We start from the raw sequence: 144,179 nt of genomic DNA, 5'->3' as shown, positions 1-144,179 counted from the left end.
GATAAAGCCCAAGAAACTTAAGGGTAAAAAGAAATCCAAAAGAAACAAAATTAGTCAAGAAACACTTGCTGTGATGAACCAAAGACGACAAATGAAGAGCAAGATAAACACTGACAAGGAGAAAATTGAGTATACTGAGTTATGCAAAGCCATTAGAAAGAGACTCGGAGAGGACATAAGATTTAACACAAGAAAAGTAGAATAAGAATTAAGGGAAAACAAAGGATTTAAATCAGCTGCCAAGAGCAGTGATACTGAAACTGAAGAATAGCGATAGTGTACTTATAAATAGCAGAAGACTACTACAGAGAATTATACAAGGAGTGAGGGAATGATGACAGCAGTGGGGAAGATGGATCACAAATTAGTATTAAGTACGACATACCCAATATCCTTCCTGATTAGGTAGAACATGCATTGAAGAAAATGAAGAATCAGAAAGCCCCAGGGGAAGACAACATTACTGTAGAGTTGTTAAAATTGGGTTTTGATTTTTTTGATTTTGGTTTTATTGGCGCAAAAATTTAAAATTGGGAAGAAGAGACACGACACAAACTGGCAAGACTCTTCACAAAATGCATTAGAAAAGGTGCGATGCCTAAGGAATGGAATAATGCAATCATAGTTTTGCTGCATAAGAAAGAAGATAAATTGGAAATTACAGACCAATTAGCTACATGTTACTAATGACCCTAGTGAACAACATCTACAAGTTGTTCACTAGGGTCATTACTAACAGATCAGAAAGAATACTTGATGAGAGATCAAACGAAAGAGCAAGCTGGTATTAGGATAGGATTCTCAACTATGGATCACCTTCATGTAATATCACAGCTAATGAATGGAGAAAGCAAATGAATATAAAACACCATTATGCCTGGCATTTGTGGATTATGAAAAGGCTGTTGTTGTTGTTGTTGTTATTTGGTTTTTAGGAGCATTAGCAACTAAAGCCATATTGCTTCGGGATATGCGGTAGTTATTCCCTGACCTTTACACATCCTCTGTATTTGGTGGTGACGGGCTCGAACCCCGGTCTAATCAAGAAGCGTGTGCTACGCACTGCTGCTCCTTCCCACCTGGCTACGGAGGCGCCGTTATGAAAAGGCATTTGACTCAATACAGCATAAGGCAATGTTTCGGGCACTGGAAAGACAAAGCATAGATACCCCATATATTATGATTTTGAAAAAAATATATGAGAACGCTACCTCCTTTATTAGACTAGACAAAGAGAGAGCAAATTAAAAATTGAGAAAGGAGTTCGACAAGGAGACACAATATCTCCGAAGTTGAGGAAGCTTTCAGAAGATTAGACTGGTCACACAAAGGAGTCAATGTGAATGGATAGTACCTAAACCATTTATGATTTGCAGATGACATTGTGGTCATAAGTCACGATCCCAAAGAATTACAGGAGAATCTTAATCAGTTATGCAGAATTACTAAGGATTTTGGACTAAAGATGAATATAGCTACAACAAAAGTAATGATGAAACAAGTATGCCACATAGGGATATAATGATTTGAAGGAGCAGTAATTAAAAATGTGGAGTCATATACTTGTCTAGGATAAGTCATTAGCTGTAATAATAATAAATGGCTGGAAGTCAAGAGAAGAATAAATTCTGGATGGATAGCATTCAGGAAGTATAGTCACATACTGAGGAGCAATATCCCAATGTCTGAAACGTAAAATAATGAACCAATGTATACTCCCCACCATGACTTATGGAAGAGAAGCTGAGAACTACACAGCGAATAATGGAATGAATTATATTGGGAATCAGACTGTTAGATAAGAAGAGAAACACATGGATTAGGTAGCAAACTCAAGTAAAGGACATTCTTATCAAAGCCAAAGAACTTGTTGTTGTTATTTGGTTTTTAGGAGCATTAGCAAGTAAGGCCATATTGCTCTGGCAATATACGGTGGTCATTCCCTGACCTTTCCGCATCCTCCGTATTTGGTGGTGACGGGCTCGAACCCCGGTCTAATCAAGAAGCGCGTGCTACGCACTGCTGCTCCTTCCCACCTGGCTACGGAGGCACCCACCAAAGAATTAAAATGGTCTTGGGCACGACACATAGCTCAAAGACATGATGACAGATGGACTAAGAAAATAACAGAATGGTACCCAAGAGGAGCTAGAAAAGAACCTGGAAGACAACGACGGAGATTGACAGATGAAATATACGAGTTTGTGGGTAGTAAATGGATGGCCTTTGCACAAAACAGAATCAACTGGAAAGTTGCTGGAGAGGTGTTCATCCTGCAGTGGATTTAAAATGGCTGATGATGATGATCAGGAATTCAGGAGGATAATAGCAAAAATATCAACAATCTGTCCTCTCCAATTAGATGCTCTAATTCCTCTATAATAAATTGGCTACCATATAACTGATGGGCAAATCCATAAGTAGTGCGATGAATCTGCTGAAATATGTGATCACCCTACATCACAGTAATGCTCTCTGAATGCATAGTAAGAGCCTCAAATATATACTTCATTTACAATAAGGGAGAGCCTAGAAACCAATGTGAGGTTTCCAGGATCTCTCTTATTGCGAATCTTTAAGGATACAGGTAGTGATATATAAAGTGGTGTCTCAAGACACAACAGGACAGTGCATGACAACAGAAAGTAAGGGGGAAGAAAGAAGCAGAAGAGAAAATAGAACTGGTAAATAATATTAGGAAATGTTACATTACAGAAGATGCATTGTTTCCATCGAGTCTGTGGTTATGCTTCAGAATCAAATTAGAAAAGACAACTGCTTTTAAATTCTTTTGATTTATGATTTTATTCGCCACTTTCTTCAATCATATCCAAATGTTTCTTTTCACAGAAGTGACTAGAAGTTGACATATATATATGTATATATATACACTCCCACCTAAAAGTTTGGAATCACGGCATATGACAACAGTTTTTGTTTATTTTTTTAAATTAGGTATGTCAATGTAAGGTTTAAAATAAAAGAAAAACACATGATAAAGTATTTTAAGATGTTTTTATTAAGCATTGAAAAATGTACAGCAAAAAATACTGAAATGATTGATTAACAACTATACTGATTTTTCATCAAAATATCCTCTACAAGATTTTATCACTGCCTTACACGGACATGACATTCTGGCAATTAATTTTATAATAGTGTCTTGACTAACATTATTCCAGGTGATCTGCAAGGTGTGCCATAAATTTTGTGAAGATGAGCAGACTTCATGGACTTTGCAATCATCTAGAATTGAGTCTAGATGATCCATAAAAGCTCTTGAATTTATGTTAGGCAATTTGGATAGTTGCACCATAATTTGAAATACCCCAACCTCCTGTTTATTTGCTAGAAAGTCCCTGCACAGCTTTAGAGCTGTACTTAAAGTCATTGTCTTGTTGTAATATAAAATTTCTTCCACAAAATTGAAGTCCAGAGAATATTGCATTATGTTTGAGAATGTTTTTATAGCCTTATTTTCTTAAAATTCCTTCAGTTCTGAAGATGTCACCTCCACTTGCTTGACTGTAGGTACTAAACAATATGGCATCATTTTTCCTTCACTTGATCATATTACAAAAACTACACTTGGATCCATAAATTTTAAATTTGGATTCACCCGTCCACAGTTGATGGCTCTTAGCTCAAGCTAACTGTTTGTTTTGATTTTCCAGTTTTAATAAGGTTTTTCAGACCACTATGTGACCATGAAGTCCTGCTTGTTTAAAGATGAAGTTTTACAGTGGATGTAGACACAGGAGTTTCTCTGTTCCTACTGCACTCAGCTTGAATTTCAGGTGGAATAAGTTGTCGATTGCATTTAGAAATCGGCATTATGGTCTTATCTTATGCTTTCATCATTATGCATGGTTGTCCTGATCATGGTTTATCTTTTTAAACTGCCAGTCTCCTTGAATCATCGAATAGTAGCTAGCACTCCTAAATGAAACCCCTAGTTTTTTTTCAGTACTTCTGGAATAACTTTCTTTATAGAATTATAATAGCGCTTATTTTTTCAAAACTCAGTTCTTTATTTCTTGACATATTCATCATGAAACACACAAAACTTAAACCAAACACTCTGAATAACGAGTGTTCGATTTTATAAGTTAAAGCTCCTCAGTTTATATTATTGCAAAACACTCTGAAATCATCTACAATGTTTTACAACATTGACTCTTCTGCATCTTTCTGGAATATTCTCAAATAAAAATTTTTTAAATATTTCTTAAACATTATATAAGTATTTCGATTTTTATACATAACAGAAAGTACTTTAATAAAAGTTGGTAAACAAGTTGATCCTATTTTAATAATGTTTTAAAATCGTTTCATTTTTCATAATTTTCAAAAACTTTGAAAATTATGAAAAATGAAACGATTCCAAAACTTTTAGGCAGGAGTGTATACACACACACACACGAGCAGGGAAGTTGAAGTCTTGTGTTCTTGAAATTAACACGTAATGAAATAAAAAAATAAATGCATCTCTTGCCCCAATTTTCTGAATATTTTAAATAGCTCACAAATGGTTTTTATTGTTATTTAAAGTAATCACCACTTAACTGAGTGCACATATTACACTCTTCTAATAGTTTCTGAAAAGAATCTGTGATGTTTAATTCAGCAGTTACATTCCACACTTGCTGTGCAGCCCGTCACCACCAAATACGGAGGATGCGGAAAGGTCAGGAATGACCGCCGCATATTCACGGAGCAATATGGCCTTAGTTGCTAATGCTCCTAAAAATCAAATAACAAACAAACAAACTTGCTGTGCAAGTGTGGAATGGGCAACACTGTGGCCTTAGTTGCTAATGCTCCTAAAAATCAAATAACAAACAAACAAACTTGCTGTGCAAGTGTGGAATGGGCAGGGGCACTGTCATGGGTGAAGAACCAGCTACCTTTCTCTCGAAATTGGGGCCTCATCCAAGAAATGACCTTTAATAGTCTTTGAAGCACCTGTACACAGAATGCAGCTTTGACTCTCTCCTCTTCAGGTACAAATTCCTTACAAAATCATGCTCTGTTTGTCAAAAAACATGATCAGCATTGTCTCGATCCTGGATTTCTGTGAACAACCTTTTAGGCCTTGGTGATGATTTTGATGTCCATGCTGTGACGTTTTTGTTTCTGGGTTGTACTGAAACATCCAACACTCATTTCCAGTGAAAATATGGTCAAAGACATTAGAATTGTTGGATGAAGTCTTCACATAATAATACTCTTTGTTGCTTCTGCTCATCTGTGAGGCACAAAGCACAGACCTTCCTTTTCCCTAAATCTTCATTCAAAATTCGTCAAATTGTCTCCTTATTCATATCCAACTCATCAGCCATCATTCTGAGAGTCAAATGCCACCTCTTGCCCCAGTTTTCTGAATATTTGCAACTCTTCCTCATTTCAAGAGGTTGACGGATGCCCTTCTTGGGTCATCACAAACATCCTCCTGTCTATCTTTTAACCCACTTATACCATTCTCACACACTGGTACAATTTAATGTTCTAGTTTATAACCGTAAATAGTTTATAACGTTTCATATACACCGATGAGCCAAAACATTATGACCACCTACCTAATATGATGTTGGTCCTCCATGTGTAGCCAGAACAGTGGATGTAGACACAACCGGCGAGGCATGGACGCTACAAGATTTCGAAACGTGTCTTGTGGTATATGGTACCAACACGTAACCAGCAGATCCTTTAACCATGTAAGGTCCATGGTTGAGATGCTGCAGATCAGAGTTGCTATTCCAACACAAACCACAGATGCTTGATGGAATTGATGTCTGGGGAATTTGGAGGCCAGGGCAATACCTGTAAGCCTTCCTCATGTTCCACGAACCAATCTCGAACAATCTGGGCAGTGTGGCATGCCACATTATCCTGCTGAAAGGTGGCACCGCCAGAGGGGAAGACTGTTGCAATGATGTTTAGCTAGGTGGTAAGTGTCAGAGTGCCCGGCACATGGATGACTGGACCCAGGGTATCACGACAGAACATCGCCCAAAGTATGAAACCGTCGCCACTGGCTTGTTTTCATCCCATGGTGCATCCAGGCACCATCACTTCCCCAGGTAAATGATGCACACGTACCCGGCCATCCACATGGTGCAACAGGAAACGTGATTCATTGGACCAGACAACCTTCTTTCAATCACTCAAGGTCCAGTTTCGATGCTCGTGTGCCCATTGTAGGTGCTGTTGCCAGTGAATCATGGTTAACATGGGCACTTGGAGCAGCCTGCAGCTACGCAGCCCCATTTTCAGCAGGGTTCGATGTACTGTGACACATTACTCCTGTCACCAGCATTCCAATTACCAGCAAGTTGTGCCACAGTCGTCCTTCTGTTGCCACGTACCATCTGGGAGAGCCTTCACTCACCTCAAGCATCGATGAGCCATGGTTGTCCAACAACTCCCTGCCAGTTTGTGGGTTTCCCCTCCTTGGACACCACTTTTGGTAGGTAGTAACCACAGCTGACCGTGAGCACCCCACCCACGATGCCGTTTCGGATATGCTCTGATCCAGTCGTCTGGCCATTGTCAAACTCGCTTAAGTCCGCTGCCTTTCCCATCTGAAGAACAAGAGTAAAACTGATTAACATAGCTCCGTATCAGGTGTTTTTTATAGTGTCCTGACCTACCTGCAGTTGCTTTGACTTGCATAATGACTCTGTAGTCATAACGTTTTGGCTCATAGGTGTATTTCTATTAAGATTTTCCAAGTTTAAAGCAAAATTTGATATTTGTTCATTTCTCTATTGCAAAACCATGGCCTAGAATGATAATGCTAGGGCTGCAGTTGCATATCCTGATTGGCACCTCCATAGCCAGGTGGGCAGGAGCGGCAGTGTGTAGCACATGCTTCTTGATTAGACTGGGGTTCAAGCCCGTGACCACCAAATATGGAGGATGCGGAAAGATCAGGGAATGACCACCGCATATCCCTGGAGCAATATGGCCTTAGTTGCTAATGCTCCTAAAAACCAAACAACAACATATCCTGATTATTGTCATTAACCACCACACCAGGTTTCACATCATCTACAAACTTAGACATTAAGCCTGTATTCCTTCATCAGTATCAATAATAAATATAGAAAACAACAACAACACAAACCAGTACTGAACCCTGAGCAACTCCAGTAATAACAGTAGTCCAAGAACAGCTGTACCCATTAATAAGCTCTCTGTCTTCTTGCACTCAACTATCCCTTTAACCATAGCAGTAAATTACCCCTAATGCCACAGTGACCCGATTTGTACAGCAGTTTTATGTGGAACCACGTCAAAAGCTCTTCCAAAATCTAAGTACATGACATACAAGTCATAGAAAAAAAAAATTCCAATGTCAAATTGGATGAGTGAGCTATCTAAGCAACTGGTCCACTTTTGCTGATCCATCTGTATGGGAAAACTTCATTTAAAAATTGCTGAACATTGAGTGAAGTAACAAAGTGTTCCATCTTGCTGAAAAATCATATTGGCTTTAATTCTTAATTATTTTAGTCCCAGAATAAAAAAAAATCCAGTAGCACTGCAAAACAACTATCACCATTAACCACTTTCTCCAGAAAAGAAAGGAACAATTGTGTTTTTCCCAGTTCCCAGGGAACACTAGCCATTGACTTTAAGGGAATTCCTTTCATGTTCCCAGACTTGGGGTTTTTCTGTCCCTCAAATACAGTAGTTATAGCAATTAACCTTGCCACTGATAAGAAATGTTGCTTCATCACTAAATGTTAGCTTGTCAAGACATAAGATGCCATTTTCATTAAACTCCCAACAGAAAGCTAATCTTGCTTATAGTCCTCGTCCAGCAACATTTGATACACTTGAACTGTGTAAAGTCACTTGTGCAATTTCACTCTAAGAATTTTGTGGACTTTGCTGTGAAACACTTCTCAACATATGTCACAGTCTCCTCATTTAATTGAGGCCTTCCAATCCATGATATCATTAACAGAACTAGCCTCTTTAAATTTCTTCATCCAAACTGGAATTGAATTTCTGTGTGGGTGTGTAAGAACTATTCTTACATATATTTTAGGAATTTATAATTACCAATTTTTGATAAATATCTAAGTTAGAAACAGACAAGCTCTCAGCAGATTTGCTTGCGCTGTGTACTTTTCAAAAGGGAGAGATTAGCGTAACAGCAGGAGGGGTTCTGTCTAGACTGTGATACAATGGGTAGGCCAGTTTGACGCAGTTCGTGTGTACAGAAAAAGGGCTGTGACCAACTTATGGGAGCAGGGGACAAAAGAACGCCGACACCATCAGAAAAGGAAGACTCCAGATCAGAGAGCACACCGTGTTCGAGCTGTAAACAAAGTACAAACAGGCCAACACGGGAAGCACTCAATAATTTCACGGGCTGTGTCTCGAAAGGGAGCATGACGGAAGAGGTAAATAGAAATAGTCATCCCAAGGATAGTTCTTGAGATTGCTTAGCACCCGGATGTTCTCGACACAAAGAAAGGAGCTCGACCTACCAGATGTGGGTCGGGACAACGTGAAAAAAAAATGAGCAAATGAAATTAAAGATGAAGAGGGAGAGATAACGAATGATTGGAGGAAAAATAAGGGAGTGGATGGAAACAAAAAGGTGGTGCAGGAAGCAGATGGGAGCCCAAGAGTCAGAGTCCCGAAACCTGAAAGGAAAGGATCCAGAGGAAAATTCCGGGGAGAGGCGTGAGAGTGGCGGAAAGATATTTTTGGGAGTGCAGGAAACGCATATAGAAAGTTCCGAAAAATGATAGTATGGTGGGAAAAAATAATAGCAAAAGGCGGAATGATCAGAGTAAGGAAGGTCGTTCGAGTTATCCACGGAGGGCTAAAAGCAACAGTCCTGGAGAAAGATCCTGTGCGCGGTAGGAACGTCTGAGGTCGAGCCGGGAGCACACTTAGCGAGTCTGCGGTGGCCAAGCCCAGAAAGGAAATAGCGGAAGAAACAAAAGAAAAAAAAAACTCATCCAGGTGGTAGAAAAGGAAAGCAAGTAAGTTTATGTAGAATATTTATTAACCGAAACGGTGTTATAAAGAAATAAACGAAAGAAAAAGTAATGGACAGGACATTCAGTAAAGAACTGAAACCAGATGAACACTATATCGTAAGTGATAGAAAGTAGAGTCAATAACTTGGGAGAAAGAAAGTGTGTGAGTGTTACTCATCTGTGATTAGAAGTATCTGAAAAATAAGGAAAGTTGTTAAACCTGAAAAGGTTCAAGTTTGTGGAATGTAATAACTAGTAATAACAGTGTATAATATTTATTCTGTAGAGATTCAGTGGACATTCCTCTCTAGAGTATATAGGATGAAGGTGAAACTTAATGGAATTACCCCTTGTATATTATAAGTACATATGCATAACCTCAAATGATTGTATTAGTTAGGCTATTAGCATTCTATATAGCAGATGTGGAAGTTACAAATTATGGTTAGAAGAACAAAGATGGGTGTAGACATCATAACATGTATAATAATTAGTTGATTGTAGGAAATTTGATATTATGAATTATATAGTGTGTGTAAATATCTTGTATAGATAAGTAAATAAACCTAGTTTGTTTTATCATGAGCTTTATGTGTGATATTGACACCAAGCATAGCATTAACTATAAGTCATGGGAACTATTCAGAGATGGGGAGATAATAACAATAAGAGAAAATTAGCATTTCCTCCAACTTGGATCTTCTGATACAAAACCTTGATGACAAAGGAGTGAGTAAGAAGGGGCGCCGATTAACTGAGCAGTGGATAGCTTGTGTGGGTCTTGGAAGGGAGGAGAGGAAACCCCCCTTTGCTTCAAGAAAAGTTAGAAAAATAAATTTCTTAAGCAGCGGCCTAATGAGGGTTCCAAGGAGGGATAGAGATTTGTAAAGATAATAAATTCTAGAGCTTGAAATAAAAAAACTGACGTTCCCACAATTGGCGAGCCAGTTTGTTATTTATTATATAAATGTAATTACATTATCTCATCCCCCCCCACAGGTGCTTCCTTTGCATAATGTATTGTAAGTTTTCTTCTAACTGCTGGTATGGACTTAAGCTCTGCTAGCCAGAGGACACAGTTCCCTTTCTCATCAATTGAAGTCCATCTCTTGTAGGGCTGGTTATCTGAAAATATTAAACAAAATTTGAGTACATTAAGTAATTTTTTGTGCATAAAAACCAGAATAAATTACCTTTCCAATGCATTTTGCAGATTGCTTTATCTCATATATGCAAGATGATATCATGCATCTGCATGAGGAAAATACTGTGTCTGCTTATTGAGGGCAGTCAAGGATAACATGTTTAAGTATAAGTTGAAGGTCACCGCTGGTACACATTGGAGGGTCTTCTTGAACAAGTAGATACATACGAGTGAAGTGTGTACATGTTTGATACAGTCTCAAAAGTGTTATTTCGTTTTGTCTGTTTCAGCAAAAAACATGAGTTCTATTACTGCAATTCTGGTTTGATTTGGAGAGGTTTATTATCATATCTCACCCTGCCAAATCTGTTGTTTTTGTACACTCAGAATTTTAAATTTATAATTGGTATATGAAATTTTAAAAGGTGCTTCAATAGGTAGCTTTATTGGCACATTGTTTTCAGTGATTCCAATGTCTCAACAATGTGATGTTTTTCCTGAAATATTCAGGCCTACAAGGCCTGAAATACATTTTGCAAGTCTGTATATATCATATTCTGTGGAAATTATCTATTTGTATGATACATATCTCAGCAGTTATATACTATACACAAAGAAGCTACTGTGACATGATAAAAGTTGGAAAGACTACAGCTGCACCAACCTTGTTTTCATATTTGGAACCATCTGTATCTACTGAAAACTGGATGGGTGTGGAGCACTGTGTGTGTAACTGTTAGACTTTGACTGGACAGGGTATTTTTCCTCCACAATAAGTATTCATCATATATCAATGTACAGGAATTCCAGGAAAGGTCTCAAGGAGTTACATTGAGTAAATAATATCATAGTTGAGTTGCACTCATTTAACAACCCCTGTAAGGATATCCCTGCTGGGTTTTTTTTTTATTTATCTTTTTTTTTTGTTAGCTCATTCTGTACATTTTCAAAATTTAGTCATAAAAATATATTCATATAGGTAAAAGAACCTTCCTGCAAAGACAGAGTGATGGTTCATTGGCTTCCACATCTGGACTATGAACTGACAAGGTCAGAAGGGCACCCAAGGCAATATGTAGGGCACTGATGAACACAAGCAAGCCACTTAATGCAGTGATTCCAGTTGACCAAACCAAGCAGAACATTACAGGAGCACAGTAATCTAGTCGGGATCTTATCAGAGCTCTGCATACAAATAGAACAGTATATCAATCAGCACCACAAGTTTTTGCTGATATAGCTTTCAGAATATTTAGCTTTTTCATGCAGGCAACATGAAGATTTCTAGCTTAATCTGAAAGTTTATTTGCCCAGAAATTACACTAGAAGCAAGGGGGATTACACAATTCCCTAATTCCATCTGTGGTAGGATGTAAATTTTGTTTCTTGCAGTAACATATTCCATTAGTTTTATGTAGAGACAGCTATTCAGAACTCAAGTAGCTGCTATTTGATCATGTGGATGTTTTGGGAATGACAGGAGATAATCATCAATAGATATCTATTGTATCAGGTATACATTTAGTAATTCAGTTGATTCTAAGGACTAAACCTTGAGGAACTGTCTTTCTGGGTATAATTTTTAAAAGGGTATTAAGTACTCTAACTTGAAAGATTAAAATTAATATATTTTGGCAAATGCCCTGTTATGCCAAGACCATGGAGACCTTTGAGTATGCCATGGAACAAATGTCAAATGCTTTCTCTATATTAGAATAGAGCATCATGAGATGTTCATTTTTCAGGAGGGTATTTCAGATATTTGCTTTTTCTTTGACAATTGGATCTAGTGCTGATATATTTTTCTAGAAGCCATATTGGTATGGACTGAAGCAGTCTTAAGCATCAAGAATACCACACTAGTCTCAGATTTCCCCTCCCCCCACAATCTTTCCTAGGCAACTGGTAAGAGAAATAAGTTTGGATTTGTTGGACCTTCATTTTGTTTCAAGAAGACGAGGACTGATCATAGAATGGTGCCAGCTTTCTGGATTCCTTTTATATATACACTGAATTGGTTTTGCATTATGAACCCCGCTCCCCCCTTATGTAGGAATGGATGGTCTGTGATGCAGGTGAAGGCTGGGAACTGCTGATATATGACTAGTTTTCTGTAGTTTTGGCGAACAGGTTGAGTGTTTGCAAGGAAGGATGGATCGGAGTCAAGATCTTTTGAACTTTGAACATAGAATTATTTGTGGGGGCAAGACATGCAGGTGCCAGTATCTTTACATGGTTAAGTGCTCCTTTTCTGTAAACTGGCTCAACAACAGTTGACTGCTCTGTACAAACCTCAATTACGGTCAGTAACAGCTGACAACTCAAGAGTCCTCAATCACATGTGGCTATCCCACATGTGGTTGAGGCTTGTAGGGAGCAGTGTCTCATCTCTTGTTATACAGCACAGCAGTCCAGCTAATCACTGAGAACAACATGAATAGCAAGAACAATAGCCACATACACTATGTGCTAGACATTACCTTATATAAGCTAGGGCAGCCAATAGCCTTCACAGGTGCCCAAACTCACTGCAAGACAAGAAACAGCACTTACTGCAGGCATGCCAGCACCAACACTGGATGAGTATTTTGCATCTACATTCACACATGAGGAGTTATTAAGGTTTGAAAATGCCAGAAGGTTATCAAATTGTAGCAGGGTGCTTAATGATTTTGTAATAACTGAGAGCAAAGTGGAGAAGAAATTCTTGAAGTTAAACATAAGAAAGGCACCTGGGGTGGATGAGATCTATCCAGTTATATTAACGGAGGCAGCAAAGGAAGTAAGCAAACCCTTAGCCATAATTATGAGAGCATCCTTGGACTCAGAGGAGGTCCCCCACGGACTGGAGATGTGCAAATGTATCCCCAATTCACAAAAAGGGATCGAAGGGTGACACGAGTAATTACAGACCAGTTAGTTTAACTTCTGTTCCGGGTAAAATAATGGAGTCACTGGTTAAAGATGCATTGCAGGATCATCTAGACAAGACTGCAGCAATAATTCAGACACAGCATGGGTTTGTTAAGGGAAGGTCTTGTCTGACAAATTTGATTGGATATTATGATGTGGTTACAAAGGAACTGGATGCAAAAAATAATTTTGATAACATATACTTGGATTTCAGGAAAGCTTTTGACACTGTTGTGCATGGAAAAGTACTGTACAAATTGGAGTAGAATGGTATTAAGGGTAAGTTGCTACAATAGATAAAAGGATGGTTGAGTCGGAGAAGTAATGGCAGTGTACTACTGCAACAGGATCTAGAAAATTTGGGCAGATGGGCTGAGAAGTGGCAACTGAAGTTTAACCTTGACCAATGCAAAGTACTGCATATGGGTAGAAGTAATCCCAGAGAAACGTACCAACTGTGTGGTACTACACTTAAGGTGGTAGAAAATGAAAAAGACCTGGAAGTAATTGTGCAGTCATATATGAAGTTTTTTGAGCAATGCAGACAGGCTGCCAGGGCAGGTCAGGGGTTTTGTCAATGATATATAGGAATTTTGCTAGCAGGGAAAGAAGGTGATTGTCCCTCTCTATAAGGCAATGGTCAGGCCGCGCCTTGAGTACTGTGTACAGGTCTCGAGGCCTCATTTTAGGAAGGATGTAGATTTGCTTGAGCGTGTACAGAGAAGGGCAACGAAGGTATTCTCTTACCAAGAGAGGCTTAAGTTCTGCAAATTGCAGTGGCTGGAGACTAGGCACCTGCAAGGTGATCTGATTGAGGTGTATAAGGCCTTGAATGGGTTGAGCACACTGAATTCTGATGGGATTCTTCCACTTGTTCAGATTAAGAACCTAAGGGGGCATAAATTCAAATTGAGGAAAAACAGATGTGCGGAAATTTGTCTTTAGCCAGCGGATGGTTAACTGCTGGAACAAACTTCCATCTGTCGTTGTGGAAGTTGATAGGTTAAATAAATTTGAGGAACTGGACAAACATTTAGAAAGAATTGTTTTGTAAATTTTCTTTTTTTTTTTTTGGCTGATGCTGCATAAGCTCATATACTTGCTTTCTTGCATCACATACCACTACTACTGATGTGGAAATCTATCAACTGGTCTAATAAATCTATTTCTAACTTTCACAAAGATGGGCATATCCATGTTTGGAGAAAGCAATAGGAGGCTATGGCATCTGGATGCACTGTTAGTATTCTGCAGGCTGAAGATGGTAGTGTTATGGTTTGGGGAATGTTTTCATGACATGCCCCAGGTCCTGTTCTCTTATCACCATTATTCGATGGTGTTTTTGGGATACAGTACCATCAGGAAGGAGTGGACTTGATCAGCAGCGATAAGAATGGTAGTTGCTCCATCAAGCCAACCAAGTCCACCCCTTCGTGATGGCAGTGCATCCACACAACTCCATCTATCAACAAGACAAAATGCCATTATACAATGCCATTAAATCATCAAGTAAAATGGCAAAGTTATTGCAGTTCCTCAGATTACCAAGTAGTGGTTACTATTCAACAAACCATCAAGAACTGAAGGCAAAATTGAGAATAGGAGTGTGTTATCAGACTAATGACTGGCGAGTATACAATGAACAACTGTACATAGAAATAGTGGGCCAGTAAATCAGACTGTCTTATAATGAGGGATTTTAACTTCCCAGATATTGACTGGAACTTGTGGGTTGGTCACTTGCACACTAGCAAAGCTTTTGTGGATTTATTGGATGATTATTTTCTATAGCAGCATGTTCGAGAGGTAACCAGAGGGAGTAATACTCTTGATCTGATTATTAGCAGATTCTTCATACATTAAGAATTTGCAGATAAAGCAGCGGTTCCCAAGCAGTGGTTCGTGAACCCCCAGGGGTTCGCAAAAGTGTTTCAGGGGGTTCGCACTGAAAATTCTGTAATGTCGTCTGCTTAGATTTACATAGGTATATTATTGTAAACTACAAAATATAACTAATAATGAATAATAAAATAAAATTAAATAAAACGTAAAGAATTGCCAAATGAAGAAACCACATCTCCCACAATTCCTTATAATTAGTTTACTATCTTATAGTATATCATGGTAAATAATTATGTTTTCCATACTAATTTTTTTTTTCATTCTCAAGGACCATTGTTATGTATATAGGTACCTTTTTTTTTTTAAGAACATACATTTAGACAGCCTTCAATCTTTACGGCATATTCTCAACCAGCTTGTTATAAATGTCGGGTGATATGTTCCTCCACTCGGCCTTGTTCTTTGGGCGATCTCAATGTGCACATACCCGACGATCCAATACATGCTCGATAGGATTCAGATCAGTACACTGGGCTGGCCAATCCAACTTTTCCACACCCATTCCTCAATCCACTCTGTTACGACCCAAGCAGTACGGCATGGCTCGTTGTCTTGCTGATACAGGTATGGGCCTTCCCCAAAGTATTGCCATAATGTTGGAAGTGCATAATTATCCAGGTGTCCTGGTATTGCACAGCATTCATGGTTTTTCAATAATGACTAATGGGGCTCAAGCCAAACCGTGAAAGGAGCCCCATACCATGTCACTCCCTCCACCAAACTTCATTGTTGGGAGGATATATAAATCAGGAAGGAACTGCTCCCCTGGCATTCGCCATACCTAGGAACAGCCATCAGACTGGCATAATGCGAACCTCAACTCGTCTGTCCATAGGACTGTTTTCCACTGCTCTACAGTCCAGGATTTTCACTCCTTGCACCATGTTAATCAGCGTCTAGCATTTGTTGAGGTGATGAATTCTGTTGAATGTGTCATCTTGCATGCCCAATTTTGCAATTCTCTGTTCGCCGTCCAGTGTGCATATTTATAGCAGGTTCTGTGACATGTTGCATAGGACCTATTTCCACATCCATGGAGGGGTGTCTGGATGTTAATGATAGGGTAGTGTAAGCTAGAATATCACCAGTGGAACGACACTGACGGAATCTATACTGCAGATCGTTGATCAGATGAAAGATTTCCAGATAGTTGGATGAGAGTTGGCAGTTAATTGATGTCTCCATTACTTTAGAAAGAGTAGAAGTAATCTCAATGGCATTATAATTGGATGATAGGGATTTGTCACCGTTTTTAGGAATTGGCTGGATATGAGCAAATTTCCAAGGAGAAAGAAAAACACCTTTGGAATAAGAAAGTGAAAAAAAGACTATACAAAACAGGAGTAGGTTCAGGGGCACAGGTTTTGAGAAAAATTAGGAAATACCCTCAGGACCTGGCACTTTCTTTGCATCAAGACTTAAATTCTTCTGAGATCCTTTTGACGGAAGACCACAGGAGGCATTGAATGCAGTGTACTGGGAATGGTAGGAGGTAGTTTACCAAGGTCATCAATATGTGAGTTGGAAGAAAAATAGGATGTTAGCAGGTCAGCTTTATCTTTGGCTGATGTGGCAACAGAACCATCTGGTTTTGACAGAGGTGGGAACAGAGATGTGCAAAAATTGTGGCCAATAGCTTTGGCAAGAGACCAGAATGCTCTGCTACCATTTGGACAAGAAGCAAGTTTTCTACTCTTAGCCTGTTCTAAATCTAGTTGGGAGTGATTAATAACTGCTTTACAAAGTATAAATAATACTTAATATTTTTTATTTTTACACAATGTTACTTATAAAAACATAGTATTGGAAATATTTTATAATAAAAATTCAGAAAAAATTATGATTTCAGAGAATATAGATTTAGTATTTCGCATTAAAAATATTACACTGAAAGGGATTCACGAGCCAAAAAAAGGCTGGGAACCGCTGAAATAAAGGAACCATTAGGTGGCAGTGATCGCAGTGCGCTGATGTGGAATTTACTCAAAGTAGTAACTACCATCAGAAATAAAGGAAAGGATTTTTCCTTTTGTAAAAGTGACTACAACAGGAATTTTGCTACAGTAGTCACATTTTTTAAATTCTATATAATGAGACCAACTGATGATGTTACTGACAGCAAATTCTACATGGGAAGCATTCAAGGAATTAATCTTGGAAGCTACAAGGCTTTTCATGCCAACTAAGAAATATTGTTCAATAATTAGGCCTAAATGAATGTCAGATAAACTAAAGATACTCGTGGCAGAGAAGAAAAATGCATGGGATACATATAAATTATCAGGTGACACAGAAGCCTATGATAGATATAACCTGGTCTGTAATTAGGTCACAAAGGAGGTTAGGCAGATTATGAGAAATCTTTGGGAAAAGATGCAAAGAGTTCTGTACTTATGTAAATTGTATAAGGAGGGGGATGAATCAGATTGGTCCACTTGATATCAGTGGTTTCACTGTTAGCATATTAGCATTAGTAGAGCCATATGATGCAAGAAAAGCAAGCTTATTCAGCATCAGCCAAAAAAAAACACTACTCCCATTTCACCCCTCCGTTCGTTCGAAATACCTGTCCAGTCGAGCCTTAAATTTGTTTAGGCTATCAACTTCGACAACAAGTGATGGAAGTCGGTTCCACCATCCAACTACCCGCTGGCTAAAGGCAAATTTCTGCACATCTATTCAACATCTGTCTTTCCTCAATTTCAATTTATGCCCTCTGAGGTGATTATTCTGAGCAAGAGGAAGAACCCCATCGGCATTGAGCATGCTCAAACCATTCAAAGCCTTATACACCTCTATCAGATCACCTCACCGGTGCCTAGTCTCCAGACTGTAATTTACAAAACTTAAGCCTTTCTTCGTAAGAGCAACCCTTTGTTCCATTCACTAATCTTGTTGCCCTTCTCCGTACTCGTTCCAGCAGCTCTACATCCTTCTTGAAATGAGGCCTCCAGACCTGTATACAGTACTCAAGGTGTGGCCTGACCATTGCCTTATACAAGGGAATAATCACCTCCTTATCCCTGCTAGAAAAATTCCTGTATTCATTGACAAGACACCATGAGCTACTCTTGCAGCTCGTTGCACTGCTCAGAGAACTTCATATCTGCCTGCACAATTACCCCAGGTCCTTTTCATTTTCCACCACTGTCAGTGTAGTACCGCAGAGTTGATACGTTGCTCTGGGGTTACTGTTTCCCATATGTAGTACTTTACATTTGTCAATGTTAAACTTCATTTGCCACCTCTCAGCCCATCTGCTCAATCTTTCCAGATCCTGTTGCAGCAGCATAGCGTCAGTAGTGTCATTAACAACCCTGCCAACTTTGTATCGTCTGTAAACTTGGACATTAAGCTTGATATACCATCATCCATATCATTTATAAATACAGAAAACAACAATGGACCCAACACTGAACCCTGAGGAACTCCATTAATAACATTAGTCCACGTTGAGCAGTGTCCATTGATTACCACTCTCTGTCTTCTGCCACTCACCATCGCTTTATCCATAGCAGCAATTTTCCTCCAATGCCCCACCGCTACAATTTGTGCAGCAGTCTTCCATGTGCAACAGTATCAAAAGCCTTTCTAAGATCCAAATATATAATATCAAAGTTATTCCCTGCATCCAGTTCTTTTGTGACTACATCATAGTATCCAATCAAATTGGTCAGGCAAGACCTTCCCTTAACAAAACCATGCTGTGTCTGAGCTATAACTGAATTCTTGTCTAGATGATCCTGCAGTGCCTCCATTAATTTTCCTGGAACAGAAGTTAAACTAACAGGTCTATAATTACTTGTGTCAGCCTTTGATCCTCCTTTGTGAATTGGGGTTACATTTGCACATCTCCAGTCTATGGGTACCTCCCCTGAGTCCAAAGAAGCTCTCATAATTATAGCTAGGGGTTTGCTTACTTCCTTTGCTGCCTCCTTTAATATAACTAGATAGATCCCATCCACCCCAGGTGCCTTTTTTATGTTTATCCTCAACAATCTCTCCTCCACTTTCCTCTCAGTTATTACAAAATCATCTAGCTCACTGCCAATGTTTACTTTACCTACGTCATTCTCCTTCCTGAATAACTCCTCATGTGTGAATGTAGATGCAAAATACTTGTTTAGATTGTTAGCCACCTGAGCAGGATCCTCAACTGTTGAACGATCAATATCCAGTGGACCAATCTGATTCATCCCTTTCCTTCTTGAGTTTAAATAGGTGAAGAACTCTTTTCTGTTTTTCTTTGCAGCCTTTGCCTGCCTAATCTCCTTTGTGACTTGGTTACAGACCAACTTATATCTATCATAGGCTTCCATGTCACCCATTATTTTGTATGTATCCCATGCATTTTTCTTCTCTGTCATATGTCTCATTAGTTCATCTGTCAACCATTTAGGACTGAACCTTGAACAATATTTCTTAGTTGGTATGTAAAGCCTGGTAGCTTCCAAGATTAGTTCCTTGAATGCTTCCCATTTTGAGTTTGCTGTTGGTAAAATCATCAGTTGTTCCCACTGTATAGAATTTAAATACTGTCTCAGAACATCATAGTCACCTTTACGAAAGCAAAAACCCTTCCCTTTACCTCTGATGGTACCTCCTTGAGTAAATCCCACTTCAACACACTGTGATCACTGCCACCTAGTGGTTCCTTTATCTGCAGATTCTTAATGCATGAAGAATCACTACTGATAATCAGATCAAGAGTATTGCTCCCTCTTGTTGCCTCACGAACATGCTGATGTAGAAAACAATCATCCAATAAATCCACAAAAGCCTTGCTAGTGTGCGAGTGACCAACCCACAAATTCCAGTCAATATCTGGGAAATTAAAATCCCCCATTATAAGATTCTCTGATTTACTGGCCCACTCTATTCCCCTGTACAGTTTCTTATTATACTCATCAGAGTCATTAGGCCTATAGCACACTCCTACTGTCAATTTTGATCTCCCAATGTTTATGTCACACCAAACTGACTCAACACTGCCCTGTCCATCGATGTCGACTGGCTTCACTTCCTTGGATAATATTTGTTTCTTAACTAATAGCATAACCCCTCCTGTCTATCCACATTGTATTCCCAAAATTCCAGTTCCGCATTCCTTATATCTGTGTGACACCATGTCTCTGATATCCAAACAATATCTGCCTTTGACGTTTTGAGCAATACCTCAAATTCATCAAATTTATTTACCAAACTCCTAGCATTTGTGTACATGCAAGTATACATGCACCTGTTCTTATTCTTAGCTGTCCTAACACAACCCATGTGTTTACCTGTTCCGCGATGACACCCAGCAGTCTCTGAAATATCCCACATCTTGTTTTCCAGGCTGCTGCTCATTTCAATAGAAACAGTGCAAGAATCATTTCCACCTCTGCCAGTGGCTACTGTTAATCTATTAGTCCTTGTATCCCCCGAACTAGCAGTTTTCCGACCCACCTAACACTGCCTCGACAGCATCAGCAAATATTCTTGCACCCTTTCTATTTAAGTGTATCCCATCCCTGTAGAAGCAGTCTCTCCTGTTAACAAGTACAGATCAGGCTGAAAAAATTCTACCCCTTGAGCCTTGCACAATCTTTCCAGGGCCGAATTGATCATTGATGATCCTGCTCAGGTAGCTGACAAACTGAATGAGTCTTTTGCATCTACATTCACACATGAGGAGTTATTCAGGGAGAGGAATGCCAGAAATTTATCAAACTCTAACAGGGAGCTAAATGATTTTGTAATAACTGAGAGCACTGAGAGAAGAAATTATTGAAGTTGAACATAAGAAAGGCACCTGGGGTGGACGGGATCTATCCAGTTATATTAAGAGGCAGCAAAGAAGTAGGCAAACCTTTAACCATAATTATGATAGCTCTCTTGGACTAGAGATGTGCAAATGTGATCCTAATTCATAGTACCTAATTCACAAAGGTGGATCAAAGGATGACACATAATTACAGACCTTTTAGTTTAACTTCTGTTCTGTGGAAATTAATGGAGGCACTGGTTAATGAAGCATTGCAGGATCATCTAAACAAGACTGCAGCAATAATTCAGACACAGCATGGGTTTGTTAAGGGGAAGTCTTGTCTGGCTAATTTGATTGGATACTACGATGTGGTCACAAAGGAACTGAATGCAAAAAATAATTTTGATATCATATACGTGGATTTTAGGAAAGCTTTTGATACTGTTGCACATGGAAGAATACTGTACTAATTGGAGCAGTATGGCATTAAGGCCAAATTGCTGCAATGGATAAAGGCATGGTTGAGTGCGAGTGGTAATCAATGGACACTGCTCTTCATGGACTAACATTATTAGTGGAATCCCCCAGGGTTCAGTGTTTGGTCCTTTGTTGTTTTCTGTATTTACTGACAATACTGATGAAGGTAGATCAGGCTTAATGTCCAAGTTTGCAGATGATATGAATGTTGACAGGGTTGTTAATGACAGTATGCTACTGCAACAGGATCTAGAAAGGTTGAGCAGATGTGTTGAGAGATAGCAACTGAAGTTTAACATTGATAAATGTAAAGTACTACAGTACCAACTGGGTGGTACTATACTCAGGGTAGTGGAGAATGAAAAGGACCTGGGGTAATTGTGCAGATATGAAATTTTCTGGGCAGTGCAGACAGGCTGCAAGAGTAGCTCATGGTGTATTGTCAATGATATACAGGAATTTTGCTAGCAGGGATAAGGAGGTGATTATCTCCTTATATAAGCCAGTGATCAGGTCTGGAGGCCTGATTTTAGAAAGATGTAGAGCTGCTGGAATGAGTACAGAGAAGGGCATTGGATATTGGTGGGTGGGACAAAGGGTTGCTGTTATCAAGAAAGGCTTGTTTTTTGCAAATTGCTGCATCTGGAGACTAGGTACCTGTGAGGTGATCTAAGTGAGGTGTATAAGATCTTGAATGGTTTGAGCAAGCTCAGTGCTGATGGGATTTTTATTCTTGCTCAGATTACTTACCTGAGTGGGCATAAATTCAAATTGAGGTAAGTCAATTGTAGAATAGATGTGCAGAAATTTACCTTTAGCCAGTGGCTGGTTGATAGTTGGAACAAAATTCCATCTGTTGTAGTGGAGGTCAACAACTTAAATAAATTCAAGGAAGAACTAGACAAACATTTGGAGTGAATGGATGGGTGAAATGGGAAGGGTTTTTTTTTTTTTTTTTCTTTTTTGGTCGATGTTGTATATGCTTGCTTTCTTACAACCTGTATGCCTGTACTAATGCTAATTAATTAACATATAGAAGACCTGGCGTGCCCTATCACACCTATATTCCCCTCTTCCTCCGATCACTTTCAACTGTCCTAATATCTTATTTTGTATGAGCCATTAGTTCATTGAACGCAATATCAAGATGCTATTTTTCTACTATAATTCACTTTTTTTCACCTTATATAAAGTTCAGCGTCTACATTACACTACTTTGAGAGCTAATAATTTCTTCTCTATCCTGGGACATACTGCTTCATTTGTTTAATGCCGATCATCCCATCACTCCTAGTAATCTTAATCTCATCTGACTTACTGCCTTCCAACGTTTGAGGTTGCTATAATATAGTCAGTATTTCTTTTCGTCAGCTCCAACACAGTGTAATGGTCCACGCTGCACTCTACACTCCGACATCAGTATGGTATGATAGTAAGTTGCATGTTTGACTTTTTATTTTAATTCTTTCATTTATTATTTTTTCCTTTATAATTTTTCCTTCCTTTTCGTGTCTCTGCCGAGTCACCCATGAAATGTTCCATATATTTACGTTCCCTATATTCACCACTACCTTTAACTTGGCTTCTATATACTTTCAAACTGTAACATGGATTCTTTTCTCACCCGCGTGTTGTCTTTCCCTTGGTTTTGATGGCTAAACCTTGAAGAAGACGTTAAAATCATCGGACATGCAGCATTAAGTACTTTTAATATAATATTAAAGCCACTCCCCGGATTACGTAATACTCGACTTATGGAAATTCGACTTTACGTAAGTTTTTGCCGGCCGGTGCAAACTTAAAATCGTGGAAACTTATTTTGCATCCCGTAGGAATAAATGGAGGTATCGTGAAAATATCGTAATGTGAACCCAATAACACTTTTTTTAGTGACAAATGGGCCTGGAGTACTGGGGTCCATAGTTTAACAGATATTTATTTAAAGTATACCCAGTATAAAATAAAATAAAATATTTCCAGTAGCTTTCGGAACTCGTGTCCCTTCGTCAACTGACAAATTTGAATACATTACAAGCAAAGTGTGGCACGTTACTCATTCGTCATTGTTGTAGCACGGACGTGTGCTGCCTTGCGCCAGTGATCATCCATCAATAAAACGGTTGTCTCCAGGATTGGATGTATACGCATGCCTTTCTGGCGATTTAATGCCTTAGGGTTGTTCATTATGTTTAGTGACTCTAGCCATAGGCGGTGGCGAAAGTGTCGCGCGTGGTCCACTATCTCAAAGTCGCGCTTGGGGTCAAGATCGTGGTTGGTAGCCCAAAAATGTTCTGCAAGCGCGGACTGGTCAGTTTCGGCAAGCCGGATTGCTCTGTCGTGTTCCGTGAGGCGATCCTGGAGACGTCTCGATGTCTCACCTACGTAGCAACTGTTACAGGCCCTACAGGTGATACGGTACACTACATTGCTGCGTAAGACAGGTGTGACAGGGGTCTTCACACTGGAGACAAGTGAACGTAGGTTCCTACCTGGTAATTGTACACATTTTATGTTGTAACTTCTCAGGATCTTCGAGATACGTCCTGACACTCCTGGATAGTACGGAATGTAGGCGGATGATATGCCGACTTGCTTCGGAGGTCTTGGGTTGGAAGTAAGTTCTTGTGCCTGTAACAAGCATCTGTTTAGTACATGGGATGGATAACCGCATCTGGTTAAGTCCGCCTTCACACGGGAGATCTCGTTACGTCTAATTGTGTCGGTGCTGGAATGGCTCCAGGCCCTGGAGAACAGGGTGCGGGCAGTGCTATTGAGATGGCTTGGAGCGTGGCCGGACCCGTAGTTGGTGAATTGACCGCACCACATGGGTTTGCGGTATACTGAGGTCTCTAGATGTGGGCCTACGCGATGCACTAGCACGTCCAGAAACGGGAGCGAACCGTCCACCTCTGATTCTACGGTAAACTTGATGAAATTGGATAGAGAGTTGAGGTATTCTAGTAGTACGGTTTCAGAACCACGTGGTATTATGGTAAAAATATCGTCGACATATCTACACCACGTAATAGGTGTAGGTGGGTTCTGGTGTATCTGCTTCTCCAGATCTTCCATGGCGATGTTAGCTACTACGGAACTGACAGGGGCACCCATAGCAGTGCCATGTACTTGTTTGTAGAGTGAGTCTTCAAAGGTGAAGATGCTGCTAGAGAGGCATAGGTTGAGGGCGGTACAGATGTCATCAGTGGATAGTGACGTCCTGGATTGGAGGCTTAAGTCGCTCTCAAGGAGCCTTCTGGCGCAGTGCACGGCCTGTTGGACGGGAATCGAGGTGAATAAAGAAACCACGTCAAATGATGCCATGACAGAGTTATCAGGGATTGAAATGTCCTTAATGGTGTTAATGAATTCACTGCTGTTTTTAACGGTGTGAGATGTATTACCTATAAGAGGCGAGAGGAGGCTCGCGATGTGTTTGGACAGTTCATACGTTGGGGCACTGCAGCAAGACACTATAGGTCTGAGAGGAATACCCGGTTTATGGATCTTTGGTAATCCGTAGAATTGTGGTAGTTGGCAGCCAGTAGCACGCAGAAGATGGTGAGTGGCGGTCGGGATCTTCTTATCTTTAAGCCATGCGTGGACAAGTTTATTAACATTTGCTTCCAGACATTTCAAGACTTTAACGGGAGGATCAGGTAGAGGTTCATATACGTTAGGATCGAGTAATAGGGCCAAGGCTTTCTCTCGGTAGGCTGATCGGTCCAGCACAACAGTCCGGCGCCCTTTATCCGCAGGAAGTACAACGATGGAGTTGTCTTTTCTTATAGATGACAGGGCGGCACGTTGGCGGTGGTTGAGGTTTGAGCACAAACCTCAACCACCGCTCTAGTGCATCGCGTAGGCCCACATCTAGAGACCTCAGTATACCGCAAACCCATGTGGTGCGGTCAATTCACCAACTACGGGTCCGGCCACGCTCCAAGCCATCTCAATAGCACTGCCCGCACCCTGTTCTCCAGGGCCTGGAGCCATTCCAGCACCGACACAATTAGACGTAACGAGATCTCCCGTGTGAAGGCGGACTTAACCAGATGCGGTTATCCATCCCATGTACTAAACAGATGCTTGTTACAGGCACAAGAACTTACTTCCAACCCAAGACCTCCGAAGCAAGTCGGCATATCATCCGCCTACATTCCGTACTATCCAGGAGTGTCAGGACGTATCTCGAAGATCCTGAGAAGTTACAACATAAAATGTGTACAATTACCAGGTAGGAACCTACGTTCACTTGTCTCCAGTGTGAAGACCCCTGTCACACCTGTCTTACGCAGCAATGTAGTGTACCGTATCACCTGTAGGGCCTGTAACAGTTGCTACGTAGGTGAGACATCGAGACGTCTCCAGGATCGCCTCACGGAACACGACAGAGCAATCCGGCTTGCCGAAACTGACCAGTCCGCGCTTGCAGAACATTTTTGGGCTACCAACCACGATCTTGACCCCAAGCGCGACTTTGAGATAGTGGACCACGCGCGACACTTTCTCCACCGCCTATGGCTAGAGTCACTAAACATAATGAACAACCCTAAGGCATTAAATCGCCAGAAAGGCATGCGTATACATCCAATCCTGGAGACAACCGTTTTATTGATGGATGATCACTGGCGCAAGGCAGCACACGTCCGTGCTACAACAATGACGAATGAGTAACGTGCCACACTTTGCTTGTAATGTATTCAAATTTGTCAGTTGACGAAGGGACACGAGTTCCGAAAGCTACTGGAAATATTTTATTTTATTTTATTTTATACTGGGTATACTTTAAATAAATATCTGTTAACACTTTTTTTTTTTTTTTTTTTTTGATAATTCGTACCTTGGAAGTTGAAATTTTCACTATATAACCAAAGCCATTTATATCTTTAAAAGGTCATTTTTATAATGGAAATTGCACTACACTTTCATCGTTATCATATGTTTCATTATAAGAATCAATTTTGAACGCCTTTGTGATATTTTTCTAAAACCACATTTCTGGAAGTCTACCATAAAACAATGTGCACTTTCCTGTTTATTGGGCTTTTCTGTTAGTGCTGTCTGTTATAAACAGTTAGTAAACTCGATCTTATTGCATTTGCGATAATACCGATAACTGTAATAATGTGGATTTTTGCGTTACGATATTATGGTGAAATGAGTTCCCCTTAACTGAAATCTTCAATCATATAAAAAACAAATAAATTTTCAGAATCTAAACTTACTACGATGGTTAAGGGACCAACGGAAAGTGCAAGTGCTAAGAAATGAAACAAAATTGATTTAGAAATGAAGATGGTTATTAATTAAGAATTACGAAACAGGACAAAGTTTGTCATCTATTCTATTGCACGGAATTAGGTTTTTTTGTTATTTGGTTTTTAGGAGCATTAGCAACTAAGGCCATATTGCTCCAGGGATATGCGGTGGTCATTCTTTGATCTTTCCGCATCCTCCGTATTTGGTAGTCACGGAATTAGGTTTCGCTATTTCAACAATGATTACTATTTTAAGGGGCAGTGCATAAAGGGTCAACGCATTTAAGAATAACAGTGATCACAAAACAGCGTTCAGGTGCTATATCGAAGATGGAAAAGCTATTAATAATATGGATGGAAAATCAGATTCAGAAGCGAGTGCCCCTGAGTCCAATGGCCATTCAAGCAAAAGCAAGAAGTATTTATGAAGATATTAAGGATAAGTATGGCAAACCGCAAGCCAAGTTCGTGGCAAGCAACGGGTGGTTTAATAGGTTCAAGCATCGAGCTGATTTCCAAAACATTAAAGTATGCGGTGAAGTTGCCAATGCTGCAGAGAAATTGTGATGTTGGAAAAAAACCCCTTCTAAATCTCCACAGCCCTCAACTTATCAGCTGGACAGTTAATTCTGACAACGATACCCGAAAGATGGAACTTGCTGACGTTATGCCTCTCTCTTTTTATAATTTTGAAAATTTTGTACACTTGCAATTTTTCCTGCGCATGAGATAAAAAAAAAAATTAATAAATAATTCTATTTACATGTTCGTCGAACATTTCTTTTTTGCTTCAATCAAATTTGCAAGTGCTGCATAAGCATTTAGGGGACTTACGTAGAGATCCGTGGTCGGGGAGTGGCTGTACTGTATTTTTATTTTACAGGTACCTATTCATTTTTCATAGTTTCGATTTCCGTTTTCGTTAGCATGTTTCCACTCCCTTTACCACTATATACATATAAATATATATATATATATAAATAAATAAATAAATAGAGGGGGGGAAGAGCCGCTTTTAATGACATTTGTTGAGAATGGCTCAACAAATATTTTTCAAAACGCCCACTGGGAGTTGAGTTATGTGCAGACGAGAGCATGGGCATAAACGCATTATGCTAAACACCTAAAACAGTACTACAATTTGACAAATATTTGTATCGTATCAGTGTCGTTAGTACTACACTGAAGTGATATGAATGAAATTGTTCTACTTTACTTCATTTGTACGTTTTATATAAGTATAATAATGAATTTATGATAGTCACGTAATAATTTTGTTTCTTACATATAAAAATTTCTAAAAACAAAATTTTGGATAGCTGTAGTTTTATAAATGACAATTCATTGATAGTATAAAGTTAGCTATTAATGAGCGAACTAAAACTACGAAAAGTGACATGGTTTTAGTTTTCTTATTAAGATCAAACTTTAGTGAAAAATCCGTTTCGTATTCTTACCTTCCCCTCCTCCTCCTCCTCCCAGAACAACAAAAGGAAACAATATTTTCTTTTTGAAAAGTACATCTTATTCTGATGACTGTGCGATGGAGATGTTTCGATTATTTTAGCGATTTTTTCATGCTGGCAAAATTAAGATAATTGTAATCAACGAGAAATATTGGCTATGAGGAAAGGAAGCGAATTTCTATTAATAACAGATTTGAAATCTTTCTTTCTTTCACTAATATTGTTCCCCATCTTTTCTTCTCCTGCTGTAGTATTATATATCTATATATGCGCTAAACTGAACATTGTACATTACATGCGCCATGCTTTGATACTTACTACAGAAAGACACACCCTTTTCTATTATACAAGTCAAAACTATAGTATGCGTTATTGACAGAGAAAAAAAAAAAAAAAAAGTGTGTGTGGGGGGGGGGGGGAAACTTTGGCTTTTAGAATATGCTACACCCAAGACCTTTAGTATTCACTCGCCCCTTTCATCTGGACTCCTAAAGTTGTTTTATTCCTGTAACGCAGCAAAGTTTGCTACATAGAGCACTAGAGCCAATGAGATAGAATCAATAACTGTCTTTTGAAACCTTAACACCTGGCCGCTTGTTGCTAGGTAACCGAAAATGACAACAAACACCAAGTAAACATTCAAGCTAGACATAAAGCAATCAATCGCAAAGAGTTTTATTCCGTTTCATAAGAGGTGAAAGGCGGCTGCAGATAACGCCATTTTTAATACATGAGTTCGATATAGTACTTCTTTTGTGGAAAACAGCTGCATGCTCTCTGCACCATATTGTTTATTTTCGCAATTTGTGCACTTCCACTTTACCGACTGCTTACAGATTTCGTTATGTGAATGGTATTATCACATTCAGTTAAACAGGTTTTAATAATGCCTCGGAATCACAAGCGTCACAAGTAGGGTGACCAACCGTCCCGAATTTTGAGGGACATCCCGAATTTTCGGCTCTCTATGGATGCGTCCCGAAAGAACCCTATAAGGGCCACCATTTGTCCCGATTTATCACATATTTATATTAAAAAATAATAGAAGGCTATATTCTGTTGATTGTTTGATATTGACCTAATAATGAATAAACATTTTACTTACCCACTACCTAAGTGTATCTAATTTATTCAACCTACCTATTTTAAAAAAAATAATGTCAAGATACCTATACATATACCTATATAAGTATAATAACCAAGAAGGGACATGTACATACGTTAATATAACAAGGTATTTTTGTAATCTGCTGTACCAATGAAAAAATCCTGATTTTTTTAAGGTCGATATCAAGAGTTGGTCACCCTAGTCACAAGCAGTTTTAATCGGAAAGGAGAGAAAGTTAAAACAGGCAGATTAGTAATTAATCATATCTTCCATGATAATTTTCGCGGGGGGAGGGATCGCTCTTGTGATCCTCATGCCGGACTGATATCGGACAATCTATCACACTGATATGTAATGTAAATAAGCTTTTGTAACTAAGAATATGCTCAGCTAGGAGTGAGTCAGTTGCATATTCAGTAAAAAAAAAAAAAAACTATTCCAACTCGGGGGACCATTTATTTATTAACATATAAATTTTACATCCACATGTTCAGATCCTAATATCGAGGTGTATCACGGAGATAATACATAATTACTATTAATAATAAGATAGGAAAAAAAAGTGCATTAGTAATTTGTTAAAAGGATGTTAAAAGTTAAATCAATACAGTGGTGACTTATTAACCACAAAGATGGTAACAAAGGACCAAATGCAAAATGAGCATTTTGTAAGAAGAAAAATAGGAATGATGCATTAATATGCAGTGTTACAAATAAGAAAGGAATTTGTACGATAAGTGAGGAATCTCGGATATAATTTTGGGGAAAGCAAGTTGAGAATGCTGCCCGTGCCCAAAATGCGACGGGTGAATCATATCATATGGAAAAGTGACAATTTTGAGAATGCAATTTTTCAGAAAAGCGAAAATAAAGAAATAAGATAAGGTTTCATCTCAATTGTGGGCGTTAATAATAGATTAGAATAAAATTACCAGCTTCATAAAGTGCAATAAACCTTTTTTATAAATATTATATTCAAATATGTTACCATGACTATGACTTGTCACTTTTCTTATTAGTTATTTATTTGTTTTTTTAGTTGTGACACTTTTAATATGGGAAAGGCACAGAAAAATTAACATTTTGAAATGAACAATGGTAATAAAACAAACAAAATACAGTATGTAATTTTAATTAAAAAATTACAATTATTCTCTTATTAATCAAAATAAGGCTTAAGGTTTGAACGCCGAAATATAGTACAGTTCATAGCTTTTAGGGATATGATTTGTTTTAATCGAGTCCAAGATATCTGAAACTTGTATCTTCTTGGTGTATGCAGATTTAATTTCGATAGTTTTAACCTGCAACGACTGACGTCTCTTGCTGGTCACAATTTTTTTTTTTTTTATAGTCCTCTTGCTCTTACGATGTTTTTGTTGATGGATGCACTGCGGCTACGCTTTTCAATCTTCACTTCGCCTAACTTTACATTTTCATTATCTTTCGTCTTTCAGTTGTTTCCATAATGCTGACAAACGTTTTTAAATTCGATGAAATCGTCATGTCAGTTACTTTATACGGATTCTCTTGTTTCTTCGCTGCAAGTATTAATGTAACATACTCCCAAGGAATATAAATTAGTCCCCATTTTGATTCTGTTTTTACGGATTTTTCTATCACGGAATGCACTTTTTCAGTTTCATTTTGTGCGTGTCCTGTAATTAGGAACTTGTAATGGATGTAATACTCAACGTAGATATAGCATGTATGTACATGGCAATAGTGAATTTATTCTTTTATTGTCCACTGCAGTTGTCTGAGTAGAAGGTAATCTCAAGATCAGTAGTGTTCACGAATCTGGCAGTCTCTTCTAAATACTTGTAAATGCAAGTGTCTATTCCTATGGCACCCGGTTACCTTCACCATCATGCCAGAAAAAAACTACTTTTTTATAAAAGTTTTCTGAAATCGTTAAAGTTATAGCAGTTTAATTTAGATTTGTAATAGAATAAGGAAATATAGTAATAGTAGTCGTGGCATATGATGCAAGAAAGCAAGCGTATGAGCTTATGTAGCATCAGCCAAAAAAAAAAAAAAAAAAAAAATTCACACAACCATTCCTCTAAATGTTTGTCCAGTTCTTCCTTAAATTTATTTAACCTATCAACTTCCACAACGGCAGATGGAAGTTTGTTCCAGCAATTAACCACCCGCTGGATAAAGGCAAATTTCCGCACATCTATTCTACAGCTGTCTTTCCTCAATTTAAATTTATGGCCCCTTAGGTTCGTAATCTGAACAAGTGGAAGAATCCCATCAGAATTCAGCATGCTCAACCCGTTCAAGGCCTTATACACCTCAATCAGATCACCTCGCAGGTGCTTAGTCTCCAGCCGCTGCAATTTGCAGAACTTTAAGCCTCTCTTGGTGAGAGGATCCCTTCATTCCCCTCACTTGTTGCCCTTCTCTGTACACGCACAAGCAAATCTACATCCTTCCTAAAATGAGGCCTCCAGACCTTGTACGCAGTACAGGCGTGGCCTGACCATTGCCTTATACACAAAGGCAATCACCTTTTCCCTGCTAGCAAAATTCCTGTATATCATTGACAAAACCCCATGACCTGCTCTTGCAGCCTGTCTGCATTGCTCAGAAAACTTCATATCTGACTGCACAATTACTCCCAGGTATTTTTCATTTTCTACCACACAGTTGGTACGTTCCTCTGGGGTTACTTCTACCCTAATGCAGTACTTGCATTTGTCAATGTTAAACTTCAATTGCCACTTCTTAGCCCACCTTCCAAATTTTCTAGATCTTGTTGCAGTAGCACACTGCCATTACTCTCGTTAACAACCCTGCCAACCGTTGTATCATCCGCAAACTTCAACAATAAGCCTGATATACCTTCATCAATATCATTGATAAATATACAAAACAGTGGACCCAACACTGAACCCTGTGGGACTCCACTAAGAGCAGCTCCCTTGATTACCACCCTCTGCCTTTTCCCACTTAACCATCCTTTTATCCATTGTAGCAACTTACCCTTAATACCATTCTGCTCCAATTTGTACAGTAGTCTTCCATGCACAAGTGTCTAAAGCTTTCCTAAAATCCAAGTATATTTACCCAGTGGCTCACATCTGGTGAGTATTGGCTTGGCACACCCATGGTCCTGCGCTGATATCATTTTTCTCTTTCTTGGTGAGACTCTCTCTCTCTCTGATTTTTTTTTTTTTTTTTTTTTTTGGGTGATGCAGCATAAGCCTCAGGCTTCCTTCCACCACTTAGCTAATAATAATGATGATATCAAAATTATTTTTTGCATCAAGTTCCTTTGTAACCACATCATGATATCCAATCAAATTTATCAGACAGGACTTTCCCTTAAACCCATGCTGTGTCTGAATTATTGCTTGCTGCAGTCTTGTCTAGATGATTCTGCAATGCATCTGTAACCAGTTACTCCATTATTTAATCCAGAGCAAAAGCCAAACTAACTGGTCTGTAATTACTCGTGTCACCCAATTGAGATGCTCTCATAATTATGGCTAAGGGTTTGCTTACTTCCTTTGCCGCCTCCTATGACTGGATAGATCTCATCCCCCTCAGGTGCATTTCTTATGTTTAACTTCAACAATTTCTCCTCCACTTTGCTCTCAGTTATTACAAAATCATTAAGCACCCTGCTACAATTTGATAACCCTCTGGCATTTTCAATCCTTAATAACTCCATGTGTGAATGTAGATGCAAAATACTCATTCAGTTTGTTTGCTATCTGAGCAGGATCATCAACAATCGATATCAAGTGGACCAATCTGATTCATCCCCTTCCTTTTAGAGTTTATATAAATAGAGAAATCCTTGCTGTTTTTCTTAGCATCCTTTGCCAAAGATTTCTCGTAATCTGTTTCGCCTCCTTTGTGACTTGATTACAGACTAGCTTATATCTGCCATAGGCTTCTGTGTCGCCTGATAATTTATATGCATCCCGTGCATTTTTCTTCTCTGCCACGAGTCTTAGTTCATTTGACAAATATTTAGGCCTAAACCTTGAACAATATTTCTTAATAGGTATGAAACGTTTAGTAGCTTCCACGATTAATTAATTCCTTGTATTTGCTGTTGGTAACATCATCAATTGATCTCACTGTATAGAATTTAAAAACTGAGACCATTGTAGTCACCTTTATGGAAGCAAAAACCTTTTCCTTTACCCCTTATGGTAATTATATCTTTAAGTAAATTCCACATCAGTACAAAAATATCACCCATTCACAATTTAAAAAAAAAAAAAAAAAAAAGTTTTAGCAGCCCAACAAATACAGTCTTTTTCTGTTACAACAACTGTGATGTGTCTCCTTTCTACTGTATCGCCAGTGACGATAACTGCACTCTACTGGCTAAAATTGGAGTTATAAATACGTTGTTTTTTTCCAGGATGTGGAGTCAAGCTTGTGCATCCTCCTATTATATCAACTCGAATTCGACAATTTGAGTTGTCACTTTTCCAAAAGTGATGGAAATTGGAGAAATTTATTTGGGGAATCTAGAGTCACAAAATTCACGTTAGCCCATACTATAGATTCCTTCAGGGCCTATTTAAGCACTCCGCCTAGAGAACGGCCTCCGTAGCCGAGTGGTCAGGAGCGGGAGTGCAGTAGCACCCGCTCTTTGAATAGACCGGGGTTCAGGCCCATGACTGCTAAATATGGTCGATCTGCCGACCAGCGTGGCAAATTATGGTCCATTTCTCTCAGCATGAATTGTTGAGGAGGCTTCCATCCTACAGTGGGTTGATAATGGCTGCAGTTTATCTTTTTTTTTTTTCAACTAGAGAACTGGGTTCCCCAAAAATCAGCACTAGAACTACTGTTGTTTCCGATTTCTTTAATAACACTGATGAAAGATAGAGGGCGTGATGTCAAGATCAGCAGGGTGGTCAGTAAATGATCAGTACCATGCAACACTTCAAGACGAGGGCAGGGCAAGCCGACGCCTGTGGTGGTTCGCCTCCCGAGTCGCGTTACAAGTTATGATTTTGAGAGATATTTATGTTTTTATTAGCTATATGGTGCAAGGAAGCCTGAGGCTTATGCTGCACCAGCCAAAAAAAAAAAAAAAAAAAATTCCCGAGTTACCCTTAGAGAAAGAAGTAGAAGGGAATCACCAAGAAAGATAAGGATGATGATATCCAGCTCAGGATCTTGGGTGTGCCAAGCCCAAACTCACCAGACGTGAGCCCCTGGGATAAATATAGTTTTAGCTCTTAAGTTGATAGTGTACTCAGGGCTGGCCCCAAAATTTGTGTGATCCTGGAATTCTGTGCAAAACTTATACTCTATGTTTTTTCAAGTTTTACAGTAACAGAAATAGTTAAAAACAATACAGTTATTATTGAAAGCGAGTATAACATAAAAATTGCATTTTTAAATGACGTTCTATGTTCGATATCAAACGAAACATTGAGAATGAAGTATTACGCTCTTACTTCTAGCAATTTTCAAGCCGACTCACTCTTGGAGTGAAGATAATGTGGGTAACCAAACATTATGGCGGTAGGCTCGTTGATAGAAATACGGAAAAGGCCCGGATGATATTATTTAGACCATTTGTGCGCGGAGTCCTGTTCGAGAGAACCGGTTGAACGTGGTTATTATTATCATCATGTTTATTCAACAAACACCCCTGTACAGAAATTATCTAGGAGGGTGGCTCATAACATACATCCAACTAAACTTATTAGAGTGTAACATAGGATAAAATATCAGCAAATACATAAGATATATAAATATAGAGGAAAAATTACATAGGTACAGAAATCATACATACATAGAAAAATGACATCGTCATTTTCACTGAATTGGTCCTCATTGTCATTCTGTGAACAAAAGGAATACCCTCAGTCCTATAAGAGTTTTTTGGAAACACAATATATCGTTCATTTAAGATTTTTATGAGTTCGAGGGCACTTGAAGTCTTTCCTGAATTACATTCTTGATCATATTTGTAGTTTCGTATAGAGATCCGTTGCAATGAGCTTCCTATAAGTTTTCTCATGGCACTACCTATCTGGGTCTATTTTGACCCAAAGTATTGGCAGGAAACATCCGCCTTAATCCGTCCGTGTTATTGACAGCGCTTCGGAGACTATGAGGGTTGTGGAAGCGGGCTCCAGGGCGGGGCCTTACTACAAGATTTTCAATTTGAGGGGCATCTAAACTCCCAGTCAGAAGGTTGTGGTCGGCGTTGAGTGTACTACTAGTATATCTAGTCTAGTATTTTTTTCTTTTAATTTTTAGTAATCTCTTTACTTTTTTTTCTCCTTATATATACATGTATATATATATAGGATTATTATTCGTATAATAACCTAACGATTGTAGTAAATTATATAGAGACGAGATTGGAGGTGTCAAAACGCCAAATTGTGTCATGGCTTGGTCTGTCAAAAAGTGTCAGAAATCTAAAGCAACTGGCTACAGCATACGAGAATTTTTGCAGACAATGGATATCACGGATGCCGAGGCCTAGCCCCCGTATAAAAAGTTCGATATGAGAAAGAACAAGTTTAGTTAACACGTTGACGGTGTTCTCACAGATGAGTAGAAAGGTTCAGTGCTAAAGAAATTCTGAATTGGATTAGTCTTGAGATGAGGCAGCTCACAAAAAAAAAAACAAAAAAAAACACTGAGGAAAAAATAGATTAGTACGTTGATTTTTATCAGAAAATAATACTCTGTTTTATACACAACGACGACTCATTGGCTGGTGGTGATGACGCCGTTTGACTTCCTTTCTTTTAAACTCGACTTTCTCCAGCAGTGCCGAATTAATGCACACGAGCTAACAGAGCAGCCGCCCTTACGCAGATTCCTAGGGGCGTCGAAATAACCTTTCTGCTCGAAGAGCCGAAATACCTTAGACCGGCCCTGTTTTCCAGTCAAATTTTCCTAACAGTGAGGCGGTTTTTCTTGTTGATTTTGGTGTTCACAGCCCCCAACTAACTTCGGTTTTCTAGTCACACGGACCCAGCTGGTCAAGAACAGACTTACTATTGTGCACACCAGTGTAAGATTTTACTACATTGTATTAGTAGCATTATATTAAATTTAAGCTTTTTACTTGTTTTGTTTGCTGATTTTATGAACGATCGATTTGGTATCCTGAAGAGATACAATGGAATAGTGTAAAGTCCCTGGAAAGTGATGGATGCGCAAAAACTAAATTTAAGTTTTTCCCCATCCATGATGGTGGTTAGCTCGTAGTAACTTTTAAACCCAACGAAATTATACCAGCGTTACAATACACCATTTAAATCAGTAATGATAAAGAAAAAAACGGTGAATTAGACAAAAATATGTGCATGAATATTTTTAAGAATTAAATTTGATTAATTCTTAAAATTGTAGTAATCTACTAAAAAAAGTGCACCTGGGGGGGGGGGAGGATAAATGGAAAATAGTAAAAATTAAGCGCTTACATTTTCACCATTGTTCATTTATTATGCCATTAAAACAACTTTTAGTGGCATAATAAAGAGGTGATCTGTTGAGGTGTATCAGGCCTTGAATGGGTTGAGCTGTTTGTTATTTGGTTTTTAGGAGCATTAGCAACTAAGGCCATATTGCTCCGGATATGCGGTGGTCATTCCCTGACCTTTCGCATCCTCCGTATTTGGTGGTGACGGGCTCGAATCCCGGTCTAATCAAAAAGCGTGTGCTACGCACTGCTGCTCCTTCCCACCTGGCTACGGAGGCGCCAATGGGTTGAGCAGGCTCAATGCTGATGGGATTCTTCCTTTTGCTCAGATTACGAACCTGAGGGGGCATAAATTCAAATTGAGGAAAGACAGTTGTAGAATAGATGTGCGGAAATTTGCCTTTAGCCAGCGGGAGTTGATTGCCGGAATAAACTTCCATCTGTCGTGCAGGTTGATAGTTTAAATAAAAAGGAGGAACTGGACAAACTTTTAGAGGAAATGGATGCGTGATTTTTTTTTTTTTTTTTTTTTCTTTTTTTTTTGGGTGATGCTACATGAGCTTGCTCTCTTGAATCACATGATTCTACAAGAAAAAAAAAAAAAAGTTAAGCCACTCTTGTAATAAAATAAAAAAAATGTGAAGTAATTACTAAAAATGGGAATGCGACTCATGGCGCATTTTTACCACATACCATCTTGAGCTAAAACATTATGATCACCTAACTAACAGTGTGTTGGACAGTCTTTTGCCATGATAACAGCTTGTACTAGGTGTAGCATTACTCCACGTGACCACATAAGTTGTCCTTACGTATCCTGAACTAACTAGAAAGAATGATATCCCGGAGTTCCGTAAGGGAGCGAGGAACTGCGAATGCTACGTTTCGAAGGCACCCAAAAATGTTCGATGGGATTGATGTCGGGGGAGTTTGATACACAAAATGCTTGAACATGATTCTCAAACCATTCTGCACAATACGGGCCTTGTGACACAGGGCTGCCTTGTTGAAAGAGTCCTGTGCTATCTGCATACAGGGTCACCACGTAGGGCAAAATTGGATTTGGCGGTGAGGGTGAACCCAGTGATGGGCATGTGCTGTTTTAGAGCAACTCCTGAACGCTAGCTACAACTCCGTCATAGTAATCTGCGACATATACAGAACTCTGTAAAACGGTCAGAAATGAGTGTACAACTGTGCACGTACTGACTCTAAAAGTACTAAAGATCCTGCATCCACAGGAACACAGAAGCCGATCGCCTGTGAATTCGGTACCAGAAAAGAAATTAAGAATAATACTAGAATACAGAAAAAGAAAAATAATATTAATGGAAATAATAGAGTATGAATAAAAAAAAAAAAAAATATATATATATATATATATATATATAGTACGTGAAAGTATCTGACGGAATTTGTACGCATGTATGCTACAGTGTTATTTGTAATGCAGCACTGGGGGGTTTCCTCCAACTCCGCGTCAGGCAATATGATGAATATAAAACTCTGTAAAGGTCAGATTTATGTAGATTAGTAAGTGTTCGTGTAGTATTTGTGTGAGATTGTTGTTCATCTGGCCTCTCAGCCTAGGGGCTTATGTTTTCTCACAGAAACCTCTAGTTCATGGTTCCAAAACTACTGAGATCTATGGACCCTTTCGAAAAAAGTTCACGAACCCCTTCGAATATAAAAAAAAAAAAAAAAAAAAAAAAAGTTTGCGGACCCTATATATAACATGCACACACACACACACATATATATATATATATATATATATATATATATATATATATATATATATATATCTCGACCACCGTTTCGCGAACCCCCTGAAACTGGTCTACGAACCCCCAGGGGTCCGCGTACCCCAGTTTGGGAAACGCTGCTCTAGTTTACCGTCCAGAGCCAAGAGGGCCGAGCAATAGGAAGTGTAAAGCACTGGTGGGGCAAACCCTGTGGTAGCCAAGGCTACAGACAGGGCTTGCCCTACCCCTTAATTCCCGCAGGGAAGTGCGGGAATTAAAGGGGTAGAGAGAAAGAGGTGTAGTGAAGGCACCTATCTGATTGAATGGGAGGACCGAAGACGGCCCAGAGCAAACAGGTGGTGAAACATAGGGATCCCCTTTCAGACTCTCCTGTCTGAAAGGGGATCCCTATGTTTCACCACCTGTTTGCTGCTCATTCCCATACACTGGTCAGGATTAAGTCATGCTGACCAGTGTCTACCACCACGCTAGCTAAGTAGCTACGGCAGGTGTCTGCTTAGGTAGTCACCAGGCCATGCTGGCCGATCTGCCAACCAGTCAGTTCAGGTGGGGGGGGGGGGAAGAAGCAGTTTCTCTCACTCATGATCCTCATTCATTCTCTACTCTCATTCTGGATTTGTAGTTTTTTTTTTTTTTTTCCTCTTCCATTTTGGGTTTGGTTTTATTTATTTTTTCCCCACTCATACTTTTCTCTTAGCTAAGAGTTAATAACTAAATTTAATAAACTTAAAGGGAAGGGACAAAAACTAACCTAAGGGTTACTAAATACTAAGTTAAACGTATATGTGTTGTATATATATTTATGAAAACCCCAAACACCAGAGGTATGAGAACCTATAGTACTTAATACCGTGCTTGTGTTGGAAGTTGAGAAGACGAAAGAAGATATTTGTTGAAATTAGACTTGAACTTGCGTAGACTGTAATTTTCAGGAAATACATATGAAGGAAAGTTGTTCCAGAAAACGGCAGTTGAATGAATAAACGAGGAAGATGAAGAGTTGGTTCTGTGAGTTTGAAGTTGGACAGTAAATGGATGTTGGCGGCACGTGTTCGCACTGTTTTGAAAGAGAGCTGGAATTATAGAAGCCAATTCAGAACAGTGGCCATGAAAGTATCTGTAGAAAATGCATGCAGCAGAGACAGTATGTCTAAGAGACAGCGAGTGGAGAGACTCTGTTAGAGATGAGTCATTAATTAATCTAACTGCCCTCTTCTGAATATAATCTAGAAGCCAGAGAGGTTTTCAGGGCACCGTCCCTGATAGGGCGGATTTGCGATTTGTACAGAGTAAACAGCTGTTTGGAAGAAAAGTAACGCCGAGAGTGAAAGAGAAAACCAAGTTTTTTAGATGCAGAGGAAGAAATATTTGTAATGTGCTTGTGCCAAGAGAGATTAGGAGTCGGGGTAATCCCCAAAAAAGATATATCACCATGCCTAGAAATCGGAGTGTCACCAAAGATAAGCATAGGAGCAGAAGAATCCTTTTTGCGAGATAAGACAAGACTGAGTTTTAGAAGGATTGAAATCAGCTAAGTTGTCTTTGCCCCACTGGAGAATTACCTGGAGATCGGCATTTAAGGAATTGGTAGCGGGTATTCGAGAAGTTGAAGCCATTGAGCAGGGCAAGGTTCCTCAAATCGGAAAGTGGAATGCAATGTGCTATCATCGGCAAAACTATGGATAGGATTTACAGTCAATGGAAGAAGGTCATTAATATACAAGAGGAAAAGAGTGGGGGAAAGAACTGAACCTTGGGGGGCACCAGTGGAGAAGTTAGAAAATTAGTGGAGAAGTTAGAAGACAGAGAGCCATCACCCTCAGTGAGCGATCAGAGAGAAAACTGGATAACCAATTACAAAAAAAATAGTTGGCAAACCATAAATGGAAGCTTGTTTAGAAGACCTTTATGCCAAACACGATCGAAAGTCAGAGATGTCAAGAGCAACTGCTTGTGCTTCACCGAACTTTTACATTGAATTTGTCCCTAAACGGGTAACATAAACCAGAATATCACAAGTGGATCGACACTGACGGAATCATACTGGTGATCGTTGATCAGACGGAAGGTTTCTAGATAGTTTAAGAGTTGGCGGTTAATTGATTTCTCCATTACTTTAGAAAGAGTAGAAGTAATTGCAATGGGACGATAATTGGATGGGAGGGATTTGTCACCTTTTTTTAGGAACTGGCTGAGCAATATGAGCAAATTTCCAAGCAGAAGGAAAAACACCTTTGGAATAAGAAAGTGAACAAAAGGAGGCAAAGAACAGGAGTTCAGGAGCACAGGTTTTGAGAACAAGTGGAGAAATACCATCGGGACCTGGAGATCGGGATCTTAACATTAAGATTCGTCAAAATCCTTCTGACTTCCTTTTGATGGAAGACCACAGGAAGCATTGAATGGAGCTTGTTGGGAATGGTGTGAGTTTTACAAATCGTTAATACATGGGTTGGAAGAAAAATAGGATCCCAGCAGGTCAGCTTTATCCTTGGCTGAAGTGACAATAGAACCATCTGGTTTTGACAGAGGTGGGCAAAAGTTGCGGCCAATAGCTTTGCCAAGAGACCAGAATACTCGGCTACCATTAGAGCAAGAAGCAAGTTTTCTACTCTTAGCCCGTTCAAAATCTAGTTTCGACTGATTAATAACTGCTTTACAATTTTTGCAAGCTTTGGTGTAGGCAGAAAATGAAACTGAAGAATTGGAAACAAGCCAATTACGATATGCACCATCCTTCTCTTGAACAGCCTTAGCTCATTTATTGGAAAACCAAGGTTTAGATAAAGGACGAGATTTTAAAGTGAAGTGTGTGATAACGGATTCCATTTCTACAAGAATAATTTCATTCACACGATCTGAGCAAACGTTGACATCAGAAGTTTTGAAACAGTAATCTGACCAACGAAAAGAAATCTCGCAGGTCATCCCATTTTGCATTCTTGTAATGCCAGACAACACGAGGTTGGGAATAGCCATGAGACAATCACCAAGTTGTGATCTGAGGTGTCTAAAGGACCACTCACTTCGACGTGTACTTAGAAGGGTTGTTTGTGAGAAAAAGAACAAGCGTGTTGGCTGTATGGTTAGGATTGTCCGGTATACTTGTAGGTAAATGAACAATCTGTGCAAGGTCATTAGTATTTGCAAAAGCCTGAGCATCTCGACCAGCTGGGTCGGAGTGACTAGAAAACGGTTATTTGTTGTTATTTGGTTTTTAGGAGCATTAGCAACTAAGGCCATATTGCTCGGGGAATATGCGGTGGTCATTTCCTGATTTTTCCGCATTCTTCGTAGTTGGTGGTCACGGGCTCGAACCCCGGTATAATCAAGAAGCGTGTGCTACGCACTGCTGCTCCTGTCCACCTGGCTACGGAGGCGCCCCTAGAAAACGGAAGCCAGCTGGAGTTGTGAACATTAAAATCACCAAGGAAAATTACCTGACTGTTAGGAAAGTTGGCCTGGAGAAAGTCAAGTTGCAAAGAGAGGAAGTCAAAGAGCTCCAAGTGATTAGTGAATTTGGGAGAACGGTAGAGACAACAGATGAATTAGACAATGAGGTAGAGGGATTTTAAGCCAGAAAAGTTGAAAAGAGGAGATTCTAAATTACTAAGTCTCTGACAGGGAATATCGGAACGGACATATGCACAAGTACCACCTTTGAGGCGAAAGGAATCATACAGCGAATAATTTGGGCAACTGAGAGGAGCAGTGGTTGAATCAAAAGATAACCGAGATTCTGTCAGAAAAAGCACATGGGGTTTGGCAGACTGGAGTGGAAATGGACATTGTTGAGATTCGAATTGAGACCAGGTATATTTGTGAAATTAACTAGGAAGTGTTTGGGAGATTTAGATCTTTTCGGATATAAGCTTACTCTATTTGTTTGACAATTCATGGTGTAGTCAGCAGTAAGAAAAAAATCGACGTTGGCTCCATGGAGCCGAAGGTGGATCCGTGAATAACGTCATGTGAAATGGAAAAAAAATACAATTTAAGCTTAATAAAATCAGTTTTATTTTATTTGGTATTTTCATTTACAATCAACAGACTGGATTGTGGTAACTAAAGTAGGATATATAGTTGAAACAATTAAAACTATTAATATTGCGAATGAAGACCAAGTCGATACATGATTGACCACGTTTAGTAGATTTTGTGGGATCTGATGCGTGTTTAAGATCGAATATTGATTCCATAAAGTCGAGGAATGGAGCATTTTCAGATTTCTTAACGTCAATGTTGAAATCACCCACTAAAATTATTGGGATCTTTTGAAAGTTGAATTTCATTACAACTTTAGGTATGTCTCCAAACTTTGGCATATAAATCGGTAGATTGGATATTAAGAAAACTTTAATCTGCTCCAATCTTCTGTCCATTTATTTCAACTTCTGTTCTTCTGAACAAGCAGTCTTCTGTCCATTTATTTCAACTTCGGCTGCACAAATGTCGCCACAATTATCTGTACCAGTCATTTGCCGTAGCGAGTCTGCATCCACGGTAACGAGAATATGTGGCGTACATTTCGTCACAACTTAACTAAATGAAACAACCGCACTGCTCGACAAATGCGAAGTAACTGAACGAGTAGTTACTTTAACGAGTTGTTCAACTCTCGAAAACAAAAACCCAATTTGAAATCGAGTTATATATCCTTGTAGAGCTGCTGTCAAAGGGCAACAATTTTGTTGCTTTTTTTTTTTTTTTTTTTTTTTTTGTCTAACGTTTATAGTTTAAGATATTGCGAAAACAAACTTGAAAATGCTCGAATCTTTCAACTCTCTCAACTTTTCATCGCTATTACTCGGGAACCAGAAGAGCTACATCAAAACTATTTATAGATGAAAAAACTACGTTTTCTACTGAAAAAGTTTGTCGCTTACTGTTTATATCTATTATAGTTTAGAAGTTATTTGAGAATGAAAGTAACTAAGGCGCAACGGCAAATGACCAATATGTGAACTTTAGTTATTTCGAAAAAAAAAATGATATTAAATATCAAAATTTCTAATATTTTCTTGCATATTCATCGACGGCATCATACACCCAACAAAATAAGTATAAATTGTTTATACTATTGTCTATTAGTTTCGGAAATTAACAGCGGTTAGACGTTTCACTTTTCGTGACAGCCTGAGCGCCGTAGGGTACCCCCAGCATAGACGTTATTCACGTAAAATGTGGGGGGGGAGGACATGGACATGCTGTATGAAACAATGAAAAATTTGGATATGGCGTACACATGGTAAGAATATACCCAGATCCTTGACATAACGTGGTCTCAATGCCTCAAACATACACACTACTCGTACTCCCTCCAGTCACTATCTGGCAGAGTAAAGGTAGCAAAATTATACACTAGCTGATCCAGAAGCCTCCTGAATAGTTACCAATAGGTTCGGTCCGGTGTACTATCTAGCGGCCGACCTGCGAACACCGTTTTAGAGCTGCTACCCTCGAAATGTAAGGAAGATTGGATCTCTCCATGATGTCTATCATAACCTCAAAACTCATGTCATACTGCATGATGGAAGAAATGGGGGAAGGGTTGACCAGAACTTAGCTCTGAAGACTAAAACATGGGTTCCACCATTTCAAGCCTCCAAATAAGCAAAGTGGTGGTATTGCACCGGTTGATGAGTTATCTTCCACCAAGTATACTTTCACACTCGCATTCATTCTTCTGACTTTCATCTCATTTGTTCAGCTCTTTCTTACGGTTATGCACTCCTCAGGCATTCCAACTTATTATTATTTTTCAGTTGCAGTGCAGCCCAGCCACAGGTCATGACGGCCGGGGGAGGAGCGCGGCATGTGTATTTGTGTTAGTATGTCTAAGGTTACATTATAATAATTTGTGTGTTCTTGCAGCCAATTCCATTCATTCTTCACTCAGCACCATTTATCACAACACTCATTCACTCTTGCTCCTCACTCTCTTTCCCCAAAACTAACATTCGTTCCCTTTCAGCACAACAACTCCTATTTCACTCAGGCTTTCGAAGCATTCATACTTGCATCCCCTTGCTCACCATTATTTTTCAGCTAAATTGTCACCTTGGCTGTCTGCACATCTCCCTCCCCAACATGATCACGTAGTAGGTGTGGGGGGGGGGGTCCTTACACAGGGCAGGGTGCTACTGGGGGAACCTCGGTCAATTCGGTTTTGTCAAGTCAGGGAGCTAGATACAGCTACCCTGTCAGTTTTAAATGTCATCATCTGGGCGTCATGAGAGACATGGGCATTTTGGCTATTGATTATTGTTTGGCTGCTGAGGGGAGGCTGAATTGCCCTTTGGATATTTCTTCACATTGAGTACTTTTTGTGTGAAATTTGTGAAAGCCTTGTAATTACCTTCTATTATAAACAAATGTTCGTCTCCTGTGGAGGGGACCAATTTCTGCTATTAATTGGGTTCTTGATATGTCACGAATTATACATTCATAGAGAACATGTGCCCAGTCTTCATTCTTGCCACAGGTACAGTTTTGGTCATCAGTCAGCCCTAAGAAAGTTAATTTCGTCTTTAGGGATCCGTGACCTGTCAATATAAAGGTATTAAAGAGTCCAGGGGCATATCACTTTGGTGGCTTTGGGTTAACCATTGCCACCTGCAGCAGAAACCTTTTGGTAACCAGACCTCTGGTTTCCTGTTCCCAATTTTTTGCCATAGCTCATGCAGTTTGTGGCTATTCTTTTGTGGCTGTATCAAGGGCTTTCCCAGAAATTCTGTGGGTATGCCCTTTTTAAGTATAATCTTGGAAGTAGCCTCTTTTGGCTACTTCCAAGTAGAGTGGGAGAGCGCCAGCCAGCACCTGCAGTCAGGTGTACTTATAGTACAGCGTGCTCTGATAATAGTGAGAAGTATATTCTTCTGTATTGATTCTAACTTATTCCTGTTTCTTACCATGGCCGGGCAGGTGAACCACGCACTGGTTCCATAGGTTGGTTGGTTGGGTTTTATTGGCGCATTAGGTTCCATAGGTTATAACAGTTATAAACACTGCATGGTATATGATTGCCAGGGTCTTTCTTCTGTTCAGTCTGCTCGACTGAACCTGGCAATCTTGCCTGCATAATTTCTTTCTTCGCCAGATGAGGCCAAAAAGTTAATTCTTCGTCAAAGACAACCCCACGGTATTTTAATTCTTTTACCATTGTGATAGTAGTTGTGTTTATTTTAATTTGTGGAGTTGTAATGTCCAGATTGCCTTTTAGAAGTATTTGTTTGGTTTTGTCAAACGAGATATTTTGAGCATGTGCATTTGTACCCACTCCTGCAGCTGCTTGAGGACAGCATTTGATCTTTGCTCTACAACCACTTATGTGTTGCCTTTTACAATGAGAATTAAGTCATCTGCAAAGGCTAAAAACTTTCCAATGGTCTCAGATCTAAGGTCAAAAATTCTTCTGGCACAATAGTGTAGAAGAAAGGACCAAGGATTGAACCCTGCGGGCAGGCTTTGTTCACAGGGCGTATCAATTCCTGGAACCTTGTGCATAATGTGACACTTACCCTTTCTGTAGTAATTGCTAAGGTATTCTGCTTACTTTATAGAGGTTATGTGGGGAATTTATTTAAGTTAAAATAAATACATGATTGGGAGTTCCTACAAAAATGGAAGGAAGTCTATCCAGTCTGTTAGACTTTATTTCATATCTAAAATACTTTATCTTCTGTGATAACCTGATGCTTGTGTTATCTTTTAATTTTTGTCTGTATGTCCATTCTGTGTTGTAATGGCTTCCTTTATGGTAACGATGAACTTCGACTTAATTCACCCCCCCCACCTCCCATTGGCACAATATACTTTTGAAGGATAACTGTTTGAGAGTATTTAGTTACACATTTTAAACAATAATTACTTTCTTCATAACACTGCGGCAAATTTATTGTTAAACTGTAATTGTGCTAATTATGAAATTATTGTGCCATCTGCAATCAAAAGGCTTTCTTGTTCAACATTTACTCATATTAAAAAAAAAAAAAAAAAAATAGTATTAAGCATCACTTATTCACTGGTCAAAATGTTAGCAATAACTGATTAGCTTTGAAGAAGCTGTACATTATTCAAGGATTCGATCTCCCCCCACCCACCCACGAACGAAGTGGGAAAGAAACCAGGGATACTTAAATGACTTGTTAGTTAAAAAAAAAAAAAAAAAAAACCTTCAATTTATACACACATTGGCATAATCAAGCATTCTCTTGTGAACTACACACGCAGTAATTCTAAACCACACCCTGGCACATGCTTCTGGTCATTAATAGTTTTCTCTAGGGTCTTTGTTGTGCGCATTGCTATATCTGTGATCATTAATATCACCTCTTCTGTGACAAAGAAAATCCCCAATGGGTGGAGTCATATAGAGAACATACTGCTTTCCGTGAAAGGGAAGCGAGGGATTTTATTTCAAAATCTTAACTCCAAATGCTGATCTACCTTTTCCTCTCTAAGTTTATCACTTTCAAAACGGAAGAAACGAGGATAAATATTTACAAAATTAGGCGATGAAAAAAAAAAAAAAAAAAAAAAAAAATACTCTAACACGTTTGTTTATTTATTTATATATCTAGTTTCATCTGAGGAGCTCACTGGATTACCTAGTAAGAAGTGGAATGTCTCAGGCTGGCATAATGAAATTCTTTGGAAGGTGCTGGCGCAGGCATGGGTTAGGAGGCCTTCCCCTACACCGAAAACATTTAACCGACCTCTAGAACATACAATGCTAAACAATTCGACCAAGATTCAAACAGAGCTGGATTAACCATTACGCAAAACACGCATGTGTGCCGCCAAGGCCCGACGCTCATCACCACCGCCGAGAATTCACTGGTGAAGTGTTGCCTATTAAATAATCCACTGTCGAAGGTAGTGCAAAATCATGGCAACTCGTTGTGAAAGCACTCAATATCAGATATAACAAAAACGATGCCATTTCATCTACTTCGGTGATTTACGACGAACTAAAATGATGCTACACACTAACTTGTTCGCTTAGTGAATTTTCTGTAGTCAGAGGCTTTCGGTGCTAAAACATTTTGATATAATGGAAGTAACATATTGCAATTGTTTTTCGTGGATATCCTTAACTGGATACGTCCACCGCATTAAGTTCTAATGGTTGTGAACAGTTCTGAATTACTTAGTGGATTGTTGCACTGTCTTGTTGTAATTGTGACCTTTTAAGGTATGTTGAAACTGCAAAGGAGCTCATTCTTCCTAATAATGAGTTTAATGAACAGAATGTTAAGCAATTAGAAATGCTCAGTTTAAAAAATGTTTCCCATAAGCAGAGTAAAATATTTATAAATTCTGAAATAGTACTTAAAATTGATCTTTAACTTATGCATATGTATCTTTTCACTTTTATTTATGATTAATATTTCATATCCTTAGGTCATTTTCCCTTCTAAGAAGTTTTCCCTCGTAAGAAGTTCTAAACCTCCACTCCCTTGGAAAACTTCTTATCCGGGTTCTACTGTATTTAATGAACTAAACGTCTTCATATCATTTTGACCTATAAATGCATAATACTAGGAGTGGGCAACGTTCATAAATGGCGGGCCAAATAAAATGTCTGTGGGCCAAAATTTTTTTTAGCTTTCCATCATTTTTAGGATCATTAAAATTGTGTATAATGAAAAAAATGTCATAAACAGTTATGTTATTTATACATACGCATACGTAATTTTATTAATAAGAAAAGCGAAATACAAATTCAAGATAAAATTACAAAAATACAAATACAATTCCAGTAACAAAAATTGCAATATTTTATTTTTATAATATTTAATGAATGTATTTAATTAATTGCTAACAGAGCAGCAATGGCTCCATACGTCATAAGTAATCAGTTCAGAAATGGAAAGGTTTACCTCTATGATGCCACGTAGAACACTTCAGTGCTGATACTCTCCGTAGTTAAATAATTATACTAATAGATTACAGTATTCTACTCCCTCGTAGACAAGATCAGTGACATAATGCACCCCGGAATCGGCGACGGCGGACCCCCGCGCGCGGTGATTCAATGTACTGTACAGTATTTTGGGATTGGGCTTGGTCCGCGGGTCGCCGATTCCGGGGTATATTGGGTCACTGATTTTGTCTACGAGGGAGTGGAATACATGTAATCTATTTGTATAATTATTCAACTACGGAGAGTATCAGCACTGAAGTGTTCTACAAGACATCATAGAGGTAAACCTTCCATTTCTAAACTAATATTTAATGAAAGATTTTATACCGTTTATTTTTATCAGTGAATCGATATTTGTCGTAGCGATGTGCGGAGTAATTTCTAAATTTACGTCAGAAATTCCATTAGAGTAGGCCCTCGATTTAACGGACTTCGAATTTAAGGGACAAAAAATTTCTGTCCTAAGGGAAAACTTTATACCTATATATATCTGATAGCTTCGCACATGAGACAGCACATCTGTCTGATGTGCGACGCTATCAGACAGATGTGCTGAAAATTTCTTCTAATGAAATAAAGACTGTTTTACTGCTAGATAACGTACCTGCTCACCCTAATGCCGAGAGATTAGTTAGCAGGGATGGCAGAATTAAATGTGTTTTTCTGTTTCCTAACACTACTTCAGTGATACAGCCGATGGATCAGGGTGTAATCGTTGCATGTAAGAGGTTGTATAAAAAGAAGTTTTTGGAAGAGGTGATGGTTGTTTTGGAAGAGAAATAGAAGACGCAGAAAAAGATACAAGAGGCACCAGGAAACTGCAAAAGTTACATGCATACAACATCAGATCTGCTATCTTCAACTTAGCACCTTGGCCAATACTTGGAAGAAGTTATTGTACGATGTAGAACCTGAAATGGACTTGGAGGGAGTTGAGGCTTCTAATTTTCGGGACACTGAGGGCCGGCAACAAAAATCAACTGAGAATGATGTGGAACAGTGGCTCGAAAATGAAAGTGATCCGGGCTATCAATTTTTTTTCTGAGGGAGAGATTGCGGAAAATGTTTTTCATGGAGAACAAGAGGACGATGACAAAGAATCAGTTGCACCTCATCCTAAATTGTCTGTTATAAGACAACATAGGGATGACATCATACATTATATTGAATCATCATCAGACTCTGATGTGCTTCCTTATTATGAACATTTTAGAGAATTTCGATCTAAGGAAGCAGCACCAAGGTGTAAGGCAACTGAAGCTTGATTTCTTCAAGACCACTTCATCAACTAGACCTGTTTCACCAGAACCCTCTACCAGCAAGGAATTAACACCTCTCTCTCCATATGACAGTTGTTTCTGACTCTGAAAATTGTGATTCTTTCAATTAAGCTAATATTAAATATTATGTATCTTTTCTAACGTTTTTTTTTTGTATGTTTTTTTATTCAACGGAGTTTAAGAATTTTTTCCCTCTAAAATGGTTTTTTAAATGAAAAAACTAATGTTCACATTGAAAACAACTTTGTGTGAGCTCCAAGAAAATAATTAAAAAAAAAAAAAAAAGTGGTGGAAACACTCCGTTAGTTACATTGTATAGTTTTTGACATTTAATTAAAATAAAGTTAGGTTCCTGTTGTAAATTTATTTTTAACAGATGTTTTAGTGGCGTGTATAAATTACTCGGTCTACATTATAATATTTTAATACATCCTTTACATTCGTTATTAAATATGTTTTTAAAATACATTCGATTTAACGGACTTTCGGCAATAAGTCCCTTCCCCCAATTAGTCCGTTGAATCGAAAGAAAAGTGCGGAGAGCGCGCGGCTAGGCCCTACCGTTAGACCAGTTCTCGGAAATTCAGTAGCAATGGATCGCTTCACGAGACCAGCGCGCGTGTTTTGTGTACGTACGTTTTACCAAAACAATAATTCGATCATTACCGTTAGACGTAGATTTCGTGATCACTACAATTTACATGACATTAGTGAAAGTCCAAGTGTAAATCTGATAAAATCATGGGTTGAGAGATTCGAAGAAACCGGTTCAACAATAAATCATCCAGCATATTTATAAGTCGACTATGCCCGGAAACAACAGTGGAACAAATTGAAACCCTTCTGAAGCAGCTAGACATACCCGGTATCCCCATCAGGGTTCCCACCAGGCATCTACCCTATGCATCTTTCCGGATCAAGATCAAAGATCGTAATATAGAAAGGTATCTAAACACAGATATCTGGCCTGCAGGTCTCCTAGTGATGCCATCTTTCGGCGACCATAATGCGCAAGCAGGAGTACATGCGATCTCGAAACTAGAGGTGGGCAGGGTGCATCTCTCTGCATAGCCAGGCAGCAAACCAGACTGTTCCTTTCAACCTGATAAAAGAAGAGCAGCCACTGTGCTGACTAAATCCTGCAATCATCTCGTCAAGTCTGATAACTAGATACAAATGCACATTACTAGTAGGGCGGGTCATAGTGCCACACCCTGCTCAAGAGGAATCCACCTCCAATCAGCCACCATCCTCAGGGAAAGGAACCCTAGAAACTTAATCCAGATCAAGGCCGTCAACGATAAACTTGTAAAATGCACTGAAGAACAAGCTCAGTGCCTTGATTGACATACTTCTAAGTGTGGATTATGACTTTGTTATCCTTATTGAAATCTGGCTTCGTGATGACATGGATATATCGCCTTTAACCACCAACATCAGTTAGTCTATTCTGGCGAACAGGAAAGATAAGATAGGAAAGGAAGGGAAGTCAATCTGCCAAAGGCAACAGCTCCCTCTGATAAAATCTTCGGCACACCCTTGTAGCGATTTTAAGGCTGTTCTGGGCTGCTATCTAGTCGATGGACTACAGTTGCTAGTATGTACAGTTTACTTACCTCCACCCGTTGCAGATCAATGTATTACGAATTTTTCTGCTTGGCTCCTGACCTCTATAAAGGGCAACCAGAAAGTAATAATTCTCGGAGACTTCGACCTGCCCCTGCCAGTTGCACCGAAGCTCCTCGATCAGTTAATTTTGGATCTGTCGAGTCTCAACATCCATTGATTCCGTGTCCCCCCCCTCTCGAGGAGAAGCCACGTTACAGAGAATCTTTTCCAGCCATGGGAGTGTTGAAGCGGTAATCAGTTCTAATTCGGAATTTCTCTCCGACCACAGGCCAACTGAAGCTTCTCTCATCCTGTTGAAAGAATGCTATAACCAACCAAACCAATCGAATTCGATTGAAAAGATCAGGAAGGCTGTATATGATACCTAAAAATTGAAACAACAATGGATCTCTTTAGGCTCTACCCCTGGCGAACTCTCAGTGAAATCGACATAGAGGAAGCTGCGTTTTGGCTTCAGAAATGGTTGTCTTTCATTGCTAGAGTGGCCATGTCAAGAGTATGAGTCATCTGCCCACACGAAGCCGTAGTAGTCCAGCATCTTTATGCACCAGTTTAAAGAAAAACGACGACTACATGCCCAATTCAAGAGATCACCTACAGAAAGATCATACTCAGCATACTCAATAGCCAGAATGCAGTTTCCAGAAATCGAAGAAGCAGGCTGTCAACTCGTTCATGGAGAAGAGGATAGAGTATGGACAGCGATCCTGGTCGGCCAACGGAATCGTTAGACCTGGCCGAATGGTGCGATCATGTAACTCGGTTCGTCAAAACAAAAAGCAGCTGCTGACTTCCCCTGGAACAGTGCCCACTACGACATAACTAATCTCACTAACGTGACAATTGGCGAAGAGGAGCTAATCAAAGCTATCAACGCCCTGCCCAATAAGAAATCAATGGGAAGTGACTATTCCCACCTTTTGCCTTAAAGTTGCCTCCTACTTCATCAGCGATGAGCTGACAAAGTTGTTTAACCGAATTTCACAACAGGGAGTCGTCCCAAACGCTTGGCTAAATTATAGAGTCATCCAGTTCCAAAGGTGCACAATCCATAGGCCTATGGATTGTGCACCTTGTGACTATAGGCCTATTTCAATCTCCTCACCTTTTCTCAATGCCTGGAGAAGTGCATGTTTAAAGTGATTGCCAATTAGATCCTTTCCCAGAGACATCAGCATACACATTACGCACTCTCACAAAGATCACCGATAACATGCATACAGGCTCTGAATTTGAAAACCCTTCAAACCTGGAAGCAAGGCTATGTTATGCATGCCGGTTTTCTGGATCTGAAAGCGGCCTTTGACTCAGTGCAAGTTAAGCCACTTATGTGCCTACTGGAGAACTACTACGGTTTCACGGGTAATGTCTCGAAGCTCCTCAGGAATCTGCTAACCAAGAGGTGCCTTACCTTCCAGCAGGGGATTAACTGAATCACAAAACAGGTGGAAGTCTGTATACCCCAAGGTGGATCGTTGTCGGCACTGATGTTTCCAGCGATATTAACTCCGCTAATGAATGAGATACCTGCGTTTATGGCCTACCCCGACGATATTGTATGTTACCTCTCAAGCCCGGCTAACACTTCACCAGACCAGGCAGAGGAATTATCGAAGTCTGTCATCCTGAACAAATATCTGTCCTCTTTCTGCGAATACGCTACCTATTTTGGGCTTAAAAGAAACCCTGAAAAATCCAAATATATCATCTTCTCACCTAGAGCACAAGCAGACATCAATCCAGCAGACCTCCACTGCGGGGCATGTTCTCGTCGCCATTCATTCCATAAAATTCCTAGGAGTGGTAATGGACGAAAACCTAACGTATAAGGAACAACGTTAGGTTTTCTGCGTTCAAGAGCATTACGGGATTTCTGGGGTAAGAAACTTGATCTCTGTAGAGCGCACAACAAGGAAACAGTCAGAAAATTTCTCCTCTATTTTAATTCTATCATCAGTTATGGTATTGAAGTTTGGTTTTCTGCTCCTATGTCCAGTCTGAAGACGCTCTGGGGTCTAGAATTCTGGGTCCTAAAGAGGTCCAACAATTGGGCTCACCTACCCTATACAACATCAAAATCACAGCTCTGCATAAATCTGAGATACACCCCGGCCCAGAACCTGGCATATGCGAGGAAGCTCACTATGGTGCTTAATCTGTGCTCTCGACTTCGTTAATATCTGGGAAATCGTAGGCTGGAAAATCCCTGATAGAGCCCTTAGAATCGTCCAGTGCTCTGTTCTAACCTGCAGAAGCTTCGACCTTTAAGTGGCGCGCTGAACTTCGCAAACATTGATTTGGATGTGTGGTCCAGAGATTCTGCCTACAGAGAAGAAAAGCGCAAATCCATAGTCAAGTGCAGTCGGCATTCCTGCAATTGTCAGCGGAACTAGTCAACTCCCAGTAAAAGTTTCCACACTGTCTCACTGTTTTGCAGCTTGTATATAATAACTATATAATGCAATATAAGCCCTGTATAATCTATTATAATAATAACTATATAATGCAACATAAACTAAGCCTTTTACCATCTCAAGTGGTATACTATACTCCAATTTAGAAGTCACTCCCTGGAGACAAACGATCACTACAAAGAATATAATGACAATTGCTCAGATCTTAACGGGACGGCTGGATTCACCGAAAGCCCGAGATTGGATAGTAACACCCGGAGAAAAACAAAGATGAGTTGCAGGTAGGGAACAGCAACTCAAGCCCGCATTTACGTAGTTGGATAGTCTGGGAAGATTCTTTCCAGCAAACACTCTAAAGCTGTTTAATACCCTAAAAATCAACCCTGGAAAACTCTGCACAAGCAAAACATACAGAAAACAAGTTCTCGAAAACTGCTACCTGCAGATATAGATGTAAGAAAAAATTATGTGGGGGAGACGGGGCGGCGGCTTAACGATCGTCTGGGGGAACACACGAGTGCCATGCAGACTGCAGAGTTTGGTAAGTCCGCTGTTGCTGAACATTCCTGGGAAAGACAGCACCAGGTCTCCCCAGAAAATGCTGTCATCCTTGATCGGGCGCATAGGTTCTGGGACCGCAAGTGACTCGAGAGCTTGTGGATTTGCTCATCCGATAACAATACTATGAATACGGATAAGGGCGTGCGGCTTCACCCCCTTTTTGAGGCTATAGTCCTCTCAAAAGATGAGCGTTTCTGTTTACCACGTTCCCGAGCTGTTTCCGGTTCTGGGGCACGTGTAGGAACTTTTGTTCATGCGCCTGATCAACAAGTGTGCCGTGAACCTGATACTTAAGGATGTGCTGCGCAAGTATTATTTCTTGTTGAGAAAGGAGGCGGACGCCCCCGAAAGTTACAATTGTATAGTTTTAACGCTTTTAATCTTATATATTTTATTGTATTTTAAAATTTTGTTTTTAGGCTTTATTCACTATCAGTTATTGTAAATAGATTATGTTACAGTATCCTCTGTATTGTTTGTATATATACAGTATTAAATTATTTTAACTCAACGGTTGGTATATTAATGTAATATTGTGAGTAAAAAAAATAAACAGCACTAAGAACCTCCATACCGTAGCTGACAGGAATCCCGACCTCATCTGGAAACACTCTCCTGGATATGCCTCACCTACTCCACTCTACTCCCACAGAAAAAACAGACTGCTGAAAACAGTAAAAATGAACTTTTTACGCTTTTACTGTGTATTATATAGTATTCTGTATACTGTTCTGCTCCGAATATCCGTGCTAATGTAAATATGGTGATGTTATGCTTTAAACGCAGTAGTATAAAATTTTTCTCGTTTATTTATTATGAAGTCTTAAGCAGATTACAAGTTATTAATGTATTTGTATTGTATAATTCTGATAATAAGTACTACATTTATAATTTAGTAACGAGTGTTACATATAATGTAAAATTGTATATAATATTATTCTCTGTTGCTTAACAGAATATGTATCTACACCCCCCCCCCAGTCAACGGCTGTAACCGGGTGTCTCCTAGGAGAAATAAAGATAATAATAATAAAACATAAGCCCTGTATAATCTATCTTAATAACTATATAATGCAATGTAAGCTGTGTATAATTTATTAGCACTTTCTGTGTATTTTATGTATTTGTTGTGTACTCACGTAGTTTTTTTATGTACTGAATGTAATGTGTACAGTTAACTGTGAGATTCCTCTGGTTGCCTGTAGCGGGAATTGTGTCCTACATTTCTATGAATAAAGAATTTTATTATTATCAACGACCCCCGGGCCGTCCAAGAACTTCAAGAAGTGATGAGAATGTGGAGCACGTAAATGTTTCAATACGCGAGAATCCGCACCAATCAGTTCGGAAGCGTGCTGCAGAATTAAACTTGCCCCGAACATCTGTACGCTGAATACTGAAGAAAGATTTGACTATGCACCTTTACAAAATCCAACTGGTTCAAGATTTAAAAGAATGACTTTATTAAAAAGGGTAAATTACGCCAATGAAATGTTCGAAAGATTTACCGAATTTGGCAACATTTTGTTCTCTGATGAGGCTCATTTTCATTTGAATGGACACGTAAACAAACAAAATTGTCGTTATTGGAGTGAGAATAAACCAAGACAAATACCAGAGAGCACTGCATTGTCTTAAATTTACTGTTTGGGCTGCAATGTCAGCTTCTGGATAATCGGCCCGTACTTCTTTGAGGACACGCACGGCCACGCTGTAACGGTTAATTCTGGACATTATATGTTCGAATGTTGAGAGATTTTCTGACCCCACAACTGCAGGAATTTCCAGGACATGGTTCCAGCAAGATGGGGCGACTTGTCACACATCGAAAGCGATTACTAGTAGTTCGCGAACTGTTTCCAGAAAAACTCATTTCACGTAGAGGTGACATTAACTGGCTTCGAAGAAGTTCCGATTTATCTCCACTTGATATTTGTTTGTGGGGATACCTCAATGGCCGTGTTTACTCCGATAATCCAACAACAAGGGACAATTAAAAGAAAATATCAGCCTCGAAATCGGAAGCATTTCGCCGGCAATGTGTCGGCGCGCTTTAGAAAATTTAAGGGTTAGGTTTAAAGAGTGTTGTCATCTTGAGGGACAAAATCCCGACATATCGATTGTATTTAAAAAAAAAAAAACAAAGTTAAAGTCCATATCTCAGAAGCTGTTTAGATAAAAAAATGTTTTTCGTGTAATCAAAACGGCGTCTAAAAACATTAAAATTTTATTTGAACACATGGAACATGCACATTATAGTTATGCAAGCAGTATATGATAATGTTAATATATTAATGAATAAACAACACACTTATATATGCATAAAATAAAATAATATTTATAGAGATACATTGATTGTGCGCAATACCGCGAAGGTAATCCACCACAGATATATTTTCACGATCATTCACAACCGTCTCTCTCGTTTTCGACAGGATTCACTACAAAGTATGCATTCAGCCTGGTTATTTACCTGTTGCTGTTCTTTCTGAAATTCCTCGATGATCCTATATGCGCCAATATGTGTTCGTCCATCTATACACTCCCATGTTCTATGCCAAGCCTCAACACTGTTTTGGGTGCGTGGAACTCCCAGTTGAATGGAATCGTATACGGATCATAATGTTGGTGGAAATAATGGTGGAGCGCTAATTCGCGCTCCACCATTATTTCCACCAACCATTGCATATGCATATTACCATTATGCATATACCTTCCAATTCTTCCATATACTGTATTTTCCCACGTATATGACGCACCTTTTTTCGAAAAATTTGGGGTCTAAAAACTGGACGCGTCTTATACAGTGGATGTAGATTTTTTTTTACTTGCATTTTCCGCTTTTTCGCGCTTGTTGTCTTTGCGCTCATTGTTTCGCACTTGTTACCGGTATATTAGGTTACGTTTTGCCCAGAAATGGCTCAGAAAAGATTTCCGTACAGTGCTGAATTCAAGTTAAAAGTGATCCAGTTTGCAAAAGTGAATAGAAATCGTGCTGCTGAACGTAAGTTTGGTCCTCCTCCAACTGAGAAAACAATCCGAGACTGGCTACGGGAAGAAGGAGGCCATTAGAGGCAAGTCAGCAAAATGGCCTGATTTAGAGAGGGAATTGAAGATATGGATTGAAGAGCAAAGGGCAATTGGAATTCCTGTGTCCACAAAGATGGTTCAGCATGAGACAAGAAGAATTGCTGATGAAAAAGAAGTTACTGATTTCAAAGGAGGACACAATTGGTACTTCGGGTTCATGAAACGGAATGGACTAAGCATGCGTACACGCACTAGACTTGCCCAAAAGATGCCTGAAAGCTATGAGCAGAAGGTCCTTGAATTTCAAGTACCTTCTGCTCATAGGTTTGAGTTGGGACAGATTGCAAATACGGACAAAGTCCCCCTTCAATTTGATATCCCAAGTAACAGAACTGTTGATAAGGGGGTGAAAACTGTAACTGTGAAGACAAGTGGACATTAAAATAGCCATTATACGGTTGTTCTGGCCTGTTGTGCCAACGGAACCAAGCTGCCTCCTATGCTGATTTTCAAACGCAATGATAGGCATGAAGTCAACTATCCAGGGTTACTTTTTTTTTTTTTGGTCTGATCATGAGTCTGTTTCTATCCACTTTGACCTACCAGGTCCTAATCCTAACTTCACTACTCGCTGGGAACGCTCTACTGGGGGAAACAATAAAAATTTCAACCCAGTTTTAAAGCTGGTGGAACTCTGACCTCAACAAAGCTTTTCTTTACAAGATTTCCTGTCATAAGATACGAAAAGAATCTAATGAAGTCAACAACAGGATCGCCTTCTCAAGAGAAAGTACAGTATTCAATTATTTAAATCAACCGCTATTAAAGTATATCTCAATGCTACACTCCGTAAGGACAGCGCTTTTTATACAAAAAAAAAAAAAAAAATACTAGTGTTCATTGATAACATAAGTGACTTCAACCCAAACGTATAGATGAAACATGTCTAGATTCTCCACTCGGGATTATGCCCAGAGTCTCAGCAAATTCCTGTTTGATGCTTCTTCGATTGACGTTTCCGTGATTGACGCTACTTCGTCAATCACAGTCACCCGAGACCTGCTGATAAACGCTATTAACAGTCCGATACCCTCCACAGTCATTGATGGTGTACCAGAGTTTCTATTAAAATGCCTTAGCCCCTTCATTATTGATCCCCCAGGCCAATCTTCAACAAGACCTTATCACGACATATTTCCTAGTATCTGATACACTTATGTAATCAGGCCTCTGCCCAAATGCAAAACTGCCAACTCTCCAAGTTTAGACTAATTTCCACCTCCTCAAGTCTTCTGAAACTTCTTGAGAGGATACTACTTCGTCTGACCAGACCGATTTTCCAGGACTACCACAGATACACTACTCGATCAAAGGAAGATCTACAACAACACCTTGTTTCAACCACAACTGTCATTATCGATGCATCTGAAGAGAAAGCAGAAACAACCATTATATATATATATATATATATATATATATATATATATATATATATATATATATATATATATATATATATATATATATATATATATATATATATATATATCGATATTCAAGCTGCTTTTGATGTTCATGTCCAATCGCTTGTGGGTCACTTCTCCGTGATAACAACCTTGTACTCAAGTTAGGTGACCAAACAATAACCAGAACAATTAATGCGGATGTGTTCCACAAAGCGAGGTCCTCTCTGGTCTGTTATTCATGGCTGTAATCGTCCCATTTATCGGAGGAGTTATATGATACCAAACGCCGATGATTTCAAATTGCTCACCCACATTGGGTGCAATTATTTCTGTCTGGCAACTTCCAGCCTGATTAACAGTAAGCTAGCTGACCTTAAAAATTACTTGTCTTCATGCAGCTCCATAAATCCAGAGAAGTCGGCACAAGTAATCTGCTCCCCGAAACAAGATCCAACGAATCTTCAGATCACTGGAATTAAAGCCATTCCAAATGTACTTACCCACACAGGTGGTGGGGGGTTATTTTTGACAGCGAGCTCTCCTTCCGTAACCATCTAGCTGCCCTGCAGTCACGATTTTCGAAGCTTCGCTGGATTTCAAAAACAACTTCATGTTAAAGATATCTCCACAGTGCGGAACTTCATTAGTGCCACCGCTTATCCAGCAATTCTCTAAGGCAGCGAAATCTGAGCCTCCGCGGCTCCCAAGAATGTAATAATAATAAATCCTACTCCTCAGGCTTAAATTGACAAAACTTCGCTTAGTTCCCCAACAACACACCACGCTTATGTTTCAGCAGCTTCACCTAAATAGATTTTCCTACAATTATTCAGCAGAGAATCATCATCTTCTCAATGAAAATTGTTTGCTGTCGTTATATCCGAGCCAAATAATCTGGGAGAAGTGTTCATGGCGGGTGGCACCACCTGGACTTGATTAAAATCTGCAATTACCGTCTGTCACAGCAACAGACACTGCAAAATGGGCAGATTTTTACCTAAACAACTTGTCCCGTCATCCTGGAACTAGTTGCGATCTCACGAGATTCGCCGCTAATAAAAAAGTATCGTGAAATGATTTTTCCGTGTTCTGCTTCCGTCCAGGAAACTAGTATTGTAATAATTCTCATTTTTCATATAAATATCGCATTTTTCATATTGTTTTGTATAATTTCACAATTTTCTGTATTGTATAATTCTTAACTTTTACTTCATTTGCATATTTTTGCTTATTGTTTACTATCTCACATTGTTTACCCCTGGCGTTGTGCAATACTAGTGTTCATTTTTTTTTCTCGTTGTACCTAAAGAGTATTTATTTAATGGCATGAAAACATGTCTTTAGCTGCTTGAAGTTATGCTTTTAAAGTAGAGACTTCATTATTCGTTCCCAGTAGTCTGGGTGTAGCGAATCCCAATAGATGATGTTCACAAAATCACCCAACACACAGAAACGAGTTGACAAGTTGTAGGATATGATCATTAGTTCTGTTAGTGAGCATGTCCGATACGATGAAATACACCAGTGTAAGAGTTATTCCAAGCGCAAGGCATGCTTTAACTGCTTCTAAAAAGGTTTGCGTTGGAATATAGTGGCTTTAAAGTTTACAATGTCACTATCCATACAAGTTAGTGCAATTGCATCATTTCAGTACGTAGCCAACTACTTAAGTAGTTATAAATTAGCATCATTAAGTATATCTCATATTGTGAATACCTTCACAACGAGTTGCCATGATATTGAACTACCTCGAATAAGCAACGCTTCACACCATAGGAGAAGACTATTGTTATTTATTCTCAGCGGATACCATCGCCCATACGGCACCGTTTCGGAGCTTATTGGCTCCTCATCAGCGGGTGGGCAGGTACCTTGATGCTGCAATGATGACAACCCAGTTGCGAAATACACAGATGAGCCAAAACATTATGACCAGCGAGTCGTTATGCAAATCGAAGCAACTGCAGGTGAACTACGGCGCGTGGGCGGGTCGCGACATGGTATAAAAAAAAAAAACACCTGATACTGAGCTCCGTTAATCAGTATTACACTTGTTCTTCAGATGGGAAAGGCAGCAGACTTAAGCGAGTTTGACAAATGTAATGGCCAGACGACTGGGTCAGAGCATATACGAAACGGCATGGCTGGTGATGCTCGTTGTGAAGGTATTCACAATATGAGATATACTTAATGATGCCAATTTGTAACTACTTAAGTAGTTGGCTACGTACAGAAATGATGCAATTGCTCTAACTTGTACGTTAGTTAACTTCCTGCGTAACCTGAGGCTTTAGCCCTAAACTATTCTCTGGGATTACTATCCATAATTCACATGGTGAATTTTGGATAGTAATTACCCGTGACGTAACTTGGCAGGAATACCAGCAACGTTTGAACTTCTGAGAAAACCTAAAAGTATCTAATTCGTGATCTCTATAAATAAGTGTTATAGTATTATGAATTACTAAAGTAGTTTATAGTTAGTATTCTGTTATTATTAGGTTTTTTTTTTAGGAGCATTAGCAACTAAGGCCATATTGCTCCGGGGATATGCGGTGGTCATTCCCTGAACTTTCCGCATCCTCCGTATTTGGTGGTGACGGGCTCGAACCCCGGTCTAATCAAGAAGCGTGTGCTACGCACTGCTGCTCCTCCCCACCTGGCTACGGATGCGCCATTAGTATTCTATGATTACTAAAGTAGTCTATTAGGTATTTTTAATTACTAAATCAAAAAAAAACGAAACAAAGTACACTACTATATGCTGTGTAAGAGAATTTACTGCACGTCTTTAAACTAAAAGGGTTTACAGCCATGAACTCAGTTAATAATGTTAATGCTTACTCCATAGCCGTACGATCTCCGTATACTTATCTACTTACAGACCTTTGCTTAAATCTTCGTTAATCTATTCTGGAAAAAAAAAAAAAAAAACAACATCCAAATTCAGTGAGAAAATCTATGCTGTTTTGTAACTAAAGATGGATTTTAAAACGAACACGGTTTTGTGTAAATTAAGTTTTCCAATCAAGGTTATTTAATGCAGCGATTCCATAATTTTCTGGTTTGCCCTTTTTGAAATAATGAATTTTTTCCTAACTGCAACGATCCTTCGTGTGATGCCCACCTAAAATGATAACTAAACAATTAAGAAGAATTTTTTTTTTTTTTTTCATTTTTAGGGTCCGTAGTCTAACGAAGGATCCTTATAATGTCACTCTGTTGTCTGTATGTCCGTCCGTCTGTCACAGCATTGTATCTCTGGAATCACTCAACTTATTAACTTGAAATTTTGCATGGGTTTGTACATCATATGGGCCAACATAACCCCATATTGATCGTTGTTGACAAATTTGTCTGAGAAATGGAGGGGGGATAAAATGTGGGGGGACAAAAATATCGACAACCTAAAGCTTATTATACACCGTTGGAAAGAGCTCAACGAGTAGGTTTAAAATATAATTTTAAAATACTTTTAAAATTAAAAATGGCGGCGCCAGACAGGAAATGTGAGTAAGTTTCGTGTTCCCCCCATCTATTTCCGTCGCTAATGGAGCTAAAAAATTTTTTTAAAAAAATCACATTAGGCTAGGCGTTATTCGATGCTTACCAGTCCGATACCCTCCTAAGTAACTCTCCTTTTGGTGACGAAAAGGTTGCTAAATAGTTAGTTAATAATTCTATAAAGGTCATTCATAAATTTTGCGACGATAAGTATTTTTTAACAATTTTCAGAGCTGGAGTTGTCCCTGCAAGGAGGTGCTCAGAGAGCCAGTGTTGAGGCGATGGTGGAAAGGCGCCTGGGCGGAGCCTTGCACGGCTCTAACCTGCCAGTCGCTTCTCTCCCAAGACTTTAATCGCTTCTCCAGGAAGAATTCTGAGTCGCTTCTCTCACCATTCACAACAACCGGAAAGACTCAAATAGACAACATTTTCGTAGTTCCTCAGTTTTAGGCCAAGCCGGGGTACTAGAAACTTTTTTCAGTTACCATAAAGCTCTTTATTTGAGATACTACACTAACGACCATTCTTGACTACGGACCCTTCATCCTGAATGCCCGGCACTCAGTAGTTGACCGATTTATTTATTTTTTTCTTTTGGCAACCCATACAGTGCTGAATAGTAAGTTTAAAGAAAGGTTACTTCTTCATTGCTAAATCTCTATTCTCTTCCAAGTCAGTGAAAGTAATCATGGAGATCATACTGTTTTGTAGATAATAATTTCCTACATTGTAAAAGAGACTTCCTACTATGTGGATCTAGAACAAATTAAAGAACATAATAAACTTGAACGGAATTCACATACGTCATAAGAAATGACAAGGACCTGTTTACCACGATACAGAAATAAACGAAAGTGAAACTAAAAATTAATGAGAATGCAGTTAACATTACACCCTTCTAGCTCTCATTTCATTATTGCTCATAGTATTTAAAATTTGAAAATTAATAATTTTATATAAAAGCATATCTAGAACCAACAACCGATCTATGCTCAAATAAATAATTCACAATGACTTTCATACCTCGTATATTCGCTAAGAAAACGTTGGCATCAATTGCATTCCACGACTCAGCGGCAGGCTAATCAAGGGACAACATAAGCGGCTCACCAAACTTCAATTAGATATACAGAGCTGGAAGTGAAATTTATTTAAGGGAAATCAAGTTATAATTCTTTGAATTATAATTAAAAATGAAATTTAAAAAAAATCTGATATTTAATTGAAAATAAAAAAAAACTTTGCATTCCAAATCTTAAGCCAAACATTACAAAATAATGTAACTAATCTATTTGTACATTTTCAAAACCGTTATTGGATACGTTTGATCTCGGCCTCAAGTTGTTGTTGTTGTAATAGGGTTTTGGGAGCATCAGCAACTAAAGCCATAATGCTCAGTGTATATTGTCTGTAAATTACGTGTGTTCTATTTTATGTTTTACTGCACGAAAAACCGGAGTTTCCAGGAGAAAAAAAAATAGTGCCACCTTCGCCTGAGACCGACTAACTCAGCCACTTTGTGAAAAGTCCCATAAAAATTCCTCGTCATTAACGGGATTCGAGCTCGGATCTTTTCCACCCAGTGCTGGGAGGACGGCGATTCTACTAACTGTACTATCCACAAGAGCTTCGCATCGTGTAATGCCCTTAAGGATAAATCACATATCATTCAAAAAATCTCAACCAGGAATCGAGTTTATGATTTAACACAGAGAATACAGCTGAACCAGTGAAAGCAGTAGCTAAAAACCGTATTAAATCTATTTATTTATGGTATCTATTTATCCGTATTAAAAAAAAAAAAAAAAAAAAAAAAAATTATTTTTAGCTACTGCTTTCACTGGTTCAGCTGTATTCTCTCTACGTTAAGTGATGGAATCCAGTGCCACAGGCACATTCTCATTTATTCGAGTTTATGATATGAACCCGAATTTAGTGCGTTAATTTTTTAATACAAAATTAAGTAAACTGATGCGTTAGCGCAAATAACTCAAATCAGGATATTATGACAATAGCGGCAGTGCAATGAATAAAAGGGTTTCAGGTGTATTTTCTTAATTGCGGTATATGTGAAGTAAAAATACAGACAAGGTGTGTCTGAGAAGTTTTTGGATTACATTCATAAAAAATCGAAATCAAGGAAAAAATTTCATTACTAGTTAATCGTCAGAGTACATCCCTTGTAACTCGATATACCTCTTTGCACGGTCGTACAGCTTCTGGATGGCGCTGTGGAACCGACCTTGTGAAACTCGGTTCAACTCCCGCGTCACGATGGTTTGGATCTCTGAAACACTGTCCGAATGGTGCCTCTTCAGGTGTGATTTCACTTTAGGGAACAGAAAATCAGCAGGTGCCAAATCCGAAAAATAAGAGGGATGGTGAAGAACTGTAACGCCCTTCCGTGCGAGAAACTGCTTGAAGATGGCCGCGTTGTGTGAAGGTGCATTGTCTGAAGCAAGAACCACTCACCTAACTCGACCGCATCTGGCCTAACATGCCGAATCCTTTTCGAGTCTCCCCATTATTCCTCTGTAAAATTCGGAGTTGACTGTCTGTCCTTCCGTTACAAATTATTTGTGAACAACTCCTTGCCAATAAAAAAATAAAAATATTACTACTATTACTACTAACTCTTCCAACAATAATAGTTAAATTATTATCACGAAAAGGCCTGGTGTACTGGGGTCCATAGTTAAGAAAAATACAGTATAATCCAGTGAATGTATTTAATAACACAATAAATACAATAAGATACAGTAGAAGCTTTCGAGGCTGACGAGTCTCTTTATCAACTAATAGATTGAAATTTGAATACAACTGATATAGTTATGCGTGCAGTGAGCCGAGAGCGAAGTCACGTTATTCAAGCTTGTTTCCTATTGTTGTCGCACGGACATGCGCTATTTTTACTCCAGCGTTTGTCGAGATGTAGAATGGCTGTTTCCAGGATAGGGTGCATTCTCATGCCTTTGCAGCGGTTTATGGCCTTCGGATCGTTCAATATATTAAGTGACTCTAGCCATGCGCGGTGGCGAAAGTGTTGCGAGTGGTCCACTATTTCGAAATCGCGTTTGGGATCGAGATCGCGGTTGGTGGCCAAAAAATGTTCCGCGACTGTGGACTGGTCAGTTTCGGCAAGCCGGATTGCTCTGTCATGCTCCGTAAGGCGATCTTGAAGAAGTCTTGATGTCTCACCTATGTAGCAGCTGTCACAGCAGAGATAGCTCTTAAACGAAAACTACAATCGTACTACTTTGGTAAGTACATGTAGACGCAGTTATACTACACAGTATAACTACATGCAAGGCCATCTAGAAAAATACCCATTTCACCCCTCCTTCGTTCCAAATGTCTATCCAGCTTAGCCTTAAATTTATTTAGGCTATCAACTTCCACTACAATAAAAGGCCGCCGTAGCCTAGTGGTCAGGCGCGCGCGTGCATAAGTACACGTGCCTTGAGTGACCGGGGTTCAAGCCTGTGACTGCTGTGTACGGTGCTATTTCTTGTATTCTGTATATCTTGTAAACTCTTCTGACCGTCTAGTCGTCCCGGAGTATAAACAGAAAATTTATTTTAAGTCTGTTCCACCAATCAACTACCCGCTGGCTAAAGGCAAATTTCCGCACATCCATTCTATAACTGTCTTTACTCAATCTGAATCTATGCCCCCCTTAGGTTCTTAAAATCCATCAGCATTCAACTTGCTCAACCCATTCAAGGCCTTGTGCACCTCAATCTGATCACCTCGCATGTGCCTACTTTCCAGGCGCTGCAATTTGCAGAACTTAAGCCTTTCTTGGTAAGAGCACCCCTTTGTTCCCATCACCAATCTTTTTGCCCTTCTTTGTACTCGTTCTAGCAACTCTAGATCCTTGCTAAAATGAGGCCTCCAGACCAGTACACAATACTCAAGGTGTGGCCTGACCAAATGCCTTGTACAAATGGGATAATCACCTCCCTGTTTCTGATAGCAAAATTCCTATATACGTATCATTGACAAGACTCCGTGACCTGCCCTGGCAACCCGTCTGCACTGTTCGGCGAACTTCATATCTGACTGCACAATTACCCCCGAGTATTTTTCACTTTCCACTTCCCTGAGTGTACTATCACACAGTTGGTACGTTTCTAAGTGTACTAACCATATACTAGAGGTCTACATATACCATGCACTAGATGTGTAGTATACTATATACTAGAAGTCTGCCGAAGTCCGAGGTCTGGTCCTCGGGCTTAGGCAGATCTCTCGGGGTTCACGAACCGTGTAACATGAATGATTTTCGGGGTTGGGTACAAATAATCGAAATGAATTGTTATTTCAAGCTATTTCTTAAATATATATATATTTTTATGTATTTAAATTTAAGTGTATAATTTGTCTGCTGACACTTAATTGGCCAATAAGGCGCACTTCGCCAACGTCTCTGGTAGAGGTGGATATCGATATTCGTTTTGGAATTATATTAAGTATGTAAATTGAAAGTTTATTACATTTTATTTATTATAATTAATATTTTGGATAATTATTATTGTTATATAATTATTAATATAGAATTTTGAATTCGAAAAGTTTTTCTTTATGAAACTTCAGAAACTAATGCTAGCGATTTTATTTATATAAAAAGTTTCAGTCGGGCCGGGATAAAAATCGGTTCGGGTATGGGTAATGAATTTTAAAAACAAATTCGGGCTCAGATCGGGTCGGGTTGACTGGACTTCAGGGCGGGCCGGGTTAAGCGGGGAAAGCTTGCATAATATTACTACCCGCTACTTCCCGAATCAACGTTGACTGAGTTAGCGTCACTTAGGAAGTGACGTAATTTCCGTCTTAGTATGAACGATGTAACGTTTTATTCTTGCCTCGCTACTTACTCTACCGAATCAACGTTAGTGACTGAGTTAGCATCGCTAGCGCCATTTAGGAAGTGACGCCATTTGCGTCATTCCCGTTACCAATTGGTTTGCTACAGTCCAAAAATGTAGTTATTTGGTTTTTAGGAGCATTAGCAACTAAGGCCATATTGCTCCAGGGATATGCGGTGGTCATTCCCTGACCTTTCCGCATCCTCCGTATTTGGTGGTCACGGGCTCGAACCCCGGTCTGATCAAGAAGCGTGTGCTACGCACTGCTGCTCCTACCCACCTGGCTACGGAGTCGCCCCCACCGAAAATGTAGTAGGTGCCGCCAAAGCTGTTTTCACATCAAAAAAGTTAGCAGGGCGGTGGGGTTGGGTGAGGTTCAGCAAATTTCTTGATAACATCTACCTCCCAAGAGGTCATATCCAGGTTTTTTCCCTTCTTTCATCTTAGCCAAGGCCATGTTCAATTATATGGTTGTGAACGGCTGTTCGTAGAGTGTTGGTTGCATTGCTGGCTATGATCTGTTGTTCCGGGGATAGCTGTGTCGACAGTTGAGTAGTTTCAGTTGCACTTTTTCCGGCTTTAAAACAAAATTTTATCGCCACTCTTTGATCGGTCCATGAACATGACGACGTGATTTTACTGCGCCAACTTAAAAACACGACTATCCAGTAGAACGCCTTTGTGTACTCTTATGAAACTTGACAGCACAGAACCAGTTCAGACTTGATGGTGAACAGTTTCAATAGACAGGAAATTAATAATAATAGTGTGTCATAGAGCAAAAACGGAAAGAAAACAACAACAGGTTGCAGGTAAAAATACGTTTAAATACGTTTACTATACTATGAACAAAAACACAGGTAAAAATAATAATACATAGCTTTCGCGGACGGGGGACGTACTTCTCAGTTGTGACCGTTCTGTATTTTTGCAATAACGGCCACAAGTGATGAAGGACAATCACCCGTCCGAAAGCTACGTATTATTTTTACCTGTGTTTTTGTTCATAGTATAGTCATTAAACGTATTTTTACCTGTAACCTGCTATTTTCTTTCCGTTTTTGCTATGTGACATAGTATTATTACTTTCCTGATTATGAATCCAGGGCACATAGGCCTTTTTGCTTATGTACTTTCAATAGTGACCAGTGTATGATGCTGCTAGTATCATTTAAAAAAAAATAATAAATAAATATTATCAGTCCTAAAACTACACACCTCTCTCTCTCTCAGAAATATATTACCGTATATGTATTTGTATATATTACCAGGAAGGAAATTTACTGATCAAATAAAACAAAACAAAACTAAACTAAACTAACCACTCAACATTAAACTTTAAAATTATTATTTTTGGCCTTTATGAGCAAACCTGCACGGCATTCTGAAATCTGTTTGAACCACAAATTTCACACACAATCCGGCATTCCTTCAGCTACGCTCTCGAGGGTAGTATTAAAATCACCGTCCTCCCATACCAGGTGGAAAAGGCCAGAGTTCGAATTCCGTCAATGGCGAGGAATTTTAGGCTTCTTTCCCAACGTACCTGAGTTAGTCAGTCTCAGGCGAGGGTTGCATAGTTTATTTTCTCATCAACTTGGGTTTTTCGTCCCACTAACAAATTAAGAAAGCATGCAATTACAGTCAATATACCGACGCCTCATAGCTTAACACACACATAACCTAACACCTAATTGTATTTTGCATGTGTTGTAGAAGTATATTAAGGCATGACGTAGCCCAGTGGTCAGGAGCGAGAGTGCATAGCACGCGTTCCTTGAAAGGACCGGGGTTCAAGCCCGTGGCTACTAAATACGATAAATATTTGTATTGAAAATTTATTGTAAACTTTACTGACTTGGTTGTCGTGCAGGAGTATAAACAGAATTTTTTTTTTTTTTTAATTGTAATCTCATTATTAACTCAACATAACACGCATTCTCAAATATCTTTGAATACAGTCGATTTTCAAAAACATTTATTACCAAATCAAATCATTATTCAATATACTGCCTAAAATGCGTACCTCAAGGTTCTCCTTTATTACCAAATTAAAGATATCAGTAAATATTAAAAGACAGTGCCTTTAAATCTTAATCGGCAGTAAGCCGGGTTAAGTCAACTTGTAAGAAAATAATAGTATGACGAGTAATATGGAAGCAACGCAGCTGCCGTTACCTTCGCTAGCATTCGAATAAGTTATTTCTAATTTTATAGTCGGTTTTAAAAAGAAGAGCGTTAAGGGGCGTAGGAAGTTTGTTTGAAAATCATTGACAGCCCATTGCAAATCAACTATTTTATGAAACTTTTATCATCTGCAACGCCCCATCTAAAAGTCAACAGTTCATTAAGACAGGACGCAATAAAACTTCTAATGGGACGATAATTGCCACTATATGGGAAGGAAATAGAGGGGGCATTATTTAATTGACAAAAGAGCACGTGGGGGAACATTGTCTACTTGACTGTGACAGAAGTTCAGACAGCATGTCCAGAAAGACACTCCTCAATCGATGTGGATTTCACGCAAGGCAAACCAGTGTCACAGAGCGTTAGGACCCTCCTCTCGTTGCCTAGCAACCAAAAACAACAAATTCAACTAATGTTCTGTTGACACGCAAATTGACGTAGATCACTGCGGTTCTGACGACCAGGTGATAGCGTCCGGTTGGGAGAGGTGTTACTTCCCTATTCAGGTGGGATGCTTATAGGGCTGATTGAATTCGAAAATAGTGAAAAAGAACAACTATCTTTCGCTCCTACTTAACAGCAATTCTCCATCTTTCTGAATAAAGATTTTTCTAAACTTGACTCATTTTAGATATCTTGTGTCACCTCGTAATACAAAATATCTAACTAATAATGTCTAAATAACCACTAATAGCATGCAATTTATTTTCTCGCAATATTATGTAAATAGATCAATTCACTTCTGACTTAAACTCACGGTAATACACAGATAACAAAGTTACTTTCCAGCACCTTGCGGAAAATGCCTGGGTTTAATCCCATCAACAGTTTGGAGTTTAGAAATACTTTCCACCAGAACTGGAGGAACTTTCTGGGCGTTGTCAAACCATGGCCGAGTTAGTCCGGCTCGAGCGTTGTAGTAGTAGGATTTTAGGAGCATCAGCGACTAAGGCCATGTTGCTCTGTGTATACCGTCTGTAAATTGTGTGTTCCACGGCTGTAGTGGAGGGTATACCTCTGGATTTTTTAGTTGAATAGCGTATACCTTCTGGTTTTTAAAAGTTGAAAAATCAAATATTAAAATATTTACTGAAAATTAAAAAATAAATTTATTAGAATTTGATTTTTAGGCAATACTTAGTTTTATTTTTTAATGTATATGCCGTGTGTGTAAAACAGGAAAAATAATAGTAATAATAAAACTTAAGCCAGCAGTATGACAAACAAATAGATTTAAATTAAAAGCGTAAATGCAAACAGTGGGGAAAGGTAGTAAGACAAAAGTATTGTAGAAGTTACGCTCCAAAGAATTTAGAATAAAAAATCGAATTAAGACAAAATTTAGTGGCGTCCCCATCAGCACCAGGTCCAAATTGCGTGAAATCGCACTATTAACAGAGTCAGAAACCAACTACAATACAAAATTAAACTAAATAAACAAAAATAGACTGACCATTATGCCCATCTCGTCGGAGGACCACGAGGCTAATAATGGTCAGAGAATCACAGCATTTCGAACACTGGACAAATCGTCGCAGAGGCGAGTCGATCAAATGATCAGCTCCCTATTTTTGTCTTTTAGTTTTCTGACCCTGTTAATAGTGAGATTTCACGCAATTTGGACCTAGTGCTGCTGTGGGCGTCGCAAAATTTTGTTTAATTCGATTTTTTTTATTCGAAATTCTTTGGAGCGTAACTTCTACAATACTTTCTGTCTTACTACTCTTTCTCACCTCCCCACTGTTTGTTTCCATTTACGCTTTTAGTTTATCTATTTTTTGCTCTATTGGTTTCCCATATTGCCGGCTTAAGTTTTATTATTACTATTATTTTTCCTGTTTTATTCAACACGCAGAGGACTATGTTATTTTGCTGCCTCTGATGCTTACCTTATCAATTTTATTTCTTATACTTTATTTTTACCTATTTTTATGTTAATTAGTTTGTTACATCTATACAAAGGGTACTAGGAAAGTTTTGCAATACAGCTTTGTTTATTTAATTTTTTCAAAGTAATTTCCTCTACATTCAATACACCTCTCCATCCTCCGAAACCAATCTTTAAACCAGTTCTGCCAAGTTTCACTAGGGAGTAAAGCACACTCGTTGTCCCAAGCCCGTAGAAGGTCCTCATCACTGGAAAACCGCCTCCCTTTTAGCTTCATTTTCACATGCGGGAACAGTGCAAAGTCGCAGGGAGCAAGGTCTGGACTGTAGGGAGGGTGCTCGAGAAGTTTCAGTCCTGTCGTGGTCAAATATTCGGTGCAGGCTTTGGCGCGGTGAGCTGCAGCATTATCGTGATGGAGGTACCAGGTGTCCATTCTTGACTTTGGCCGCAGGTTCTTCATAGATCCAATGACTTTAGGCAGGCATTGTTCAGTATACCACTTAGCTGTGACTGTCTTCTGCGTGTCCAAAACGACACGTTCCACAATTCCACTCGATTTGAAAAATACAGCTATCATTTTCTTCTTTACAGATCGGGATTTTCTGACAATTACGGGTGTGTCGTCATCATCAAAGACCCAAACTTTGTTTTGAGCCTTGGTCGGCAGATCGTAATAGTACAGCCAAGTCTCGTCACCTGTCACGATGTTGTTCACATACCGAGATTGTCCCTTATCAAACTTTTTTAACATCTCCCGGCACCAAGTCACACGTCGTGTCATCTGCTCTTCAGTCAGTTGATGCGGCACCCAGAGAGAACAAAGTTTCTTCACGTGCAAATGATCTTGCAGAATCGAACGAATTGCTGGTGCATTTAGGCCCAAAGTATCCTCTATCTGTTGGTAGGTCACTCGCCTGTTTTCGTCAAGCATTTTCCTCACAGCAGTAACGTTTTCCTCCGTAACTGACGTTCGTGGCCTTCCCGGCCTCTTAGAATCCTCCAGAGTGAAATTTCCCCTTTGGAATTCTCTATACCACCTGAATATCGTTGTACGATGTGGACAATCATCATCTAGTGCAAGAGTCATTTCTTCTAAGCACTGGTCTATGGTTAAACCACGCACGAAATTATACCGCAAAACTGTCCTTATCCCATTTCGTGACCATGATGCCATCGCAAGCACTTTACACTCTCACTACTAATGAATAACTGAGCCCATCGACTTGGCGCGGCGGCTACTATGCACGTATGAACATGTCTCAACATGCAGCAACAAGCAGCTTCCTGTGATTCATTGTTGCGTCATATTGCAAAACTTTCCTAGTACCCTTTGTGTATATATATATATATTCCATTGTGTATATATATATATATATATATACACACACACAATGGAACAACTATAGATGGTGAATTTAACAAACCAAATAAACAAACAAGTTGGGTCGTGAAAGACTATCTCAGCTATGATAGGGATTTCTATCTTTTTGATGATGATTTTGAGAGGGTAGAAATGTTCATTTTGATTAGTATCAGTTGCCAGCGTTCCCAATCTAGATTTGCTTGAAGGGTATTCTAGAGGTGGTAAACGTGTTTCCTAGGTAGCGATTGAACCACCTTAGGATCCAGTATTCCACAGTCAGGAGACTCCTGAGATTTTCAACTGGTGCGGAAGTCCATACAGGGGAGGCAGCTTCACTTTTATTAGTTGTTTAAACTTTTTTTTTCAATATCTGGTATATATTTTATTCGTAGTATTAAAATAAAATACAAGAATAGAAACAAGAAATATTCCGATATTTTGTGATACAACAAATACGGTATATTCCAGCAAGGATTACAGACATCGGATAAACAGGTTGAACCCTATCTTCAACACTTGTTTGTTTACAGCTCTGAAATTAGACAAGGTTAACCCTATTTTTCTATTTGCTGATATAACTGCTTACAGGTACTTTGCTGTAAATTAATTAAAAATTCATGTTTAATTCAATTAGGCAAGGGTTCTACCCCGAAAGATGAAGCAATAGATGTTAGTGATGGACCAAAAAAAAAAAAAAAAAAAAAAAAGAGAGAATTTGGCTTGTCTAAAAGACATCCTGTTAAAGTAATTGAATCTGCTAGAGTTTCAGAAAGTACAGTAAGAGTTTAAGAAATGTCTTGAGTCGAAATCAACCAGAAATCGGCGGCAGAACTGTGGCCGAAAGTCTGTGCTAACTGATCGTCATTGGCGAAGAATAACGCGTCTAGTGAACGATTTCAAAAAGTTTTTGTTTGATTTGGTGTTTAATAGCATATTTGCCGCTGAGGCCATAATGCGAAAAGTCCAGATTTCAAACAAGGCAAGAACTACTGACAACAGGTGACTAAGCATCGCATTTCTAAACCAATTTCCGAGGTAACTGCATAACATTTGAGGGACACTCATGATTTCGAGACTCCTGTATTCCAGGATGATAACTTCCGGTTGACTGTTTTAAATAGGCACGAGAAATGCAAGGGAATGGCAGGGCGTTTAAACTGGTCGGCCAACCAAGTCGCCAAAATTAAATCCTGTAGGTAACGTATGGGCGTATCTTAAATAGATAGTGAAACGCATTATTAATTGAAAATTTATAGAGCTGGCTAACTTTTTGTCGGTGTCAGTAAATAAACGATCCTTTTTATAACTATGGGGCGCTTTCCTGCAATTCTCAAGTGATAGGTCGATATCTGGACAATTTCACCGCATGGTGTTCGTCTACCACTAGTTTTTAATCATGACTGATAGTCAATGCAAATCAAACTCTATAACAAAAAATTTCCAGATTTTTTCATTTATTATTTTTTTTTATTTAGACCATTTTAAGTAACCTTTGATTATTAACATTGTTTCCTAAAAGCTTAATTTAAAAAAACAAACAAACTTGTGTGCGCGCCGAGCACGCATAGCTGAATTTAAGTGAAACTTCTTTTGGTGAACATTTATCACTTGACCAAGGATCCGTATTGACTGTATGAGTGCCGCAGGCGACGAATCTGCATGAATGGGAACCTCGGAGATATGAGACATTACGTTACCAAATCTAAGTTTCGGCAAGTGCTGTGGAATCGGATGATATTTAAAACCATTTGACTTTGATAGAGCCAGAATCACTTTGTTCTTGAGAGCTAAGACAGCTGTTACAGGCTGACATTTGACTTGCATCCTCATTTGGAAATGCTGTTTGAAGAAGAGCGTAATCTCGAGCTGCTATAATCTTCACATCGTTCTTGAACCAAACATACGGATCAGACCGAACCGAAATCATTATCCAGGAATGTACGTTTAAACTGTGAGTAGTTGCTTCGGTGTTTCTTAAAATAATGTTGCTTACACCCGCTATGTGTTGAACGATCTGATGGAGTACTTCTGGCAGTGGGGTTTGGCTTCTTCGCTTTTCGTTTACGACTGGATTTCAAGGACTCTTCATTGTTTTCATTTGCAGTATCAACTTCCATGACTCCTTCCAAATTCACTTTAACATTTCTGGGGAGATGCAAGGCTCTTAAGATGTGGATGGACCTTCTCCGGCTTCTTTGTTCAACTCGATCGAAGGCTGTTTGTTTGTTTGTTATTTGGTTTTTAGGAGCATTAGCAACTAAGGCCATATTGCTCCGGGATATGCGGTGGTCATTCCCTGACCTTTCCGCATCCTCCGTATTTGGTGGTGACGGGCTCGAACCCTATCGAAGGTTGTAATTCTTCCGCTGTCGAAATAACTTAGATCTCTCCTTTGTACTCAATGGAGATGGTTTCAGTGGTCGCATTGCACGTATACGTACTCTTTACCACGCTCACTATTAGTCCTCGGCATGTTGAAGTCTAAATTTTTTTCCGTCAATTTTTTATTAAGTACTGTGGAGAACGACGAAATAAATAGCATGGCGCAATCAGTATTGGGTTATTGATTGGGTCATGCGTCGCTCGTGCCCGGTACGGAGTGGTATAATGGTGTGTGTGTGGGGGGGGCGAATCATTTAGTGTCCATTTTCTTGGCGATTTTTGCCAATCTAGACGCATTGCACATGTACTCTATACGCCTTACAACGCTCACGCCTGTACCCCCGCTTTACGATTGGTTCATTGTACAATCAAATCACTTTACGATGGACACTCCATAACAAAACAGCATTCACTATACGATATGTAGTAAGGGCCGGTCATTGTGATCACGTTTACGAATTGAATTTTAAATTCTATTACGGCGATTCTAATAAGCGAAAATAGGAGAAATATTATCCAGGCTATAAAAGCAAAGATATAAAGCACAGATATACCAAATAACGAAATTAAATGATATGCGAAAAGCAAAATAATATTTTGCACAGGTTAACAAAAGAAAAAAAAATAATAAAAAGCAAGGCGGCAAAAAATCAATAATTTCACTGGGTTTTCCCAGGTGGCTACCCTCCCATTTACTAACTGGACTTAACCTCGGTGATCGTACGATAACCGGTACAGTTAATCTAGTACGATAGCTGGCTGTTCTCAATGCCTGTAATGCGTGTACTTATGTAATCGCATTTTCGTCAATCCACGAACGTAAGTTACTCCCATCTGAAAACTGCCTGGAGCGCGCCTAAAGAAGTTTCACTTCAAAAATCACTAATTATGCTATTTTAGGTAATGTAACCGTATTTAGTAGGGTAGGTTATTTTAATAAGATAAGAATCTAATAGGTCGTAACTTCTTTCACTTTACATCGTAGCGATATGCATGCGACACTACGTTTGCTAAATTATTAATTAAAAAGTACATAATTACTAATCATCATATTTTTTAACTTAACTTTTTAAACAAGGTTAAGTAGCGAAAATGGGCTAAAGAGAAAAAAAAAAGTTTTTCACGTAAAGTTAGACGAAAGTTGCTAGTAACGATCAGTAGAAACAAATGAGAAATGAACAGCACAGAGTAAGATTGTTCAACTATTAACTATCATAAGAAAATTACGGGAAAGTTTTCCTAGCATGAAAATAATCGTTTAGTTTAACTATTGCCAATATTTCTTGTACGAGTCTATCTTGTAAACCCTCTGACCCTACATTACGTCCCGAGATCTAAAACAGAAGATTTATTATTTTTCATTTTATGTATACAGAATATGAGAAATAGATTGAACAATATATTAGAAAGAAATGGAATAATTACGTATAAAAAAGGTATTACAGTCACTAGTGGGAGATCAATCCTATTTACATAAGTTGTTGCCAACTGAAGTTAATGTTTAGTGTACATAATGTTTGCTGATTACAAGAACTACTAATGAACGGTTTGCTGCCCGGCAACCCAAAGGTCGCGGTTTCGATTCCCGCCTCGGGCTTGGATCAAAGTACTGCAAAAACCTTGGGAGGTGCAATATGGCCACAGAAGCCGATGCGCCAACAACTACCAAAAAAAAAAAAAAAAAAAAAAAAATGAACGGTTTGGACATAAAGACCAGTCATTCATACCACATTACATCCTTGTCAAACAAATACTGTACTTAGGTTTAGGCAGTTATGGAACCTGATGATACTACTTTCAGGAAGGCCAGAAAACAGATGGGGAAAAAAAAAAAGAGTGAGAAACAAATGTACATACTACTCGTAGATCACAGCTATGAAGCTTAGCTGAAAACACTGAAAAGATTCAGTTGATGAGACGAAATATACTAATAACAGAAACAACAAGAGTGTAACATACTTTTTTTTTTTTTTTTATGCTCATTTATGAGAATAGAGAAAAAGAATCCCTGGATTTGAACTGTTTCTAATATGCGTAGGGGCAATTAAGGGTCATGAGGGGGGTTTAGTGTATTTGTAGATATATGATCTGGTCCGTTTGCTGGATGTAAAACCGGAGTTCAGTTTTTTTTTTTGGGGGGGGGGGGCATTGCAGCCCTCGTTAAAGATAGACTAACTTAGCTATGAACCGAAAATGGAAACACATGAACTGGAAAAAAATAAAAAATTAAAAAAAACCTTTGTAATCTGTATAATGGAAGACATTTTGAATTCCCTTCCGCAGCTCTTACGGATTTACTTTGCGAACCAGAATAGACAGACGATACAGCTGCCTCAGAATAACGCACAAAGATAAAAACAGTGCGCATACAAATACGTGCTCTGTTCTTATAAGAATCCGTTCTTATTTTGATTCTTTCTTTCTTTCTCATAAAATCAAAAGGAGTGCTAGTCCTTAATTATTCATTACTTATGCTTGCATACAAGTATAAGTGATGAGCGAAAAGCGCGATTAAAGATTATTACTTCATTTTACATTAAATTTTAATATTGAAATAACTATATTAGAGTAAAACTTACCACCGGAATCAGCTAATTAAATTCATCTACAAATCTCCTGAAAATTCAATACACGGCCAGTGGGCAGACAAATCTTCAACGGTTTGTGACCTTAGTCACGTAGAAGACACATGAAGTCGAATAGTCAAATCCTGGCATTCCTTTTTTTGATATTCAAAATGTAGTAGAAAAAATAAAACTGAAGGTCAATTAGAAATTCCATTACTTGGACGAAAGCTGAAGCTTCCAGCATGTTTCGCTTTCTAACGATACATATCTGGAAGCCAGTCTGACTGCCTCCATCGATTGCATATTACGTTTTCCTTCGACATGAAACACCCTAAAGATTCAGCAATTTTTGTAGTTTCCAAGCTACCCTTCTCAGCTCTGACGTAAAACTACACGAACATGACATGCAGTCTACCGCTTTACTTCCCTGCGGTGATAAGTGTATACGTCCACAAGCAAATCATGAATCCACGTTTCCAAACGAACACAGTGAAATGAATAAACTAGTGCAGCTATGTACGTGCTATTATCATATTACCCACGGGAATCTTCACTACCAAGAAACAAACTAAACGTTTGCAATTCACTTGCAGACGTTTTACACGAACAGGGGAAATATAATAAATAAATAAAAGAGAGGTTCGATTTCTGTCAACTAAATTTAAATATCTCGAATAAACATAGATTTGATATTTTGTACTTTTACAACATATTACTATTACTCTTATTATCTCTGCAGGACATACAGAAATAGATTTCGCTAAAAATAGTTGTATATTCAGAAAGATATGTACAAACATTATTTTAGAAACTCTTATTTTACTGTTGGCGGTTTATAAAAAAGGTTTATATCTTCCTCATCAACCAAAAGAATAGCAAATTTCTTTCCCTAAATTACAGTAAGTAGAGAAAATAGGAACCATCTGGCCATTTCACTGCATTAACTTAAAAAGATATTAGTGATAATACGTAACATTCCCCCCCCCCGGGCATTATAGAGGCACATTACAAAACCATGCTGTACTCCAAGTAACCTGGAGTTTCTACAATTTGAATCTCCTTCGATTTCTCGATTCTCAACTAACGTGCAAATCGATTTAGTAATATATTTAATCTTTTGAAGCATATATGTAAAAAGTTCAGACTGGGTCTCAGAGACCTATGATTTTCTATTTATTATAAATTTTCGATTGCGCTAACGGGTTATACAATATAACAATAAAATTCTTTAATAAATTAACTGGTATACATTTTTGATTCCATGCACAGATAACCAGAAGAATCTTACAAAACATTCACTATATAAGTGACCAATCACAAAAATACAAAGTTCAGCTACAAGTTAACCATTAAAGACAAAATATCTGAAAAGGGAATTAATCTTAATAAAAAACAAGACTACAAATTAAGCATAATATAAAATGACATCGGCATACTAGGACCGGCACTTGCAAACCTGTCCTTTACATACATTAAGATAGCCCAAGATGTCATCTCGATATGACTTGTCAATCGACCACAGGTCCAAGTCGATGTTGAGCGAGTTAAGTGCCAAAATCACATTTGGGAAGAGTCTATTGAAACTCTGGAGCCTTGAGTGAAAAGAAGGGGTACTGCGAAGATGTCTTCTTGGCAAACGCCAACCAACCGTGTTCCAGGTGTTCATATGATCATGTTTAGATGAACACAGATGAAGGAAAGCCTTTATTTTCCGCACGTGGGCTCTGTGGACTGCGAACACAGGGACAGCAACCAACGTCAGCCTCATGCCAACCTGTCTCAATAACTCCCCTTAAATGCTTCTACCAAAATGTACGCAGTATCAGCAATAAACTACACCCCCCTACAAACCATCATGTTACTAGCTGAATATCAGTTCATCTGCTTGACTGAAACCTGGTTATTTCACGGAAGGCAACTGGATGTCATAGGTCAGCTCAGCCTCTTGATTACCTCAGCCTCCATAATTCCAGGGATAGCAGACGTGGTGGAGGTGTTGCGTTACTGTACTCATCCAGTTTCAAGCAGTCCAGATTTCAGGTGACCAAATCAGATAAATTCGAAGCCCTATGTGCCACATTAAGGAAGGATGCCATACAACTCCAAATTTGTCTTGTATATCTACCCCCTGACCACACAGAAGATTCACGAAGTGAACTGATAGCATGGATAGCAGCCAACCTAGTCCCCAATATCTCCACCTTCATTATAGGCGATTTCAACATGACTACGCATAGACATGATGAGGCCACTGAGGATCTCATATCAGCCATTGGCACATTTGGCTTATTTCACCAAACCACACCTCCTACCAGGGGAAACCAGATGCTGGATCTATTATTCCACAATCTCCCACACCTAGGTCTGACCACTGAATACCACAGCATCCCCTCTGATCACTCTCCCATCACGTTTGAGTTCAACGTCACTGTAAACTCAAACGCTGGTGAAGCTCTCAGAAACGAGAAGATTACCAAAACAGTATTCTCCATCAAATATTTAAACCCAGAGATCATCCTTGCATGTCTCACAGAAATAAACTGGAAGGATCTACAGCAAGAATCAATAGACATTGCTATATCTAACCTGGCTAACCAGCTACTTGAAATTGCCTCCCAAGGAGCTTCCAAACAATTAAAACTCTCTGATAGATCCAATACATGGTTCAATGCCGAAGTCCAAGTAGCATTCAAGAGGAAACAAAAAGCATTCAGAATATGGAAAAAGTACCATAACTCAGCTGACTACCAGATGCACAAGAAAGAGCGGGCAACCTTCCTCAAATGTAAACGAAATGCAATCCGGCAGCTGGCACTCAACAGAATAAACCGCTCGAAACGTATTACATCCAAATGCAACAAAGATTTCCATATCGATGAGAAGGTATTTCAGGAATGGATATCTTTGACTTTCAACGAGTTGCCATTAGACCCAAAAACCCCAAACCTAAGTGATTTCATCATGCACTCCAGACATCCCCTTTCAACTATAACGCTAACAAAACAACACCTTATAAATACCATCAACAGACTTCCTAATAAATCTACAATTGGTCCTGACGGCTTCCCTCTCTTCATGGTTAAAGTGTGTAGTGGCTTCATTGTGGAGCCCCTTCTTGTAATCTTTAATAGCATATTGAAGTCCGGATCAATCTCGACAATGTGGAATAACTACAGGGTACAACCCATACCCAAAAGAAGAAACCCAAAGGAACCTAAGGACTTGAGACCGATTTCAGTGGGTTGCTCTCTATTAAAAGTGTTTGAGAAAGCTATCTTATCAGCACTGATCGACCAATGCTTCTCTCATAGATCGAAACATCTGCATACCGTGATTCCCAAACGATCTACATATACAAACCTACTGGATATCCTATTTAAAATTCAAACTGCTCTCAACAGTAAATCTCAGCTGGACATCATCTTCCTGGATATTTCATCTGCTTATGATAAGCTCTCAATCCCCGCTCTCATCTACATTCTGGAAAAGTACTTTGCCATTACTGGAAACCTGCTAAAAACCATCAACCGCATCCTTACACCAAGACAACTCATCACCAGCTATAAATCCTTCCAACAGGAGTGCATTATAACCAGAGGAGTACCACAGGGAGGTGTCCTATCCTGTGTACTGTTCGCCGCTACCCTTGAACCCTTCCTCGCAAGGTACACTGATTTCTCATCATATGCAGATGACCTCAAATTATATATAAAATTAAAAGACCCTGAACAAACCCACCTGATAAATCAGCGAGTCGCTGTCCTGATCAACAGCCTTGTAACCTATCTACTGCAGATAGGTCTGGAGCTAAACCTATCTAAATCAGCCCAAATCACATTTACAAAAGAGAGATTAAAAAAATGACATCACAGCCTATCACAACGGAGTGCAGATAAGGAAAGTGAAGTCTCACACCGACCTCGGCTTGACTTGGGACGAGGGCCTCACTTTTCAGAACCATTTCTCGAACATGAAAACTAAGACTTTCTAGGCGATGTGGGCAATTCGACAAGAGCTGACGGGGTTACTGCACGTCGATGTAGTCGGTGGATACGTCCAGCGGTGCCTACAACCTATCCCACTGTATGCATCACCAATTTGGTCTTCTGCCCCGACGTCGTATACAAATAGATTCCTCGCAGTCGAGTACTGGGTAATGCGATGGATGAACAGGGTCACGGGCAATGCTTTCACCATCTCCAGGGCTATTTTATATACCAACTTAAATATCACTCCCTGGAGAGTTCACATTGCATCCAAGAATATTCTTCTTTCTCAGATGCTTACCGGTGTGATTGACGCCCCCAGTCTTCGAGGACTTATCTCTACTCCACGTGCTGGACGCAGTAATGACAGTCCCTACCTACTGTTGCATTCTATACTGTGCAACCTGTGCAGTCTGAAGAATTTCTTCCCTAACAACGCAGTGAACCTTTTAAATTCATTGACAATAGACCCTGTGAAATACTCCGAAAGCAAGCAGTACAGAGTGAAGAGCATCTCAGAAGCGCACAGCTTACTTCAACTATAATCTTGACAATGAATGAATTTGTAAACAATATTGTAAATATACGCACTTGTGTAAATCATTGTATTCGTGCATTTTTGTACACTCTTCTTATATTGTAAATACTGTAAATAATTGTAATTTTTGCTTTTTACACCCTTCTCATATTGTATATAATTGCAATTCTTGCATTTTGTACACCCTTCTAGCCGGTCGGCTGTGTATAAGGGGTGAAAGAAAACACTTGCTATTTTTAATAAACGGATTTAATAATAATAATAATAACGTGTATTGCAGGTTGGAGCATAGTACAGATGTGGATGTCGTGTAGATCTGGTGAGACCACCCGTTGGCCCACTTCAGCACCCAGAATTCTAGACCCCACAGTTTCTTGAGGCTGGTGGGAGGTGAGGCCGACCAAACTTCCACGGCATAGGAGATCACGCTACTGAAGTACGTTTAGAGGTATTTCCTGATTATTTGATTATTGTGAGTTCAGCATAAATCTACTTTCATTCCCCAGAAGATTCGCGAGGCGTTAGTATTAGTATTAGTATTGGCCGCATGGTGCAAGAAAGCCTATGGCTTATGCTGCACCAGCCAAAAAAAATAAATAAATAAATAAATAAATAAATAAAATAAATAACTAAATAATAATAATTAATAAATTTTAAAAAATAAAATAAAATTTAAATAAAAAGGAAGTTAAACCTATCAAATCATCCTATGCGCTTCCCTTACCCGAAAGTACTATCCAGATGACCTTTGAATTTTCCCAAACTATCGGCCTCTACCACCCATGAAGGCAACTTATTCCAGTAATTTATAACTCGCTGGCTAAAATAAAACTTCCTGCAGTCCAATCTAAACATTTCCCCCCGTAACTTGAATTTATGTCCCCTAGTTCTAGCATCATTTATAATCTTGAAAATTTTGTCCTTATTCATTTTACTGATGCCTCTCAGAGCCTTAAACACCTCAATCAAATCTCCTCTAAGGTGTCTAGTTTCCAAACTCTGCAACCCACATATTCGAAGTCGTTCTTCATAAGGACGCCCTTTTGCCGATCTCACTAGGCGAGTTACCCTTCTTTGCACCCTTTCAAGAAGCTCGATGTCTTTCTTTAGGTGCGGTCTCCATACTTGAACACAGTATTCCAAGTGTGGTCTAACATAAGCCTTATATAATGGGATTATCACGTCCCTATCTCTACTTGCAAAAGTTCGATAGATCATCGATAGGACACCATGGGCCTTCCTTGCAACCTGTTTACAATGCTCAGAGAATTTCATGTCTGACCGTATCGTAACACCCAAGTCCCTTTCCTCCAGTACTGGATTTAGTTGAACTCCACCAAGTGAATAAGTTTTTTTGGGATTACTGTTTCCCAGGTGTAATACCTTACACTTTGTTGGATTAAAGCACAGCTGCCATTTTTCTGACCATTCTTGAAGTCTATCTAGGTCTCTCTGAAGAAGCTCAGCTTGACAGTGATCATTAACTACTCTACCAATTTTAACATCATCTGCAAATTTAGACATCACGCCCTCTATCCCTTCATCAATGTCGTTTATGAAAATTAAAAACAACAGTGGTCCTAATACTGATCCTTGGGGAACCCCACTTCTTACATCAACCCAATCTGAGGAATAGCCATTTATCACAACCCTCTGCCTCCTGCCCTGAAGCCATCCTTCTATCCATCTAAGGATTTTCCCAGTGATTTCAACCTGTTCCAGCTTATAAAGCAACCGCTCATGTGGGACTGAGTCAAAAGCTTTGCTGAAATCTAAATAAACAATGTCGAAATTATTCCCTAAATCCAGCTCGTGAGTGACCCTTTCGAAATAGCGAACCAGATTTGTTAAACATGATTTTCCCTTTACGAAACCATGCTGAGTATCCTTGAGAATTTCAATTCGATCCAAATGATCCTGAATTCCACCCTTGATCATTGCCTCCATGATTTTCCCTACTACTGAAGTCAGACTGACAGGTCGATAATTTCCAACTTCACTTTTAGAGCCACCCTTATGTATGGGAGATACATTTGCACTTTTCCAATCCAAGGGAATCTCCCCAGAGTCTAGTGATGCTCGCATAATTAGCCTCAATGGTTCAATGCACTCGCTTGCCGCCTCTCTTAAGATTATAGGATATATTCCATCAACTCCAGGAGCCTTACTGGTCTGTAGGCTCGAAAGTTTTTTCTTTAAATAATCTTGCGAAATTTCAATATCATTAATTACATATTTTTTAACTTCGTTCCCACAATTTCCCATTGCCACAAAAGGCTTTTCATTTGTAAATATCGATGCAAAATAACTGTTGAGTTCATCTGCAACGGCAGCTGGTGTATTTATTACTATCCCCTTTCCCTTACGTAAAGGTCCGATCTGGTTTGTCCTGCTCTTCTTGGCATTTATATATGTGAAGAATTCTTTATCCCCCCTCTTTGCTCTGTTTGCTAGTGATTTCTCATAAACTGCCTTTGCCTGTCGAACCTTTTCTGTGGCTCTATTACAGATCACCTTGTAGCTGTTATAGGCGTTGGCATGCTGGGCTTGGATTTGTTGTTTAAAAGTGAGATTCGCGTCTAGGATTACCCCTAGGAACTTCAGACTGTCTGTGTGAGTCAGAACCTTTCCTGCTAATTCCGGAAGTAAGGTATCAGCGGATGCCATGCGACTTGGAGAAAAGATGAGATAGCTTGACTTCTGGGGATTAACTGAAAGACCCAAAAATTTGGCATACTGGCAGAAAGTGTTAAGGTAGATGTTTAAAGTTTCTGAGAAGGTTTGTCTTTCTTGTGGACCAACAACCTGGCGTTTGCATGGCAAATAACACACAACATCATCAGCATACGACAAGAACGTTGGAACTTGATCCATAAGTGGAATGAATGCTGCAGCGAATAGCAGAGCTGAGAGAGAACTATCTTGTGGGATTCCTACTTCTGCGCTTTTACACACTGTGCTGTTATTACTTGTGAAGTGAAGCATTCTCCTACGTAAAAGACTTTTGAGGAGCTTATGTTATCAAAACTTAGAAACAGATAAAAACATTCATATAAATAAGTCACTATAATCAGTGTTTGTCCACTTTTGGTTTACAAAATAGCAAGTGTTGGCTATGTGGCAAACATTCCACCAATTTTTAAAATTATTTTAAGCTATTTTAATTTTCAAGTACGCGCGTGCGCACACACACCTACAAGTTAGAAAGACAGCATATTTTATCTCTGTTTGTTTAATTCGTTTTTATTTTTCATGAATGAAGATTAGCTGCATCCAAATATAGTCTAAAAGGGGAAAAAATTTATGCCTTTTATTAAGAGTTGTTTGAACTACTGACAAAGTAAGTACAGTACTGTACTGCTAGATTTCCCAGAGCAACATGGACACCAGTGTGTGTATATGTGTGTGTGTGTGTGTGTTAAGCGCGCGTGCATTCTTCAGTCGGTTTGCTAGACAAAAATCCCGAATTTCGAAAAACCAAGCGACCCTGGCCTGAGGCCGACTAACTCAGCCACACCGTTAAATAAGGCCATAAAACTTCTATGTGCCATTCACGGAATTCGAAACCATGCCTTTTCTACCCAGTACGGAGGAAAGTGATTATAACCGCTCAGTTATCCATGAATGCGCTTACAAAAGTAAACAGTAATGTAACTCCCATATACATGAAGTTCATCTGGTCTCTCTCTCTCTCTCACACGGCATGTGCACCAGAACAACAAGACACTATTCGTGACACATGGCACACGAACAGCTATCTGTCATTGACATAAGCCGTGTCCTCCGGGCATAAAACCAGAATAAGATGGCGTCAGACTATTATCCCGGCTGTAGGAGAGCGCTGTATCATAGATTTATGCTAAAAGAAACTGAAACCGATACATATTTCATATTCTCGTTCAATTAAGTGCACAATATGAGAAAGAGATTCCTATCACGCGCAAGCATGTATGATTGGTACAACAAATTTTCTGAAGGCCGTGAAGAAGTTGCTAGTCTAAAACATGCTCAGCGGCAAAGGTTGATGACATTGTAGCGCAGATATCATCTTTTAAGGACACAAAAGGTGATATTGTTGAACACGTTGACACTAATGATATTAAGGGTCGGAAACCGACGGAATTACTTAACAAGTACAGGCCAATGTTGAAAAAAAGTCGTGAGTTAGGGTTGAATTTGAAAGTGTCTGCAATTTTGCCCAGACACGATAGGAGGGAGTATATGATAAGAGTCTTTTCGATCAATTTGGCCCTGGAGGCATTGTGCAAGGCTCAGAGGGTAGAATTTTTCCCAGCCTGGTCTGTGCTTGTTAACAGGAGAGACTGCTTCTACAGAGATGGGATACACTTAAATAGAAAGGGTGCAAGAATATTTGCTGATGCTACCTAGGCAGTGTTAGATGGGTCGGAAAATTGCTAGCTTGGGGGGGGGGATATATACAGACCGATAGATTAACATTAGCAGCTGCCAGAGGTGAAAGTGATATTTGCACTGCTTCTATTGGAATGAGCAGCAGCCTGGAAAACAAAGTGGGGATTTCAAACACTGCTGGGAGTCATTGCGGAACAAGTAAATACAATGGCTGTGTTAGGGTAGCTAAGAATAAGAACAGGTGCATGTATACTTGGGTGTAAATCAATGCTAGGAGTTTGGTAAATAAATGTCATGAATTTGAGCTGTTGGTCAAAACATTAAAGGCAGATATTGTTCGGATATCAGAGACGTGGTGTCACACAGATATAAGGAAGGCAGAAATGGAATTAGCATTAGTTGAGGCATATGATGCAAGAAAGCAAGCTTATACAGCATCAGCCAAAAAAAAAAGAAAAACTCTTCCCATTTCACCCATCCGGTCACTCCAAATGTTTGTCTAGTTTAGCTTTAAATTTATTTATGCTATCAACAACAAAAGATGGAAGTCTGTTCCAGCAATCAACTACCCGTTGGCTAAACGCAAACTTCCGCACATCTATTCTACAACTGTCTTTCCTCAATTTGAATCCATCCCCCCTCACGATCTTAGTCTGAGCAAGCGGAAGTATCCAGTCAGCACTGAGCTTGCTCAAACAATTCAAGGCCTTATACACCTCAATCAGATCACCTCGCAGATGCTGCAACTTGCAGAACTTAATCCTTTTTTCATAAGGGCATCCCTTCCTTCCTCTCACTAATCTTGTTGCCCTTCTCTGTATTCGTTCTAGCAACTCTACATCTTTCCTAAAATGAGGCTTCCAGACCTGTATACAGTACTCAAGTTGTGGCCTGACCATTGCCTTATACAAAGGGATAATCACCTCCTTGTCTCCGCTAGCAAAATTCCTATATATCATAGACAAAAACTCCATGACCTGCTCTGGCAGCCCATCTGCACTGATCAGAGAACTGCATATCTGACTGCACAGTTACTCAAGGGTCTTTTTCATTCTCCACCTCCCTGAGTAGTACTACAGAGTTGGTACGTTTCTCTTGGGTTACTGCTACCCATATTCAGCACTTTGCATTTGCCAATGTTAAACTTCAGTTGCCACTTCTCAGCCCATCTGCCTAAATTTTCTAGATTCTGTTGCAGTAGCATATTGTCTTTAATGTCATTAACAACCCTGCCAAACTTTGTATCATCTGCAAACTTGGACATTATGCCTGATATACCTTCATCGATATCTTTGATAAATACACAAAACAACAATGGGTCGAGCACAGAACCCTGGTGGACTCTGCTAATAACATTAGTCCACTTAGAACAGTGTCCATATATTACCACTCTCTGCCGTTTCCCACTCAAACATCCCTTTATCCATTGCAGTAACTTGCCCTTAATGCCATACCGCTTCAATTTGTACAGCAGTCTTCCATGTGCAACAATATCAAACATTTTCCTGAAATCCAAGTATATGATATCAAAATTATTTTTAGCATCCAGTTCCTTAGGGACCACATTGTAGTATACAATCAAATTGGTGAGACAAGACTTCCCCTTAACAAACCCATGCTGTGTCTGAACTATTGCTGCTGTCTTGTCTATGTGATCCTGTATCAACTCTTTAACCAGTGTCTCCATTGTTTTCCCCGGAACAGAAGTTAAACTAAGAGGTCTATAATTATTTGTGTCACCCTTTGAACCCACTTTCTGAATTGGGGATACATTTGCACTTCTCCAGTCCATGGGGACCTCCCCTGACTCCAAGGATGATCTCACAATTATGGCTAAGGGTTTGCTTACTTCCCCTACTGTCTTCTTCATTATAACTGAATAGATTCCATCTGCCTCAGGTGCCTTTTTTATGTTTAACTTCAACAATTTCTCCTCCACTTTTCTCTCAATTATCACAAAATCACTTAACTCAACTCCCTGTTATAAACTTCTGGCAGTCCCCTCCTTGAATAACTCCTCATGTGTGAATATAGATGCAAAATACTCATTCCGTTTATCAGCTACTTGAGCAGGATCATCAATAGTCGAACCATCTATGTTAAGTGGACCAATCTGATTCATCCCCTTCCTTCTAGAGTTTACATAAGTAAAGAACTCTTTGCTGTTTTTCTTTGCGTCCATTGCCAGAGATTTCTCGTAATCCGAGTAACCTCCTTTGTGACATAATTCCAGACTAGCTTATATCTGTCGTTGGCTTCTGTGTCGCCTGATAATTAATATGAATCCCATGCATTTTTCTTCTCTGCCACGAGCACCATTAATTCATTCGACATCCATTTAGACCTGAACAGTATTTTTTAGTTGGTATGAAAAGCTGATTTTATAGAGTATTGATCCCACTCTATAGAATTTAAAAACTGCCTGAGACCTCTGTAGTCAACTTTATGAAAACAAAAAAGCTTCCCTTTACCCTTGATCGTAGATACATCTTTAGGAGTAGGAGTGTGTTATATGCCTAATGACTCTGAAGAGTATAATAAACAACTGTACAGAGAAATAGAGGGGGCCAATAAATCAGTGTGTCTTATAATGGGGGATTTGAATTTCCCAGATATTTACTGGAATTTGTGAGTTGGTCACTCACACACTAGTAAAGCTTTTGTGGATTTATTGGATGATTGTTTTCTACAGCAGCATGTTCAGGAGGCAACTGGACGGAGTAATATTCTTGATCTGATTATCAGTAGTGATTCTTCATGCATTAAGAATCTGCAGATAAAGGAACCACTAGGTGGCAATGATCACAACGTGCTGAAGTTTGTTTGTTGTTTGTTATTTGGTTTTTAGGAGCATTAGCAACTAAGGCCATATTGCTCCGGGGATATGCGGTGGTCATTCCCTGACCTTTCCGCATCCTGCGTATTTGGTGGTGACGGGCTCGAACCCCGGTCTAATCAAGAAGCGTGTGCTACGCACTGCTGCTCCTTCCCACCTGGCTACGGAGGCGCCCCCGTGCTGAAGTGGGATTTACTCAAAGAGGTAACTACCATTATGGGTAAAGGGAATGGTTTTTGCTTTCGTAAAGGCGACTACGGTGGTCTGAGATAGCTTTTAAATTCTATACGTTAGGACCAACTGATGATGTTACCAACAGCAAATTCAAAATGGGACGCATTCAAAGAATTAATCTTAGAAGCTACTAGGCTTTTTATACCAACTAAGAAATATTGTTCAAGGTATAAGCCTAAATGGATGTCAGATGAACTAATAGACATGTGCCAGAGAAATAAAAATGCATGGGATACATATAAATTAACAGGTGAACGGAAGCCTATAATAGGTAGTCTGTTTTCTTTGCAACAGGATTGCAAAGAAAAACAGCAGAGTTCTTTACGTATCTAAACTTTAGAAGGAAGGGGATGAATCAGATTGGTCAACTTGATATCGATGGTTCGACTGTTGATGATCCTGCTCAAGTAGCTGATAAACGGAATGAGTATTTTGCACCTACATTCACACATGAGGAGATATCTGGTGGTTTTTTTTTTTTTTTTTTTTTTTTAGGAGCAACTAAGGCCCTATTGCTCCGGGGATATACGGTGGTTATTCCCTGACCTTTCCGCATCCTTCGTATTTGGTGGTCACAGGCTCGAACCCCGGTCTAATCAAGAAGCATGTGCTAAGCACTGCTGCTGCTCCTGCCCACCTAGTTACGGAGGCGCCTATGAGGAGATATTCAGGGATGGGGAATGCCAGAGGTGAATTAAACTCTGGCAGTGAGCTAGATGATTTTGTAATAACTGAGAGCAGAGTAGAAGAGAAATTGTTGAAAATAAACATAAGAAAGGCACCTGGGGTAAATGGGATCTATCCCATCTACCCCAGGTGCCTTTTATTTAAATAAAAGTTATATTAAAGGGAATGGCAGTTATATTAAAGGAGGCAGCAAAGGAAATAAGCAAACCCTTAGCCATAATTTTGAGAGCTTCCTTGGACTCAGGTGAGGTACCCATGTACTGAGACGTGCAAATGTGACCGCAATTCACAAATGAGGATCGAAAGGCGAAACAAGTAATTACAGACCTATTAGTTTAACTTCTGTTCCAGGAAAATTAATGGAGGCACTGGTTAAAGAAGCACTGCAGGATCAACTAGGCAAGACTTCGGTTATAGCTCGGACACAGCATGAGTTTGTTAAGGGGAAGACTTGTCTGACCAATTTGATGGGATACTATGATATAGTCACAAAGGAACTGGATGCAAAGAATAATTTTGATATCATATACTTGGATCTTAGAAAGGCTTTTGATAATGTTGCACATGGAAGACTGCTGCACAAATTGGAGCAGTGTGACATTGGAAGGAAATTGCTGCTATGGATAAAGGGATGGTTGAGTGGGAAAAGACAGCGTGTAGTAATCAATGGACACTGTTCTTCGTGGAGCAATGTAATTAGTGGAGTCCCTCCGGGTTCAGTGTTGGGTCCATTGTTGTTTTCTGTGTTTATTAATGATACTGATGAAGATATATCAGCCTTAATGGTTAAGATTGCAGACTAGGGAAGGTCGGCAGGGTTGTTAATGACACTAATGACAGTACGCTGCTGCAACAGGATCTTGAAAAGTTGAGCAGATGGGCTGAGAGGTGGCAAATGAAGTTTAACATTGACAAATGTAAAGTACTGCATATGGGAAGCAGTAACTCCAGAGTAACATATCAACTGTGTGGTACTACACTGACAGTGGTAGAGAATGAAAAGGACCTGGGGGTAATAGTGCAGTCATATATGAATGATATACAGGAATTTTTCTAGTAAGGATAAGGAGGTGATTATCCTCTTTTATAAGGCAATGGTCAGGCCACATCTTGAGTATACAGGTCTGGAGGCCTCATTTTAAGAAGGATGTAGAGCTGTTGGAACGAGTACAGAGAAGGGCAACAAGATTAGCGAATGCTACAAAGGGTTGCTCTTACGAAGAAAGGCTTAAATTTTGAAAATTACTATGTCTGGAGACTTGGCACCTGCGAGGTGATCTGATTGAGGTGTATAAAGCTTTGAATGGTTTGAGCATACTGAATGCTGATGGCATTCTTCCTCTTGCTCAGACTAATTGCCCGAAAGGGCATAAATTCAAATTGAGGAGAAACAGTTATAGGATAGATGTGGGAAAGTTTGCGTTTAGCCAGCGGGTGGTTGATTGCTGCTACAAACTTCCATCTGTCGTTGTAGAAGTTGATAGCTTAAACAGATTCAAGGCAGAACTAGATAAACATTTGGAGCGAGTGGATGGGTGAAATGAGAAGGTTTTTTTTTTTTTTTTTTTGCTGATGCTTTATAATCTTACTTTCTTGCGTCATTTGCCACTACTAATACTAAAAGGACTTCCACGCTATTTCAAAAAAATCTTTAGAATATGAAAACTTTGGTAAACATTGTAAAGTGTTTGTAGCACCTCAAAAAAGCTCACTTAAAACAACAAAATATTTGCTAATTAGTAGTGGCAAATGATTCAAGAAAGCAAGTATATTTCAATTGCTTTTTCTGCATGACAAAAATATTAGGGATATCCAAAAAAGCAAGCACACTATCAATTATCCTAACATATCATATGCATTAAGTCCAGTTCCACATAATGAAGATCTGCCAATAACATATCCCCTAAAATCATGGGATAAAGGAAGTAGGGATGAATATAGCTAGGACTCTTGTTGCCGACTTTGCTATTGCCATTTACTTCAACAGATATGGATACCAACCAGAAAATTTTGGGTACCCCACACACACACACACACACTTAATTAAGCAAGCATAGTTGAATGACTTAGTTTGTGATTTAAAGAGCAAGTAGAACTCCCTGGTTCTAGGTTACACAGTGAAAATTACTTGAAGCAAGAACCAGAATTAGTATACTGAGACATTGAGCTTCTTGAAAGGGTCCAAAGACGAGCGACTTCAATGGTTAGATTGGCAGAAGGGCAACCGTATGAGGAAAGACTCCGATTATGTGGGCAACAGAGCTTGGCAACCAGGCACCTCAGAGGTGACCTTATTGAGGTTAAGGCCCTGATCTTCAATTGGGCTCCTCAGAAGCACACGTGACCAAACAGGGATAGCCCAAAACACCGCAAACTTTTCAGATTGACGCCTAATAGTGCTACGGACTTGTGACGGATGTCATTCCTCAGCTTTTGACCTGCTTTATCTAGTGGAAAATCTAACATCTCTATAATCCGACCAGATCCGATTATCCGCATCCAGCATGAGTGACGTAGAATTTGAAATCATTGCTGTTAACCAAGACCGGCAGGCTATGCCTGTCCATTCCACACCCAAGGTAAAACCAAACCAGAATGAGGTAACAGAAGAGACTGATGACACGAGGCCTTCCGCCTCTAAGAAAAGAAACCAGAAGCCAACTTTTCCCAGACTGGACAGACAGACTAGGAGCACTAGTGAGCCTAAGAATGCTCAGACGCCTAATGATATCCACAACGAGGGAAATAAACAGCAGGAGGCTAGCCCCGTACTTGATCCCACTTTTCCAGAGGGGACCCTGCCAGAGCAAATCTTGGCTCTTAGAGCTCAACTAGAAACCCTGATGGCAAAATCGAATAATAGAATTGCCATAGGTCTGCGTGGCGAAATAGTTAATATATGGACAAAGATGGAAACCATATTGCATAACTCCCACATTGCGCAGGAAAAGGTAAAGGCAAAATTGGAGGCAATCCTCCTAGATAGGGCAGAACAAATGCCACAGCGTGCCCTGTCCTATGCCGACACGCTGAGGAAGCCGGCTGATAAGCTGCCAGCCCTCGCCAAACAAACTGCACCAAAGAAAAGATCACTAATCCAACAACCCAACATAGTGATTGTGAAATCTGCATCTGAAGGCGCTCCGAAAACCAGCGAGGGAGTTAAAACAACTGTAGTCACGAAATTGTAGGAAGATTTAAGGACCACCAAGATTAAATCCATTCGAAAAACCCGGACAGTCGGAGTCATTAGAGAGACAGAAACGCAGGAGGAAGCTATCAAAATCCCAGAGAATCCACGGATACAGGCGCTTGGGCTAGTTGGGGAGAAACCCAAGAGAAAGCGACCAACGATCATCATTTTTGACGTTGACAAAGGTATTACTCCGGAGATATTAAAAGAAGAAATATACCATAGAAATCTCCAGACTGACTTCCCAAACGCGGAAAAAGAGAGCATGATCATGCCAAAATACGAAACAAAATCAAGAAATGGGGGAGCTACCAACTGGGTAGTAGAGCTTTCTCCCCCTGCTTGGCAAAAGATCTCCACGCAAAACAGAGTTTACATAGAATGGGGAAGCCACCGCTTTAAAGAGCATGTAGCAGTCCCCAAATGTTTTAAATGCTGCTGGTATGGACATACTACACACACATGCACCCAGGCAACATCAACATGTGGGCATTGCGCAGAGAAAGGACATGAGTACAAGACATGCCCCAACAAATCAGCCAAGCCTGTCTGTGCAAACTGCAAGGCTCAGAACATGAATCATAACCACTCCATACGGGACAGTAAGTGCCCTGTCTACTTAAAACAAAAGAGTATTTACCAAATAAGAACCGACTATGGGTAACCTGCATAAACGTTTTAATACTAGAGAAATAAAGTTTATTCAAATCAATGCACAGAGGGCTCGTGCTGTGGTAGACCAAATTCGGATTAAGGTCGATGAAACTAATACAGACGTAATTCTATTACAAGAGTCATATACAAACAATAAAAAAGTGAGAGGATATCCACTCTCCTACAAATAATTCAAATGGAAGGAGACACACCGTGGGCAGCGATCGCTGTTCGGAATCCCGAGATCACAGTAATAAAGGTCGCACATCTTTGCTCGACCTGGACGGTGTGTGTGCTCAGCTCTTGACCCCCCCCTTTGGGATTTTTATGTCATTTCTCTATATTGCAGACTCAGAGAAGATGTATTGCCAGCCATTAGATACTTGGAAACAGCTCTGGGGCAACTACCGACAGCAAAACTACTAATTAGTGCAGATGTCAATTGCCATTCAAGGCTTTAGCATAGCAACACTGAAGACCGACGGGGAACAGGGAATGGACAGCGCCTGGAAGAATTCTTGGCTAATTCCACTCTTACGGTCCTCAACCTACCCCAAAATCTTCCTACATTCTCCAACACCCTATGGGAGACTTCCATAGATCAATGGCAGGCTACCTCCAGAACTGGGTGGTCCAAGAGGCTTGGACCACCGGGCCATTACCTTTGAAATAAAGCGCTCCATTGCCCGCATTCCGATCCAACGATTGATGATACAGAGATATGCGGTCGATAAGGCAGACTGGGCCCTCTTTCAAAAGACCCTGTGCAACCTCTTCCACCAGTTACCAGTAGATGATCCTAAGCTAAATGACCCTAACCTACATCAGCAAACTGTCACCAACCTCATTACCAGTGCGTAAGACACAGCAATGAAGAAGAAAAATCGTAGACCAGGTGCTGTCCCCTGGTGGTCCGCAGAGTTACAGAATCTTCGACGGGAGGTGAACCAGAAGAGGAAAATCTTCCAGCGTGCCAGGAGATCTTGGCCTGCCAATGAGGTTGAAGAATTAAGACAACGATACAGGAACATCCGAAATGAGTACACTTCTCTAATTAGAAAAAGAAAACAAAAATCATGGGAAGATCTTGTCACCTCAGTTGGAAATCAAAACCCCTGAGGGGTGGTATATAAGGTTACCACCAACAAACTCCCCAGAGGAGAAGTTATCCCGTCAACCATAACACCAACGGGAAGTATGACAAGCACCTGGAGCAGCTCGATAAATAATATTCTTGATGCAATCTTTAAGCAGCCGACAATGGTAACATCCCCACAGCAGCTCTTTCTATGCACAGAAAATGATGACTACAGCACGGAACCACCATTTACTTTGGAGGAACTTAACTTAGCAGCAGCAAGAATTAGGACACGTAAGTCATCTGGTCTGGACAAACTTGAGCCAGCAATTGTTAAGAAACTAACTGAATATACCCCACACCCAATCTTGGACCTCTTCAACCACTGTCTCCAAGTAGGATATTTCCCAAGTGCATGGAAAGTAGCAAGTGTACGCTTGATCCTAAAAAGCCCAAACAAGCCGCCAGATAGACCAGACTCCTACCGCCCAATTGCTCTTCTCTCCTGCCTTAGCAAACGTTTTGGACATCTCCTAAACAGCAGAATAACAACTCATTATGTCAACGCCAATCTCCAGTCACAAAACGAGTATGGCTTCAGGAAGGGACGGTCAGCTGTGGACGCCTTGAATAACATCGTCACAACCGCCAAAAGCTCTACCAAGAAATATTTCCCAGCAATCTCAATTGATTTCGTCAGGGCGTTTGACTCACTCTGGTGGTCAAGCGTTTTGGGTAGACTTCGAGCTACAAACCTGCCCCAAAACCTATATCTTTGCATCCACAGCTATCTCTGGAACCGCAGCATAACTGTCAGAATACCATACAACCAGATCACCCGACCAATCTACACGAGCTGCCCACAGGGGGTCCGTGCTGGGGCCCCTTTTCTGGAACAGCGTCCTAGACGAATTCCTTTCTACCAACCTAGCAAATGTCAATACTCAGGCATATGCAGATGACCTGGTACTTACCCTGGAAGCCGATAACAGAGCACAGCTGGAAGATATAGGAAACAGAGCACTGGCTACCCTACAGAACTGGGCTAATGAGCACAACCTCCAGATCTCACCGGACAAAACCTGCTCCATACTTCTTAAAGGAACGCTGCACATCCAGAGACCTCCACAACTAAAAATACAGGGCAGAACTGTCAAGCTTGCCACCAAAATGAAGTATCTAGGCATAATCCTGGACAAGAACCTATCCTTTACCTCTCATCTGATGTATCTACGTAAAAAAGATCCATAATTACAACTCACTAGTAAACAGAGTCTCTCGCCGCGACTGGCGATTGAAGAAACTAACTCTTTCCATATACTACAGAGCCATCTTCGTACCAATAATCACATACGCAGCAGGAATTTGGTCCACGAAGGCCATAACAGCAGTCAATTACAGAAAGCTTGAAACAATACAACGAGCAATGCTACTGACCATCACCAGGGCGGTGTGCACGGTCAGCACCCACGCCATTCAGGTGCTGCTGATCGGTGTGCTAGACTCGCGCTTTTATTTATTTGGTGGTATTCATTTAAATTTACATTTACAATAGTATTTCCACTGTTAGAAGCAGTATCAGCCAGGGTTTCATTATAATGTTGGCTGATATATACAATACTATCGCTGGTATGCCGCCGTCTACACTGATTTCTGCAGAGTTGCGCTCGGAAGGTAACTGCAGTCAAACAGATGACTGGAGGCTGTAATATTGCCATTGACATTAGCATCGTAATTCCCATTCACGGGAGCTTGTATCCCGATATCAAAATTCATTCCAGAAATTAGTGTAGATATGGCAGGTTGGCTGCGTTCGCCGGATATTTTGTCATTCTCATAATCTCTGGGTGTTTTTTCCTCCATCAAGTCGTCTGTTTTTCGACCTAATAGTACGTCGCCATAAATAGAATCTTCGACGATGGGTGGCACCTCACATGCAGATTCAATTTCATTGACAGCTACGGAGTTCAGTAAGCTGTATAAGACTGCAGGACTGACAAAACCGTTGCCATCGTTGGTTACCGAAAGAGGCTTCGCTTTATCTATGTTAGTGGGGTTATTAGGTTGAGTTTCCTTTCCTATCGCCCTTTTATTTGGCGGTAACTTCTTATGTACAGGTGTTTTGCAAGCTTGGCACAGGTATGATTTTCGCTTAGAAATTGACAATTTTGAGAGATTATTTATGCAGCAAGCCCCTAGGCTAAGTGAGCAGCTGACACACTGCACAGTGAGCGACGCAGGCTTTTGACACTGGCTACACGTGCTTTTTCCGGCGTACATGGCATTCTTCTGGGTAGAGCTTAGCATATTTGAACTCCGAAAAATTTTACTGTAGTGAACTTTGAATATGCTGCTTTCAACTGACTTTTCAGTTAATTCAGAAGAGGAGTTACTTTCGAGACGATCTACTACGGTGACTTTCAGCAGATTTAATTGCAGACTTCAGGCCGCTGGCGCTAGGGAGGAGGCCATTAGGGAATTTAACGCACTTAATGATTAAGGGATTTAATCAAGCCTATTGTGTGGCAACCTTGACGTGGTGCGGTTTCTACTTACACAGTTGAGCCAAATTGGAAATACCGTAATTATGACTGCAATACATGCGACGAAAAAATGACAATAAAAATTTACCTGTCATAGAGAGTTGTATGATAGCTCCATCAATGGGTCGCAAATACTAAATGGAGTCTTCTGGTATTGGATTCATCATAGTACACTGTTATTAACAATATATTTTTAGCACTAAACGTGGAGAATGGAAATACGTGGCCGCAAGGTCGACGGCAGCTTAGTCTTCAAAAGGTGTTACTGCAAACAACAAATACAATCACAAAGAGGAAGGTCAAGAATGACATTCGAGTTATGGTTCTTGGTGAGTCAGTCCCCAAAGTTTCATTTCATACTGACCTGGGACTAACGTGGGATGAAGACTTAAATTTCGAGGAACACTTCCTAAAGGCGAAGAAGAAGACCTATGCTGCTTTCTGGGCTATCCGCCAAGAGCTCGCAGGCTGTCACAACACCAGACTGATTGGACAATACATTAATAGATGTCTAACACCCATACCACTATATGCCTCAGAAATCTGGTCCTCTGCATCTACCTCTCGATGTAATAAATTTCTATCAATGGAATATTGGATTCTGCGGTGGCTGAACCGTCTGGGAGGGAACCCCTTCACAATCTCGAAATCCATTCTCCTAGCCAACCTAGGCATGACCTCCTGGAAGCTCATTGTCCTCAAAAAAAATCTGTCAACGCTTGCCAAGCTGCTAACTCGCCATATTGATGCCCCATCAATAGAAGATATCATCGCACTAACAAGAGTAAGAAATAGAAGCCATCACCCACTTAGGATGAAGCTATCAAACTTGGGCTCCCTAAAAGGAATGTTCCCATGTAACACCATTGAACACTTCAACACCTTCTCCATTGATCCGGTAAAGTTTGAAGTCAATAAAACTTACAGAAGCCAAATTATAGACCAAATCTGGACTAAATCACCAGGATTGCTGTGAAAATTGAGCAGTTTTTATTAGAAATTTGATGATATGACCAAATAAAATGCAATAATGTAATGAATATAAATAATCTGTTATGTTAGTTACTGATAAAGAAGTCAACCTATGTATTTAACTCTGCAATTATCAAGATTTGTTAATTCAAAGTGAATACATTTAGTAAATGTATATATCTATTTAATAGTTTTTATTATACAATAATTATATTGTAAAGAGCTGAAAATTGTACAAAAGTGTATAATGTATATTTTATAATTTCTGTATACCCTTCTAGCCTACTTGCTGTACAGGGGGTGAACCTTGTGTTAATAAACTGATAGTAAATAAAAAAAAAAAAAAAACCATTTGGTGAATATTTTCATATATTCTTCTGCACGTTTTTCCTGTTTATAGTGCATAGCATATAAGGCCTTGAATGGGTTGAGCACGCTGAATTCTGATGAGATTTTTCCACTTGCTCAGATTACGAACCTAAGGGGGCATAAATTCAAATTGAAGAAAGACAGTTGCAGAATAGATGTGCGGAAATTTGCCTTTAGCCAACGGGTGGTTAATTGCTGGAACAAACTTCCATCTGTCGTTGTGGAAGTTAATAGCTTAAAGAAATTCAAGGAAGAACTAGAGGCGCCTCCGTAGCCAGGTGGGCACACATAGTAGTAACACATCTTACTTCTCTGTGGGTGGGCAGGAGCAGCAGTGCTTCTTGATTAGACCAAGCACACGCTTCTTGATTAGACCGAGGTTCGAGCCCGTGACCACCAAATACAGAGGATGCGGAAAGGTCAGGGAATGACCGCCGCATATCCCCGGAGCAATATGGCATTAGTTGCTAATGCTGCAAATAACAAAAAAAAAAAAAAAAAAACAGAGGAACTAGACAAACATTTAGAGGGAATGGTTGTGTGGATTTTTTTATACGCCTGAGACCGACTAACTCAGCCACAGAGTGAAAAAAGCCAACTAAAGTTCCTGGCGTCATCGACGGAATTCGAACCCGGGCCTTTTCCACTCGGTGTGGGGAGGACGGTAACGATACCACTGTGCTACAGCGCGCAGAACTGCTGGAAGAGACCTAGTTCACTGAGTTCTAGCATTCTACAAGCCACAAAATTTAATATTAATACCGTCTCATATACAGTACAGTACAGCACAGCACAGCAATAATACCCGCCACATCTTAAGAGCTTAAAGATTGAAAATTTTCTGTTTGTACTGTGAAACGACCATTGGATCAGATGAATTTACAATTAATCATTTCGACAATGAATACAGTTGTTAACCATATTTAGGAGACATGCGAGTTTGAACCGCTTCTACTGAAACGCGTATGCTAGTGCACTCTCGTGCATGACCACTCGACTACGTCAGGCAAAGTTATCTCTGCATCTTCCTGAAAAGTGCAGTTTGGGAAGGATAAGAGGATTAAACAAAGTTAAGTTTAATAGATTTTTCGATAACACTGGTCAACAAAATAAAAAAAAAATTCATCAATATAAGCAGACATATTGATGAAAAAATTCTGCATTTCATTAGTCCCATCCTGACACACACCACGTTTGTAATAAGTTTAGGAATTAGTTCAAAGCACTTAAGTAATAAACTCATTTTGCTTTTTCAACGTGGTAAGAGAGTAGTTCATTTCAAAAATGAACTTCTGTACTCTTTCCAAATTACAGGGGGGTCTCCATATTCGCAGATTTGTGTTTTCGCGTTGGCGTTCGCGAAATTTACCATACTAAAAATTTGGTTACTGCTCACTGCATTCACCCTGAATGATGGTGGAGCACGCGCATCTTCAGTCTCGCAGTGAGCGTCATCCGAGTAGGACGGCTTGTGACCTTTGTGTGCGTTAATAATGTCTGCGTTAGGCTACCTGTGCTTAAAATGCTACTGTGCTTATGTGAATACCTGTGGGTTCTAAACGAAGTGCATCTAGTGACAAAAGCCTAAAAGGGCCAAGAAAGTGATGACTTTGAACGAGAAAATGCGGATTCTAGATAAATGTCGAGAAGAGTTCACAAATACGCAGCCGTAAGCAGCATGTTTGGTATCAACGAAAGTACCGTACGATACATAAGGAAACAAGAAACTGAGATCAGAGAGTCAGTGCAAACTGGTGGAATTTTTACTGCTAAATACGCGGCTTATGTAAGTGATAAAGTGATGTTAAAAATAGAGACTGCACTATTCATTTGGATCGAAGACCAGCACAAGAAATCTTGCCTGTGAACATTGGTATGATTTCCTCAAAGGCCCTCGTTCTTTACATCAGATTTAAGCAGCAAACCCCTTATACCAGCAGCACCGCGGAAACCACTTTCATTGCCGGCAAAGGCTGGTTCCAGAAATTCAAGGAGAGTTATTCACTCCGTAATGTAAAGATTACGGGCGAGTCTGCTGCAGCTGATTACAAGGCTGTTAAGGCCTACTGTGTGCAACTCAAGAAGCTCATCGAAGAGAAGGGATTCACACATTGACAGGCAGGTAATCTCCCACTTCACTCTTAGAACCGCCCTTATGTATTGGAGATATATTGGCACCTTTACAATCCAACGGAATCACTCCCGAGTCCAGTGAAGCTCTCATAATTAGCCTCAATGGCTCAATGCACTCACTTGCCACCTCCTTAAGATTATAGGGTATATACCATCAACCTAGGAGCCTTACTGGCCTGTAGGCGCGAAAGTTTGTGAAATTTCAACATAATTAATTACATTTTTTTTCAACTTCACTCTCATTGACGTAAAGGGTTTTTCTTCTGTAAATATTGATGCAAAGTAAGTGTTAAGTTCATCTGCAATTTCAGCTGGGGTATCTAATACTATCCCCGTCCATTACATAAGGGTCCGATCTGGTTTATCCTTCTCTTCTTTGCATTTATATATGTGAAGAATTCCTTATCCTCCTTCTTTGCTCTCTTTGCCAGCCTAACCGTTTCTGTGGTATTATTACAGCTCAATTTGTAGCTGTTATAGGCTTCAGTACATTTTATTGCTCTGTAACTTTTTCATGCTTTCTGCTGAAGTAATCTGGCAACTTCATTATTCATTCAACTTGGAATCCTCCTCGTGCAGTATTTTTTAAATGGTATAATAAGCATTCAAGGCTTCTGTGATTAATGTTTTAAAGGTACACCATAATTCAATTGTATTCGCTCTATGTGAGATATCTATCTAGTTAATAGAGGCCATGTAGCATCTTAAGCTGTTGTAACTTCCTTTCCTGAAATTATAACCCATTCCTTTGCCTTTAACTACTGCGACCTCTCTCTCTCTTCATCGTCCAACGTAGAACTCCGTGATCACTTCCTGCCACTGGTTCCTGTATTGTCAGCCCTATTATGTCATCTGGTTCATGGGTGATGATGAAGTCTACAGTATTCTTTTCCCTAGTACTTTCCCCTGACATGTTGATACAAATAGCAATCATCTAGTTGATTTAAAAATTTTGTCCCCCATGTGGAGTTTCCTTCCCATTTGCTCCAATCAATTATAGGCAAATTAAAATTACCCATAATAAGACATTCACGCTTACTTGCCCATTCCATTTGCATGTAGAAGCTGTCATCATAATCTTCACAATCACCTGGCCTGTAGATTACTCCCACTCTCATTATACCTTTTCTTCCAACTATCTCACACCACAGATTGTATAGTAGCATGCGAAACGTTTGAACCCGGGAAATCTTTCGTCGCGCTCAGGCTGCTTTTGATAAAAAGCATGACCCCACCACCCCCTTCTATCTTCTCTATTCTTCCTAAATACATTATACATACCGTACTGAAACCCATTATCCCCTATCTCCGGGTGGCACGAAGTTTCTGTAAGCCCTGTTATGTTAGCGTTACTTGTCCTAACCGGCAGTTCGAATTCATTCATTTTATTGACGAAACCTCTGATATTACTGTATAAACAATTAAGACTTAGCATAGTTAACTATCCCGACACACCCCTTAAAATTATTTAAGCTCGCTTCCCTGGCATTAGCTGCCCGCTCATTTGAAACGTTTCTGCCCTCAGAACATCTGACTACTATGTTCTGCTGCGATAAGAAACAAGAACTCTTGAGGTATGTGTAAGTGTTACTTTGACCAATATTATCAGATAAACGCGTATCTATATTACCACCCCCCCCCAACTAGCAGTTTCCCTGAACTTTTAAGGTATCCTCAATAATACTGCCTATCTGTTTTGTAAAGACGGGATACGTTTAAACAACAGATTCCTTCTACCTACAAGTGCGGGCCAAGTTGATAGAAATTTCCTCTCAAAAGCCTTGCAGAGTTCTTAAAGAGTGATGCCATTCCAGAGTACTTGCACAGTGATGTCACGCGTCTAGCGTGACTGACTCAACAACGGTCGAATAACCAGCCAAAGTCTACACGTGGAACCATATGTGGTCCACTCCTGTGGTGAGGTTCGTGTGTCTCATGTCGTAACGTAACAGCGATACAGCACAATGGCCCAGCTAATTACCGGTACAAAGTACGTATACCAAGGCTAATATCCACATGACCTATACGCTGACATTAGCTCGTATAAGCTGTGGCAGTCGACGGCCTTGACGGGTACTCATGCTTACTGCGGGAAACAAGAAACTGCGCCTTGCATAGGCATGTCAGCATAAACACTGGACCACCAACGTGTAAAAATCTTAGCCTGGTCTAATGAATCCCGTTTATAATTTTATCATGTTCATAGGCGTATCCACATTTGGAGAAAGTAACATGAAGCAATGGCACCTGGTTGCACCATTGGTCTTCGGCAAGCTGGTGGCGGTGTTATTGTTAGGGGCTTGTTTTCGTAGCATGCTCTGGGTTCACTGATACCATTAATCAAGTTCGATGGAAACGCCTACCTTTCTATCGTTGCCAAGTAAGCACACCCATTTCATGATGACAACATATCTCGACAGCTCCGGCGTCTATCAACAGAACAACGAGCCATACCACAAGGGCGGCAGGTTTTAGTAACACCACAATCAATTCTCCGTCCTCCTACCATATCAATCCAACTGAGCATGTTTAAGACCTACTGCAAAAGGACATTTGATGCTAAGACCATCCATCTGACAATGTGCGGGCATTACTGAACACATTGTATTTTGTTGTTGTTTGTTATTTGGTTTTTAGGAGCATTAGCAACTAAGGCCATATTGCTCCGGGATATGCGGTGGTCATTCCCTGACCTTTCCGCATCCTCCATATTTGGTGGTGATGGGCTCGAACCCCGGTCTAATCAAGAAGTGTGTGCTACGCACTGCTGCTCCTTCCCACCTGGCTACGGAGGCGCCGAACACATTGTGCAACGCATAGGTAGCACTACCACAGGACACCCTACAACATGTTGTGGAATCCATACCAAGACGTGTACGGCTGTATTACGAGCAAGTTGGCACACACGATATTAGGCATGCGTTACTACTGGAAAGTCAACGCAGTGTATTTCGTTAAAAGTTGAAGATCAAGTTGAATTCAACGTCCAGTAGAAACAAAATATATAAAAAAGTAAATATTGTTGATACTGTTCTAATGAAAAGAAACCATAATAAACTGAAAGTATGAGTTACTGGTAAGAGTTAGCATCACACAAAGGTTGACTAAGCAGTTAATGGCAGGATTCAGGAATGCTTTGGCGCACAATAGCCTTAGATGCTGATGTGCCATAAAAATTCTAAACACCAACCAACCAATCATGAATGCTATTGCAAGTCCTAGAGAAATCAAGCAGATGGGCTGAGACGTAGAAATTGCTATTTAAAATTGATAAAAGGCAAGATTACTTCATTTGGGTAGCAGTTATCCCAGAACAGCCATCCATAGTCGAGTAGGAGCGGGAGTGCAGTAGCACATGCTTTCTGAGTAGTGGGGTTCAAGCCCCTGACTGAAAAATACGGTCGATCTGCCAACCCGCTCTGGACCAGCATGGCAGATTATGGTCCATTTCCCTCAACATGAATTGTGAGCAGGCTTGTGAGCAGTGGATTGATAATGGCTGCAGTTTACTAACTTTACTTTAAACCCAGAATAACATACCAACTGGGTGGTTGTTGTTGTTGTTGTATTAGGATTTAAGGAGCATCAGCAACTAAGGCCATATTGCTCCGCATATACTGTCTGCAAATTGCATGTTCTGTGGTTAATTTTCTGTGTGCTGGACGAAAAACCAATTTCCGGGAGAAAAAACCATGCTTTCTGAGTAGTGGGGTTCAAGCCCCTGACTGAAAAATACGGTCGATCTGCCAACCCGCTCTGGACCAGCATGGCAGATTATGGTCCATTTCCCTCAACATGAATTGTGAGCAGGCTTGTGAGCAGTGGATTGATAATGGCTGCAGTTTACTAACTTTACTTTAAACCCAGAATAACATACCAACTGGGTGGTTGTTGTTGTTGTTGTATTAGGATTTAAGGAGCATCAGCAACTAAGGCCATATTGCTCCGCATATACTGTCTGCAAATTGCATGTTCTGTGGTTAATTTTCTGTGTGCTGGACGAAAAACCAATTTCCGGGAGAAAAAACCATGGTAACTTCGACTGAGATAGACTAACTCAGCCAAGTTGTGAAAAATACCCATAAAAATTCCTCACGTCATCGACGGGACGGGAATTCGGGTATTTTCCACCCGATGTAGGGAGGACGGTGGCTACCACGAGGGCAATTGAGTAGCACCACATTGAAGATGGTGGAGAACGAAAAAGATCTAGGGGTAATCGTACTATACATTACAACATGAAATTTTATGAGCAATTCAGACAGGCTGCTGGGACAGTTTATGGGTTTCTCTCAATGAATGATATACAAGAATTTTGGGAGAAACTAAGGAAATGATTATCCCATATAATGCAATGGTTAGGCCGGAGTTTGAGGACTGCAAACAGGTCTGGAAGCTTTACTTTAGGAAAATGTTCAAGTGTTTGTTGAAACGGGTCAGAAAACAGCAACAAAACTAGAACAGAGGCACAAAAAAAAAAGTACGCTTACCAAGAAAGACTCAAATTATGCAAATTGCAGTGTCTAGAAATTAAGCGCCAGCAAGGAGATACGATTGAAATGTTTATCGGACACAGTACAAGATACGGTTCTAGACGCGTCAGCGACTTAGACCATATGCGCCGTATATATTATGTCTGTAAATTGAGTGTGTTCTGCAGTCGATTTTCCTGTGTGCAGAAGGCCTATAAAAATTCCTCACGTCATCGAAGGGTTTCGAACTCAGGTCCTTTCCAGACGGTATGAGGAGGACAGCGATTCTTTCAACTGTGCTGCCCGCGAAGGCAGATATTTATGTCTTAAATGGACTGAGTAAATTAAATGCCAAGAGTATCCTTATTCTTTATTAGAGAACTCATAATGGAATATAAACCTAAATTGAACAAGGATGGTTGCAAGCTAGATGTGCGAAAATATTCTTTCAGTCAATAAGTAATTCAGGATCATGGAGTAATTGAGATCAGAGAATAAATGATTACTGAAACGAACTTTGATCTGGTGTTGTTAGAGTAGGAAATTTAAATAAATTTAAAGAAGGATTAGACGAATTACTACAGCATAGATGATATATATTATTATTATTATTTTATTTTTTTAATTTTGGCTAATGCTGTATAAGCTGTTCCTTGCATCATCTGGCAATAATACCATACCGCAGAGTATTTAGAATAATTTATTGCATGTTTTTTTTTTTTTTTTTTTTTTTACAGTCTCTTGGTTTTAGACAGTGGTGCAGTGTTTATGCATGAGAGGAAGGGTATTAATTGTGAAGCTTTTTAAAGCTGGGAAAATGCAGTAGATTAGTTGTATATTTTCTGAATAAGCTCTTGAATAAGCTCCTTCTTACTTTTTTTTTGTTTGTTTGCGTGATGGTTTTTGGGCTTCCTGAAAAGAAGTGGGACAGAATCGCATCCCACTCCTACTACTGGGTCTAGTTGCTGAAGAAATTTACAGGTATTAGCGAACCTGAACAAAGTTATTTTGATAGTTTTCAGCCTTTCATTTAATGATTTTATATGTTTTAAATAGAAGTTATAATTCTTAAAAATCGTTACCGAATCATTTTATACTGGTTATTTCAATTATAGGTCTTTGGGATAAATTTGTTATAGTTTTGGCCCCCTAACCCATAATCAACCTTTATATAAAAGTTCTTCCCCCAACTCACCCCGCAATTGCTGATTCCTCATTTGCGGTTTCGGGAACGTGAACTCAGCTACCTGGAAGGAGAAACTCATACTGCATATACAACAGAAAGTGGGCAACGAAAAGTTCACCTAGATAAGTAAATAGCAAGAAATAAACGTCCGTTTTCAATTTGAGCATCATGCCATTAAAAAAACAAAGAGAAGGGATGTAATCTGAAATAATACTTGCACAAGTGCATTAGCTGTCTACTGGAGAGAAAGTAGACGTATATATAGCAGTCAATAATACCGTCCACAGCCCACCCGTGGCTCCTGTCTGGCTGCTGCTGAGTAAAGCCCTGAGACTCCACCCAAAAGCGTCATACTTTTTTGATTACTCATGGTATTCGAATGTGGTGTATTGATCCGCCATTGATGACACCGTTATTTTCTTTATGATATCTCGTTTCACCTTAGGCATCGGCAGGTCAAGCGGTAAGAGTAAAAAACTGCCATTTGAAAGCTCACACAGAGCAAAATTCAACTTGCATATCTCCGTTAGTAGGCGGATATGCCAAATAATTCCTATTTAGAGCATTTCATTTATTTACACACACACAAATTTTATGTACATTCCCAAGATAAATATACAATTTATATATATTCTCAAATATATCCATCCTAAGGTGTGTGTGTGTGTGTGTGTGTGTGTGTGTGTGTGTGTGTGTGTGTGTGTGTGTGTGTGTGTGTGTGTGTGTGTTCCGGTATCGGAGTGGCTCCTAGGCAAATGCCCATCTCCACCTTTGTCCTATTTAGAGCAACTGGATAAGTTTGTTGCGAACATTCAAATAAGAGGTGTCTATTTTTGGCATGTTATATTTAAAGAAATACTGTTAAAATTAACGCTTAACATTAAGTAGAACATTATGTTATCTAAACACTACATTAATAAAAGTATTGAGCTACCATAGAATAAACACAATGCGAAATATCACCGATTCTAGTGATCCAGAAGGCCTCAGAACAGCACATGGTATAAACCAGTGATCGCAAGTGGCGACCCATGTACTCATTTTGTGTTTAACTGATAAACTATAATGCTCTCCTGCCTGCGAAATTTAATAAAGCAAAATACAAACATATAGAATAATACGGAAGAAACTCCATTGAGTTAGACATACTAGTACTTTTAACTAAATTGGTGATTGATCGGAATAAAAAGAAAAAGGTTGGTTTGCATTTCACTTTGACTGAAGAGGGGGATGCTAAGTCAAAGTACTAAACACGAAGATCTGTAATCAAAATACAGTGGAAAGCAGCAACAGTTTTAAAACGAGTTGTATGCTGCAGGGATACTAGGCGACTGGACAAGTGTATATACTTAGGAGAAAGGCACGTTGACAAAACTGCCTAACAGGATAAGGGTAAGGCAATTTATTGATATGCTAAGATCCCAAAGTTTCTCTTTATGCTGTAGGATAGCCACTAATTGCAAGAGAAGTTAATTTCGATTTTATGGCAACCACTACAACACTCAGTTAACAGGTCGTGCACTTTTGTGGTGGCGTACAACTTCAGGAGCAGCGTACCATGTATAAACATCACCATACTAGCCATCTAATTGAGGACATGCATCACGGATCTGGAATTTGGATCAAATCCAAAAACAGTTAGAAATCACTAATTTTAACCTTACAGATATAGCCTAAATTTAACCTGAATGCTAATATTTGTATTAGATGTCGAGGTTAAACCCAATCAACTGCATAATCAATTTTTACAACACTTAAAAAGTTGTTTTAAGGTGATGGGTGTAAAAGTTGACTGTTAATGGACCTCTCTATCACTTCAGGAAATCGCTCGCATCCAGCTTAAAAGGATGAATGTGAGCAATTTCCAAAGAGGAACAAAGTTGTAAAAAAAGAGAAGAATTAAGGACACATAAACTAGGGAGTTAATTCTGGAGCAAAGAAGGATTTTATGGCCACTCTTTGCATAAAATTAACTTTTTTCCCACGTAAAATGTGCGCACATTCCTCGCTTTTCTGATCAACAATGCATGAAACAAACAGTAAGCGTATTAATTTATTATCATTTTCATAACCATCGCAGGGGACACAACATGGCAACAATGAAAACAGCGTGTGGCTCATGCTTTTGTATACCGGGGTGGATTGGTATCAAAGTCTGTGTGTGCAATATTTCCAAAAAAAAAAAAAAAAAAAAAAATATATGTATATATATATATATATATATATATATATTTAATAGCTACCTTCTTCATTCAGAACTAGTCCACAGTTAGCAACTATTATCAACACGTTTAGTATAACCAAAAAAAAAAAAAAAATCCAGTTAATTTGCTCGTTCCTTATAATAATTTGTCAAATCTTTCTTTAAATTTATTCAAACTGCTCACTTTTACAATACCAGATGGAAGTTTATTTCAACAATCAATTAAACTCTGGTGGAAGCCAAATTTCCAAACATCTATTCTGTAACTATCCTTTTTCAATTTAAATTTATGCCCCCTTTTATGTGTTGTTTGAGAAAAAGAGTAAACTGCTATCCCTATTAATTTATATCTCCTGTAATCTGCCTTTTAGCTTTACTTATTTCTTTATACATTATCTTAATCTCCTTTTACTTGGGTATTCAAAAATCTGGAATCCCGAATATAGTAATAGTGGCATGTGATGCAAGAAAGCAAGCGTATGAAGTTATGCAGCATCAGTCAAAAAAACAAAAACAAAAATCACACAACCATTCCCTCTAAATGTTTGTCCAGTTCCTCCTTGAATTTATTTAAGCTATCATCTTCCACAATGGCAGATGGAAGTTTGTTCCAGCAATTAACCACCCGCTGGCTAAAGGTAAATTTCCACACATCTATTCTACAACTGGCTTTCCTCAATTTGAATTTATACCTCTTAGGTTCGTAATCTCAGCAAGTGGAAGAATCCCATCAGAATTCGGCGTGCTCAACCAATTCAAGGCTTTATACACTTTAATCAGATGACCTCGCAGGTGCCTAGTCTCCAGCCGCTGCAATTTGCCGAACTTAAGCCTCTCTTGGTAAGAGGATCCCTTCATTCTCTGTACACGCTCAAGAAAATCTACATCCTTCCTAAAATGAGGCCTCCAAACCTGTACGCAGTACTCAAGGCGTAGCCTGACCATTGCCTTATACAAAGGGATAATCACCTCCTTTTCCCTGCTAGCAAAATTCCTGTACATCATTGACAAAATCCCATGACCTGCTCTTGCAGCCTGTCTGCATTGTTCAGAAAACTTCATATCTGACTGCACAATCACTCCCAGGTCTTTTTCATTTTCTACCACCTTAAGTGTAGTGCCAGAAAGTTGGTATGTTACTCTGGGGTTACTTCTACCCATATGCAGTACTTTGCATTTGTCAATGTTAAACTTCAGTTGCCACTTCTCAGCCTATCTGCCTAAATTTTCTAGATCCTGTTGCAGTACCACACTGTCATTAACAACCCTGCCAACCTTTGTGTCATCTGCAAACTTCGACACTAAGCCTGATATACCTTCATCAATATCACCGATAAATATAGAAAACAACAGTGGGCCCAACACTGAACCCTGTGAAACTCCACTAATAACATTAGTCCACAAAGAGCAGCGCCCACTGATTACCACCCTCTGTCTTTTCCCACTCAACCACCCTTTTATCCATTGTAGCGACTTACTCTTAATACCATTCTGTTCCAATTTGTACAGTAGTCTTCCATGCGCAACAGTGTCAAAAGCTTTCCTGAAATCCAAGTATATAATATCAAAATTATTTATATTGATGTGGGTGACCAAGCATCTGTTTCTTCTAATTTGAATCAGTTATTTCTTTTCATATATTATTTCATCTTTTATTTAATTTTTTAAGTGGATCTGTTTCGCTAAATATCTTTATTTTCTTTCATTATTTTTCCTCTGTTAAACTCCTAGCCTCTCAAGCTGTGGCGGATATCACTGCTCTGCTCTATATGTTTCAATAGCAATGGCCGTCATAGCCGAGTGCCGTTTTTAGTGTTCTTTAGGCACATCAGAACTTGGACCATATTGCGCTGTATACAGGGTGATTCAGGAGGAATAATAAATATTTTGGGAGGTTATAATATCGATTATTCTGAGTAAAAAAAGTTCATATAAACATGTGTCCAATTCTGAATGGATACGGAGATACAGCTGTTTGAAACTGGCGCGCACAGCTCCCTGAATCAGATATCACCAAGCAGTTACAATCTGACGCTGTTTGGTGTTAGAAGTGTTGTTAAGAATGCCGCACATCTTTATATGTGCTCAATATGTCTACGGTTTTTGTGGTGGAAGTGCTACTGCTGCTTGTAGAGAATACCGTCGACGGTTTCCAAACCGCCGAATACCGGATTCAAAAGCATTTACTGGTGTTTACACCAAACTGCGTGAGACTGGTACAGTTCCCAGCACTCATATTTCTTCTGAACGTGCAAATGAACAAAATGTGGATGAAATAGAACACATCCTTCAGTCGGTACAACGTAGTTGTACTATTATATTAGAAGACGAAGAATTTCTACGCGTATCGGTGTTCCACAAACAAGAGTATGACGAACATTACGGCTTTTACCCATTTCCCATACAGCGGGTGCAACACCTTCAACCAGGAGACGGCGACCAGCGGTTGGAATTTTGTCGGTGGGTAAATGCTAATCGCCGATTAATTCCATTAATACTGTTCCTTCTGCGGAAAGAAATGAGGGTTTTTTTTTGTTTGTTTTTTTCCTCTCTGTCCTCCCCTTCTCGCGATCTGCTTTGGGTGTGAGGATGTTCCCTGACCTGGAGTAGCCATAGCACTCAGCTGTTAGTCTTTCTCTATCCGGCCCGTGCGAGATGAAAAACTTTTTTTTTTTTTTTTTTTGTTTTATCATTCTGCCTGCTAGCACCCTGGCCGACGCTCTCTTCCTTTTCTTTACCAGGTTGCGGAATTTAACTTTCTGTTTTTCTTTTTTTATTTATTTATTTTATTTTATTTATTTATTTTTTTTTTCGCGTGCTGAGGCTCCTCAGACCAGTCCAGCTCCCTTTCTCACCATAGATAGTTTTATTTTATTTATTTTATTTTATTTATTTATTTTATTTTATTATTATTATTATTTATTATTATATATATTTTTTGTGTTGTTCTAGCAATCCATCCTGGATTTGGGCTTCCCTGGGCCGGGAAGTCCTTCTCTTTTCTCCTTCTCTGTCTTCATCTTATACAAGTTTTTTTTTTTTTTTTTTTCAGCATGACGAAGGGCGTGCAGATAGTAAGGGAGGCCTTGCCCTCCCGCTGATAGGGACGAATACCTGGATTACTGCTTCCAGGTAGCCAAAACACAACATCACACTACAGAACACACACTTTCGTGTCACTTGCTCCCGTGCGGAATGAAAAACTTTTTTCCCCTTTGACACCTTCCCTTTCATCTACACATCTTCATCCAGCATGGGACATTCCTATGTGGGATGAATTTTTTTTTTTTTTTTTTTTTTTACACGACACACACTGGCTTTGGTTCACAAAAATTGAACAGAGCAATGATGCGCAGATGAACTTTTGTTCTAGGAGCCGCCCATACAACACACACACACACTGTTCAGCGATGAAGCTACTTTCACCCGTGACGGTATAAACAACACACGTAATTCTCATAGGTCAGACGAAAATCCATATGCCACTGTAGAAACAAAATTTCAACTTCGCTTCTCTGCGGTGCTGTATCATCGATAATCAGTTGATTGGGCCTGCTGTGTTACAAAATCGTCTTACAGAGCCCATTTACCTAAAATTTCTGCAAAACGAACTTCCATTACTATTAGAGGATGTTCCCTTGGCTACAAGGATTGGTATGTACTTTCAGCATGATGGAGCTCCTGCACATTATACCCATATGGTGATACAATATCTAAATCAAACTTTCCCTGAACGATGGATCAGCCGCGGTGGTCCCGCTCATTGGCCACCAAGGTCTCCAGAGCTCACTCCGTCAGGTTTTCGTTTGTGGGGATGGATGAAAAGCGCAGTATAAAAGAAAAGGTGAATACAAGAGACGAATTGCTCGCTCGCATTTTGGATACTGCTGCCCTCATAGAGGTACACCAAGACGACCTCAGAACAACACGTCATATTACCACAAAAGTTGCAAAGTGCATTGAAGTTGTGTGAACTGTAAAAATATTGTCAATTATTTGTGCTTTGTATAATTCAAAAAGTCAATAAATACAAACAATAAGTCATTTATCGTTCTTCAATACCTCTCATAATGGCTTTGTGCGCGCCAGTTTCAAACAGCTGTATCTCCGTATCCAATGAGAATTGGACACGTTTATATGAACTTTTTTACTCAGAATAATCGATACTATTACTTCCCAAAATATTTACTATTCCTCCTGAATCACCCTGTATAATATGTTTGTAAATTGGGTGGTGTATTCTGTGGTCGATTGCTATGACCTTGCAGTTATTCCGAAGTATAAACAGAACATTTTTTAAACATATATATTAGTGTATGGGCACCCATGGCCTGTGGCCATGAAAGGCTTTGCCAAGTATGTAATAGCTGCTATGTTACTGTAGCAACAAAGATCTAAAATATTAATCCTTTTAAAGCCTTAAATACTTTAATTAGGTGATCACGCAGATACCTTCGATGCCTATTTTCAGGTGCTGAAATTAGCAGAACTCGACTCTGTGGTCGATTTGCTATAAGAGTACCCTTTCGTTCCCTTCGCTAATCTTTTTACTCTTCGCTGCACCCTTTCTAAATGATTTACATCGTTCTTAAAATGAAGCTACCAAACCTGTGGCCAGTATCCCAGATGTGGCTTAACCATCACTTTATACAATAGGATAACCACTTTTTTGTCCCTGCTGGAAAATTTTCTGTATATCATTGGCAGAATGATATACATGAGCTGCTCAAGTAGCCTGTCTGCACTACTCAGAGAACTTCATGTCTAAATGCACAGTAACCACAATGTCTTTTTCACTAATAAACTCGGCTTTGATCATGCTGCCAAAATGTAAGTTGTTCTGAGATTACTGCTATCCAAATGCAGTACTTGTAATTTATTATTTAGGAGACCACCCAGGTGAACACCAAAGTAAGCAGGGGTGGAGGGGTGGTGTCCACACCACACAGAGGAATGTCGCCCCTCTATGTCACCAGGCAATACTAGGTGATGAATGACTCCATCAACCGGCGCAATACCACCACTTTCCTTGTTGGAGGCTTGAAGCGATGAAATCCATGTTTAGTCTCTGGAGCAGCGATTATCAACCGGTGTGCCGTGAAGGGTCCGGGGAAGGTCGAAAAGAAGCGAGAAAGAAATTGAGAAATAAAAAAAAATCGTCGGGGTAAATTTTAGAAGTACTGTATATATTTGATGAAAGGCCAATAAGAATGAAAAAAATAACAGTTTAATAAAAAAAAAAAAGTTATTATAATAAAATTTCAAGAATTTCCGTCCCTATTGTCCCAGATCCCAAAATAACTCTGCAGTGTACTTTTACCACCCCCACCTTTCACCCTTCTCAAGACACCAGTCTTCAGTCAGCTGTTGTTCCCAGATGTGGCTTAACCATCACTTTATACAATAGGATAACCACTCGGGTATATTATTCCGTGTGAGTTTGCACTAATGCATTTTTGTTTGTTATTTCTATTTCGTTTTAGTTATTTTGTAATTTATGAATTTTGTTTATTTTTATCCCTTTAGGGCTTATTAGACATGGACAGATTTCTAATTAAAAAACGTAAATTAGATGATGACAACGAATCAAGTGTAACTGTCACTAGTTCTGCGCGTGCCCACAAATACGGAGGATGCGGAAAGGTCAGGGAATGACCACCGCATATCCCCGGAGCAATATGGCCTTAGTTGCTAATGCTCCTAAAAACCAAATAACAAACTAGTTCTGCTAGTAACACATTGTACAGTTAGTGTTAGTTCTAAAGCCGCGTGCGCCAGTATAATGGCCGACCGGGCTAGCCGGGTGGGTAAAGTGCCTGCCTGGCAACCTAAAGGTCGCGGGTTCGAATCCCGCCTCGGGCTTGGATCAAAGTACTGCAAAAAAACCTTCGGAGGTGCATTACGGTCACAGAAGCTGATGCGCCAACAACTATCAAAAAAAAAAAAAAAAAATTAGTATAATGAAGACTATTTGTCCGGATTCTTTTCATCTGGAGACGAGCAGCCACGTCCAGAGTGTGTTGTTGTGGTGAGAAACTGGAAATCCAAACTATGGTTCCAAGTAAGCTGAAAAGAGACACCTTCACACAAAGCACTCACATTTATGAGAAAAACCAATTGAATATTTTAAAAGGCTTATAGCTGATCAAACACTCCACGCTAAACAATGGACCAAAATCAACTATTGCTGACAAAGCACAAGAAGCAAGCTGTGCCGTTGCCGAAATTGTTGCAAAAAAGATGAAATCACATACAACTGCTGAGTCAGTAATTTTATCAGCATGCTCTAAAATTGTAAATATTATGTTTTATGAGGAATATTAAAAAGAGGTTTGGAAAATCCCTATGTCTGATAACACTATTAGTCGGCGTATACAATACTTGTCTCAAGACGTTGAGACACAACTGATAGCTAGAGAAGACAACATTAAAGAAGCCGATTTTTTTGCCATCCAGTTGGACGAGTCAACTGACATCACTGGAAAAGCTCAACTCCTAGCAATCAGCAGATTCGTTTGCAATGGAAACATCATTGAACAATTTTTATTTTGAAAACCACTTCCAGAAATGACAAAAGGACAAGACATTCTTGATGTTGTCGACAGTTATTCAGTTCTAACGATTTGTCATGGAAATCACGCATCAATATCTGCACGAATGGTGTTCCCTCTATGTCGGGAAGCCTGAAAGGATTCGTCGCACTGGCCAAGCAAAAGAACCCTGGTGTTGTTTTTACACACTGTTTCCTGCATAGAGAAGCCGTTATTTCAAAATCAGTAGCACATGAGGTCCAGAAAAGTACCGGATGAGACGATCAAAATGGTTAACTACATCAAGAGTAGGTCATTAAAATCTAGTTTATTTTCAGCACTGTGTTCTGCCATGGAAGCTGCTTACACACAATTCCTACTACACATGGAAGAGAGGTGGCTGTCTCTAAGGTGGGTGCTTTCAAAGTTCTATGAACTGAGGGAAGAGCTTATAATTTTTTTACGTCTGAAGAGTCTGAGCTGACTAACCTGCTTAGTGACGAGACATGGTGCAATAAAGTTGCTTTACTAGCTGACTTCTCCCAAGCCTTGGACACTCTTAACAAGAGTATGCAAGGAAAGAATGAAAATATTCTTATTTGTACTGACCAAATTAACATTGTGGGAAGCCATAATCAAAAAAAAAAAAAAAAAAAAAAAGAGAAAAAAGTTGAAATATTTGAGCTGACAAAAAAGTATCAGACTGGACAAAATTATTGTCGATTTAATTCTACAAAGTTTGTCAGTGCTGAGTAAAAACATTGAAAAGTATTTCCGTCACTTGATGCATACTCTTTGGACTGGGTAAGAGATCCGTTTGTGTTAAGTGCGTTCGAATCAGCAGAATTAACTGTTGCAGAAGAAGATGAGCTGACGGAAATAAGAAACGACAGAGGACAAACTAAAGCACTCAACAGATATAACCTCATTTTAGTTGTCTCTCCGACAGGAGTACCTCATTATCACAAAGAAGGTGACTGAAGCACTCTTTCCTTTCTCTACATTGTATCTGTGCGAGGCTAGCTTTTCTGCTATGAACACGATGAAGAGCAAGAACAGGTGGGGGCTTCAAACATCGGAGGAGGACTTCAGGGTATGCTTGTCAACCATCCGACTTCGGACAAGAGACATCACCAAGCATAGGTTCCCCAGTGATATTTTTATATAAATGATATTTTAATGATTTTTTTATAAATGACATCAAGAACCCTACTAAAACCCCCGAAACTACCTGAATCATATCGGTGAATTGCCCTGCTCCCTGTAGCAAGTAAGTTCCTTGAGAAGATGCTCCACAAACGAACACTACAACATTATGAAACTGCAAACCTCGTGATGCCTACACAGTTTGGCTTTAAATTTGGAACCTCTACAGTTGATGACCTGAATAGTCTTCCAAATTCAAGCGCAACCTGTGAGAGGAAGTACTTCCTTGTTATCTCAGTTGATTTTACTGGGGCGTTCGATACCATCTGGTGGCTGAGCGTCCTAGCCAGACTGAGGCGGGCAAACACCCTCATCAATCTGTTTAAAATTATGAAATCTTATCTCTCACAGAGAAAAATACAGATTGTGACGCCCTATAAGAAACGGACCAGGCCTATCTATATGGCTGCCCCCCCAGGGTTCAGTCCTAGGACCACTCTTTTGGAGTATTTTGGATGAATTCCTGGCCATAAGATCTGAAGAGTGTACGCTCCTAGGCTTTTGCTGATGACTTGATCCTGGCCGTCGCCGCGGATAACCGGATACAACTTGAAACTCAGGCAAACCAAGCCTTGCGGATCCTGCAGGTCTGGGCGAAAATTCACCTTCTCAAACTCTCGCCACAGAAAACTTCCTCTATACTGCTGAAAGGAACACTTCATCTTCGCAGACCACCACAAATTAAAATAGAGCATACACACATCAAGCTCATCAGTAAAATGAAGTACCTCGGAGTAATACTGGACATGAACCAGTCCTTCAATCCTCACTTGAAATATATCCGTGAGAAAATCAGGAAGTATTCTGCCCTAGTCGCTAGAATAACCGGAAGAGAGAGAGTGAGAACTTAAGAAGCAAGTCCTGGGACTATACTTCAAAGCGATATTCATCCTGGTCATCACCTACGTGTCACCTATATGGTTTCGAAAAGTTATCACTGCGGTCAACAGATAGACCCTAGAAAGCGCCCAGCTGACAATTCTCTTCTGTCTTACCCGTGCTTGCTGCACAGTGAGTATGCATGCACTGCAGGTGCTGGTGGGTACACCCTTGATCTCGAGGTGGTACGACACACTGGCTGGCTAAAGGGCTTCTCTGCACCTTCCTGGGTCACACCACTGATCCTACAGAAAACCTGACAACAAAGAAAGGAAAACTAGGCAAGCACTTGCGGTAGGCATGGCAGGCTAGGTGGACGGAAACAACAAAAAGGGAGATTACCAAGAAATTTCTGCAGAGTGTGTGTAGAGTGTATTTTGTGTCAAACGGCACCAGGGGTTTCCCCCATCTCCGCGTTGCTTTCATTGTGGGTGTACCAGTTCGCTGGTACACCCACAATGAAGGGCCAGAGATTTAAAAGTGTACGGATTTTGTAATTGTAGTGTTATGTATCGTTGTGCCGAGTGTTGGAAGAGTGTATCCAGAAACACTAACATGGTTTCAACCTGGACTGTTTACCGCCTATTTGCTGACAGGACATGGGGCCTTTAACGCCAAACTAAATTACTTTGGTCTAACGGATGAGCCCAGCTGTGTCTGCGGGGAAGCGGAAACTTGGTCTCACTTAATGTATGATTGTGAACACGATGAAGATCTCCGATGTCTCCTGACAATGAAACTTACCTACTTCCCACGCGACTTAGAACGACACATACTGGATTCACAGGAAGAATATATGGCGTTCTCAAAGTTCGCGGAGGATACTCATTGCCATCCAACGGGACTGAGATAGAAATGCACAATAAAACAAATTGACTCTAACCAGCCTGGACGGACGGACGGACGACCAGGGATTCACAACTGCTGACGAAAACCAGAACATCCTTACAAGTAGGGCCTCTACCGCGATGGACTTCTGCTGCCCAGGCACTAACTTCACTGGGATTAAACTACACTTTTAACGCCTCACTGGTATGGAGACTGCATAAGAGTCACAGCTGAAATATGGACTCACCCAAACGAGACTACCAGTCTAAAGTGCTGACGTCCTTCTTGGGATCCTATGAAGATTACAAACTCACTATTTTCAGGTTGACCAAGCAGAGACACCCATGTCATTGGACCTAAACCATAAGGATAAGGACTTCGTCACAGACAGTGATAACTCTGCTCTAACCTAGCTAAATTCAAACGCAATGAAAATGAACTACATCTCCTTTAAAATTCCTTTCGGCCGTTAAATTCAAACTTACAGCGCTTACCTTTTTTTTTTTTCCATCACAATAGGCGCTTGGCAGTGAAATCTTCCAAAAATAGATGGCAGGGCCTGCCAGAGTACTGAATAAATATCTACTAGGAGCCCTGACCTGCCTCCTCGTGGAAAAGTGTGGACAACGTTGTGTCTCAATAGGGGCTCAACGGCTAAATGATCAGAACAACATACAACGACACTACACTACAAAACAAAACAAAACCCATATACTTTTTGAAATGTCTGACTTCCACAGAGTACTGTGTTCACAAACAATGCATACAACGCGGATATGGGGGAAAAGTCCTGGTGCCGCTAGACACTAAACCCTTTACAATTTAACATATGACCACTTTCACAAACGAGAATCGTACTGAAAAGGGAACCCTATTTTCTATACTGACTCAAACTTGGCAGCAGAGATAGACAGACATCAGAAAAGGGCCAATCACGAAGAAATTTATTCGCCAGGTCGCTACAGGTTTCCCAAAAGCTTCCTCTTGGTTCTCTCCTGACCTCCATGCTACATATCTTATTCCGGACATGGATATATCAAACAGAAGCTGATCCAGATGACCCTGAAACAATTGAGGAGGAGCCCTACCACTACTGTGACCAGGAAGAGGACTGCGGCCATATTGTTTATATGTGTCCTCAATACAAAGACTTAAGATGCAGTTTAATTTCCAAAATACATGATCTCCCACGAGACAGAGTATATCTGTACATTGAGCAGGAATATTACCTAGCTTTTACCAAATTTGCCCAAGACTTATTTGCCGTAAGAAGATCACACCTTGCATAGGCTGCCTCAATTGATAGCTAGCCTTCTGACCATTCATCTGAACCTTCACCTCTAAAGGACTCTCTTCTGTCCGGAAGTTTACAAAAACAGAACTGGATCGGTACCCCTCTAACTGAAAACAACCTTCAGCGACAAGCACCCACAGTTTCGGCACAACCAAACCAGACATGACTTCCTGCTAATCCTCTTATTATTATTATTATTATTATTATTATTATTATTATTATAGAAAAATTACAAAATTACATCTTTTACGCTAAGAATTGAATCTGATAGTCATTCTGTTGACCAAATAGGAATATCGTTAGTCCTATAAGAGTCTTTTGAAGATCTTTACTGAACGCTTTTAAAGCGTTCAGTAAAGATTTTTATGAGGTCATGGACACCTGAAGTCTTTTGCTATGAGTACACTTCCTTCTTGAATTACGCTCTTCACTATATTTGTAGTTTCGTATACAGAACCGCTGCACTGAGCTTCCTGTAAGTTCTGTCATTACAGTACCAGTCTGGGTCTATTTTGAAGTTTATACAGAGAAACTGTAGGGTAGAATTTGCTAACCCAACATACGCTGGGTAGGATTCATTACCGCCACCAGAATAACTTCCGCAAATGGACATTTTCCCAGGTAAAACTGCTAACCCAACTTGCTGAGTAGGACCCCAAGGCTGCATAACCCGAGCAGACCAATGACGACCAATCCCCCGACAATCTTGCTGGGTGACTTTCTCTCCCGCACCCTAGGGCTCCTCCCACACCTAATCCTTCGCCTGGTTAAACAACCTCAGCTACCCTAAACTTATAGCTGCTGCCTTCACTACAGCAACTATTCTTTTTCTACTTCACTCCCTTCTTGACTACTCCTCGTACTCACTTAAATTATTTATTTTTTTTTTTTTTTACTTGGTCTCGCTCCAGGGAACTCAGGCGACCTGGTGGAGACCAGCGAGAGAATTATGGGCAACCAAGCTACCTCCTAGCGGAGTGTGCGGCAAAGTGGGGTCCCACCCTACGCCCAGAAGTCAGAACACACAATACTTCATATACAGTGGTCTGAGACAGTATTTAAATTCTATACGGTGGGACCAACTGATGACGTTACCAACAGCAAATTCAAAATGGGAAGCATTCAAAGAATTAATCTTGGAAGTTACTCGGCTTTTCATACCAACTAAGAAATATTGTTCAAGGTTTAGGCCAAAATGGATGTCAGATGAACTAATGAGGCATATGGCAGAGAAGAAAAATGCATGGGATACTTACAATTTAACACATGACACAGAAGCCTATGATAGATACAAGTTGATCTGTAACCAAGTTACAAAGCAGATTAGACAGGCAAAGGCAGATTATGAGAAATCCTTGGCAAAGGATGCAAAGAAAAACAAAAAAGAGTTCTTTACCTATGTAAACTATAGAAGGAAAGGGATGAATCAGATTGGTCCACTGGATAATTGATGGTTCAACTGTTGGTGATCCTGCTCAGGTGACTAACAAACTAAATGAATATTTTGTAAATTTCCAACATCAAACTTAAATTGAAAAATCCATCAAAGCAGCCAGAAAAACCAGTCTTACTGTCCGATCGCCTTACTCCCAGTTGTAAGCAAACTACTCGAGAGAATGCTGCACAAGAGGTACTTCACTATTACGAAGGGGCAAACCTAACAAACACAATGCAATTTGGATTCAAACCTGGCCTATCCACGAGCGAAGCTCTCAAGACACTGCTGGATAAAGTAGAAGCCTGTACTACCAAATATTTTCTTGTTATCAGTATTGACTTCACGGGGGCGTTTGACGCCATACGGTGGCCGAGCGTCCTCGCGAGGCTTAGGCGGGCTGGAATGCCTCTAAACCTGTATAACACAATCAGGAGTTACCTAACAAAGAACGATCGAAGTGCACCGTATAGGAAGCTAACCAGACAAATCCACAGGGGGGCCCGCAGGGCTCTGTCCTAGGTCCCCTGTTATTGAATAAGATTTTAGATGAATTCCTGGCCCTTGATATTGGCGAAGTTGGCGCCCAGGCCTTCGCCGATGATTTGATACTAACTGTTGCTGCTGACTCACGAGCGCAGACCGAAGAAAAAGCCAACAACGCAATAGGAATTTTTCAAAACTGGGATACAACCCATTGCCTGCGGATTTCGCCAAGTAAGACCTGCTCGGTACTCCTGAAGGGCAGACTCGACCTTGCCAGGCCACCGCAAGTGAAAATCCAAGGCACCACAATAAAACTCGCTACAGAAATCAAATATCTCGGAATCGTCATTGACAAAAATCTGTCTTTCCAGCCTCATCTAAAGTACATTAAACAAAAGATACGGAAATATTCTGCATTGGTCACAAGAGTGACCAGGAGGAACTGGGGACTAAACAAGCGGACCCTGTCCCTTCTCAAATGTACTTCAAATCTACCTTCATCCCGGTCATCACATATGCTTCACCAGTTTGGTACAAAAAGGTAACCACAGTGGTAAATAGAAGAACCTTGGACAGTATCCAGTGGTCAATAATTCTGACAATCACACGAGCTGTCTCCACAGTCAGCACGCATGCACTCCAGGTTCTGGTCGGAGTCCTCCCGCTGGACTTGGAAATCATTAGATGCGCCCTGACATAATATTGCAAAAGAAATACTGTGTATTATCCTGAATTTAACGTTGGATCTCGTCAACAACAGGAAGCTTGAAAAAACCAGACTGCTCGACCACCTCCGACAGGAATAGCAGGATCGGTGGACAGAATCCACTAAAGGGGAAATCACCAAGAAGTTCCTCCCGAGCGCAAACAGAGTCTTTCCAAAAACCCCGAGTTGATTCCAACCATGTCATCTTTCTGCTCACACGGCACGGGCCATTTAATGTAAAACTGTCTAGCTTCCGAATCACTGAGAACCCCCATTGCCTCTGTTGCCGCGAGGAGACATGGCAACATCTCATGTATGACTGTGACCACTATGAGGACCTGCGATGCATGCTCACCACTACTATCACTTACTTCCCGCAGAACATGGAACAGCATCTTCTCGACTCAGAACATGAATACAAAGCCCATACCATCTTTGCACAGAAACTCTTTGCTAGAAGGCGAGCACTTATAGCAAACAACCATGCACAGCACCCGGAAGCTGATGATGAATCTCAAAACTAGGACTGGAGAAAACTGGAATACATAAGAAAACTGTACCAAATAACCTACAACCACGAACATGACCATCATTTAGCCTTGTTCACGGGGAACTGACAACCAGGAAGACCTACGTCTAAACCAGAGACAAACTGACACAGGACTTGACATGAACTGGATACAAATTATTCGCACTGGACCACTAGCTGGATGACTAAACCAAATGACCAACACACGAACTAAGAAAATGATATCACCAGAACCCAAGGCTGCATCCTCATAACATGCACAATAGGCGACCTGAACAGATTACATGACCAACCATAGGACGAGACTGCCTCATGTATGACCTTGCGACTGGGATTTGACTCCTACATTGAAAAAGATCACCAAAGAAGATTCGGTTCAGATCGCTTGGACTCTCACGTGCTCTCAACTGTCAATGCCTGATGGCGATATGTACCGGGCTCCCTTGCCTGGTACCTTTACTCCCTTTCCCATGGCGGGGCGGAGGAGACGGTCTTGTCTCCTCTCCCCCCCCTGCCAACCCTTATTCTTCTCCTGGTGGAGCACGAGCCTGCCTCACTGAAAATCCTGGGATCGCCTTCTCTATCGTCCCCATACTTCTGTCTTTTCCCCCAGCCTTCAGTCTTCCCCCCCCTACTCTGCCTAACACGCCAACGTATAATCCCACACAAACTGCCGAAACTTAACTTCGTCCAAATTAAACCTCAATTGGTTTTTCTAATTCCAGCGCTCACCCCTACCGGTTTTTTTTTTTTTTTTTTTTTAAGGCCCTAGTCACTTAAATCTCAGGAAACTAGGTGGCAGGGCCTGCCAGAGTAAAATTTCATTCTGTGTACCTGGTCTGCCTCCACGAGGCCAAGTGTGGGCAATTGGGCCTCAGTAGGGGTCCAGCGGCTAAACGGCCAGATGAACAACGATGCACAACACTACACATATACAAAATCTACACGCTTTTAAATCTCTTGCCTTCCCAGTGAACTGGTACACCTACAATGAAAGCAACGCGGAGATGGGGAAAACCCCTGGTGCCATTAGACATCAATACACTTTACACTTACCACACAGAATAAACGGCGCAGATGTGGGAACCACAGGAGGCGACCTCCACTCAAACACTATGCCACTATATATCCATCGAATGGAACACATTAACACTACAGCGCTTCGCGTATAGCCGAAAAGATTTCTACAGTTTCCGAAATGCACCCTTAAACCGGCACCCCAAAAATCATCCCCCTTTCGAAGTCTGTCGGATCCCGTCCCTTATCCATGTCAATCAAATACTTTCTGTGGACCACATACCACGAACCTGCAGTATTACATTTATCGGTTCTCACCACGAGAAACGTGCCACTGGGCGGGGAGGAAAGAAAGATTGCTGAAACACGTGAATGGTCATACTATTTTGACTGGACAGTGTATATACACTGTCTTATACCATTAATATATGGACACCAGCATATCTATAAATAACTTTAATTTACAGGAAAACTAATAATCTTTAGCTATTATGACAGCCTCTTGTCTTCGTGGAACACTCTCAACCAGGTGCGTTTTTTTTTTTTTTTTTTTTTTTTGTAAATGTCCTCATATTTTCCGCCATTTCGGCCTTCAAAGCAGCAGCAAGTTCATTTGTCTTTTGGGCAGTCTTTCCTCACAAGCACTAGACGGTCCAATTTATCCCACAGGGCTCTGGGTTGGCCAGTCCTACTTTTCGACGCTCGTGTTCTAAAACCAGTCCGTCACAATGCGAGGATTATGACATGGAGTGTTGTCCTGTTGATAGCAGCATGGGTCTTCATAGATGTGCTTCCACAACATAAGTAACGAATTATAGACCAGGAGGTCTAAACAGACCTCAGAATTCATGGTTTTGTGCAAAAACACAGCCAATGTCAGAGGCGAAACCGTAAAAAACATCCCCGACCATCAAGCTGCTTCTATCAAACTTCATTGTCGGGACGATACAGTCCGGCAGATATAAATAACTTTTATTTATAGGAAATTGTCGTGACGATACTTTCTCCGGGCACCCGCCACACCCAGCCACTAAGCATGACCGTCAGACTGGCATACCATTTTCCGTGTGGTTGGGGATACATAGATCTACATAGATCTTGGACGTCCACAGTCGTCCAAGATCTATATAGCTTAATGTAAGGACAGAAGGCGTCTTGCATTAGTTGGGGTGATTCGTGGCTTTTGGACGGCTGCACGACCGCGATAACCCATATTAATGTCTTACGAACTGCAATGACACTAGCATGTGTCTCAATCGTCTTACTGAAGGCCCACGTGTACTGCGGCAACGTCGATCTGCGTTGCGAGCGGACGATTCTTTGCAGGGCTATCCTGTCACGTTATTATTATTTTTATTATTAGCCATATGGTGCAAGGAAGCCTGAGGCTTGTGCTGCATCAGCTTCGGAAGCTTTCTGAGGTCGTTTCGGGTTTCAGCACCACTCTGTTTCTATTTGCAGCTCATATCACTAACTGTAGACTTAGCACCTTCAGTGCCGTCTACATAAGTAATAGATCTGTACAAGAAATATCTTGTACAGATCTATTACTTATGTAGGGTCCTATTATCATTCCAGGCTGGAAGCCTTAACTGTGTCGACACGACATCTTGCATTCGCGATCGTACTAATCGTACGCCTAAGATTAATTGTACTAATCGTACGCGCAAGTATTCTCTTAGGCTCGAAGGTCTAAGAGAATACTTGTAGTTGTATCTGACAAGTGGTTCTTGGGTAAGGCAATTTAATTTAATCGTCCTAACAAGGCTGCCACACAAGCTAATTCTAGTTTAATTCTGAAGCAAAGTCTTTAATTGATTTCAAAAAATTCGCTCACCTTCATCCATAGCCATTAGGGATATTTTCCACTGGCACCACAGACATCCAAACCGGAGTGGACACGTCAAATCGCCGCTGAAATGATGCCAATCTCTGGTTTACATGTATAATTCAATAAGCACTAGGATTAAAATTCCTGTAAAAGAAAATACAGGTCCACCATTATTAACAATTTCCACATCTCGGCTGGTATACAAATTTTATGAACTATATACAATACGAGTATGTAGGCCATAAAAATATACACATTTAGATACGTATACATCCAGTATATATGCATGGAATAGTTAATTAAATTATAACACTAGTCTTTAATAGTTTCATTTTGGTATTCATGTGTATTTTACTCATTATCCATCATATAGGTATTTTTTGTAAATGGCCATGAAATTATGTAAAGTTTACACTGAAAGAACAGAATTTATAGGATACCTGGTACCTCGGCAACGGGACGCTGTCACTCCTCTCACTACTGGACGAACCCACCGCTTGGCAGGCATATAGGTATACTGCATTCACGCAGACGGTAATTCGATGTCAGTATGGATAAACGTCGTGAGTTAACAGACTTTGAAAGAGGGATGATAGTAGTGCCCGACGCATGGGTCACTCTATCGCGGAGGCGGTACAGAAATTGCACTATATCCGTTCGACAGTATCAAGGGCGTATCGGGAATATGCCATTTCCGGAATAACATCTCATCGTAGACAGCGATGTGGGCGGAAAAAGGTGGTGGATGAATGTGGCCTCGACGTCTGTCTCGCATTGTTTCAGCCAACCGCAGATCGACAGTGGCACAAATTACCGCCGACTTCAATAAGGGAAGTGCCAGAAACGTCTCCACCAAGACCATTAGACGAGTATTAGCCGCAATAGGTTATGGGATCCGCCGACCCACCCATAACACTACGACACAGGACCTCAACTGAGCGAAAGAACATCGGCACTAGACCTTAGATGATTGGAGACGGGTCTCCTGGTCCGATGAGTCCCGCAGATTTTCCAGTTATTTCGTGAGGACGGGAGGGTGCGTATCTGGCGGAAACCGCACAAAGCTTTGCACCTGTCATGTCAACAAGGAACTGTTCAGGTAGGTGGATGGTCGGTAATGGTCTGGGCGTGTTCAACTGGCACACATCGGGACCTATGACACGTGTAGACACATCTCTGAACGGTGTAGGTTACGTATCCATCCGTACACATCGGGACCTATGACACGTCTAGACGCATCTCTGAACGGTGTAGGTTATGTGTCCATACTTGCAGATCATCTGCATCCCTTCATTGTCATGTGCACCCACAGGGCATGGCTCTTCCAGCAGGACAATGCGCCTTCCCACAGAGCCGTGGTGACTTGAACATGGTTCAAAAAACATTCCGCAGATTTTATCACCATGGAATCGCTTTCCCGTTCACCAGACATGAACCCTGTGGAGCTTCTTTGGGATGCTGTGGAAAGGTCCCTTCGAGCTTTCGATCCTCAAACCAGGAATGTGACGCAATTATGGACAGCGGTGCAGCAAGCATGGATGGAAATACCTATGGAGCGCTTTCGTGAACTAGTGTACTCAATGCCTTACCGTGTGACTGCCCTTATCCGGGCAAAAGGTCGGCCTTTTGCCCGGATAAGGCAAAAGGTGATTTCTGTTCACTCAGTGTATATACAGATCAACATTAGGTAGGCTTTGCATTAGGAACACCTACCTAATATCTCGTGTGCCATCGTGGAAGAACGGAGAATTCATTGTCATGTTCCTGAAAATACTTAGAAACCTGAAGGGCTTTGTAGCATGGCGCGTTGCCTTTCTGATAGACGCCAGAGTTGTCTGGATACAGTCATCACGAAGGGGTGTACTTGGTAGGTATCAGTGAATCCACAGCTTGGCATGAACCCCAAAAGGTGTTGTAGAGTGTCCAGTGGTCAGGGGAGGGTCGTACCGAGGGTGAAATGGGTACACTTCACATGGGCGCCAACGTTGAAGGGGCGTCTGAAAACATGAAACTTACATATACATATGAAAAAAAAATTAAAGGGGGGAGCAAATTGCAATTGGCACCCGGGAGCCACATACCCTAGGAACGCCTCTGCTTGTGGTAGTGCTACCACAGGACAATACAACACCTGTCGGATAATGCTCACACATTGTCAGGTGGATGGTCGTAGCATCGAATGCCCTTTTTCAGTAGGTCTCAAAAATGATCAACTGGGTTGAGATCATCTGAGATCGGCGCGCATAGCAGGATTGATTGTCATGTTCCTGAAACCACTTAGAAACCTTCAGGGTTTTGTGGCATGGCATTTTTCTGATAGAGGCCAAAGTTGTCTGGATACAGTCATCATGAAGGGTTGAACTTGGTCGGCAATGATAGAAAGGTAGGCGTTTCCGTCGACCCGTTGATCAACGGTATCAGTGAACCCAGAGCATGCCACGAAAACAATCCCAAATGATAACACCACTGCCTCCAGAATGCCGAACACCAATAGTGCATGCAGATGCCATGGCCTCAAGTTGCTTTTACCAAATGCGGATACGTCCATCAGCATGATAGAATTGGAAACGGGATTCATCAGACCAGACGAGAGATTTCCATATGTCGGTTGTCCAGTGTTGTTGACATGCGCATGCACGGAACAGTTTCTCGTGTCTCGCAGTAAGCACGAGTGTCTTCCCGCGGTGGTCGGCTGTGGGTGGCATACCATGAATTGTCCACAGAAGAAACCTGGAACAGGCGACGGATGAGCTCAATATGAAGAAAGTGCATCACCTAGGAATTTCACATTTCTAACCATTTTTCGCGATGGTATATTACATTAATGACTAGCATCACAAATAGAAATATAAACAAAAGATATTTATTAATGGATAAGGCAAAGCTAAGTAATATTTGACAGGCGCTCTCAAAATATTCCAAAATGAGCATTTGCAACCTTTATACAGCAGTTTTGGTAAACACAATTATGGCTGAAATGTTATCAGAAGCCCTAATTTGCTTCAGTTTATCATTTTAAATGAAAAACAAAATGAAAATTTCACCAGGTGCAAACTATTAGTTCAATGGTTTTCAACCGAGGTGCCGCGGCACCTTAGGTACCACAACAACATTCCAGGGGTGCCCACGTAATTTGTGTTTTAGTTACTTAAACTTATTATTTTTTAAAATTTATATGTTTATTTCATTATAAAAAGGTGTACATACAGATTTAATTTTGTGGTGATCTCTAATTGATGTTTACACAGATGAACTCAACCACCGAGTGAAAAGAGGCTGTGGATAGCAGCACAGTTGGTATAATTATCACCGTCCTCCCCACACTGAGTGGAAAAGACCCGAGTTCAAATCCTGTCAATGTTGCGAGGAATTTTGAAGGGTCTTTTTCACAACGTGGCTGAGTTAGTCGGCCTCAACGAAACAAGTCGGCCTGGACGAAAAACTCGGGTTTTTCGTCCAGCAAACAGCAAGTCGATCACAGAACACACACAATTTACAGACATTATATACGCCCAATATGACCTAAATTGTTTAAGCGCCTAAAACCCTACAACAATAACAACAGAATGAAAAAAGCGAGCCCATAAAAGTTCTTCGAGTCATTGACGGTGGAACTCAGGCCTTTTCTACCGGATGTGGGGAGGACGGTGATTATAGACACTGTTCTACCCAAGAGAGCAGTGACACAGGAAAATACACACTACGCTTAGTTGAAGAGCACAGTCACAATGACTACAGAGAACAAAGTACTTCGACGCATCGTGAAGTATTTTCTTTACAAGGGAAAAAAAATGCGTGCAATGCATAGAAATTATCAGGTGATACAGGAGGCTATGATAGATATAAAGTAGTATGTAATCAAGTCACAAACCAGGTCAGGCAAGCTAAGGCCGATTACGAGAAGTCTCTGACAAAGAATGTCAAGAAAATCAGCAGACTCTTACTTATATTAACAGTAGAAGGAAGGGATTGAATCACCTGGTCCACCTGATGTTGATGGTTTAACTGTTGATGATCCTGCTCAGGTTGCTGACAGGCTGAATAGGTATTTTTCATCTAGACAGGAATGCAATTATACTGCAGTCGCAGAATGGATGTGCTAAGAGGCGGGCTTGTCTGACCAATCTGATTGCATACTATGATACAGAAACAAAGGAACTGGATGCAAAAAATAATTTTGATATCATATGTACTTGGATTTCAGAAAGGCTTTTGATATTGTTGCATATAAACTACTGTATTGCTTTATAACTGGAGCAATGTAGCATTAAGAGCAAGTTACTGCTATGGATAAAGGGATGGTTAAGTGGGAGAAGACAGAGTGGTTATCAATGGGCACTGCTCTTCGTGGACTAATGTTATTAGTGGAGTCCCCGAAGTTCACTGGTTCTGTGCTTGGACCATTATTGTTTTCAATATTTATTAATGATACTGATAAATGTATATCAAGCTTAAAGTCTAAGTCACAACGTGGCTTGCAGATGACAAAGGTTTTCACTGTGGTTAATTACAGTAATCAATGTAAGTTACTGCAATAAGATCTAGAAAAATTAAGGCTAAGAAATGGCAGTTGAAGTTTAACATTGACCAATGCAAGGTACTGCATATGGGTAGCAGTAATCCCAAATTAACATACCAACTGTGTGGTACTGCACTCAAGGTAGTGTAAAATGAAAAAGACCTGGGGTAATTGTGCAGTCAGATATGAAGTTCTCTGCACAGTGCAGAGACGGGCTGCCAGGACAGCTCATGAGGTTTGTTAATGATATACACGAACTTTGCTAGCAGGGATAAGGAGGTGCCTATCTCTTTGCACACTGCCATGGTTAGGTTGAGTGCTATATACAGGTCTGGAGGCCTTATTTTAGGAAGGATGCAGATCTGCTGCAATGGGTGCAGAGAGTGGTGAAGGGAACAAAAGGGTGCACTTACCAAGAAAGGCTTCAGTTCTGCAAACTGCAGCGTCTTGAGACTAAGCACCTGCTAGGAGTTCTGATTGGGCTGTTTAAGGCCTTGAGTGGATTGAGTAAGAAAAATGTTGATGGCATTCTTCGTCTTGGTGGGACTACACACATGAGTGGGCATAAATTCTAATTGAGAAAGAATGGTTATGATTTCATATGTGCGGAACTTTGCCTTCAGCAAGCGGGTGGTTAAATTTTGGAACAAACTTCCATCTGTTATTGTAGAAGTGGGTAGTTTGAATAAATTCAAGGAAGAACTAGGCAAATGGTTGGAGAGGATGGATAGGTGAAATAAAGATTCTAACTTTATAGAACAGATATTATGAAAAGAAGATAACCACGTATATTTACTTTTCGCTTCAGTTAATCACAGAAAAAAAAATTCAATTACTTTTAAGAGAAAAAAAAATATAATGCACCTCAAATGTAACGGACTGCGTACATTAACTTGTAATGGAAGTATATTATCGGATGTTTAGACCAGCGGTCTCCAAAGTGACATAAATGAAAGCGCGGATGATCCATGGGGGTGATTTGGTAAGCAGAGCGAGCGATGCAATTCTTCCATTTGGATCAACGTACCTATGTGAGGTGACTCTCTGTAATGACTATTGTTAAAACCACGTTTAGAAATAAAACCAGTTATTCGGGTAGCTGTGTCCCAAAATATGAAACCAAGAAACACAGCAATAATGAAAAATATTCAAGCACATTGTTCTCACTAAAAAAATGCTGTTGATTTGATTCATACCAATTTGAACTTTAATTTCAATTTCGTTTTGTTTTGTATTTTTGCATCGAATTAGATTGTGGTTTTATATATGTGATTCTAGATATAATGCATACCATGTAAATTATTTATAAATAAAACAAATAGTATTACATTACATTTACTACACTTGTTACATTAATGATTTCATATCGTTTTGTGCTTGAACTTCAATTTAATTTTGTTTTGTATTTTTTAATTGTGAACTTTTAAAATTATATGTGATTTTATAAATGTGATTTTAGATATAATGCCTTCCATGTAAATGATTTATAAATAAAAAAAATATTAAACTTATATTTTTAATTTTTTTTTATTCCGGGGTGCGCGCTAGTCCTTTTAAGTAAAATAAGGGTGCGCGACTAAAATATTTTGGAGACCACTGGTTTAGACATCACTTAATAAAGAAAATTTCAATCAACGTTATCAGCGTATGTTTAGTTAGTCTCTGGAAAGCTTTTTCAATCATAGCCCCCCTCCCCCCGACCACAGAACATTATTCTTATGAAAATATATTTCTTTACTCTAGAACGAAAAGTGGGATTAAGGCCAAATTTTCAACCTATGTTTTTTTGATCTTTCTTTGGTCCAAATTTCAGGTCCAGTTACAATTTCACAGCCTCGTTCCCTCCGCCACCTACCAAAAATTGGCATAAATGAAAGTGTGTTTTATTGACAAGAAAAATGCAGACTGCTACCAAATTTTCAACATATATTAAGCTGGTCCTTGGAACGGTTCTAAGTTCAATTCCGATTTGATAGCATTTCCTCCCCAGTTTTCGCTACAGAAATATTTACTATAAATTTTCATTTCAAAACTTCAATGCTTACGAAGAATATTTTAGGAATCTTCATAACAAATTTTCATGTCAGTGGGTTAACTAAATTGACTTATTTAGTAATAAATCATTAATTATTGCTATTTTCTAATGCGCCTGAAGTGTAACGCACTGCGTAGGTTAATTAACTTGTTCTGTTATCGCTTTCTCATGTTTTATGTATCTTCCTCAGAATTTAACAATATTCATATAGCAGGAAGGTTATGTTAGTATTGTGTAATAACAAAATAGTATTTAAAAAGAAACGAAAAAATGTAAATAGGAACATAGGTAACAAAAATTAAATTCAATTTAGAAAAATGCATAATTAGTGGTAATTATGCATTTTTGCCAAGCGACAACCCATGCTGCCTGCGACCTTCAGTATTTTATCTGTTCTGGCCCCTGGCAAAAAAAAAAAAAAAGGCTGGATGCCCCTGCACCTAGACAACCTGTCCAATCCTGCATTTGGGCTATTCAATGGAGAAAGACCTTACCTCTAATTGCAGGTCAATGCATGTTGGATTGGACGTCCAGAACAGGCGCTAAGGCGACTAATGCCACTGTAATTTTTCTTGTCTGTAATTTCATATATTTATTATCGGTTTTCCTTTTTAAGAATGAAAAACGTAAGTTTCTATAAGGGGGAAAAATAAAAAAAAACATGCAGTCCTCATATGAGGTGAATAAACTCAAACACGGTGTCAAAAAGTTTCATTCTGGCGAAAATGAAATCCAAGTAGAAACAAACTATAAATACCATTTACTGGGGTCGGGAGTAAATTAAATGTGATATTCCTACGGTAGCCGACCAAACAGGAAATAAAGCTTGAAAAATTCAACCAAGACAAATATTTCACTCCATGCTGACTTAAAAGTAAACACCAATCATGCCAAATTTTAAGGAAATGGATAATTCTCCCTTAAATGCGGGTCATTTCTATGCGTTGTGGTGAACCATAAATCGTAAGTCAATTGGCTAACCGAGGGCGTATTAGAGCGAATTGTGTGATACTACAAAAGCAAAGGACAATACATGGAAAAGAATAACCTAGAAAACGGGCAAAGGGAAACCAGATCCCAAATTATTCAACTGAAACCTCTCAGATATTTTAAAACGGCAATGAATTCTGGTGTCTAAAAACAGGAACCTTGCTGAAGCGTACCTCACATGTTGCTTTTCTCACGCCATCGATTCTGTTTCTTTTGTGTTCCACTACATATTGGAAATTTTGTACACATTTATATCAGGATGACAGGTAACATTAAACTACAATACAACAAGTTATGGAATAGGAGGAAGTGTATTGAGTGACGCAGTCTAGAACGTAACCTAATGATATAAACCTTTTTAAAATAATATTTTTTCCATATTATGTTATAAGTTACCTTCTCACAGTTCGGACAACACACAGGACACTTTTCCAAAAAAGTGTGGGGGGGGGGGCAAGTGGGTTTTTTCTTGAGGACCGCGAGTTGTATGCATTTCGCATTTTGTTTTTGCAAGGTATGGACTATTAAAGAGTATATATTAAAAGTACTGAAGCATATATTAATGTATAAAACACATATACATATAATATAACTAAATTTTATGTAAAATCTGTTCCTTTTCACTTGTTCTGGAAAGGGGTATGAAATTTATGACATATTTTAAGGGCCGCAAGGCATAAAATTTTCGGAACCTGTGGTCTAGGTCCTAATTGGCCTAGACTATATCACCCAAAATTTACAGGGTTTTTTTTTTTTTTTTTTTAATAAAAACCCAAAAGCGAAAGGTATAAGAACCTATAGCACTTAGAACCATGCATGGATTGTAGGTTGAGAAGATGAAAGACGATACCTGTTGAAATTAGACTTGAATTTTCAGGAAATACGTGTAAAAGGAGATTGTTCCAAAAAACAAAGGTTGAAGGAATACATAAGAAAGAAAAAAAAGTTGGTTCTATAAGTTTGAAATTGGGCAGTAAAAGGTTGCTGGCTGGTTGCGGCAAGTGTTCGGACTGGTTTGTAAGAGAGTGGGGAAAATATAGAAGCCAATTCAGAAGAACAGTGCCCATGGAAGTATCTATGCAGCAGAAATGGAACGTCTTTGAGACAGAGCATAGGAGAGATTTTTTAAGAGATGGGTCATTAATTACCCTAACTGCCTTCTGAATGGAATAGATCTAGAAACCTGAGAGGGGTTACGAGCAGGGCTGTAATGGAGGGTGTACGTCGTATACCATCTGGATATTTTTTTTTTTTTTTTTTTTTTTTTTTTTTTAGGTAAATAGCGTATACCTTCTGGTTTTTGTAAGACTTGAAAACGCAAATATTATAAAAGTTTAATTTCATTGACTATCAGGAGTTTTTCACATGCTAATTACCAAAATACAGAATATTATGTTGAAAAATCGCTTATTTTATTGTATGCGACCGAAGCGAATTGGATTAATAAGCCTGATATGCACAGTACACTCTCTGCTTTTCGCAACATTCATACAGTATACCTTCTGCTAATTTTACGATTACAGCACTGGTTATGAGGGCACCACCACAGATCATTATTCCTTGGTAGGTCGGATCTGAGATTAGTATAGACTGAGTGGCTGTTTAGAGGAAAAGTAAAACAGAGAGCGAAAGAGAAAAGTTTTTTAGAAGGAGAAGAAGCAATATTTGTGATGTGCTTATGTCAAGAGAGAGAGATTAGAAGTCAAGATAATCCCTAATAGAAATATGCGATCTTCTCTAGAAATCTGAATGTCGTCGAAGATAAGCATACGAACAGGAAGAATTCTTTTTGCGAGATATAAGAAAGAAGTGGGTTTTAAAAGGTTTGAAATTAACTAAGTTATTAACATAATTTAGTTAATTTCAAACCCAGAAGAATTACTCGGAGATCAGCATTTAAGGAATTGGTAGAGGATATTCGAGAAGTTGAAGATATTTCTACAGAGCAAGGTTTCTCAAACTGAAAGATGGAATGCAATGTACTGTTATTAGGAAAGTATGGATAACGTTTCCAGTCAATGGAAGATTATTATTATTATCTGTTTATTTCCATAAGGAAACCACCCCGGGACGGCAAAGTGCCAGGAGGGTGTCGGGAGTAAATTAAATGTGATATTCCTACGGTAGCCGACCAAACAGGAAATAAAGCTTGAAAAATTAAACCAAGACAAACATTTCACTCCATGCTGACTTAAAAGTAAACACCAATCATGCCAAATTTTAATGAAATGAGGAGATGAGTGGAAAAGGAGATGGAAAGCACTAATGCTGGGAAACGCCAGCATTAGTGGAGAAGTAAGGAGAAGTAAGAAGCTGTCTACCATCACCCGCAGTGAGCACTCACAGAGTAAACTGGATACCCCTGATTACAAAAAAAACCAGTTGGCTGTTGTTGTTTGTTTGGTTTTTAGGAGCATTAGCAACTAAGGCCATATTGCTCCGGGATAAGCGGTGGTCATTCCCTGACCTTTTCGCATCCTCCGTATTTGGTGATGACGGGCTCGAACCCCGGTCTAATCAAGAAGCGTGTGCTACGCACTGCCGAAAAACAGTTGGCAATCCATAAGATAGAAGCATGTTGAGAAGACCTTTATGTGCAGCACGATCAAAGCGATTATGCCAAACACGATCAAAACCCTTTGAAATGTCAAAAGCAACTGCTTCAATTTCACCAAACTTTTCCATTGAATTTCTGAACAGATGGTTAACAAAAGCCAGAATATCATCAGCGAATCGACACGGACGGAATCCATATTGGCGATCATTGATCAGATGAAAGGTTTTCTAGATAGTTTAGGAGTTGGCGATTACTGGATTTCTGCATTAATTTAGAAAGAGTAAAAGTAATTACAATGGACGAGCTGGCTGGACACGAGCAAATTTCCGCTCATAGGGTAAAACACCAGTGGAATAAGAAAGATTTTGAAAATAAACAAGCGGAAAAATACCATCAGGATCTCGAGCTTTCTTGGCATCAAAACCTTTCTAACATCCTTTTGACAGAAGACCACAGGAGGCATTGAATGGAGTGCACTGGGAATGGCAGGAGGTGGTGTACAAATATCATCAATACTAGGGTTAGAAGAAAAGTAGGATGCTAGCAGGTCGGCTATATCTTTAGCTGAGGTGGCAATAGAACCATCTGGTTTTGACAGAGGTGAGAAAAGAGATGGGCAAAAGTTGCGGCCAATAACTTTGGCAAGAGACCGAATGCTCTACTACCATTTGGACAAGAAGCAAGTTTTCTACTCTTAGCCGGTTCGAAATGTTATTTGGACTGATTAAATAGCTGCTTTGCAATTGTTGCGAGCTATGGTATAGGCAATAAATGAACTTGGAGATTTGGAAACAAGCCAGTTACGATATGCAACATTCTTTTCTTGAACAGCCTTAGCAAATTTATTGGAAAATCAAGTTTAGATAAAGGACGAGATATTAAGGTGGACTGTGGAATAAAGGATTTGATTCCTATAAGAATAATTTCACTGACACAATCTGAGCAAACGTTAACACCAGAAGACTGGAAACAGTAATCCAACCAAGGAAACGAAATCTCGAAGATCATCTCATTTTGGGTTCTTTTAGTACCAAACAACACAAGGTTGAGAATGGCCACCAGAGAAAGGCTCCAATGGAAAAGAGACCTTCACCAAGTTGTGATCTGAGGTGCCTGCCGACCGGGCTAGCCGGGTGGGTAAAGTGCCTGCCTGGCAACCCAAAGGTCGCGGATTCGAATCCCGCCTCGGGCTTGGATCAGAGTAGAAAATGCAAAAACTTTGGGAAGTTCATTATGGCCACAGAAGCCGATGCGCCAAAAACTAACGAAAAAAAAAAAAAAAGTGCCTAAAAGACCACTCACCTTAACCGTCTACTTAGAAGGGTTGTTTGTGAGAAAAAGATCAAGCATGTTGGCTGCGTGGTTAGGATTGTTTGGCATTCTGGTAGGTAAATGAACAGTCTCTGCGAGGTCATTAGTAATCGGAAAAAAAAACTCAGCATCTCGAGTTGTGAACTTAAAAGCATCAAGGAAATTACCTAACTGTTAACACTGGACTGGAGAAAGGTAAGTTTCCAAGAAAGGAAGTCAACGAGTTGCAAGTGATTAGTGGAGTTGGGAGAACGATAGAGGCAACAGATGAATTTGACAGAATATGGTAGCGAGATTTTAAGCCAGAGAAGATCGAAAAAGAGGAGTTTCCATATTAAAAGTTTCTATGTTTCTGTCAGTGAATATCGGAGCGGACAATGTACAAGTACCACCTTTGAAGCAAAAGGAATCGTACAAAGAATAATTAGGGAAACTGAGATGAGTAATGGTTGATTCAATCGATATTTGGGATTCTTTCAGAAAAAGTAAATGGACATCACTGAGATTAGAACTGAGACCATTATATTTGTGTGAACGAGGTAGTTTTGGAAAGGTTTAGATCTTTTGGCAGATAAGTCTGTTCTATTAGTTTGACTATTTGTGATGTAATAAGTAAAGCATTCAGTAGTAAGGCAGGAAGGACATGCACGAAGTAATGAAATTTTTGGATATGGCGTACATACGGTAAGAATATACCCAGCTCCTTGACATAACATGGCCTCCTCGTATTCACACTACTCGGACTACCTCCAGCCGCAATCTGGCAGAATAGAGGCAGCGAGATCCTATACTAGCTGATCCGGTTGCCTCCTAGAGAGTAACTAACAGATTCGATCTAGTGGACTGTCTAGCAGCCGGCCTGTGAACGCCTTTTTAGAGCAGTACCCGTGAAATGTAACAATGATTAGATCTCGTCATGATGCCTATCATAACCTCAAAAGACATTAATCATACTAAAAGATGAAAGAGATGGGGATTTCCAGAGGTTGACCCTGGAGACTAAACAATGGTTTCACCACTTCAAGCCTCCAATAAGCAAAGTGGTGGTTGCACCCGTTGATGAGTCATCTACCACCTAGTACTGCCTGGTAACACAGAGGGACAGCAATTCCTCCGTATGGTAAGGACTGGCGTATCCCTCAGCCCCTGCTTACGTTGGTTCATATCTGGGTGGTCACCTCCAATACACTAGATACCGTATTTCAGGATTTTGCACACGGGTATTATACTCAGGATTACTAAAGTACCATCATCGTGAAGGTGCAAACAGAGTACCTGGTTGTCGCAGAACGACCGGACTACGCTGAAACTCGGTCCAATTGACTCATATGTCTGTAGCTCTGGAATATAAAATTTTAGTGCATACGATTTTAATTTAATGTATTGATATAAGTGAAGGAAAGCATTGTTATTAGATTTTCACCATTAAAACCCATTACTTCCTGAAATATCACAAATCAGCCGTAGTAATGAAGGCCACATTGTAAATGTAATCTTGATCCGTTTTGTTTCACAGTGTTTTAACATATCATACTTCTTCCAGTCACTTGCATTTTCTTTATATCAGTCGTTTTTTTTTTTTTTTTTTCGGTACTTGCAGCAGTGCCGTCCAACAATTCAGGAAATTGTAAAAATGCACGATTAGTGTCCAAATCTGTTATCCCAGTAAATTCTAAAGACCTTTACTGTAAAAAATTATCCTTTCTTCCTTCTCAATCAATAGTAATTTACACAAGGAAGCAGTGTAAATGTTACTCCTTGATTAGCATTCGCTGATGAACGAGCTGTGTTCCCCAAGTGCTAACTGTTTTTTTAGAAATCTACCTTCATATTTCCAGCAAATTTGCTAATTCTGAAATATCAATATGGATAGACAATTTCTCGTTTGATATTCAAAAGAATAAAAGTAAATCTCCCCTTCCCTCTTTCGAATGACTGAGTTGTGAGTTAGGTAAGTTGCCATGGTAACAAGAAAGGTATGTAGTAGTACACATATAGAGAAGTTAAAGTCGCGCATGTTAATAAAACTGAACAAAAAAAAAAAAAAAAACAGCATTTATCATTATGTTATACAAAAAGAACAAGCAGCCTAATTCATCGACAGTGTTAATTATTCACTGAAGGGGAAGCAATTTCTTAAATGATAAATTGTTTACTTAAATGGTTTAAATATCCAAAAAGAAAAATGCACCACATACTGCATTTCAGTAAGGTAGTCGATTTTACAAAGAGTGGTTTAATTTTGAGAAAAAGGAAGCATGTCAAGGAAGTATATCATATTATTATTCTAATACAGTATTAAACTAACAGCATATCGAAAAAAATACGGTATCATAAAGCGCAAAATCCCCCCAAAAATAAATATATAAATAAAAATAAGACCCAGCATAAACCCAAACTTGGAAAAGGATTCAACTGATAAATAACATTTATTCGTTGTATTTATCACAAATACAGTTATGCACTTTGCATCAAGAGTGTTCTACTGACACGATAGCTCTTCATTTCACCATTGGAACAGAATGTACATTAAACTGTTACAGGTTAGAACTGCACGAACTTAAAATAAATTCCAACTTTTGCAATTTATGCATTTTGTAATTCAATAATTTCATTCTCTGATTTCGTAAATTTACCGCTTTCCGAGATCATTTTCATATCTAGTTCGAAAGCAATCAATATATTAAATGGGTAATTTCTTTCTGTACCACAGCAAGTATTTCTAGAACCAAAGGACCTAAATGCGTGTAGCACGCTTATAAGAAGGCCGTTTCTACCGTTTCAAAATGTTTTCGATCTCCTCTCGTCAAGTGCACTAATCACAATAATCCATTCTGGTTACTACCAGTGTTCGACAGTTTATTAAACTTTCTAGAACGAACCCCGATGATCTAAACCCCTTTTAAGAATAACTTTTTTCCAGACTATGTTATGTTCTAACTTACCTCCTCAAAGTTCGGTCGGCACACAGGACACCTTCCTCTGTCTCTGGACACAGGTGCATGGTAGGGCGTGAGATGTGGGGTTGCTGACGACAGGACCGGCGACACCTGGACACGGCAACTATATAGATGTGGCCAGCAGCCAATCACAGTCGCTGTCCTAACATGAGACGGTAACTATGGCGTCCCACGCGACTCTCTCGGTACCCCTGTAAGAAGAGCACAATTACATATTCCTACCTTATTGGCTGCCTGCAACAGGTAAGCGCACGTGAGTAATGGGTGCCGGTACCACACAAGAAATGGAATGGTCGTCATGGAAACGTGCCGACCGAAACCAAAACATTCCCCTCAAGTCTGCCAGTGGCTTATATCAGTGTCGATTTCGCTGACGTCAGGTGTCGGCCTGTGATCGTTCAACGACTTGCTAACATTTTTCTCTTTGGATTTCCTGTGTACAACTGTCCTTACTTAAACTTGTACTTAATATAAGTGGAATATCTCATTCAGAACACGTCTTGGTAGATTCATAGACAAAGAAAAACAAAGATCTATATTTCGAGAATCATTAATTATAAACAGCTCTCTCTCAGTAAAGTTAAATAAGGTTATAGGAACCCTGTGTTAATGAAAATATAGGCAGTTTTAGATATTTTCACACTTGAGTGTACCTAACGTTCTGTCTTAATTTTTGTTTTCCTTTAAACAACTAATTAAATGACTTTAGTACTGAAAGATTATACTTGTTTTCCTTTCTTCTTTTATTTTTATTTTTATTAACAGAAAAGAGGGAAAAGAAAGTTAAAACTTTCATTTCAGTTTTAAGACCAACTGTTTCATTCTCTTATCTACACTTTTAATGCAGATAACTATTCAATCGATAAGTTACCGATGAATAATTCAAGTTTCTGTTGTTTAAAAGAAGTCACTATGCTCATTGCATTGCGAATTTATTTCCTTCAAAGTGAAACAAAAAATTCAGACTAACCTTAGATCCACTTAACACTACAACAACGCTGTATCTATTAGTGGTACAAATTCACATTCAATAAACTTTGGAAAACATATGTTTAAAGTCAGTAGTACCCTCAATTTTCTCCACTGAACGTCATGTGAATAAAATCACTTATTTTTACCACACATTCTGCTATGCAACATTTATGTACAGTATTTCCAATACAATCAGAATGTCGGAGACAAACACAGGCCCTGGTGCGAAGTGCATGAGGTATAACCTCTTGTGTTTGTGTATGTGTGTCCATGTGTAGATGCGAGGGTTAAAAGCGCAAAGTCAATTCTAATATATATTATATCAATAAAATAAAAGTATTTCTATTTTTTGCCAATTATGAGAAAGGAATTTAATTACTTACAAATTTTCGCACAGGAGCCACAAACAGCTCATCTTTCTCACCAAATACGGCACAAATACTGAATCGGCTGTTATCACAGTAATCTAGCTTTATTAAATAAAATTAGAAGCTCTGTAATTTTATTAGAAGGCTCTCTGGACATCTAGCGTAACTAACTTTTAGTTCCCCCCACTCCCTGGGAGAGTAGGAATGAATCTGTTTTGCTGGTTTGGCTTTCATAACTAAGATGAAATACACTGCTCTACAAAATTAACAGAACATGTAGAAAACGTGGTATAACTCGTACAGCTTGCGATGAAAGCGGAACGAAATTTGGTATGGTGGTGTACCATAGAATAATGATGAAATGAAGAGGTAGCGAGAAACTTCGGAACAGGTATAAGGGACATTTATAGGGGGTTCTATAAGAATTACAAAAAAGGTCATATTACAGAAGCCAATACAAGATGCTCGAAAATATGGTGACATGATATCAGTACGGCATATGATCCCCCCTCCAATGGCTAAACAAGTCTGACAGCGGTGAATCATGCTCGATATAATGGTGTCTATGAGATTCTGTGGCAACAATTCACATTGGAGGGGGGAATTGTTGCCACAGACCGTATTCACCAGCGCAGACCGTACCTCAACAAGAGACTAAGGAGTTGGCTGTTGGCGTGCATTTTTCAATCGGATTTAAATCTTGTGATCATGCTGGCCACGGCAGTCGTTGGATATCTTTAGCTTCAAGATATTTCTCCACCACTTGACCTCTATATGCAGTGGCGCTGTCGTGCATGAACAGAAAATCTGGGCCAACTGCACCACTAAAAAAGTCGCACTTTTTTAGTTAGGATCTGTTCTCGGTACCTCTGCGCAGTTATGGTACCCGTATCAAAAACATGAAGTGTGCGGCCGTTGATCATTATTCCGCCCCCCACGAGAACACCGCTTCCACCGTAAGTATCTCTTTCTCTGATGCTGGAGGGATAGTACCACATTCTTGTTCTCAGACGAAATAACGTTTAGAATCTTGTTTGTAGGCTAAAATAGGACTCATTAGAGAACAGAACTGTAACCCGTTTGTCAGGGCTTCAAGTCTTATTTTCATGGCATCAGTTTCGACGAGCTCTGCGGTGGTTTGGGGTTAAAGGGATACAAATTACTGGCTTCCTTGCGTAGTGTTCAATTGAATTGAGCCTTCTTAACCGGTGGAAAGCGTGGCCGCAGCAACCTCAAGAGACAGTTGATGACAGGACATCGTAATGTGCCGTCTTGCTGATAGAGCCAGTACGGTCTGTTCTGGTTGACGTAACCCTCAGGCGACTTTGGCCATCTATTCTTGTAATGGTTCCTGTCTCCTGAAACTGCTTCCATAGTGCCCAGGTGAAACTGCGTGACACATTAAACCAATGTGCCATCTCCGCCTGCGATTGCCTGGCTTCAGGTCGTTGAACGGTCCACCATCTCAAAGAATCATTAAAAAGACGATGACTTGCCATCCTGAGTACTGGGGATGTGGCTATCCCACTGAAAAAGCTAAAAAAACGGGAATGATGTGATGTGTTCGCAACCCGTGTATCGTTTGAGACCCGTCGATGACGTGAGGAATTTTTATGGGCCTTTTTCACAACGTGGCTGAGTTAGTTGGTCTCAGGCGAGGATAGAATGGTTTTTTCTCCCGGAAACTCGTGTTTTGCGTCCAGCAAACAGAAAATCGACAACAGAACACACGCAATTCACAGAGAGTATACATGGAACAATATAGCCTTAGTCGCTGATGTTCCTAAAACCCTACTACAAAAAAATTGTGTGTGTCGAGCACGCAAAGCGGAAGTTAAGTGAAACTTCTTTCGGCGAATATTTATCACTTGACCGATGACCCTGTATTAACTGTATGAATGCGGCAGCCGACGAATCTGCATGAATGGAAGCCTCGGAGATACGAGACGTTCCGTTACCAAATATAGTTTCGGCAAGTGCTGTGGCATCGGATGATATAAAAACCATTGACTTCGATAGAGCTGGAATCACTTTATTCTTGGGAGAGCCACAACAGCTGTTACAGACCGACATTTAACTTACATCCTCATTAGGAAATGCTGTTTGAAGATCTCAAGCTGCTACAATCTTCACATCATTCTTGAACCAAAGCCGATCACACACGGAACAGACCGAACCGAAATCATTATCCAGGAATGTACGTTTAAACTGTGCGTGGATGCTTTGGTGTTTCTTAAAATCCTGTTGCTGCTCCTGCTATGTATTACGTGTTGAACGATTTGATGGAGTACTTCTGGCAGTGGGTTTTGGCTTCTTCGCTTTTCGTTTACGACTGGGCTTCAAGGACTCTTCATCGTTTTCATTTGCAGTATCAACTTCCATGACTTCTTCCAAATTCACTTCTAACATTTCTGGCCAGATGTAAGGCTCTGAAGATGTGGATGGACCATCTCCGGCTTCTTTGTTCAACTCCATCGCACACTGTAATTTCTTATACTGTCGAAATGGCTTAGATCTCTCCTTCGTACTCAATGGAGATGGTTTCGGTGGTCGCTCTGCACATATACATACACTATACGCCTTACAATGCTCACTATTGGTCTTCGACATGTTGAATTATATAATTTTTTTCCATCGAAATTTTTTATTAAATAATGTGGAGAATGACGCAGTCAGTAAGGGCACTGTTTGGGTCATGCGTCGCTCGTGTCTGGTATAATGGTTGATGGATGAATCATATCCTGTCACATTTTCTTGGCGATTTTTGTCAATCCACCGACGCATTGCATGGATAGGCGCGCTATACGCCTTACAACGCTCACTACGGTGTACCCCTCCCCCCCGCTTTACCCTATTTCTTCCCTCTGGTGGGACATGGGCATGTCCCACTGTAAACTGGAGTTGCCTTCCTTTTCGGCTCCAGATTTCTACTATCTCCCCCCAGTCTTCAGCCTTCTCCCCACTCTATCTGACGGCAACGTGAA

This window comes from Mastigoproctus giganteus, chromosome 4 (assembly GCF_048544385.1).
Source record: "Mastigoproctus giganteus isolate SK-2022 chromosome 4, ASM4854438v1, whole genome shotgun sequence".
In the NCBI taxonomy this organism is placed as follows: Eukaryota; Metazoa; Arthropoda; class Arachnida; order Uropygi; family Thelyphonidae; genus Mastigoproctus; species Mastigoproctus giganteus.
This window is presented reverse-complemented; position numbering follows the sequence as displayed.